Source organism: Dermochelys coriacea, chromosome 11 (genome assembly GCF_009764565.3).
Source record: "Dermochelys coriacea isolate rDerCor1 chromosome 11, rDerCor1.pri.v4, whole genome shotgun sequence".
Lineage (NCBI taxonomy): Eukaryota > Metazoa > Chordata > Testudines > Dermochelyidae > Dermochelys > Dermochelys coriacea.
In genome coordinates this window covers 69,922,696-70,050,637 of record NC_050078.2, presented here as the reverse complement: position 1 = coordinate 70,050,637, position 127,942 = coordinate 69,922,696, and the positions used below count along the sequence as shown (strand labels likewise).

Sequence of the window (127,942 nt, the reverse complement as noted above, 5' to 3'; positions counted from 1 at the left end):
TGTTGGGGGAATCAGAGGCACAGACAAACCATGGGACTTGCCCATGGCCACAAAGCTGGTCAGTGGCCATGAACAGAACAAAGGTGTCTCAAGTCCTGGTCCAGTGTCGTGCCTGCTGGACCATACTGCCTCCAATTATTCACTGCAAGTAAATTATTATTGTTCATTCTGTACATTACTGTAGAACCTAGGGGCCAAACCCGAGATAAAAGCCTTTGTACTAGGTGCTGTACAAACACGAGGTAAGAAACAGTCCCTGCCCCAAAATGGAAGGTTATATTACCTCTGTAGTTGGCACTGGTAGAGTACGGTGTCCAGTTCTGGGGTTTACAATTCAAGAAGGATGCTGATCAATTTGGGAGGGTTCAGAAAAGAGCCAGAAGAATGATTAAAGAATTGGAAAACATGTCTGATAGTGATAGGTTCCAGGAACTCATCTGGTTTAGCTTCACAAAGAGCAGATGTAAACAGGTCACTGATCATAGTTTAACTACCTACAATGGGAACAAATATTTAATAATGGGGCCTTAATCTAGCAAAGATATGACAAGAATGAATAGCTGGAAACTGAAGCTAGACAAATTCAGATGGAAATGAAGTGCAAATATTTAGCAATGAGGGTAATTAACCATTAGAACTTACCAGGGGTGGTGGTGGATTTGCCATCACCGGTAAATTTAAAATCAAGATTGGAAGGTTTTTTAAAGGACATGCTCTAGTTCAAACATGAATTAATTCAGGGAAGTTCTATGGCCTTTGTAATGGAGGTGGTCACAGTTGATGATCCATGAGGTCTGCTACAGAACCAGAAATTGAGCCCAAATCTCCCAAGTTCCAGTCCTCTGCTTTAACCCACAAGAGTAACCTTCCTCTCTGTTACCTACCACATTTAGCCTCTTTATCTGTTTATGAATGTGTCGCAAGCTGCTTACAAGTTTCATTTGATATTTGAAGTTATCCGCTGAGTAATTTTTGCAATTCATTGTGACTATTTGATGTCCAATATTGGACATGTAGATCACATGTTACTGCCTTGTTTCCCTCATGGGATGAACGTGTCTCCTAGAATTAGGCTTCCAGTACAAATACTCACATTTGCCTTCCTAGTCTGTCAATCTAGTACTTCTCTAGTGGTTAGCTGATTCCTGCCACTCATACTCCAACTGTGATGCAGAAGATATTTCATTGCATGTATATCCCTTATTGATCCCAATGGGCCAGATTCTGATACCTGTTGTATTAATTTAGATGGGTCCGAAGAGTTAAAATTGTTAACAATTTTGTTAACAATGACTCTGAAGCTTTAAAATATTAAACAAAGTTTGGAGCTGGGTAGACAGCGAGCTCAGCGTGCTTAGTACCATGGTGAACACATTTAAAAATCCTTTTTTAACCTTTAATTAAATATACAGAAAAGAAAGATAAACAGCTACAGTAGCTGAAGTGTAAACTATTAAATAAGGCTTTCATCATAACAACATCCCTTGTTCCCTTTAGAAGGGGAAAAAAAACCCTTGTTTGACCATCTTTTCATTGGTATTGGAGATAATAATAAGCGTCTTTTCTGGGGAAAAGAGAAGAGAGCTGAGATGGGCTGAGCTCTCATTACCCTAACTCATGCTGGGTAGCACCATACTCGTAGTCCCGGTGACTTCAGTAGGATTATTGGTTTAACATGAATTAGGGTATCAGAACCTGCCCCTTACACTGCAAAGAAGAGTGAATGGGACTGTACTGAGTGGCTTTCTACAAATGATTGGTTGTTTCTTATGCTGTATGCACAGAGTACGCCGTCTGTGGACGTTACCTTGGAAACGTCTGTGATCTTTGAAGTTTCTCTTATGTGCAGCACTGTCTGCAGTCTTGTCACTTGAGTTTGCAGAACAAGAATCCCTGTCCATAATTCCTGGCTCGGCAGTACAGAGACAGAACTGGGTCTGTGAAGAGAGTGAAGAGCGCAGATACTGCAAAGCACTTCACGGCGACTCACAGCCCATCCATAGTTTAACAGCCATATTTTCATCTGCTTACCATAAACGTTCATACGGTATTTAGAAATCCGAGCCGGCTCCGATCCTCTTCGCTTTGACACCTTGTTTAGGTTTATTCAGACGATACCCTGGCTTCAGAGACAAGCCTCCCTCATTTAGGCCCTTTCTGTCACGGGGTAGCTGGTCCCTGCAGATGGACGAAGCTCAGTGCCCCCAGGACCAGAGCAGGTGACTCCAATCCAGCCAATTAAAGAGGGACGAGCTACACCTGGGCCTATAAAGGGCTGCTGGGCCAGAGGAAGGACTGAGACAGGCCAAGCCCTGGGGAGTGAAGACCACAGCAGAGCAGAGTTAGCTCCTGTGGTGGGTCCCTGGGGCCAGGGGCTCAGGGAAGCAGCCCCATGGCTGCTGCTTCAGGAAGGGAGAAGAGGCAACAGAGGGCAGGGAATGTCCTCGAGCTGGAATGCCAGAGACTCCTGGGCAGGGTGGCCCTGAAGCCTGGGGCCAAGGATGGAGTTTTCTGCTTGTTTGATAACCTCTGTTAAAGAAATAAACCTCCTTGACTGAGACTGGGTGTGGCAGTGCATGCTTTGGAGCCAGGGAGAAGCTCCAGCCCTGGTGACCGGCCCAAACCCTGTAGACGTTGACAGCTCAGCTCCACTCCTCTTCAGGAAAACGGAACCAACTGTGCCCTCTCTGCAGCTCTGCCATGTGTTGTTAAAGAATCACCCGGCTTCATTTATACATCTTCTGGGGTCTGCCCTGATAGTCCTCCACATGGCACCAAGGTCATCCGGTCACCACGTCCAGCTGAACTGAAGGGCCTGTCTTCCATTCTCACCGTCTGCTGCTTGGGACAAGGTGCATCACCCCTCCTTCCAGACTCTCTCGTTCCTAAGACTTCCAAGATGTTGTATGCTTCTGATTCACCTCTTCCTTCTTCCACTACTTTTCCATTGCCTCCTCCGGGGACTCTTCCTCTACTGCTCTCCCACTCCCTGCAGGAATCCCTACGGCAGCCTGTCCTCTGCTCCCTTTCCACTTCATCCCTTGGTGACCTCATCTGCTCCCACAGCTTTAACTATGACTTCTCTGGGGACAGTTTACAAGTCTGCATCTCCATCTTTATACCGTTCAGTCGTATTTCTCTGAATCTCCCTGACATCTCACTCTGGATGTAACAACACCAACTCACCTGAGCATTGAACCTAAGCCTTCCCCCGCCAGGGCCGGCTCCAGCTTTTTTGCCACCCCAAGTGGTGAAAAAAAAAAAACCCGATTGAGCTGCCGCCGAAGTGGAAGGGAGGGAACGAAGGACCAGCCGCTGAAGCCCGGACATGCCACCCCAATAACTGACGGAGTGCCGCCCCTTTCTATTGGCCGCCCCAGGTACCTGCTTCCTTCGCTGGTGCTTGGAGCCGGCCCTGCCCCCTGCTCTTCATCCTGCTCCCTTGGCATGTAAGTTAGCAACCTTGCTGTAGCATGGTCCAGTGGGTAGGGCCCCAGACTGAGAGTCGGCAGACTTGGGCTCTGCCACTGACTTGCTGTGTGATCTTGAGAAAGCTTCTGAACATCTGTTTCCCCATCTGCAAAATGAGGCTAGGGGCACACAGCTCCCTTTGTAACTCAGACTGAGATCTGTGAATCATATCATAACTGAGTATTATATACCGGCACATCAAATTCCAGTACGCTATTACATCTGAATTTCTTTAGATGCGCGGAAGCAATGTGTAGCAGCAGTGTTTTCTGTCGATTCCTTCCTTTCATCTCTTTCTTTTGGTGGAACAGACAAAATTTTCTATGATTCTCTAACAGATAACAATGTCTATGATTCTATAATTTGATTATCTTGTAATTTCTATGAATCATGAATCGGCACTGAAGAGTTAATAAAAACCACACAAACACTCTGCAACAATCTGGGCAATGACATGTAGAGATATGACTTGACATGTAAAATAACTATAATCAGCATGATTTATTGATTGTACCCCAGTATATGACAGGAACTAACTTTGCTGTTCATTAAAATACTGACTCAAATTGATTAACAACCTAATATATCCCAGGGAAAAATAATCCAAAGCACATATACTCATTTTGAGAGGGATGCATAGAAAGCAACTACTTATGATAATGGGCAGTATATTAGACATGAGTTTGCAGGGTGATATGGGTAGAAAAAAGGCCAGTTCAAATTTGAGCCCAAATGGAGGAGATCAAACCTGTAGTCATTGATAATGGGAAATACAGTTTTTCAGTGCTAGGGCAGCAGAGAGGAGGGGTGGTCCAATGTTTAGGGCACTAACTTAGGACTCAAGATACCTGGAGTCAACTCCCTGCTCTGCCATTGACTTCTTGGGTAACCTTGGGCAAGTCACTTAGCATCTCTGTGCCTCAGTTCCCCACCTGTACAATGGGGATAATTGCACTGCCCTACCTCACAGGGTTGTTGTTAACATATTTTTCCTCACAACTAGGAGGTGCTCAGATACTACAGTAGTGAGGCCATATAAGTAGTATAGATAGATAGTTCAAATCCAGTACAGGGAGTGGCTAATGTAGGATGGCTTTTGGGTGGTCTGTGTCAAATGACGTGGTGGACTCAGTGCAGCTCTCTGTGCTCAGGTGTCCATACCACAAAACCCACTATTGGGTGAGCTTCTATGGCCTGTGTCATGCAAATCAGACTAGATGGTAATAATGGTCCCTTCTGGCCTTAAAATCTATGAATGAATATGGTACTACCTGGCAGCCTTCATGGCAGCTCAGCACTGAGGCTGAGAACTGGATGGATGTGGAAGTGGAGCTATTCTCTTACTCTAGAGGTTGTCCCAGCAGGTCTGGTTTGGGGCACCTTGGAGGAGCACTGGGGGAAATCTTGCATTGCCTCCACCTATGTTGCACCTCTTCTGAATGGACAGCTTCAGTTTCCTGGATTGTAAACCTTTCTCCAGCATTAAATTCACCGTACCACATTTTAAGTGGATGGTTATGGACTAACAAATCCTATAATAATAATAATAATAATAATAAAATTAGTGGCAAATCCTCTTTTTCCTCCCCTTTTCATTGTGCTCACATAGTATCTGAAAAATATATTACATATGATATCTGTTTGCATAAGCAAAACTGAAATAGTATCAGGCAGATATAGTACTAAAGCTAAATGAGTGTTCATGCTGCATACAGCCAACTGGCACTTAGTGCAATGACTTTTGGTTTTTTTCGGTCTGCCATTTAATGGTATGCTCTGAAATACAATCAAGCTACTCCACAATACGTGTTGCCAATTAAATTAAGAGCAAAAGATCAACTTAATTCATTTTTTTACAAGCCATCCCTCTTCCATGCTGACTCGTGAAGGGCATATCCGTGGTAAGAAAGGAAGAAAATAAGAGTAAGTGACCGATTATTTAGGGCCTAACCCAAAGCCCTGAAGACAATGAAAAGTCCTCCATTGCTTTCAGTGGGCTTCAGATCAAGCCTTTAGTCTCAGAAATCAAAGGGCCATTGGCATGGCTGCAAAGAAATAAACCAGAATCAAGTAGTTGCACTGTCACAGAAGTACCATAGAATATCAGGGTTGGAAGGGACCTCAGGAGGTCATCTAGTCCAGCCCCCTGGCTCAAAGCAGGACCAATCTTCAATTTTTGCCCCAGATCCCTAAACGGCCCCCTCAAGGATTGAGCTCACAACCCTGGGTTTAGCAGGCCAATGCTCAAACCACTGAGCTATCCCTCCCTCTCCCTGCAGTAGCTCTCCTCTCCAAAAGCCAAAGCTGAGGAGGATGCGAGTTGGACGCTGTGCTCAGACAAGCCTTGGGTGAGAAGGTTCCATTGAACTGGAGTAAGAGCCTCATAATAGGTCCACAGCAAAACAATTGTCTTTCAGTTCAATGCCACAAATTCAGCAAGGCAGCACTTCCATAACTTGGGAGGGACGTCACCTGCATTCCACAGCCAGACATGGGTTTCTCCATCAGGTTGACTCTCCTCTCTTCCAATATACGAGTGAAATCCTGGCCCCACTGAAACCAATGAGAAAGCCCCAATGGACTTGAATGGGGCCAGGATTTCTCCATAAATATTTTCACGTCAGTGTAATTCCTCCACGCACGCAGGTCTGCAGTTTTACAACAATCAATAGCACACAACACAGCTCACCTCAGAAAGGAAAAGACAAAATAAGGTAAATGTTCATCATTAGTGAACTCGTTAGTTATTGAGCTGTTAGTGCTCACCTCCAGCTCTAGCTCAATGATGCCAGCTCCACTGACCACTTGTTCAATTGTCAAACAAGTACGCTCGTGCTTTCTGCCACACTGCCCAACATGAGTGGGAGGCACTCCCTGTAAACGGCCACTACACCACCTCATTATCCTCCTCCTCACAACTCTCCTTTGCCGTGGTGCCTACAAAAAACCTGACAACAGATAGCGGTGGGTGTGCTGAGACCACTCCCTATCATACTAACATCGTCTCCGTGTTTTCTTGTACTCCGGTCTGTTTTCCTCTATCCAATTATTGTCTCGTCTTACGTCTCCAGCTGCTGTATAGTTCTGACTCCCAGCTCAGGCAAGACGTACACGTACTAGCTCTGCTGGAGCCACCACGCTAAAGATAGCAGTGTGGCCAGGTCGGTATGGGCAGAGGCTCGGGCTAACCACCCAAGTACATACATAGGATGTTAGATGAAACTGTACTCAGGAGGACAGCCTGAGACGCCACCCATGCCTCTGTGGTCACACTGCTATTTCTAGCATGCTACCTTGATCCGAGCTAGCTCATGTACGTCTGCATGAGCTGGGAATTAGACCTCCCAGCAGCAGAGCAGCCATACTCTTACATGGTAATCTCCTTGGAGCAGGGACCATCTGTTTGCTCTGGGTTTGTACAGTGCTCAGCACACTGGGGACCTGATCCAAGACTAAGGCTTCTAGGGGCGATGGTAATACACATATAAATAATAAAGATGCTGCTATGACTTAAAACTGAAATGATAACACTATATATAATACAGAGCCTTTTAGCAGAAAAGCTGAGAGAGCAAAGTGGTTTTCACAAACATAAATTAAGGATCCTAAACCCATTTAAGGTCATCCAGTATTATCCCATTTCACTCAAGCCAATGAGTTGCAGGCCCTCATCTTATCCTTAGCTACCTTGAACCTTTACTCACAGGAGTAACACAATTCACTTCAGTGGGATTACTCAAGTCAGCAAGACCCAGATCCTTAATGGGGGAGTTGGGCCGCTCCGCTCCTTCGAGGATCGGGGCCACAGCGCTCCACAAATGCGAAAGCGGGTTGTGTCAGTCGGGCCCTGAACTTGTGAGGGACACAAGCCAGGCCCCCCCCCGAGTGTAAATCGTCCTCGTGCTGGGGAAGGGGCACGGGCACGCCCTCGCCCTCCTTGCCTCGCCAGAGAGCTGCCAGCACGGGGAGGGGGGTGACTTCAGGCAGGGGAGTCGCTTCGCCGGGGCCGAGCCCGGGGCTCCCAGGCGGCTTCCTCGGCCGCCGCGGGACTCGTTTATCGCTCCGCGAGGCGGCGGCCAGTGCTTGCAGCGGGCCAGTTACGGCCTCTCCGGCTCGGTCCCGGGCTAGCAGCGCAGCGGGGCCCGGCCGTGATCGCGGGGCGGGCGGGGACAGAAAGGCGCAGGAGGGGCGGGGGGGAGCTGGGGTTTCCCTCCCTCGTGATGCCAGGAGCCGGCTGGGATTTCCCCGCCCCGCGGGCGAGCGGCTGGAGCTCCCGGGGGGCGGCGGCCCATGCGCAGCGGGCCAGGGGAAGCCCGGCGCCGGGCAGACGCGCTCGGCCGGCAGGGCGCCCGGGGGGCTGCGCGGGGCCGGAGGCCGCCTAGGGTCGCGTCCGGCGGGGGCAGAGCCGCGGCGGCTCCATGGGGCTGCGGGACTGGCTGGGCGCGCTCTGCTGCTGCCGCCGCCGCCCGGGGGATGCTGCGCGGGCGGAGAAGGAGCCGCTGGTCAGGTAAGGGGCAGGGCGGGTCCCCCGGGCCCCAGCCCCGCAACCAGCCCCGAGCCTTTGGGCTGCCCCCGCTGGCGCCCAAAGCCGGCTCCGGAGTGCCGGATCGGGTCCCCCCGCCTCGGCTTCCTCGGGCACCTGCGGCGGCCCACGCCCGAGAGATCGGCGGCGGCTGCGGCGCGGCGGAGTGCGGGGGAGCTCGGCAGGCGGAGGGCCAGAGGAAGGGGCGTCTGTCTGGTGCGGGTCTTGGCCGTTTCCCTAAGTAAAGGGCAGGGAACAGACTTGGCTGAGATCTAGGGACAACGATTTGTTTCTCTTTTAAAAAAAAAAAAAAATAGACCCAGTTTGGTCCCTGGATGCGTCGGTCCCCGAGGGTTGCTGGGCTGATTTGTGTGTAAAGCGGAGGGACCGCAGGTTGGAAAGAGCAGGAAGTTTTTATGGCTCTTCAGAGTGAAAAGGTTTGGTCGCGCTCAGCGCTGGGATTCCCGTGGCTGGGGCAGGGACTGGAACAGCCCAACCTGTAAAGGTTCTAATCTTAACTTCCTGCAAAGGCCACGGTTGATAGAAGTGGCTTCTAGCCCACGAAAGCTTATGCCCAAATAAATGTGTTAGTCTCTCAGGTGCCCCCAAAGACTCCTCATGGTTTGTTTTTGCTGATGCAGACTAACACAGCTACCACTCTGAAACCGGTTTACAACCTGACACTGGTATCACCGCCCACTGGCACATGATATAATTTAGTGTGTGTATGTATGTGTATGTATGTATGTATGTGTGTATATATATATATATATATATATATATATATATATATATATTTTTTTTTTACAGCAGATAACTTTGGAGGGGGTGAGTGAGAATTATCCAGGTTCATTTTATACCAGCAACGATTGCTTAATAAAGTACTTAGAAATGTGAGTGAATGCAGATGCTTGAGGGTATGATGTACATTTACTGTCAATTTAAGTTACATGCTATAGAGAATCTGCTGCAAAATCATTCCCACTGGAAATCTGGAATAAAGGCCGATTTCTTAGTCCTACTTTAAACAGGATTCTTATTAAGTAGAATTACTTAATTCTGTTAGAATTTCTAGAGGGAGTCAAGAAGTATATGGGTAAGCGTGATCCACTTGATATGATGTACTTGGATTTTCAGAAAGCTTTTGACAAAGCTCCTCATCAAAGGCTCTTAAGGAAACTAAGCAGCCATGAGACAAGAGGAAAGGTCCTGTCATGGATCAATAACTGGTTAAAAGTTGGGGAGGGAAGGGGAAGGGTAGGAATAAACAGTCCATTCTTAGAATGGAGAGACGTGACCAGTGGGGTGCCCCTCAAGGAACTGTACTGTGCGACATATTCATTAATGGTCTGGAAAAGGGGTGAACAGTGAGGTAGCAAAGTTTGCAGATGATACAACGTAATCTAAGATACCCAATTCCTCGCAGTCTGCTTTCGATTTACAGGGAGATCTAACGAAACTGGATGACTAGGCAATAAAATGTAGATGAAATACAACATTCATAAATGCAAAGTAATGCATAGTGGGATTATTTTTTCTAACTATACTTTTATAATGATGGATGGTAACTGTTAATTTAGAACTCAAGAAAGAGATCTTGGAGTCACAGTGGATAGTTCTCTGAAAGCTTCCACTCAATGCACAGTAGCAATCAAAAAGGCTAACTGGATATGAGGAACTGTTCGGAAAGGGATAGAAAATAAGACCGAAGGTGTCAAAATACCACTTAAATCCATGATGTTCCCACACCTTGAATGCTGTGTCCAATTTGGTCATCACATCTTAAAAAAGATATACTGGAAAAGGTACAGAGAAGGGTAACATAAATGATCAAGGTATGGGATGGCTTCTGTATGGGGAGAGTCTAAAAAGATTAAACCAGTTCAGCTTAGACAAGAGACCATTAAGGGGGGGATACGATAGAGGTCTATAAAGTCATGTTTGGTGTGGAACAGAAGTGTTTTTACCATTTCACAAAAATGGTACAAAATACAAAAACCCAGGGTCACTTGAAGAATTTAATAGGCAGCAGGTTTAATATGAACAAGAGGAAGTAGTTTTTCACACAAGTAACCCGTGGAACTCATTGCTGGGGGATGTTGTAATGGCCAAATATAGAACTGGATAAGTTCATACAGGGTAGGTCCATCAGTGGCTATTGGCCAAGATGGTCAGGGACACAACCCCATGCTCGAGGTGACCCTAAACCTCTGATTGCCAGAAGCCAGGAGTGGAAGACTGGGGTGGATCACTCCATAAGTGCCCTGTTCTGTGCATTCCTCTTGAAGCTCTGATAAGGGCCACTTATCATGGTCTGACTCGGGATGGCAGCTCTTATGTTCTAAATAGCCAGAGTATTAAGAGGGCATGTCATGAGTTTATTGGTCTCAATAAAAGCAGTAGCAGCAGCTAGAACTACTATGTAAAACTTCATATAAAAGGAGCTAGTCTCCTTTTGAAATTCCTATCCCTAGTCACTAAGGCTATTCTTCCTAAAGAATAGAATCCCTTTTTTTAAAAAAGGGATTAAGACTCTGTGTGAGGAGATTATGATCTTTCATTAATACAAAAAGAAAAGGAGTACTTGTGGCACCTTAGAGACTAACAAATTTATTAGAGCATAAGCTTTCGTGAGCTACAGCTCACTTCATCAGATGCTGAGCTGTAGCTCACGAAAGCTTATGCTCTAATAAATTTGTTAGTCTCTAAGGTGCCACAAGTACTCCTTTTCTTTTTGCGAATATAGACTAACACGGCTGCTACTCTGAAACCTTTCATTAATACAGTATCATTAAAATTAAATGTCCTGAAACTGACTCAAACTTAGTATTTCATGTCAAATGTTCTAAATATTCATGTTATGTAATCCATTTTATTAGTGGCTTCCCCAAGCATTAGTAATACAACCTGCTCTGCTCTTGTCCACTCTACCCAAATGCTGCTTCTCTAGGAGCACCATTTGGTGTTTGAGTTTTAACGCTGACATCTAGCTTTTGTCCGGTCAGGGAATGGCACACCTTAAACAATAGGATTAGACTGTAAAGCTTGGGTCAGTGGAGTAAATCATTCTTAGCATGTGGCTTAATTCAGTTGATTAACCCTTATGGTATTTTTCAGAGTAGCAGCTGTGTTAGTCTGTATTCGCAAAAAGAAAAGCAGTACTTGTGGCACCTTAGAGACTAACAAATTTATTAGAGCATAAGCTTTCGTGAGCTACAGCTCACTTCATCGTATTTGTTGTTCATCCAACAACTGACAGATACATTCCTGGCCACGTGCTATGAATCAGTTACATTTTAACTGGCAATATTGACCACATGAGCAGTAAACAGCTCTTCTCTAGGTATTTACAATGTTTTTTTCCATAACATACAGAATAGGAGAGGTGCTTGCAGTACACTTAGGAGAGCTTGTGTTGTAGTTTTTATAGTGGTAACCACTAAATTCAGCATCTGTCAGCATTCACCACGCAGGTGGTGTTCAAGATGCTGGTATTACCTCCCTATTCTAAAGGCCTGATCCAGTAATTGCTACATGTTGAACTCCTATAGATTAGGTGATGAGTTGTGGTATCAGTTACCATTGTGACAGGTTTCAGAATAGCAGCCGTGTTAGTCTGTATCCACAAAAAGAACGGGTGTACTTGTGGCACCTCAGAGACTAACAAATTTATTTGAGCATAAGCTTTCGTGGGCTACAGCCCACTTCATTGGACGCATAGAATGGAACATATAGATAGATACAGATACACATACATACAGAGAACATGGAAAGGTGGAGTAAGCGGCCAGTTAATTAAGATGAACTATTATCAGCAGGAGGGAAAAAAACCTTGTGCAGTGATAATCAAGATGGCCATTTAGACAGTTGACAAGAAGGTGTGAGGATACTTAACATGGGGAAATAGATTCAATATGTGTAATGACCCAGCCACTCCCAGTCTCTATTCAAACCCAAATTAATGGTATCTAGTTTGCATATTAATTCAAGCTCAGCAGTTTCTTGTTGGAGTTTGTTTTTGAAGCTTTTCTGTTGCAAAATTGCCACCTTTAAATCTTTTACTGAGTGGCCAGAGAGGTTGAAGTGTTCTACCAGTTTTTGAATGTTATGATTCCTGATGTCAGATTTATGTCCATTTAGTCTTTTGCACAGAGACTGTCCGGTTTGGCCAATGTACAGGTCATTACACATATTGAATCTATTTCCCCATGTTAAGTATCCTCACACCTTCTTGTCAACTGTCTAAAACTGTCTAATCCATTTTGGTTATCACTACACAAGTTTTTTTTCTCCTGCTGATAATAGCTCATCTTAATTAATTGGCCTCTTACTCCACCTTTCCATGTTCTCTGTATGTATGTATATCTATGTCTATTTATTTATCTTCTTACGATATGTTCCATTCTATGCAGCTGATGAAGTGGGCTGTAGCCCACGAAAGCTTATGCTCAAATTTGTTAGTCTCTAAGGTGCCACAAGTACTCCTGTTCTAGTTACCATTGTGTGGTAGAGGCTAGCTTTATGGAGACTGTTGTATATGCTAGATCTTAACATATTTTAATGCAATATATTTAATTAAATGAATCTACATCTGTGTCTAAGGTAGATTCTATGGTGATGAACACATTAGAAAGGCCCTGGGGGTTTTTCGCCTTCCTCTGTAGCATGGGGCACGGGTCACTTGCTGGAGGATTCTCTGCACCTTGAAGTCTTTAAACCAGGATTTGAGGACTTCAGTAGCTCAGACATAGGTGAGAGGTTTATTGCAGGAGTGGCTGGGAGAGATTCTGTGGCCTGCATTGTGCAGGAGGTCAGACTAGGTGATCATAATGGTCCCTTCTGACCTTAATATCTATAAATCTATATATTTGTGTCCATTTCTATTTAAAGTCTTACACTAGGTAGGAGAGACCTAGACTTTGAACAAAAGGGGGCTCCATTCTTGCCTTCTTAGGATTTGGGTGCTAATGGCTGTACCCCTTGCATGCAAATACCCTGGGTCAGATTCTCTAGTTCACTAGGACTTTAAGGCCCCAATCCTACACAAGATTTACTCATGTACTTAATGCACTGAGTAGTCCCACTGACTTCAGTGTGACTGATCACTGTGTAGTTAAGCATGTGCAGTAAGGCCTCTGATCTTGTGCACCCATTATCCCATTGATGTCAATGGGATTGTTCACACATACTAGTCAGCATAAAGCTGGCAGAATTTGGCCTTTCGTTAATGTGATACAAGAATTCTACAGCACTCCCCTGGTGATCTTTATTTTCACTCTCTGTATAGTAATCTCTGATTTTTTTACAAATTTCATTTAAAAAAAACACTTTTTTCAGTTTTATAAAAGCATCAGAGGTATATTGCACCTTCAGTTTCTTCTTTTTTGCAAATGGTGCATGCATGACTTAAAATGCTTCAGATTTTGTCTGAAAATGGCAAAAACAATTTCTCCCTCAGTTGTCTGAATTAGGACTTTGATCCTGCAAAGCACATGCATAACTTTGAGCGCTCTGAATAGTCTCCTTGAAGTCTGTGCAAAGTGAAGCATTTGAATAAAATGTTTCATGATTGGGGCGCTTAAGGTACAACTCACGGAGACCACTGCGACTGTGCGTCGACGTATTTGTTAGTCTCTAAGGTGCCACAAGTACTCCTTTTCTTTTTGAGAATACAGACTAACACGGCTGCTATTCTGAAACCAGTGGTAAGTATGGGTGTAAGTCTCTGCAGGATCCAGGTTATGCTCTGTTTCTAGTGCCATGTCACATACATGAACCCCTCTTTACCACTGGGCCGGTGAGCAAGTAGCCAAGGTTCTGGACAGGTTGGTCAGACCACACTGAAGCACTCTCGGCCATGGAATTGCCCCTCAGGTACTCAAGCTGCAGTCACACCTCATGATTAGTATAAACATACACAGTTTCTGCAGACATATTTCAGAGGCTTATATAAACTGTGCTGTGAAGGGAGAGGAGGCACTTCAATCTCCAGGGCTGTCAAAGCAGCACCAATGTGACCTAGAGGCACTTCAGCTGCAGAAGACCCACGTAGTTGGACTCTCTGTGGATGAACTGTGCAAGCGTGGAGGGTCAGACATCCTTGACGCATGCTGGAGCAGAGTGCAGAGTTTCAGCCTGGTGACTGGAGTAGCAGTTGCTTGCAGCACTTCTCCTTCCCACCCTCCTCCTAACGTCACTTGGGCTATTAGAGCCTGATCCAAAGCCTCCTGAAGTCAAAGGGAGCTATGTGGGCGAAATCTTTCCGCTGACTTGGCTAACTGTGGCTCTCCAGGCCTTTGCATAGGATAACCAATTCAATAGACTTGCCTAGGCCTAATCCAGAGACCACCTCCCTAGATGGGGAGAATCTCTCTATTTTTAATAAACAGGAGTACTTGTGGCACCTTAGAGACTCTTAGGTGCCACAAGTACTCCTGTTCTTTTTGCGGATACAGACTAATATGGCTGCTGCTCTGAAATCTATTTTTAATTAGCAAGTCCAGGACTTCAGTGGCATGGACGTGACAAATGAAGGTGGGAAGCAATATGGATTTAACTGTCCTGAGTTCTTGCTTCTAAATATGCTACCTAAATAATAACGCAGATAGACATTTAATCCTGACCTTGGTGCACGCAGCTACAGGAAATTCCCATTAACTTAATGAAAGTTAAGCACCTGCCTCGAGAGAGGAATAGTCCCTTATTGTTTCATTATCTTGCAAAGCCTTGTGAGTCTTCAGTTTGTGAGCTGATTGCATGGAACACCTTTCTTTAGTAACACATGATAGTGATGATCCTGTTAGATAATGCTGGCTTTTCACAGGAAATCCTATAGAAGCACGTCTATCTGACTGCCACCTTGTCTCATGAGTCCTTCCTTGCTATTAGTGTCACCACAACCCAGTAGCCATTATTTGAAAGAGTTGCACTTTTGTTTAAACTGAGGACCTTGCAGCCATTTTTTGATTGGTTGGCATTTCAGCTCCTGTAACTGGGTTTTAGAAGATTATTCTGGCGGATCTAATTCCCGAATAAGTGAGTTTTGAATGAAAATCATTAAAACTTCCCCAAACCCCATCTGAAGGGTACCAACCAAATTAAAATAACATATTACTCAACTGGTGTTAGAGAGGGAGAGAGAGATTTTTTTCCCAATATAGTAAAGTCTTGCTCTAGAAAATGGTGAAATCTAGCAAGGCAGAGCTTTCAGTCTAAATGAATTGCTCAGCATTTAATGTAACCTTTGTAAATGGCAGACTGTGATTTAAAAATTGGTTTGGTAGCCTCTTCCATCAAACACAAGAAACGCGTGGTAATCTGTCTCGCTCTGAAGGTGAGCCCTCTGGAAGAAGGGGGCCTTCTCAGGCAGCAGCTGAATGGAGAGAATTGAAGCTCTTAGAGTAGATAATACGTTCTCAAATATTGAAAGCTTCTTGGAGCAGTAACCTGTTTATGAAACACTAACTCGGCAATTGCTGGATAGAGGCCAGGCCGGGCAATGCGCCAAATGCCCTCAACTTGGCTTCTGTACCTGGGAGGGGGGGGGTGGTGGTGGTGGTGGTGGTGATCTAGTGCTGGTTTTCCCCCATGTCTTCCTTCTAAATGTCACGTAGGAGGATACAGCACTATAGGAATATGGGGTCTCTGCGAGTTATGTGGTGTCCCATGTGCCTTCGGAAGTGAGGAATACATTTAAAAAAAAAAAAATTCAAGACCAGTGGCTGGGATTGTCTTAGCACTTGGAACACAAGGTTTCTGAACCCATTAGGATGGGTTCAGCCCTGTATTCTTTTACAGGAGACAAAATGAGTACTAAATGCTGTGGGCTGATAAGTGGGAGCAATTCCACTGAAGGCAATAAGGTTGTGGCTGCCTTATTCCAGCAGTTAATCTCATCCTATGGGAGACTTTTTGTAATGATACCTTAGAAGCTGAGAACCTGTCTCGCCTGCATGGACACTTAAAACAACCCCTCCTGGCTCTAGCAGGCATTTGCTCCAGCATCCCAACAATATCCCTACTTGTACAGTCTTGTGTAGTGTGCTACATGAGGAGATACTACTGCCCTCCACCCCAGAAGTGGCTGCATTTCAGTCACACTATGTGGAGCACTTCCTGGGCTGGAAAAAGGCATTGCTGCTATAAAAGTATGAATAACAAAATATTTGAGATTCACACCTGGCTTTGTTTCGACCCGACTAATTGAACTTTAAGTGACTGTGATTTAGATCTTGTACTTCTCTGAAGTTGGTCCAAAAAGATGATGATGGCATGGTGCAGAATTTCCTGAGCTGTTCATCTTACATCAGCCCAGCGAGTAAAACTTTGCTCACACTTAAGATCAAATCAGGGTGTATAATTGAAATGCACCTTGAAAACATATTAAAATGTAGCAAGCATGCTGATTTTAGTTATGACATCTTGGTCCTGTTTGAAATTAAGAGCAAAACTCCAATTAATCTTAATGGGAGCAGGGTTGCACCTTAAATGAAGTGTTTGGGATATAAAGTAGTGAAGTCCAGAAAGATTTAATTTGGAAATGGCTTTACTCAACACATGCCAGCACTAATCTAGAAATAATGGTGTTGTGCCATCCTTGCCTCTGAAGTTTCTTTCCTTGCCTTATTTGTTAATTATAGTTTGCAAGAGATCAAGCTACAGGTAATACAAGGAAAAACAGTTTTCTGGCCTAGCAGAAGCCTAAATAACCTTCCTGTATGGATATTTAAGGTAAAGTATAAAAAAAGATTCTTTACAAGCTAGCAGTCCTATAAAAATAGTTTATAAGGGGCTTTATTCACAGGCAAAATGCCTTTAGGGTTGTTAATGACTGTACTGAACAAAAAAAATTTAAAGCACTAAATTTAAGGGAGCAAATAGTATAAATATTAGGTCCAGTCAGCTTGTCCCTCACAAGAATTGAGCAGATTTACTTCTCACCTTTCTGAATCCCCATCTGATATTATTTCTTTAAATGTAAGGGGTAATTTGAAAATACCTACAAAAAAGATCTAGTCACCTTGATTAAGAAAACTGCATTAGTGTTACAACAAGAGTGGAAATCTGTCAACTTCATGAAAAAACTCGCACAGATACAGACAGACATCATCTTCCTCTCCAAATGCAAACAGATGGACATCATACCGAAAGGACTGAAGGTAAAAAATCCATTACAATCTACATACCACACAGACTATGCTGACAGCTTGTGCCACACACTCTCAAGGAAACTGCGGAACCACCTGATCAACATCCTCTACAGCAAACAGGGAAAGATTAAGAATGAGCTCTCAAAACTGGATACTCTCATAAAGAACCAACCTTCCACACAAACTTCCTCGTGGCTGGACTTTACAAAAACTAGACAAGCCATTTACAAAACACACTTTGATTCTCTACAAAAGAAAAAGGACACTAAGCTATCTAAACTACTATATGCCACAAGGGGCCACAACAATGGTTCCCGTAACCCACCCAGCAATATTGTTAATCTATCCAACTATACTCTTAGCCCAGCGGAAGAATCTGTCCTATCTCGGGGCCTCTCCTTTTGCCCCTCCACCCCCACGAACATGATACAGTTCTGTGGTGACCTAGAATCCTATTTTCGACGTCTCAGACTCAAGGAATATTTCCAACACACCTCTGACCAACATATTAACCCACAGAGACCTTTCTGCCAACACTACAAAAAGAAGGATTCTAGGTGGACTCCTCCTGAAGGTCGAAACAGCAGCCTGGATTTCTACATAGACTGCTTCCGCCGACGTGCACGAGCTGAAATTGTGGAAAAGCAGCATCGCTTACCCCATAACCTCAGCCATGCAGAACACAGTGCCATCCACAGCCTCAGAAACAACTCTGACATCATAATCAAAAAGGCTGACAAAGGAGGTGCTGTCGTCATCATGAATAGGTCAGAGTATGAACAAGAGGCTACTAGGCAGCTCTCCAACACCACTTTCTACAAGCCATTACCCTCTGATCCCACTGAGAGTTACCAAAAGAAACTACAGCATTTGCTCAAGAAACTCCCTGAAAAAGCACAAGAACAAATCCGCACAGACACACCCCTGGAGCCAGGACCTGGGGTATTCTATCTGCTACCCAAGATCCATAAACCTGGAAATCCTGGACGCCCCATCATCTCAGGCATTGGCACCCTGACAGCAGGATTGTCTGGCTATGTAGACTCCCTCCTCAGGCCCTTCGTTACCAGCACTCCCAGCTATCTTCGAGACACCACCGATTTCCTGAGGAAACTACAGTCCATTGGTGATCTTCCTAAAAACACCATCCTAGCCACTATGGATGTAGAAGCCCTCTACACCAACATTCCACACAAAGATGGACTACAAGCCGTCAGGAACAGTATCCCCGATACTGTCACGGCTAACCTGGTGGCAGAACTTTGTGACTTTGTCCTGACCCATAACTATTTCACATTTGGTGACAATGTATACCTTCAAATCAGCGGCACTGCGATGGGTACCCGCATGGCCCCACAGTATGCCAACATTTTTATGGCTGACTTAGAACAACGCTTCCTCAGCTCTCGTTCCCTAATGCCCCTACTCTACTTGCGCTACATTGATGACATCTTCATCATCTGGACCCATGGAAAAGAAGCTCTTGAGGAATTCCACCATGATTTCAACAATTTCCATCCCACCATCAACCTCAGCCTGGACCAGTCCACACAAGAGATCCACTTCCTGGACACTACGGTGCTAATAAGCGATGGTCACATAAACACCACCCTATATCGGAAACCTACTGACCGCTATTCCTACCTACATGCCTCTAGCTTTCATCCAGATCATACCACTCGATCCATTGTCTACAGCCAAGCGCTACGATATAACCGCATTTGCTCCAACCCCTCAGACAGAGACAAACACCTACAAGATCTCTATCATGCATTCCTACAACTACAGTACCCACCTGCTGAAGTGAAGAAACAGATTGACAGAGCCAGAAGAGTACCCAGAAGTCACCTACTACAGGACAGGCCCAACAAAGAAAACAACAGAACGCCACTAGCCATCACCTTCAGCCCCCAACTAAAACCCCTCCAACGCATCATCAAGGATCTACAACCTATCCTGAAGGACGAGCCATCGCTCTCTCAGATCTTGGGAGACAGACCAGTCCTTGCTTACAGACAGCCCCCCAATCTGAAGCAAATACTCACCAGCAACCACACACCACACAACAGAACCACTAACCCAGGAACCTATCCTTGCAACAAAGCCCGTTGCCAACTCTGTCCACATATCTATTCAGGGGATACCATCATAGGGCCTAATCACATCAGCCACACTATCAGAGGCTCGTTCACCTGCGCATCTACCAATGTGATATATGCCATCATGTGCCAGCAATGCCCCTCTGCCATGTACATTGGCCAAACTGGACAGTCTCTACGTAAAAGAATGAATGGACACAAATCAGACGTCAAGAATTATAACATTCAAAAACCAGTTGGAGAACACTTCAATCTCTCTGGTCACTCGATCACAGACCTAAGAGTGGCTATACTTCAACAAAAAAGCTTCAAAAACAGACTCCAACGAGAGACTGCTGAATTGGAATTAATTTGCAAACTGGATACAATTAACTTAGGCTTGAATAGAGACTGGGAATGGATGAGTCATTACACAAAGTAAAACTATTTCCCCATGGTATTTCTCCCTCCCACCCCACCCCCCACTGTTCCTCTGATATTCTTGTTAACTGCTGGAATTAGCCTACCTGCTTGTCACCATGAAAGGTTTTCCTCCTTCCCCCCCCTGCTGTTGGTGATGGCTTATCTTAAGTGATCACTCTCCTTACAGTGTGTATGATAAACCCATTGTTTCATGTTCTCTGTGTGTGTGTATATAAATCTCTCCTCTGTTTTTTCCACCAAATGCATCCGATGAAGTGAGCTGTAGCTCACGAAAGCTTATGCTCTAATAAATTTGTTAGTCTCTAAGGTGCCACAAGTACTCCTTTTCTTTTAACAACATCATAATGACCATCCAGCAGGATTACACAACCCTTGCTGGACAGCACACACAAGTAAATGAAACAATTCAATTGCCAGCCAGTAAATCAAAACAACAGAAAAGCTCTTTGTATCACTGAAGCACCAAGGGACCGCCCCCTAAGTGTGTGGGGGGGTGGGAGGAGGAGAACTGTGCTAGCCACTGAGCAATCACCTAGAAAGAGACAAGTCCCTGCCCAAAAGAGCTTGCAATCAAATAGACCATCCAAAGGCAGTGTTATTCCCATTTTACAGATAGGGAACTGAGGCATAGAGACCAAACGACTTGCCCAGGATCAGAGAGCAGGTCTGTGACCGAGCCAGGAGTGCAGTGCAGTCCAGTCCTAGGCTAATGCTCCAAACACCAATCCATCCTCCCCCAATGCTACCGAGTACCCAATGTCCTTACTGGTCAGCTATATGGAGGCCTATGCTCTACTGCCCTATCTGGGGTTTGTATTTATCCAATGTCTTCCACATCCAGGCTTTGAGGGGTAACGCTGTGTCCCTAGCCGGAGTAAAGTACCACTGCATTCCTGTGACTTCCCCTCGGCGGAGGAATGAAAGAAATGGAGACCCTGTGCTGCTGGCCCAGGATCTGTTAGAGGGGGTAGGAGAGGCACCCTCTTCAAACCTGCCCACACCCAAACTCCATAGGATCCCCTTGAGGCAATCTGCATGTGGATGGATTCTTGTGGGGGAGGGAGCATTCTCCATAGTGTCGCCCCATCTCTGGAAAGCTGGGGATGTTCTACCTGAAGTTAATTATGACCCTTTCTGCATTAAGCTGAGCGCTTTCCTGTTCTGCCCTTTCAAACCCTGTCAGGAGCCAAGGCTCCCCAGATCTTCAGCAGCCTGCTGCCATGAGGGATGGGGAAGGATTTAGGCCTCTCTGCAGATGCCCCCTGCTTTCCTTAAAGGCCCCGTGATCCCTTGGGGAGTTTCCCTTCAAGACTTGTGATGTCTGCTGGTTGAGATGATGACTCCTTGCTTGTGCTGTGGGCAAGCCAACTTCCTGCTGACGGCAGGGTACCTTGGAAACTTTGTGAGTTTGGGCCTGTGGAATTATTGGAGTATCTCTTGTTCTTGATGAGCATTTCTGGGGGAAAGGTGTAATTTGGCTTTTAGCCACTGCTATAATATGTATGGAGCATGCAGGCCATGAATAACACTTGTGAGAAGTTAATTTTGTACACTATGTGCCTAGATCTAGATGATCCTTTATATGCACAACTGGAATTTGTTTGATTTGGGGACTGAAATTTCCTGGCATTTAACAGGCGAAGTACTCTGGATGTTTGCTAGTGTGAAAAATATCGATGCTACTCCATCTTCCACACCAGCCATTAGACGAAAGCAAGCAATATAAGCAAGCTTGTGCTGTAAAGGGTGTGACAAGAGCAGGCACAGCAAGGTAAAAAAGCTCAAACGACACTATGCTCAGCTTGTACCTTTTGCGTCTTAAGTAGACTGTAGGAGCTGCAATACCTGGAGACAACAGGAATTAAGGCTGGAAGGCCAAGCTTCTGGAATTTCCTTGTGTTTTGGCAAGGGCATGAGGTCAAATATGACATAAACATAGATTTTTGGGTATGTGTAAATGGGGTTCTGTTCAATCTCCCTAGAGGCCCAACCTACCATTGAATTTCTTAAGTAGCTAAATCAGAGCTCAAGTTTAGAAATTTACAGTCCCTGGCTCGATGAAGTCAGGAGCTGGGTGGGGCAGGAGGTCAGAGCCCCGTCTTTGAAGATGACAGGTTGGATCCTGGTCTGTGCTGTGACACAGAGCCCCATGGTGAAATCTACAAAGGGTGGGGACCCACCACCAGCCCTAAAAAGGAAGGGGAGCTGCTGACTGCTGCCTTGGCTTGTTCAGCAAAGCTGCCAAGGGAGAAAGTAGAGGGGGTCTTTTGTCCCCTGAGACCCTTGCTCCTTTTCCCAGTGACAGCTGCAGGATTTAACAGCCCCTTCTGCACCACCAGTGGAAGTGGCAACAGCTGCCATGGCCAGACTCCCTCTCCTGATGGATAGTTGTGAAACCTGCCACTGGTTATAGGACTCCTGAAATACTGGTGTCTTATCTGAAGGTGGCTTCTCTGATGTCTGCCTGTCAAAGAACAAAGGCAGGTTAAGAGGCCCCTGAAGTCTTTGTTTCAGAGTAGCAGCCGTGTTAGTCTGTATTCGCAAAAAATTTGAGCATTATGCTCAAATAAATTTGTTAGTCTCTAAGGTGCCACAAGTACTCCTTTTCTTTTTTGTGAAGTCTTTGTGTTCATGCCATGGATTGAGTGGTTACATGGGAACTGGCAGCCAAGATAAAACACAAATGTGATGGTCATACTAAGAACTATACATGTAATCCTCTTAATGACAAGGGCTTTGTAATGATCAGGATGAGCAGAGAAATCTTAGTGACGCTCATGGAAGCTATAGGCTCTGGGAGCCAGCAGAGAGCAGACTTAATTTCTGCCTCTTTTCTTCTGTTAAATATTCAGTGCTCCTTGCAAATGTGCTCAAGGCTTGAAATAAGCAACAACTAACACTTCAACTCTCCTGCCCCAGGGAGCGAATGGTTCTGCAAAGTGCAACTGCTGTAGTGACAGCATTCAGAGGAGTCTGACTGTGGGCACCAGAACAGTGTTTACTTGTGATCAGTGGCTGGTGGGATTGAAGTGTCTGTACAAGGCTGTTAGTGAAGTAGTAGTGAATGGGTTTTGTTTTTGGAGTAGTGAATGGATTTTGTTTTCCCCCGTATAAGGATGAGATTAGCTTTCCAAGCTAGTGTAAAAGGGAAACTGGGGTGTTGGAGGAAGAAAAGATAAATTACATCTCCGTCTTTGACATTTCCCCCTATATGATTCAGAAATAGGTTCTGGGAATCGCAAAGCTTTCTCTTTACCCCCTATGTAAGTCTGGGACCTGGGGGACTGACAATGCCACTTTAAGAATTTGTAAAGGGAGGTTTAATCTGCTTTTTGGATGCAGTAGGTTTGGGTAATTTCCCAAGATAAAGGGAGGCCCCCCAGTACTCCAGCTATTACTGCCAACTGTAACAACGTGCATTGGAGTTGACTGGTGGCAACTCGGTCAGCATACAGCAGACTCGAAAATTTGGGAGTGGTCACTGATGCACACCAGAACCGGTTGATGGGAAGAAGGCAGCTGTACCAATGCTGAGCGGAACTAATGCTGTGGGGCTTTAGAATAGAGTATTTAGAAGGATAAGTCCACTTTTCATGGTGTGTCTTTCCAAAGCAAGGCATTCAGCTGGGTCCTAGCAGTTCTGTAGATGGTGGTGGTAGCTGTCAGGAGTTTGAATAGTTCAGTGATGGATGTCATGACTTGTTGCATTGTGCAGAAGGATGTTTGTTTGAAGGATACCCTGTGAATACTTAAGATGCATGGTTTCCTGTCTCCTTCAGAGTACAGCACCTTTAACAGAGCAACACCACCAGTAATGCCTAGATTGAGAGCAGGGAGTACTAGACTAAGTTCTAGTGCCAGGCTGGCACACCTACTTTTCTATTTCAGGGGCAAAAGTGTTATCAGCTGAGCCATACAGATCCCACTTACTGAATACACCTGACTATAGAACTTAACTGCAGTTCTCCAGACTCAGTCACTGACAAATGCTCCTCAATATTCCACCTTTCAGTAATAACCCTTATGCCTCATTTGGAGCCACCTTGGCGAGGGACGAGGAGAAGAACCTGTGGAGCACCCCTCACGACATGTCCCACACTGAAGCCGATGATGACAGGATACTGTATAATCTGATTGTCGTCAGGAACCAGCTGGAGAAAGATTCTGAGGTAAGGCTAAAGGACTGTTGTTCATGGATACACAGAGTCATTGAATAAACACTTGCCCCAATTACAAACCAGCCACAAACAACTGAACAAACGAGAACAAATGTCATCACATATCCTGATGGTTGGTCATATTAGAGATTAACTTAACCAAACGGTAAGTCTGGTCATTCTCTGGATACCTTTCAGGTCTGTATGGAACATTATTGCTGTGGTAGCTTAGTTGAGTAGCAGTATCAAAGAAGAGGAGGTAATGCATGGTGATGTTAAATATAGTCGGGCAATGCAGATGTTTCTCTAATGAAAGGAAGTGTCCGAAGGACTATATCAAAGAGTTGCTGATGCTTGTATATCTAGGTTGGATTGGAGGTTGTGCGTACCATATGGTAAGTATTACTCTGGGGAAAGAGAATTCTACTTATTTTCCCCCGTACTAAATTTGGTAAGAGGTGAAGTAGGGAAGCCTTTCTATTCCCTGGTCAAAGAGTGGTCTCTGTGATACATTTCCTATACCAGCATGCACACTTAAGGCTCTTTCAGACTTCTATTAAATTAAACCACTACCTACATAGACCAAGTAACTTCTCTTTCTTGTCTATGCAGACATTCAAAGAGTCCCCACCCCAAGAGCTTACTATGTGTTTCTACAGTTTCTAGGACAGTGGGATCTCTATCATGGCTGGGTCCTCTAAGATGTTACTATGGGTAGGTCTACACTGAGGGGAGGGGGCGCGGGGAAGAGCTGTGGTACCAAATCTTAGCACTCGAGTCAACTGATTTGGGCTTGTGGGGCTCATGCTATAGGGCTAGAAATAGCAGTGCAGATGTTCGGGCTCAGGCTGGAGACTCTCCCCCTCACTGGCTCCCAAGTCCAAATGTCTAAACTGCTGTTTCTAGGCCTGTAGCATGAGCCTGAGTCAGTTAACCCAGATGCTGAGACTCTGCTGTGGGAATTTCATGCCCCCCCCCTCGCGTGGCCATACCCTATAATACTTTGTAGTTGTAGAAGCAGTGGTGGCTAACTGGCCGTTCTGATCTCTGGATAAGACACCTTTGACATAAGCTGTGCCTCCATTCTGAACTACGATTCTCCAGAGAGCAGTTCTTTTGGAGGGTCACAGGATTTAACTTCCTGCTTGATTGTTCACATTGCCATTATTAGATGCTTCTATGCCTTATTTGCATATGCTGGCCTTTGCATGTTCAAAGCTGCTTTCGCTGTTCCCTTCCCTTGTGTTACTACCACACCACAAACCTGACACTTCCACAAGAATGGTCCTGTCCTTGTGCTGAACCTGAACTGCAGTAGTTTGTCAAGTCAAATATTTGTGTAATCAGAATATGGTAATGATCAAGTACAGAAGAACTTGTGCAGCTGGTTAGGATAGTGGGGGGAGGGGGGGAATTGTCATCATTATATAAACTATATTTTATAGGCCTGATTTATTTCCCTAATGGACTTCATGTGTGTGACATTAGCGACCTGGAGCATGGATTGAAAATAGGCTGTAGAAAATACTCTTTTTAAAATGAAATGGACACATCCCTTTTGGACAGCTATTACAACTGTGAAATGTTTGCAGTAAAACTTGATAGCACATAATTTCATTATGATCCCATGAAAATGACCTAATCTTATAAAGTCTGCAATGTAATTATTTTATCTTTTTTCTAGGAATTAGTGAATTTTAGTGAATCTAGGAATTTTAAGTGGAAATGAGCCAGTTTTTTTTTAATGAATCCTTATTCTTTTGACATTTAGTTGAAATGAGAGAATGTAATTTTTGAATGTATTGTCATGAAGTGGGCTTTTGGGGTAGTTAGTGTTTAGATGTTTTGGAGGGTTGAGGGAAATAAAATTGCAACACAATTCTCATGACTACACATGACCCTTATTGGTATAGAAACTATAACTTTTCTCATGCTCTTAGGTTCATGACCACTAGTTTCTTAATTGAAACTAATGGGGATCTTTTCATTGACTTCAATGGGCCACAGTTTGGATCAGTCCCTAAATTATTGTTCTGGAATGTGGGTGCTTTAAGCTAATATGATGCGAAGGAACGTAGCTGAGTTAGTGGCTTGTGACTTGTGTCCTCACTTGTTAAATATTTAATTTATTCTGGATTAGAGCAGTCTAATCTGACGATTATGAGCTAGAACTACTTCCTGATGACTGACTACGAAAGCCATTAGTAGTTATGTAACAGCATCATAAATGAGTGTGGTGCTTAAAATGTCAGGTCCCAGCCCTGAAGAACTTTGAGCCTAAATGAGACTAAACACAATAAGGGAAGATGGGAAGCTAAGAGAAGAGATCATGAGATGTGTTTATTGGCACATGTAGATTGTGCACCCCAGCCAGTCTATCTAAGGTATTTATATGTATCTCCCACCCCCTGCCCTGTGACTATAATGTCTCTGTCTTTAATGTATTGATCCTTACAACACCCCGTGAGGTAGGACAGGGCTGTTATCCCTATTGTACAGATGGGAAACTGAGGCACAGAGACTAAGTGAGTTGCCCAAGGTGTCACAGGAAGCCAATGGTGAAGCAGGGAATTCCCTACCTGAGCACCTCAGTGATTGGACCGCCCTTCCTCTAGTGAAAGACTCTCACTTACTACAACAGATGTTGGATCAGGCTGCTTGTTAGTTCTTTTTTTAAATTCTTAACACTTTGAGTAGTACCTGGAGTGGCGGTCAGTGCTGGAAGGCTGGAGGCCTTCATTCTAGGACATAGATAAACCCCTGGGTCACTAGTTTTGTGTTTCAATCACCAGGTGGAGTTAAGAATTGAGTGTCAGATTTAACTTCTTCAACTTTACTTTTATTAATATTTTGCCCTTAACATTACTTACTCTGACTGTGACTGAAGGTTTTGTGAGCTGAAATCTTAATAGATCTTTATTCTGGAGTTTTGTAACTAGCGTGGTTTTAAAATTTCTTTTTGTACCCTTACTTTGTTAAAGAGGAAGAACATGAATATCAAGGGTTGAAGGACAAACCATGTTTCCTGGTCTGTGTGTAGGAAAGGGAAGAATTTGTAGCATGCATCAGCATGAAGCCTGGTTCTCTCTCTCATTGTCGACTTGTCGTCGCCAACACAAAACAAGCTGAAATTCGGTGTTATTGAAGGAGCCTCTTTCCTGCAAACTAACTAAGCCCTTTTGGTGCTAATGTGAAACTCCCTATTCAGTTGGTCAGAGCTATAGTGGTGTTAATGGTTTATATAATGCAGCATTGCTTGGACTCCTCATTCCTGCTGTTGCCCCTATGCCAAGTGGTAGCCGATTTGGGAGCCTTTTGGGTATCTAGATTTTTTTTTTAATGTAACTTACTTGTTTACAGTACATGCCAGTCCTTGAACAGAGGTGATCACAAACAGCACACTGGAAAATCTGTGCTTCAGAAATCTCAGCTCAAACGGTTCCCAGGAAGCAAGTCTGCCCCAAGGATCAACTCTTGTTACAGAGGTTATGGTAGAGAGGAAACTGTCTTGCTGTTTGCAACAGCTCCTCTAAAGAGAATAATTAACACAGGACATTTATTCAGACCTGCTAAGAACATGTGAGACTGGGTGTAACAGCGCCATATGATGACACCTACCTAACAATCTAATCACTTTTTTGCTCTTTCTAAAGACAAAGTTACACTGAAGCCTCTGGGAGGTTTACTGGAGTACTGAGTCTTACCCCTTTGACTATATTCATCTTTTGAATCTCAATGTTCATCGCACTTTGTTTTTAATCACTTTATTTATGCAAACAATAAAAAAAAATCCTGACTGAATTCCTGTGAAGAATGTGGGCTCCTTCATAGATCCCAAGGCCAGAAAGGAACATTGTGATCTAGTTTGACCTACTGTACAGCACAGGCCATAGAACTTCCCCAAGAGATCTGCTCTAGGAGTTCTTTTCTAAAACATCCACTCTGGATTTAAAAACAGTCAGTGATGGAGAATCCACCATGATCCCTTTTAAATTGTTCCAGTGGCTAATTACAGCCCTGTTAGGTCATTCCCAGAAGTGCCTCCTTTCTGAAGCAGTACTTCTGAGACTGAAGCAACAAGTCAGCTTCCTGGAATGTGATCTATCAAGATCGGATATGGTGCGCTTAATCTGTGAATCTCAATATGATTCACACAAGAAGGTGTCTTTTAGAGATGGGGAAACTGAGTCACAGGGAAGTGAAACATTTTGCCCAGCGTTGTGCAGATTAGTGGCAGAGCCAGCAATAGAATCCAAATATATGTGTACGCTACAGAGACTATACTGGCACAGATCAATCCTGGAACCTCTGCCTGTTGATTGTGATCTCTGGGCTGCTAAAAGTCCAGCGGTGCAGTGGGGCTCAGGCAGGCTGCCTGCCCTGGCACCACATCACTCCTGGAAGCGTCTGGCTGCTAGCACGTCTCTGCAGCCCCTGGGGTGGGGAGGGGGAAGCTCTGCACACTGTCCCTGCAGCTCCCATTGGCTGGGAACTGGCCAATGGGAGCTGCGGGGGTGGCGCTTGCAGGGGTGGGCAGCTCATGGAGACCCGCTGCCTCCCCCAGGACTGCAGAGATGTGCCAGCAGCCAGATGTTTCCGGGAGCGATGTGGGGCCACGGCTGAGCCCCACTGCCCCGCCGGCCAGGAGCCATCTGTGGTAAGCACCTCCCAGCCGGAGCCTACACCTTGCTCCCCAGCCTGGAACCCCCTCAGGCACCAAATTCCCTCCTAGAGCTTACACCCCTCACTCCTGCACCCCAACCACCTGCCCCAGGCTCAGCGAATGCACACCCCACAGTTGAGAATGTTGCACTGATTTGTGACAATTCCTGAAGTGTTTTGGATCTATAAGCTACAAATGACACTAATAAAAAGTGAAACTCATGAACTGTCCAGTGGATTCTGTGAGATTAGGTGCTGTGTAACCATATGACCCCTGCATCCAAACTCCATCCCAGAGCTTGCACCCCAACCCCTTTCCCCAGGCTCAGCCCGGAGCCCCCTCCCACACTCTGAACTCCTCAATCCCACCCCAGAGCCTGCCCCCCCTCCTACACCCCAACCCCCTGCCCCAGCCTGGTGAAAGTGAGTGAGGGTGGGGAGAGCAAGCGAGCGACGGAGGGAGGGGGGAATGGAGGGAGCGGGGCCTCTGGGAAGGGGCGGGGTAGATCCTGGGTTGATCTTAAATTCAAAAAGTGATCTTGTGCATTTAAAAAAAAAGTCCTCTTGTGGAGCCCACTGGTGTAGATGCAGCTGACATAGACAGAATGGGGGTTTTCTCTCAGTACAGGAATGCCACCTCCTTGAACAAAGCCATCTTCTGTGGACGGAAGCCCTCGTCTGTTGATTGTAGCTGTATGTATGCTGGGAGTTACGTCTGCGTAGCTATGCTGGTCCAGGGTGTGGGTTTTTCATACTCCTGACTGCAGGGGTGAAAGTACTATTAAACTCTTTCCGGTACAGGGGCCTGGATCTGGGCCCCCAGGAGGGGTGGGGCCTCAGGCAGAAGGGGTAGGGTTGGAGTCAGCCTCTCCCAGCCAGCCCATCCGCGGAGCCTGGCCCACACCGCCCAGGGCTCCAGCGGCGATTTAAAAGGGCCTGGGGCTCCGGCCGCCGCTGTGGTAGGCCCTTTTAAATCACTGACCCTGGGGTAGCTGCCCCTTTTGTGCCCCCTTCCCTTGCTGTCAGCAGCCCTGCTGGTAGGGTCCCTACTGGCAGGGCCACCAACAGGGGGGGCAAAAGGGGCAGCGATGTTAAAGTGCTGCCACGGCAGCGCTTAAACGTTGGCAGCGTACAGGCCGGTACCCGCTTCTTACCGATATGCCGTACTGGCCTACGTTCGCCCCGCCTGACTGACGTAGCTAAGCGGATAGAACGTCTCTGTAGATTGGGTGTAAGTTTCTTGAGTCCCAGTCCAAAGCCTCTGTGATGTTCACACAGCGCTTTTTTGCAAACTTGGGTTAGCTCATGTGGGTTAAAACAGCAGTGAAGACCCAGCAACTCGGGTTAGCAGCTTGAGTGAAAACCTATAGGAGAATTTGGGGTTGAACTCAAGCTGCTAATCTGTGTTGGAGTTGCCGTGTCTTCACTGCTATTGTAACAAGAGTTATGAACACACTTTTTTTTTTTTTTGCAGTGTATACGTGCTCTCTAAGTCCTATATCTTAACACATCTTTCTTGTTTTCATATTTTCACTTCAGATAACTCTGTACTATGTCAGTTTATTTCCAGTGACATTTATATAACTCGGAACAAAAAATGTGTGTATGGTAACAATTGGAAATACCCTCGTTGTTGGAGTCTTTGTGGCTGCTTCCGATTCCGGCTCCTTCTGACAGACCAGAAAAACTTGGCTTGAGAACCCAACATTGCGGTACTCTGTGCAGTGATCACATCTTACCCCAGTGAGCATTTTACAATTAAGCCAAACAGCTTCACCCTCTTCTAATGAGAGCTCAGCCCTATGAGAGAAGCAAAGGTTTGAATTGCAACATATAATGGCCTGTGAATGCTAAGCATAATCTTTTTTGGAGAGCTGTTAAATTATCACTCTCCAGATGAGTGAATACAGCTCTGCTCATCAGCTGCAGTCTTAGCAGAATAGTTCCCACAGAGAGACCTTATGGACGCTACAAAGGAGATGATGCTGTCTCTGCTAGGAATGAACAAGGTTCACATGCTGGACTACTTGTGATCTCTCCCATGATCTGATTGTCACTGAGACTTTAGGTTTTGTGTTCTGCTGGTGTCAAATCAGTGTTTAGTGAGAGGAGAATTCTCTTCTATTTCTAGGTTCTGATTCAGCAAAGCACTTAAACGTGCTTAAGTACAAATAACTTAACCGGACGTGCTTATGTGCTCTGCAGAACTGGTACCCATATGTCCTTGTCTTCCTTAAGGACCTACTAGTACAAGTGTTTAGGGAAAGGGCCATATTCCACCATAGAGTTATTGGGCCAAATTCACATGCTTGGTATCCACACAGAAATGTGATTATTATTTTTTTTCAGTGCAAAAAATGTGGGGGTTTTTTTTGTTTTTTTTTAAGCAGCAGAGCTAACATGCATTAGCTATCCCACCTGAACAGGGTTTCTCCCATAGACGGTTTCTGCCTCTTGGGGAGGTGGATTAACTATGGCGACAGGAGAAGCTCTCTCATTGGTGCAGCAGCATCTTCACTGACACGGTGTAGCTGTGCCATACACGAAGACGATCACTTGGTGATGGTGATAATGGAAGTTCTGAATAACAGCAGGGTAAAGTTATGGCCCATAATGACTTGATTAAAATAAGTATTTATAAACAGAAGCATCTGTAGTCTCTCTTTGTTTGAGTCCACCCTTGGGATATAAATAAATTCTAAGGTTGTGACTTGTCTGAAACAAATTTTGGTACCATTAGAGCCTTGCTACTTTATACTCTGTTCATCAGTAACCTTGTAATTTGGGCACAAAAAGGGTTGTCTTAGCTCACTTGCCTGTAAAATGTTTTCACTGGCAGTCTTTAAATCAAGAGTGGATGTCTGAGGTACAGCATGGCTTCTAGAAAATCAGTTATGGTCTTGATGCTGAACCACTCAGAAAAATTCTGTAGCCGGTGTTATGCAGGTGGTCAGGCTAGCTGATGTAATGGTCCCTGCTGGCCTTAGAATCTATGATTCTCAATGCACAGTGCTGTAAATCTTCATTCCTTTGCTGTTGTGTACTACAGATAACTTACAGTGCTCCACAGTATACCTGTAAATAAACAAAACTGAGGTATGTGTGCTAAAATTAATTTTGTGATGGATTATCTTGCTCGTTAATGAGTAATTCGTAATGAGTCTCCTGGCAGTTATGGGGCAGTGTGATCTAGTGGATAGGGTCTTGGACTGTGAGTCTGGGATGCGGGTCATATTTCCAAATATACCACTTATCTGCTATTTGAGGCTGGGTTGGTCACGTCACGGATTTGTGTTTCCACTTCCTCACCATTAAAATAGGGGTGACAATAAGTTGGCTTCCTTTGTGAAGTGCTCTGAGATCTATGACTCGGAGCACAATGATCATGTTTATTAAGTTACTGGAAAAAGCAATTGAAATGCAGAATTCAAGAGGGCTCTGCACTCAGTTCTGGCAAAGGTGGGGGTTGAGAGGTATGCAGAGACTCCGGAAGGTGGGAGTAAATTAGAAATGGTTGGCATGTTGGGACAGAGCGCCTCTTTCCTGTTGTATTGTGTTAAATCATGTCTTGCATAGTGTAGTCATCCAAGCTATGAGAGAGGTTTACCATGTGCCTCCTAAAAGATTCAGAAACAGGATCTTTCATTTGTACAACTGGGCTTGTCTCCACAGGGACATCCAGAAAATTTAATCCAAGTTAACTAAAAGTGTGAATGTAAGGTGGATTAGTTAAACTGCATTAAATCCCCATGTGGACACACTTATTCAGAATTAAAGTGGCTTTAATTTGGTTTGCCTTAATTCACTTTGGAAGTGAATTAAAATAAAAGGAATTAAAGACTCTCTTTAATTCTGAGTGAAGGTATTCACATGGGGTTTAATGTGGTTTAACTACTCTACTTCAAATTAGCACATTTTAGTTAATTTGAATTAATTTTCCTGGAAGTGGAGACAAGCCCATATACACTGCAAGATGGGAGGAGAAAGTTACCCTTTAAATGGCTCCAATATTGATGATTTGTAAGTGTAGCTCCTTGAGTGCTGCTGTTGCACAGATGTGAGCATGTGACACGAGCCAGCTCTCTCCCATTTAGCCTGTGTCCACTTGACTAATGTGGATACTTCCAGCCAAAGAACTTTCACTCAGTGGGGAATCTGTCTGTTCGGAATAACAGCAGGGTAAACCCTTTTTAAAATAAACAGGGCCTAAATTTCTGCTCTTTAGTAATAATCCCTAGCTCCTATCCAGTGCTCTTCATCCATAGATCTCAAAGCATTTTTCAAAGGAGGTCAGTATGACTCCCATTTTACAGATGGGGGAAAGTGAGGTGCAGGGAGATAACCTAGCAGGCCAGTGGCAGAACAGGAAATAGAACTCGGGGGTCTCCAGAGTGATCTATTCACTAAGCCACACTACCTTCAATCATATAAAACTAAGTTCCGCCAATAAATCAAACCTGCAAAACAGGCCCTGTAACTGTCCCAGAAATATACCCTCAAACTTCCCCCAAACCCTGCTTTTTGCAGCATGCCTGGAAATTAATCTAATTCAGGATTATTTAGGGTCAAGATATAGGGAGACTTTTTTTTTTTTTTTCAGAATATGAACATGGATCCAAATTTTGCATCTGATCGTGTCTCCAATGGGCTGAACCACACCACTAGCTCAGAACAACCCCTGAAGGCTAGAGCAGTACAGGTCTGGATTGGTATTTTAAAGCTTTGGCCCACATCTGATAATCTTTAGGTTGTTTGACCTAATTTCCTATGTACAGCTCCTGAGAACAGCGCTGCAAATTAACTTCAAGGGAATAAAGAAACAGCTCTGATGGAGGATTGCTTTGGCAGCATGAAGAAAACCACCTACTAATTAATAAGTTTCCATATCGGGGAGGGTATTTGATTGCATTTGTCTCTATTCTCTTTGGCACAGCTTTTTGGTCAACTTCCAGTTCTGTGCCAGTCTGGCTCATACTGAATGCTTAGGATTTCCCCACTTCAATCTGGCATTTAAAGTACTTAGTACATTGCACTGATTCCATGGAACTTTTCCAGGTAAATATTTGAACAGCTGAGTGTTCAGATCAGCAAGGCAGGCTGGTGTGTGTGTCTGCTAACACAGAACTCACACTTTCTCACAAGCCATCTGTGATGCATGGAATTAGTCATCACTTCCCTTTGAGCTTTCACTGGCCTGAGACTGATTTCCAGCAAAGCATTACAAGTCTGATACTGGAACAGTTGCTACTGTGGATCACTGCCTAGGACGGACAGGTTGGGAAAATCTGAGTTGGCCAACTTGACAACTACTTGAATGTGACATTTTTGCAGTTATCCTGGTGTAGCCCCCTGTCTGTCCTCTGGGTGTCCTTTGCTACAGTCTAGAGGTAGGTTCTTGTGAAACTTCAACATGTTGCGAAGTCTCCCTGTCTGGTCCCAGGGCTGCTGACAAGCCTTTTGGGCAACTCCTATGAAGGAACAAGTCAAGTCTGAACGAAATGGATTGGCATGTTTGAGCAGCATCACAAAACTGCTTGTTACTTCACTGAAGATCATTGCCAGTGGTGTCGAGATGGCAGAGGTGGAGGAAGCTACATGCTTGTAGTTTGGCCACCACTAGAGCACTAGGATAGCACAGAAAATTCATGCAAGAAGCCATAGTTACTTCTTGGGGTACTGCAGTCTTTAGAACTGTTTCTATGGAAATTGTTATGCTGTCCACTGGTTCCTGTATCTGCTGCTCCTTAGTCTTGCACTAAGGCTTTTCTCTAGTCTTCACTGGCATAGATCGTACCACTATATGCATGATGGAAAGGAGAAAATTATTTCGCATCTGGGGAACTAAGAATCTGAGAATAAGTAAGATCTGCCCATGATCACATGGGAAATCTGGGTGAAGCCAGGAATACACTGCAGATGAGTGCTTTGACCATAAATCCATCCTGCCTCTTTTGTGGTGATGTCATTTCCCTGGTTGAAGCACATTTACCACAAGTAATAACAATGAGCATTGTGGCACACCAGGCAGTATGTACTTGTGTAGCTGAATATTAACTTGGAACACTATCTGTAAGAACAGATTGTTTAATAAATGGATTTATTGATCTCCATTATCCAACTCAGCCATTAAATATGACCCACAAAGGGGGGGAAATACTTTGTTACTTCTACAGGATTGATAAAATATCAGTAGGGTCTTTTTTTTAAAAAATTTCCCCTGCTTATGACATTAAACATTCAGGTTCCACCCGCCTTGGAAGACTGACTGGTGAACTAGTGAAATGACAACTTACTGAATCATGAAAGTAAGCTCTACAGCTAAGAGTGAGGATTTTTAGATTGCTTTAAAATGTTTGGGTTTCTTTTGCTAACACCTATTTAACATCAATGTCCAATTAACATTTGGGAGAAAGGACATATGTGTTAAAGATCACCATGGATGAATATTCCGTTAAAGTATGAGAGCTCACAGCTCTGACACATCTAATATAGAATCAACCAAACTTGGACTGACCAAAGTCAACATTCCTGATATTTCTGACAGTTTGTCTGTACCTTTTTTTCTCTCCCAGTGAGGTGGTAAGTCACTCAAGGGATCAGATCTTCAACTCGTAAATTGCCATAGCTCCACTGAGCTCAAGGCCACGGGTCTGGATGCTGAATTTTCTCATTCAATAAGAATTCGGAAGCAATTTTTTTCCCCCCTCAAGTGAGACTATTTTCATTAATATCTGCTTTCTGAAGAGCTGCATCGTTGTGTGAGTAGCAGAACAAGAAAGGTTTGCTTGCTGCCATCTGTGAGGTTCCCTATACCATTTTGTAGAAATACTACTACTCAACCTGAGCGGTACAAGGATCAGTTAGTCCGTGTTTCTGCAGCACATGGAACTAAGTAGTAGAAACAGAGGCACAGCGATGAAGTTACTTGTGCAGTATGGCACAGCTGGTATGAGAACTCTCGACTCTCGTTTTCAGCTTAGGCATGAGAACCTTCTCTCCATTTCAGGGGCTTCTGGTGCACTCAGACCATGCTTCTGCAAAGCTTTGCAGAAGTTCAGACATGCTCCTTTTGGAGTCTGTCCTTCTTTAAAGCTTCCCCAGCTATCGTGGGGACAGTTGCAGTTGTGTATGGTGGCCGCAGCCTGTTGTTGGGGACTCTGAGTCGGAAAGTTACAGGGAGTAACAGCTTAAAAGGTTGACTTTACCGAAACCCTCTCTGGAGTTTAGATGCACAGAATCCCTTGTTTCAGAGTAGCAGCCGGTGTCCGTGTGTATCTGCAAAAAGAACAGAAGTACTTGTGGCACCTTAGAGACTTACACATTTATTTGAGCATAAGCTTTCGTGAGCTACAGATCACTTCATCAGGTGCATACAATGGAACATATAGTAAGAAGATACCATATATATATATATATGAGGTAATACACACACACACACACACACACAGAGAACATGAGAAGGTGGAATAAGAGGCTAATTAAGATGAGCTATTATCAGCAGGAGGAAAAAAACTTTAGTGATAATCAAGATGGCCCATTTAGGCAGCTGACAAGAAGGTGTGAGGATAATGATCCCTCACTCTCTCAGATCTTGGGAGACAGACCAGTCCTTGCTTACAGACAGCTCCCCCCTCCCCGACCCGAAGCAAATACTCTCCAGCAACCACACAACAAAAACACTAACCCAGGAACCTATCCTTGCAACAAAGCCTGATGCCAACTCTGTCCAGATATTTATTCAAGTGACACCATCATAGGACCTAATCACATTAGCCATACCATCAGGGCTTGTTCACCTGCACATCTACCAATGTGATATATGCCATAATGTGCCAGCAATGCCCCTCTGCCATGTACATTGGCCAACCCGCACAGTCTCTGTGCAAAAGAATAAATGGACACAAATCTGACATCAGGAATCATAACATTCAAAAACCGGTAGGAGAACACTTCAACCTCTCTGGCCACTCAGTAACAGACTTAAAGGTGGCAATTTTGTAACAGAAAAGCTTCAAAAACAGACTCCCAGTGAGAAACTGCTGAGCTTGAATTAATATGCAAACTAGATACCATTAACTTGGGTTTGAATAGGGACTGGGAGTGGCTGGATCATTACACATATTGAATCTATTTCCCCATGTTAAGTATCCTCACACCTTGTCAGCTGCCTAAATGGGCCATCTTAATTATCACTACAAAAGTTTTTTTTCTCCTGCTGATAATAGCTCATCTTAATTAATCAGCCTCTTATTCCACCTGTGTGTGTGTGTGTGTGCGTGTGTGTGTGCGTGCGTGCGTGCGTGCGTGCGTCTTCTTACTATATGTTCCATTCTATGCATCTGATGAAGTGGGCTGTAGCCCACGAAAGCTTATGCTCAACTAAATTTATTTAGTCTCTAAAGTGCCACAAGCCCTCCTGTTCTTTTTGAGAATCCCTCGGGAGTGGCAGAAGGGTGGAGTAGGAAGGGGGACACAGTGCTAGGGACTTGCTTCTGGTTCTTTTCAAAAAGCTTCATTAATGCAAAGGAAGCAAGAGACTCCTAGCTCAGCCTATTATTTTTATTATAGTAGCACTTACAGACCCTAGTCAAGGCCTGATTTCCCCTGTTGTACTAGACAATGTCCAGGAACATCATAAGGCTGTCCCTGTATTGAAGAGCTTCCAATCTGAATAGACAAGAAGTAAAAGGGGAACCAGAGGCACAAAGAAGTGAGTGACTTGCCCAAGGTCACAGAGCGAGTTAAAGGCAGAGGCAAGTATAGAAGTGAGCTCTCCGGACTCTCAGTCCAGTGCCGCACCCACAAGACCATGCTACCCCTCTGCTAAGTCATGCTCTATGGTACACCACTTCCTCTTCTTCCCCTTGTAGCAGCAAGTGCTGCTGCGTCCTTCCCCCAACAGCTGTACAAAGCCTCTAAAGCCACCAGCAGCGGTGTTTAACCTAGACAAGGGTCTCCTCCTTCCCCCTGTCACTTCCTCCCTACGCATCATTTTCAACCCTGGGTGCTGCGATTGCTATTGCACAAGAGTCTGTCATAGGTTGTGGCCAGGAGCTGTGACGTGTTTCCATACCGGTGTCACAGTTACCAGTCAAGTGTGTGTTTTCCCTTCCTTTGCTCTCACTTGAGGCTGTGCAGCAGTGAAGTGAATCCATCATTCTGTTAAGTCTGCTGCTATGTTCAACATGGCCCAACATTTAGGGAAAGGGGTTTAATTTATTTAAAATTCATAGAAGCAAAACCAACTTAACTTCTTCAAGGAAAGAAGCTGCTTTCTGCAAAATGGTTGGCAAAACAGGAAACGCCCCCTAGTGAGCGTTTTCCCAGGGTCTCTTCTCATTGTCATGCTTTTGTGCGTTGTTTACAAAAACTCTTCAGGCTTGTTTCAGCCCTTTGTATGCCCCCTTATATTCAGAAAGGGATGGGACATTTACATGGATAAAAAGAATACCCAGAGTTAAAATAGTTAATGCTAACAAAAGGATATTAAACCATATGCTTATCAGAAATGTCCCAGACAACAACCTGCAGTACACACGGCAATTCCGACTAGGCTGTAGGCACATGCACCCTATAATTCATCGAGGGCAGTTTGATGGCTTCAAAGGTTGTAACAAGGTATGGCACCTTCCACTTTTAGGTCACTAGTTCTATCCAGCCCATATTAATATTAACTGCCTCTGTTAACCATCAAACAGGGACTAATTACACGCAAGTTGATCTTTGGCTTGCGCTCTGGGGACAATCATTAAAATTGCCCTCACTTCTGAATGTTCAGTCCAGGGTAGAAGCCAAGGAGTGATCCTCAGGATTGGTTCACCATGAGCTGGCATTGTTAGATTTTGCAGTGTTTAAGGTATTAGAACATCTAGTCTGACCTTAATAACACAGACTGTAGCATTTGAATCAGATATCCCAGCACTGAGCCCAATAACTTGTGTTTGACCAAAGTCTATCATCCAGAAAGGCAGCCAGTCTGGATTTGAAGACAGCCAGGGATGGCGAATCCACCTCTACCTAGCTGCACCATAGTTACGGTTGAGCAGCAGGTTCTGCATAAAGGTGAGATGAAGCTCCCGCCCAGGCAATGTGGGGCAGGGGGTGGGGGTGGGGAGAGTTTGCTGTATCCTTTCAATGTTAATGGAATAATTCAGTGCCTAAAGATTTGAAAAGAAAGCAGCAGCCTTGTTTCTAAATAAAACAGACAATGGAACCAATCCTGCTGTTCCGCTGGGGTAAATCAGGAGCAGCTCCTTTGACACGAATGAAATTGCTCTGGGTTTACATTAGAGAGCAGAGTTTGGCCCAGTAACTCTAAGTGTAATTAAAGACAGACCTGAATGAACATTGCTTTGCTGCAGATGGGTTCTAGCAAGGTCCCTGTTAACATAAAATTCAGGTGGAGAGAGAGAGAGATCAGGGTTTCTGGGGTGATTAGTGTACAGCAGTGGTTTTCAACCTTTTAACATTTGTGGACCCCTAAACATTTTCAAATGGAGGTGCAGACCCCTTTGGAAATCTTAGACATAGTTTGCAGACCCCCAGCGGTCTACGGACCACAGGTTGAAAACCACTGGTACAAAACAATATGGTACAAACACTTTCCACCCATCCAGGGCTTCTAATAATAGAAACTAATTATTGGATTCAACTCAAATGAGCAAATAGTTGGTATATTAAAAATTTATTTGTCTAAAGAGGTCAGAGAGTCACTGCTTATTTTTTGCAGAGACCCTTCCTTCCTTGTTAATACTTTGGATCATGAGGATGTTGGGAGGATTCCAAGGGATCCCTGCCAAAAAGGGCCAAGGCAGTATGTGCCTCACACTGTAAAGGCTGAGGTTTGGGGGTTGTTTGTGCTCTATGGGTTGCAGTCAACTTCTCCTGGAGCCCACACTTACAAACTGCAGTCTATTCTTTAACTGAAGAAGAATCTCTTTCCCTTCTCACTGAGCCAGAGTTTGCATCCTAGTGTCCAGGGTGCGTCACAAAAGAGAGGACTTCCAGGTTATCACTGTATCCTCTCCTTTTCAGAACTTAAATGACGTATTAGCTCATGTGCAAAACTGAAACAATGCGGCCATTTTCAGGCTCCAAGGGAGGAGGTGGGGAAGGGAAACACCTCTGCTTTGCTTTGCCAATCAGTGAATAGCACCAATACTCTCTTGGCTAAGAATGAAGGATTTCTTCCTACTCCCAGGCTGGGGAAAAAAACAGCATAAGCTGCTGTGTGCTGATCTGAATTTCCCCTGCTCTCCTGACATAAATTCATGACTATCTTAACATTCATGATCCTCTCACTCAAAATCATAATCTCAGAGGAGTTCTTTTGGTTATATTTGAGCAATGGGGGGGGGGGTTATTCACTTGGAGCGCTGCAGACGTGACTTGGCTATCTGCACACAGAAGAAGTATAGTAACTGGAGAAGCTCGGGGCCAACATTTTCAAACCTGATGCCTAAAGTTTGGATCGTAATCAGAGTTAGTTGCTGAAAGAGTGTCACCCACAAGTCAGCACCTCTTAAAAATCAGGATACTTCTAATTAGGAGTCTAACCTTAGCGCCTTGGTTTACATTATTTTTTGGCGTAAGTATCTAATCCCATTTGTTACAAACAAATGAAAATACTTGAGTCACTTCAGTGGTTTGTAGGTACAAAAGAACATTTCAATTAAGTGACGTCTTAAAGTGACTTTCTTAAAGGCTGCTTTGCTTGTGTACCTCAAGGGCCGGACCCAGTTCTCAATTAAAGCAATAGAAGTTTCCCCCACTGATTTGAATTGCTGGATCAGGGCCTAAACTGATGTGTGCTCCTGTGAGATAGAAATCTTGCCCAGGATGCTGCATATCTGGGAAACAAGGTTCTGATCTTATGGGTCTGATAGACAGCCAGAGATCAGCCAGTACTACATGGTGAATTCATCTGATTTCGCACTGTGATTGTGACATGCATGGATCGTGACATGGAAACAGGATTTTTAACCATCATTCAAATTCAAGAATTCAAACTAGACTTAGGCCAGGAAAACACTTGAAATTGAAAATCACTCTTAACCATATAATGCCACCTTGGATAACAACTGTATTTCAGCAAGTGCTAGGGCTAAACACGTGTTGGTATGAGACCAGGCAAACTATGGCCCGTGGGCTGGATCCGGCCCCTTGGGGCTGTGGATCTGGCCTGTGGGATTGCCACCGCCGCGGGCTCTGCACCGATCCTGGAAGCAGCCACACCACGTCCTTGCAGCCCGTGGGGGTGGAGCAGCAGAGGGCTCCATACGCTGCTCTTGCCTGTGGGTACCTCCCCAAAGCTCCCATTGGCCAGGAACGGGTTACCATGGCCAATGGGAGCTTCGGGGGAGGTACCCACAGGTGAGGGAAACACGCGGAGCCCTCTGCTGCCCCACCCCACCCCCAAGGACCATGCAGGGACGTGGTGCCGGCCGCTTCCCGGAGCAGCGGGGGGCCAGGGTCAGGGCAGGCATGCAGAGAGCCTGCCCTGGCCCCAGTTCGTGCCACTGCCACCCCAGAGCTGCTCTAGTAAGCCGTGCTGGGCTGGACCCTGAACCCCTCCTGCACCCCAACTCCCTGCCCTGAGCCCCCTGCCACTCCACACCCCTCCTGCACCCCAACTTCCTGACCTGAGCCCCCTCCCATACCCTGCACTCTTCCCCCGCACCTCAACCTCCTGCCCCGGCCCTGCAAGCAATTTCCTCACCCAGATGTGGCCCTCAGGCCAAAAAGTTTGCCTACCCCTTTATTAGACACTGCATGATAGAGACAAATTCTGACTTAAGATACTGTAGATAGTGCCTATGTCTGATTTCAGTGGGAGATGTATACAAGTGACAACTGAGCATGTGTTTTATGGCTTGGCTTCTTTATAACTTTCAGACCAATGAGGCAGGCAATAGGAGGGATTAGTGCCTCTGTTCTTATCTAGGATTCTTCTTCCTAGATGTGGGTCCCTTTGTGCTGTCTCTTCTTCCCCGAGACCTGGTCGCAGTTCCAGCTTGGTTTGTTCCCTATTCAGAGTCCTTGAATTCATTCTAAGTTAATTTCCTTTGATGCCACCCGCAGGCTACTGAGGATCTTGCTAGATGGTTGTTGCTAGTTCTCTCACATATTATAGCTGTCCAGTTCCAGGACTGGCGAGCCCGGAGTTTTTCTCTGATGTCACCAACTTCAAACTCACAGGGCCAGACGTGTGACTGAGGAGCACTTAGTGCAGCTGGGTGGGCCAGTGTGTAGAAAGTGGCCTTCAGCCACTTCTGCACTCCCTGATCTTGGAGCCACTCTTTACCAGGCCAGTCCCGAGGGAGAAGTGAGACCAGCCTGCAAACTGCTGGGGCTGCCAGAATCATGGGGATGGTTCTCTTGGTCCGGGTGTCCCAGTCCCAGTTCTAAACCCAGGTGTGATGATAACTGCAGGGCTGTTTCTTTTCTTGGCTCTTTTTTTGGCTCATGTGCCTATGGTTCAGTGCTGTGCTGGAGTTCAGCTTTAATCACACATTGGCATCGTGACAAGACGGCAATAAGGAGAAAGGGCAGCAATGGCTGGTGACTGCCAAATAATGAGCAGAGAGAATGCACCTACTTGGTACTGTGCTGGAAACTGGGGCTTGTATGTTCAAAATCAGTTAAGGGATTTAGCTCCTAATTCCATGGATTTCAGTGGGAGAGGTGTGGCTAACTCCCCCTCCTTGGCTAAACTGACAATCTCCGCCTAAAACTCTTTTATGCATTACTAAGGTAAGATCTGGATCCTTGGTCCTGTAAACCTAGCTTATCACAGGTGCAAGGAGTCGGCAGCCCACACCCACCTGCCTCTGTGACGTGGCAGGGTGAGAGAGTTGGTTAGTGAGTCAGGAGAAAATGAGTGAGACATCCTTGTCTTCATCCTTTCTTGCTTGAGCCTCAATTTGATGGATCACTCCCCACCCTGCTCTAAATATGACTGGTACCCAAATGTCTTGAGTCATCAGTGGAAGAACATGGAGTCCTTCCACTCAGTGCACCCAAGGCCCTTCCCCATTCCAGTACAGAGGCGCGCACAGTAATTACACAAGATGCTCGAAGTATGAATATGCTAGATGTGGCAATATGGAAACATCACATCCAGTTTGTCTCCTAGTAACACGCAGGTGTTGTCACGAGTCATTTTAGGTAGAGCAGGTATTGAGGGCTATAATGTCAGGCAAACTTCACTTCCATTATCAGACCCTGTTTACAGTTGCCTTTAGCTTTACCAAACGGTAATAGTTCAGGCTGAAATTTCCTTCATTGGGTATCTGCCTCAGGTTAATCTTTTCTTCCAGAGGGGTTGTGGGAGAGGGAGTTGTTCAGCCGATTCCAATTTCTTACAGTAACTTCACTGAAAAGCTCAAGCATGCCCAAGCTTTGCAGCAGGGACTTGATATTTGGCAGGAAGGTTGTCCTAGTTCCAGGGATGTGGCTTTGCTTGTGAAAATCTGGTCAGGTTATAAGCTTCTGAAAATTTCAGTTCCCACAAACTCGGAAGAGAAAACAGTGGTGACATCTCTGAAGAGTCTGTCTTCACTGAGCACACTCCATCACCTCCCAGCACAGCTGCTATGTGCCAGCTAGACTATGCATGTGCCATCCCCGCTATTGTCCCTGAGCGTGCTGCATTCAAGAGCTGCTGGGGCTGAGCAAGACTTTCTCTGCAATATCGCCTCCTCATTGCGGGGTACCACTGTGGCCTCTGGACCCAAACTGAGAGCATGAAGAGAAAGCAATTTGCGGATGAGTTGGGGCAGAAGGATCTGTAGCCCCCAGAGCGCACATCCTTCCAGAACAGGGACTAGAACTCAGGATTCCTGAGTCTCAACATTCCCGTGTAGGCTAGTAAATAGCTGTGAGACCCAGTGGCAAAGAGTGTCTCATCCTCTTGTATGGGCTGCTCCACACAGAAAATAACAGCCTACTACTGCTATCAGTTACTCTTTTAGCTCCGTGCTGTGGATCTAAACATCTCAACCTTGCTGATGACTCCAGAGGGTAGATGGGGGGGGTGTCAATATGGTTCCATGGAATGGAATTTCTGCTTTTCTGTTTCTCTTAAAAACTCGCTCTTTCTGTGTTTTTGCTGCAGGACTCTTGGGGGGTGGAGTGGGCTGGAGAACTAGGGAGGCTCTGTCCTCACAAGAGCAATAAAAACTAGTAATTGAGAGCACATGGAATTTTTGGATATTTTGTTTTAATTCCAAACTTTTAAAAAACACTTGAAAGGAATGTGTGAATGTGAAAGATTAAAACATGTCTGACCTATCAAGTCAGAGCAGAGACTGAGCCCACTCCAGTTGTCCAATCCTTCTGCTAACTATGATATTTCTGGGTAAAAAGCAAACAGAACCCCATGCTCCATCTGCACTCACACTTGATCAAAATACCTAATTGGTTTTAATTCACACCTTTTCCCCTTCCCCCTCCCCCTCCTTATTTCAGTGCAAGTTGGTGGGGTGGACACTTGTTTTGGATTAAGAATGTCCTTAATTCCCTTTAAAAATTCCCAGCATACTAAATCAAAATAGGACAGAATGTGAAGTTTTGGGTTTTGTTTTTTTAACCTGGCATGAATTAAAACCAGTTTTGTTATTTTGGAGCAAATTTAAGCAAAAGCAGCCTTTAGGAAAAACCAGAACAAATATTTAAAGTGGTTTTTAATGCCTGCTTAAATTAAAAAAAAAAGGGGGGGGGAAGGGGGAAAAGGAAAAGCTAAATTAGCATTTACCTATTAGTAGTTACCTATTAAAAATGAGAAGTTTCTCTTGCAGACTTTCTGTGTAATTGTAGGAAAATTATCAACATAATGCATTTTACTGGCAAATCACTCTCCCTTCTTTAATTGATCCTGACATGCTCTATAATTTTAGTTAATGGCTCTTAAATTTCTGGAAATTAGGACATATAAAAATTACTCTAATTAAAATGGCATGTTAATGAACAAGATGTACACAAATGTGCAGGGAAAGGTACATTGTATACAGCTGTCTGTAACACTCTTTTTATTATAATGGTGAAATGGGATTAGAAAGTCAGGCATACAATACAGCTTTCTGATTGGCTGTTGGTGACATCTGTCTCCTCTGTCATGGTTAAACATATCTGATCTCACATATGTAATTTAACTGGTTTTGATTGTAATTAAATGTCCAGGTGTTTGCACATCGCCCTCCCCCGGCCCATTCCTTCTATAGATGGCTTTTTGCCTTTCTAAGTGAGGTGTCTGTTTTGTTTTTAGAGGAGGAAAGTGTGTGTATGGGGTGGTTATGGGGATTGGAGAGAAGCTGAACCATCATTGCTTAAACTTTCCAAAAGTCTTCACCCTGTGAGCAGAGGTCAGACTTGGAAATATACAGCCCAAAAGATGAACGTTATGAGTATTTATTTGAGCATAAGCTTTCGTACTACAGCTCACTGCATCCAATGAAATGGGCTGTAGCTCATGAAAGCTTATGCTCAAATAAATTTGTTAGTCTCTAAGGTGCCACAAGTCCTCCTTTTCTTTTTGCTGTTTCCATTGCCTAATACGGCTGCTACTCTGAAACCTGTCATAAGTTTACTAGGGATTTTTGACAGAGAGAATTAATACAAGTAGGAAAGTGATCTGAATTCAATTCCATTTTATGTATCAAAGGTCTGGATTACCAATTACTTAACCTGTGCAAATCCACAGACTACACAGGTGTTTGCATAATTGGAAGACAGTGGCCACAGGTCTTACTGAACTTTATTGTGCTGATTTGATAAGGTGAAAAGAATCCAGTTGGATTTTTAGACCCTAGGTTGAATTCACATAGGGCTGGTGGTTACTTGTAAACTGAGTACATTAAATGGGGAAATAATTAAGAGATTAAAAAGATTGACACCTGTCCACCCCTTCATGCCATTTTTACACAGGTTCTACTCTGCAAAATGGACTAACGTTCAGGTATACATTTAACATGTTTATATTAGTAATCACAGGTAGCAAAGGACAGAGTGTATTTTGGATGACCAGTTACTATATTAAATGGATACTTCAGTGTATAAGAGGTCCAACTCAACCCCAAATATACAACTGCATACTTGTATCAGAGGTCAGAACCGGGCCACATGCACTGTGGGAGTGCTGTGATTACTAGGGGAATCTTACTTTTGTTGCATTTCCTGACTGGTGTGTGCACAGTTGTGATGTTCTATAAATAAGTGTTGGCATTTAATCTCTGTAATGTCAATTGAAATACTAATGTCACTTTTACAGTTCCAGGGTCAAAAGTTTACTCAGGTGTGGGATACCAGATTAAAAGATTAGTACAAAATGACACTAAAAGCATGGATATTTTGTATTCCGCAGCACAACAAATTGCATAGTAACTCTAAATTAAATGGAAATTGCATCTGCAAACCCAGTTGTTCAGTCATTTTTAACTGTTAATAGACAACACTAGCTTGAAGACTAGTCCTCAGTACCAATAAGTCCTTGTAAAAATCAGCCATTTCTGACTTAAGCATGGACAAAACAAATATCTTGCTTTTTTGGCTATTTAAATAAGAGTGGGCCAGGTTATCTAAAGGGCTCAATTTCCATTGTTCTCTAAACACTTCTGAAAATCTTAATTTAGGTGTCTAAATAGGAGCTGAGCTCTTCTGCAAATCTGGCCCTGGCCTAATTGAAATGTGTCACTGGGTTATGCTCAAGCTTTAAAAATAAAACCACAAATTCTGTGGGTTGTGATCAGACATGGAAAATTGCAAGCAAAAGGTGCCATTTCTTTAGAAGTTAGAAGCCTGGGAAAATAAGTTGCAATGGAACGTCTGGTATAACTAGATAAGAGATCATCACAGGAACAGCTTTTTGTCTCTCTCCAAATTCCAGAAAAAGCTCTTTGATGGGAGATATATCTAGGGTTTCAGCTGGGCTTCAGACCAACTGAGTGGGAGTGGGAATGAACCAGTCCCCTCCAGCACACCTTGTTCTGCTTCCTAGGTTAGCATTGCAGAATCCAGGAGAGGGCTGGGCTCTGTTTCTAGATTATTCCCCTCTTTCTTTCCCCTGCCCAAAATGAGGAGTCCATTTTCAGCTATTGGACCCATAAATCATGGGTAAAGTTTTCAAAAATTATAGACTATATTCTGCAATACAGTACAACTTGAAGACAATGGAGTTTCTTAGGGATTATACCAGTGTAACTGAGGACAGAATATAGTCACAAGGAAATTTAAGTTTAACTAATGTTGAGTAGAGCTTGTCCATGTTTTGAAGAGATCAACCTAACTTCCATTGAAATAAATAGGAGTTAGGTCAGTGACTTCAGTGGGAAAAGAACTGGGTCCAAATCAGACCAGCTGAAATGTTCTAGTCCATTTGTTTTTGATGGGAAAAAATGGCCTTTTCTGGGGGTGGAGGAATGGAAGTGTTCTGGTTTTTCAACAGAAATAGAAGCGTTTTGTAGTTTTTAGCTTTCTGTTCTTGATTTAAAAAAAAACAACAACAACCTTGTTTCAGCATTTTTTCAGTGACAATACTTCACACTTTTCAGCCAGCTGTAGGTCCACTGCTATAGAAAGATGAGCACATATTTTAAAATGCAGTTACACTAAGCCTTGTGATTGGAACTTTAGTTAATTATGTTGATGCTTGAGCCAAACTCATGCCCATTCTCCCATAGATGTATTGACTCCAGTGGCAAGAAGGTTAAAATAGTAAAAAATTATTTTAATTGGTAAAGTAAGCAGCTATGGCCATAAATCCACATGGGGAACAGACCTGTGGAGTGAGACGTTACTCTGTCATAGACCTATGAATGTGGCTGGGTCGCTGGGAGTAGAAATCACTGGAAAAGAGCCAGGTGGGATGAGCCATACAGAGTGAAGAAGGCTGAATCTGTTCTCCCCTTGCCTTGCAGGAATGGCAAAAACTGAACTACGACATCTATACCTTGCGGCAAATCCGAAGGGAAGTGAGAAGCAGATGGAAACGTATTTTGGAAGAATTAGGTAAACTCAAGGTCATGGCTATTTTATTTGCAGCAGCACAGCTGTTCAGCAAAGGCTGTTACTGATGCCTTCATATCTTGGGGTAATCTCCCCTCTCCCCCGTTCTTTTGTTTTGCATAGATGCAAAATGACAGAGCCACCAAGGCTTCACTGAAGAGGGGTGCAGTTGGAAAGAGGTAGTGCAGAGGGACACTGGGTCCTTTCCCTCCTGCCTGCCGCACCGTGCAAAGCAGTGCCGTCCTATGGTTCTCTGCAGCAGCTCGTGGGTGGGCGGGCTTGGAGGAGGGGTCTGGCCACTGGCTCTTGTGACAAAGTTCCTCCTCTGCCTTGGTGGGTTTTGCACTCTCTGGCAGATTTGCTCGCCTCAGAGGTTCACGGCCGTCCTCCGTTTGGCTCCTTTTGTTAGTGGCACAAAGCTGCCGTTCGCTCAGCTAACCTCATCACTGGCCAGCATGGGGAAAAGGAGGAGAACAATCCCCACAGTCTCTGCTGGCCCACCTAATGGGTCAGGAGACAGGCCAGAGACCTTCCCCTCTGGTGGCACCCACAGTTCAGGTCAACTCCTCTTATATCAAATAGGGAGTTGGAGGAAATAGGGGGAACCCTGGCCAGCCCTCTATTCTGGGTTCCAGCCCAGAGCCCTGTGGATTGCAGCTGCGTGACAGCTACAACTCCCTGGGCTACTTCCCCATGACCTCCTCCCAACACTTTCTTTATCCTCACCACTGGACCTTCCTCCTGATGTCTGATAATGCTTGTACTTCTCAGTCCTCCAGCAGTACGCCTACTCACTCTCAGCTTCTTGCGCGCCTCTTGCTCCCAGCTCCTCGCATGCACCTCACTAACTGAAGTGAGGTCCTTTTTAAAACCAGGTGCCCTGATTAGCCTGCCTGTCCTAATTGATTCTGGTAGCTTCTTAATTGGCTCCAGGAGTCCTAATTAGCCTGCCTTAATTGGTTCCAGCAACTTCCTGATTGTTCTGGAACAGCCCATTATCTTACTGAGAGTAAAGGGATCTGCTTAATCTGGGGCTAATATATCTTCCTTTGATCACTCACCTGTAGCCCTCTGGCCTGACCCTGTCACACTCTGTAAACTCTGAGTGGGTCCACGAGTCAAAAAATTGCCTATGGTGGTTACACAGAGTGGCAGTAGGTGCTCCACCAGATAGGAAAGGGGGTGTCCCCTCTACTCTGCCACAACATGCATGGTGTTTGTCTATTTGACGCCTGCATCATGATGTGGTATACAGTATACTCCCATTTATCCCAACCCCTATTATCCAAACTGCCGTGTTATCCAGATCCATTCGCTGTCCACCCTGTTGAATGGCTCCTGTGGCAGAACCAGGAGCCCTCTGCAGCCTCTCTGGCACAGGAGTGAGCGAGCAGTGCCGTGACAGGTGAGCTGCAGAGGGCTCCTGGTGACACCCAGTACCTGCAGGTGCAGGGGAGGGCCAAGGATCTGCAGTCCTAGCAGAGTCCTGCCCAGGGGTCTCTGCTCCTTGTGCCTGCAGGAGTTGGATGTTACCCACCCTGTGGCAGTGCAGGGAGCCTCTGCAGTCCTGCTGACACGGGAGTGGGGCAGAGACCCCGGCCAGGATTGCAGAGGAGAAGGATGAGCCCCCAGTCCTGGGGGAGGCCACCCTGCTGCTGAATGTCTGGCTGGGTCCAGCCCCCTTGATTAACCAAATTCCTGATTATTCAAATAAAATCCCTGTCCCCAGGCTATTTGGACGATCGGGTCAGGGATTATCCTGTCTTTTTAAGAGCAAGGCAGCTCAAAATGAAAGAGCACTGATTTCTTTAAAACTATATTTTTCCCAAATCTCTTTTTCTGATGAAAGTGTTGTGAAATTATCCATTTTCCTCCTCTGGTTAATACCAGCCGATCTGAAGAACTGTAAAGCAATTTTAAATAGGGTTTAAATGAATAAAACTATTTGGCAATGCCCTTTTCTTTCCACTGCTTTGCCTAGTTGTCCTGGAAAGAGTTAAATCCACCTTGTGATCAAAACACATCTGGCTGGTCCTCTGGAGGAAACTGCAATGATATGTGGGGCCAGGGTCCCCATGGCCTTGTGTAGTTATTGACATCTGGGCAAGATAGATGCAAAATTCTGGCAGATCAGGAAGACAGTGATTTTGGACTGCTCACGTGGAAGTCTATCTCGGGCACAGGGGAACTGCATCCCTTGGGTGTCAGTTCCTGGGCTTTTTGCCTTTGCAAGGACATGACCACTAAGAGCAAAGGAATTTATTTTCCGAAACGTGATGATGGAGGGAATCTTATGCACTGGAACTGTGAATCATTGTTAACCTTTATCAACCAGACTAAGTTAGCTCCTACGTATCGCTTATTACAGAACCATAATGCCCTGGGGTCCTTGGATATAAAGTACTATACTCTAAAATCTATACTAGCACAACATCCTTTTCAAACACTACCACCCCTGTGATGTACAAGAAATTCTCTATCTTACAGACTGCGGTGGGGAAACATGAGACACAAAGCACATGATTTGATGGGCCTACACAAAGTCAATAACAAAACTAGATATAAACCCCCAGATCTCCTGACTCCCACTCCCATGCTTTAACCACAAGCCCAGACAGACTTTGCAGCATCATAAAAGTCCTACTGATAGTCTCACACTTCCTGGGGCCAGGGTTATGGGCAGATCATGAAGATTACATTCCAAGTCACTTTCTTCCCACAGATGCTTCTCTAATTAAAAAAACAAAACAAAACCATGCTGACTGTTTCAGTACCAAACAACCACCTGCATGTTTACTCTTGCAGAGTTGCTTTTCCCCTTCGGTTGGTTGGGGGGGGGGGGTTGGCCTGAGAGGTGCTGAATATGTTCAGTTCCATCAGCAGCTCTGGGACTTGCTGGATCATGAAAAGAGCAGGCCACCTAGCCTAGACTGAATGTATTCACTGTCTATGCACACAGGGAGCAGGCAAAGACTGAATCAGCACAAGTAAAGATGCCCCTTAATCAGGAAAGCACAATGCATGTGTTGCACTTTTAAATGTTATCTCACTGGTGGCCTCCTGTTCACCCTACAGCAAGGGTACACAGTGGATCCTGCTCAGAGGAAATGCTCGTTCATTTTATCCAAGTGTGTTTTATTTTTTCCTGTCATGGGGTATAAAATAGGAACACTAAAAGGCAAACACACAAGGCAGAGGGGGAATATATACCGAGCTGTCTACTAGCCGAGAGCTGGATTGGGTTGGTTGGTCCTTTGCAGTAATGTTATTGCCCACTTACATCCTGCCATGTTTTGTGCCTTTCATTTAAACTGGACTGATCATCTCTGTCCTAGGGTTTCAGAAGGAAGCAGACTCCCTGTTATCAGTGACTAAACTTAGCATCATCAGCGATTCTCAGAACATGAGCAAAGCCCGGGAGATCCTGTTAAAGATCTCTGAGGAGACAAACATTTTCCCAAACAGCTGGGAGCTCTCTGAGCGATACCTCTTTGTGGTGGTAGGTAGCTAAACATTCCTTTCTTATCTAACCCTCTCTGTCTCTGCTAATGAGGTCACAAAAGTGGCACGAGTAGTGAAATGCACAGGATCAAAGGCCCCATGTACCTCAGTCTCCCAGATATGACTGTTCAGTCCAAGATTGCACTGGTGGCCTGCTTGGGCACAAATAGAAACATGTCTGCACTATAGGCCATGAGCCTGATTCAGCTGAGAGTTACTCCAGTTTTATGCCATTATTTCTCTTGGAGACATGACACTGTGAAGGATGAGGCCTTATGTCTTTTCAAGCCTGTCTGAGAGGGCATTTTTGAATGGAAACTGTTGCAAAGTCAGGGATACCAGCAATTCTGATGACTCCATTATTTTGACAGGATCGTCTTATTGCACTGGACGCTGCTGATGAATTCTTTAAGATGGCCAGCATCGCCTACCCAAAGAGACCCAGGGCAGCGAAAGTGGAAGACAATCCGAAAGAAATGCAGCACGTCCTTGCTCCATTGCCCTGAAGAGACTGCTTGGGCAGGAGGTGTGCTGGATTTCCTTTCCCTCACGGGAGTTGGCTTACTCACTGAGGTTAGCCAAAGTGATGTGATTTCTTTCCTTCAGAGGACATGAGTGGATCCACAAGAGCAGAGTGCCCAAGTAAAATGACTTTATTGTGAGCAAGGAGCGCAAGGGTGGCACAATCAAAAAGATCCAGGGGAGCTAAGAGTGGGCCTTGCAGGGATGCCTCTCAGTGGAAAGGAGCAAGTGCTGCTATGAACCAGAGTTTTGCGGGTGGAAGAATATGAGAGACCAATGTCTGAGCAAGGACATTGGCATGTGTTTGGGGAGGAGGGAACCCACTGTACAAAGTGTTGCAAAGGCTGGGATGCCTCTAGTTAGAGCAGCATATAAAGTTCTATATTTCCGGTGGCTTCCAGTGGCATCTCATAACAGGATGTTCCCTACATTGTCCTTTGTAGTCAGGAGAACCTCTGAGAGACTCTTTATTTTAACCGCCTTTGACTAGAAACTTATTAAACCTCTCCCCATGGTGGTCTCATCCCTCGACCAAAATGGAGTGTATTGTGCATTATGTAAATGATACTTTATCTTCCCCAGTTCCCTCAGCAGCCAAGGTAAGACACATGGGGGCTGATCATACTAGGCAGTGGGAAGGTTCAATAGGCAGTGAGTGGGTGAGTAAGTCTGAGTGGATTTAGTTGCATGTGTCAAGAACTGCCCTTGTCCAATGATGCGGTAAGATTCTGATGCGGGTACAGGAAGAGAATATCCCTTCCCTTCTTATTTATTCAGGTCTGTAGCTACTCTTGCAAGTGGTGGCAGAAAATCAAATCCTATTCCTTCGGCTGGCATCTCCCCCCCGAGATTGAAAACTGGTTGTCCAGGACTGAGCTCTGTAACTCAAGCATGAAGCCAGTGAAGGATCCTGATTCCAAGCTTAGCTCCCAGTGAGATTCTCTTCTAAAGACTTGTTTTGCAAAGCACGTGTGATGCTGGGTTACGGAAACTTTTTCATTGGATCTTTGTAAACAAATCGGCCAAGACCTTCCAAAGTGATTAGTGATGTTGGGATGCCTCCATTCTTTGATACTCAACTTGACTCTTTAAGGCGTCTCTGGTTGGGCACCCAAAATCACTAGCTGCTTTTGGAAAACCTTGGTCGTCATAACTGCATTATTTTAAATGGGAAAAAAAGATGAGTGTATTGTGTAAAGTAGTATGCTGTTACAAAGCTTGTGACATGAGATTTTTAATAATGACCCTTTGTCATCTTGCTGTTTTATCTGGTAATAAGCAATAATTTTACAACATTGAATGTTAAGAATAAGTAAGAGTTCTTGTTCATCACTGGTTAATAGAACTGCTGCAGAGTGGCCAGCTGAGAGAGTTGGCTTCATTGGAGGCTTCCCAGGAAACAAAATAGCAAGTTAGAACTTTTATTTGTTTATACCTACAGTGTTAAAATATATATGAATTGTAAATGTTTGTCAATCTTCCTGGAAATTTTTTGTCAGTTCTGTACATTGATGAAACCTTACTTTAATAAACACAAAGTTCTGTGACAATCAGGCAAAGTTCTCATGTGAGGGAGTGTTTGCCTCTTCAGCGAGTCTTTTTCAACCAAAAAAAAAAAAAGGAATTTCCCTAACTGTGTGAGTGGCTGGGGGAATGCAGAGCATCTACTTCATGCACCTGTGCATGACACTCACAGTGTGTCTACACTAGAAATGCTACAGCGGTGCCGTTGGAATGCAGACACTTGCTACGGAGACGGAAGGAGTTCTTCTGTCACTGCAGTAAGTCTGCCTCTCTGAAAGGCAGCAGCTAAGTCAACCAAAGAGATCTTCACTCTGCAGCCTACACCATGGCTTAGGTCAGCTTAATTACTCAGCACAGGGCGTGACCGTTTTCACAGCCCTGAGCGATGTAATTTAAGCAAACCTAACTTTGTGTCCCTCGTGCAATTCAGCGGGAGTTCTGCCCTCCATAGGAAGTACAGCTGAGTTTTTCAAAGGACCCTGTGAGGATTAGGCACCCCAGCCACACTGGGATTTGGAAACCTCACTCAAACTCCTCTGAGAATTCTGCCCTATTGAGGAGGGGGCAGTTTAAAGTCACAAACAGCAGCTAGGGGCTAGATTCACAAAAGGCTTTAGGCATCTAACTGCCATTCTAGGAGTCTATATCTCAGAATCAGGCCTCTTTGGGGTTCAAAAGCCTCTGCTCAGCTGCTGTTGAATCCTATAGGTGCCTAAATTCGCTCAGCACCTATATTTTTTGCAGTAAAATTTCCCTAGGTGCCAATGTTTCTGCTTCTGGGCATGTGCACTGCAGCCCCACTTGAGGTGTCCAGACACCAAAGCCCCAGAGCGATGCAAAATGAGGGAAGATTGGCATTCCTCCACTTAACTTGCTTGTATGGCCCAATTCAGTAAGTGTGCTCAGAGCTCACCTACTGCATTGGGTCCCTGTAGATTTATAGGTTTTAGAGTAGCAGCCGTGTTAGTCTGTATTCGCAAAAAGAAAAGGAGTACTTGTGGCACCTTAGAGACTAACAAATTTATTAGAGCATAAGCTTTCGTGAGCTACAGCTCACTTCATCGGATGCATTTGGTGGAAAAAACAGAGGGGAGGTTTAATCACCAAATGCATCCGATGAAGTGAGCTGTAGCTCACGAAAGCTTATGCTCTAATAAATTTGTTAGTCTCTAAGGTGCCACAAGTACTCCTTTTCTTTTTGTAGATTTATAGACATGCAGGACCAGAAGGGATCTCAAAAAGTCTTCAAATTCAGCCACTTGGTGCTGAAGCAGGACCAAGTAAACCTAGAGCATCCCTGACAGGTGTTTGGCCAACCTGTTCTTAAAAACCTCCAATGATAGGGATTCTGAAGCCTATTCCAGAATTTAACCACACTTATAGTTAGTTAGTTTTTTCCTAATTTTCTTTTGCTGCAGATTAAGCCCATTATTACTTGTCATATCTTCAGTGCGCATAAGGAACAGTTGATCACCGTCCACATTATAACAGCCGTTTAAAGTATGTAAAGATTATCAGCTCCCCTCTCCCCCCCCCCGCCTTCTTTTCTCAAGGCTAAATGTTCCCAGTTTCTTTAACCTTTCCTCAGAGATCAGTTTTTCTAAACGTTATATCATTTTTCGTTGCTCTCCTTTGGCCTCTCTCCAATTTATTCACATCTTTCCTAAAGTGTGGCACCCAGAATTGGATCGAATACTCCAGCTGAGGTCTCCCCAGTGTTAAGTAGAGCGGGACGGTTACCTCCGATGTCTGACATACAACAACTCCTGTTAATACACGTCAGAATAATATTAGCCTTTTTTTTTCTTTCTGCAACTACATCCCACTGTTAACTCAGATTCAATTTGTGATCAACTATAACTCTCCCAGATCCTCTTCAGCAGTACTGCCACCTAGCCAGTTATTCCCCATTCTGTAGTTGTGCATTTGATTTTTTTTCCTTCCAAAGTGTAGTACTTTGCACTTGTCTTTGCTGAATTTCATCTGGTTGATTTTTTTTTCCAGACCAATTCTCTAGTTTGTCAAGATTGTCCTGAATTCTAATTCTGTTCTCCAAAGTGCTAGCAATCCCTTCCAGCCTGTGGTCATCCGCAGATTTTATAAGCATGCTGTCCACTCCATTATCCAAGTCATTAATGAAAATATTGATGAGTACTGCACCAGGAGAGACCCCCGTGGGATTCCACTAGACACCCTCCCGGTTACAGTGAGTCATTGATAACTACTGAGTTTGATCTTTCAGCCAGCTATGCGCTCACCTAATAGTAACTTCATCTAGACCATCTTTCCCTAGTTTGCTTAGGAGAATGTCATGTTGGACTGTGTCAAAAGCTGTACCAAAATCGAGACAGATCATGTCCACTGCTTCTCCCCATTCACTAGGCCAGTAATCCTGTCAAAGAAGGAAATTAGGTTGGTCTGGTATGATTTGTTCTTGACAAATCCATTTTGGCTATTCCTTTTCACCTAGTCTCTTTTCGGTGCTTACAAATGGATTGTTTAATAATTGGTTCCAGTATCTTTCCTGGTATCAAAGTTAGGCTGACTGGTCTATAATTCCCTGGGTCCAGTTTGTTCCCCTTTTTAAGGAGAGGTGGTGTTTACCCTTGTAGGTGATCTGACACAGCACTGGGGGTGATGGGGTGGGGGTGGAGAGGACTTTCCTCACAATTATTAGCTCAGTGCTTAGAATAGTTCCCTGGGAAGTGAAAGACCTCTGGGTCAATCCCTGCTCCACCTGAAGGGAGGGATCTGCTATCACCCAGTGCCCTTGAGCTGTGGGATATTCTGATGTGCTCTCTCATCTTCTCCCATTTGAAGCTGTTCCACTGTGGATAAATAATGGGGGGAAAAAATCACTGGTGCAGGGGGACTGGATCCTGGGTCCTCCCCCCACCGCCCAGGTGAGTGCACTAACTATCAGGCTACTGTGTCATTCTCATTACTTGCTCCTTCTCTGGCCCAATGATTCTTTCATGATTTAGCCACAATGCAATAGCTTTAACAGGAGTGTCGCCACGAGCCCTACATCAAAATATCCCATAGGCCGGAGAGGTGGCAGATCCCAGTTCAAATCCCTTCTCCCACTCATGCAGACGGGGCACTTGAACTGGGCTGAGTTATGAGAGAGGTGGTCCTCCTCCTCCAGGCTACAACAGCACCAGTATACCAAGAGGATTTGCAGCTGAGAATCCCAAGCAGAGAGCATTGCCTCCCTGCAGCCTGGACCTGGGCACTGAACTCCCTGAGAGGGCAGGGCTTAGGACACATCTCTCTCCTGAGCATCTTCCATTGGCTAGCTTAGGTGGAGAGCTACCTAGCCTGCTGGATTTTGTGAATCCCTTTCTGAGATTCCTCTCCCTTTCCATTCGCTGTACAGTTAGCCAAGGTGCCAAATGCAGGCTTCATAAATCACGGTGATTTTTCTAGGCACCTAAAAGGAAGGGGTGGTGACACTGAGCATCACCGCACCCAAGTTTCTTTAGGAATCTAGCCCCAGAGGTCTAACTGCCATTGATTTTTTTTCGATAGGAGTTAGGAGCCTATCTGCCATTTTGTGCCTCTGAAAATCTTCCCCTTTCTTATTGCATGTTGATCCATGCTTTAGATCTAGTACTTCCCCTCTGCAAGTATCATTTGATTATGTGGGGATCAAATGGTTCTAGAAATTGCACAGCAGAAAGACCATGAGGTGGAGGAACATGCTGGGGTTATTAAACCCTTCAAATGCTAGCCATGATAGAACTAGTGACTATTTCCATTTTGTAACAGGATTGGAAGTCACCAAATGGCACCACTGCAGATGGTTCTTTAGTTCTTTTGGATTATATGTGATTAGATCTGGCATGCGGGAGTGCTTAGTGTTAGCAGTGGTGCTGTTCCTTTCACCAGTAAAGTCTGCTGTCTACATTTCTTTTTATGTACAGTTCTTGGCTGTGACCAATCCCTGCCAGTTACAGCTACACTACAAATGAAATGGGGTATATCAAAAGAGGTACAGGACAAAACCAGTCGAAAAAAGGCAACAGCTAGAAATAAAGAGTTTGTGGGGGTCTAGCTGCGTAGATAAACAGCTATAACAGGTGATAGTTTTGTGGAGACAGCCACATTAGCAAGGACAGGAGTAGCAAAAATTTCAGCTTAGTAGAGTGGTGCTCTCATGTCTCCAATGGGAAGAAATATTGCCAGGTGATGGTCCAGTTTTATGTTAGTGCCCTAGTATGTACTATCCACAACCGTGTTTGAACAATGAAAGCTCTGCACATGCACCATCAAAAATAGGTTATCAAGGAGAACTGCTCAATTTGCAAGATATGGCATGTGAAAGAGAATGTGTAAAAACCACAAGGATGCAGAATGTCTAAATATCTGCTTTTGAAACCCAGAAGCCATCAGGGCTTGTTTTCAGAGTTACTAGGATCTTAGATGGAACCATATGGTAATATCCGTGCCAATGCCATCTCTAGTGCTGTTAAACCTGAAGCCTTCCAATGAAGTATCTGATACTGCTCTTCACTTACAGATAGGGAAATAGAGATGACGATTAAACTTCTAAATATTCCTGGTTATTTCTAGGTAAATTGCAATCTTTCAGATTTTAGATTTACTTTTAGATTCATCTGATGTAAACTTCCTTCATGTACAGGAGAGAGAAATGCAATTCTCAGAGAAAATGAACAAGACAAACATTAGTGCAGAAGAGATGCAGGGACTCTCTTAAAACAGAGTAGGAATAAAGAATGAGAAACAAAAAAAAAAACAAGACTAACTTACTATCCAGATTAAGCTTATTCTGAGCTCCAGTGTTGGAGGGGCCAGCTTGTATTTTCTCATGCTTTGATTCTCCGATTTGATCTGTAGTGTGAGACTGAGTTGGTGAGTCATTTCTGAGCAGAGTTTTTGCAAAATAGGTTGTGCATACAACTAAATCGGAATATTTACTCAGATGAGTGCTGTCCTGCTGGAGACTCATATCAAAGGCCTTCAGAGAAGCAGGATTCTCCACAACCTGACTCAGCGGACCTTGTTAAGGGTGCAAAACATCCCTGTACAGAGGGGACTGAAAGTGGTGAATGGCTGAATTTGAAAGTGTATGCGAGTGGTTCTTGAGCAGTGCACAGGCCTTGTGCTGGCCCTCTGAACAGGGATGAGTTTTACTCGACAAGCACCATGATTGCACAGTTCACTACCAATCAACCAAAACAATGAGGAGTCCTTGTGGCACCTTAGAGACTAACAAATTTATTTGGGTTAAGCTTTCGTGGGCTAGAACCCACCTCATCAGATGCCTGGAGTGGAAAACACAGGAGCAGGTATAAATACATGAAAAGATGGGAATTTAATCAATTGTCTCATTAGACTGACCTCACACTTGGTAAGGCAACTCCCATCTTTTCATGTATTTATACCTGCTCCTGTATTTTCCACTCCATGCATCTGATGAAGTGGGTTCTAGCCCACGAAAGCTTAGCCCAAATAAATTTGTTAGTCTCTAAGGTGCCACAAGGACTCCTCATTGTTTTGGCTGATAGAGACTAACACAGCTACCACTCTGAAACCTGTTACCAATCAGCCGGCATGTTTATGTCCCACCTCACCTCTGAACATCCCCCTCTCTTAAAACCTTGATTGCTAGAAAGCTGACTGAACACTAGATGCTGCTGTTGTCTCATCCACGCTATGCTGTGCTGATGGAATCCAAAGGCAATGCAAAGCAATAGAATTTTTCAGACCCCTTGTAGCATGCACAGGCTCTCTCCTTCTGTGTGCTAGAGCTGGCTTTCTGTTACCAATTGATTTTATTTTTAACATTTTCTCTCTGCTGGCATTTTCTAGATGGGCTCATCCCATCTCCCTTCCATTGCAAAGGATAGCAGGACCCCGTTGCTGCAGCTCCACCCTGCTTTTTCTGTAAATACCGTACCTTTCCCGGCCAGTGATACATGAACAAATTCTGGGGGTTGTAGATTGTTCCCTTTCCTAATCTTAGGGAGAGATTGGCTTTTTTTTTCTTTTTTCTTGTTTTACCCTCTTACCACCAATCCTTCCGTCTCATCATTTGAGCTGTTTTTAAATACTGTGTCTTTGGGTGTATTTGGCCCTTGAATAGGAAAATAACACGTCACATTGGCTTTGAATCCAGCTGGTACTTAAACAGGAAGAAAAAAGTGTTTTCCCCACCCCTTCAAATAAATAATGTTATGTTCCAGTTGGGTCGTTTTTCTTTTTCCAGGCAGCACTGGTAAGACGTAGACCCAATCTCCACCCTCTGGTACAACAACCTGGGTCGGGTTTTCAGTTGGTATAAATCGGAATAGCTCCACTGAGTTCCTCTGATTTACACCAGCAGACAAGCAGGCCATCAGTCTATTACCAACCCCTACGCCCGGTAACTCGCGCTATCTTGAGCACTAAATCAGACCTGTGCAAAAGTCTGGGCTCTTGCTGGACAAATGAGTTGGGTTGACATTGTGGAAGCAGTGCATTGTCTCAAAGTGACTATGATAGAGACATTAGGATGTAGTCCTTTGCAAATGTAATGTTAGACCTCACCTCTGCTCCATTTAGATCAACTGATTGAGAAAGAAAGGCACTGGAGCATGTGTGGTGAAGTGGGGAAAGAATCGTTGTCACAATATGAAATGGGAGCTCAGCTGCTACAAAGTAGTTCAGAGTATTTTTACCGACAGAGTGGCTTAAATGTGCACATGTGACTCACAGGTTCAAGAATGTGAAAAAGCTTTTTTGTTTTTTCTAGAGCACTGCAATTCCTTGGCTAGCTGCTGTAATAAGAATAGCCAGAAGGTGGCAGTGTAGGTGTTCTCTTAAGGGGAATAAAATAGGGGCGAGGGAGGTGATGGCCTGTAAAAGTGAGACTTGCACTATTATTTGCAATGGAGCGACATAAGCACCATCTGAAATTAATTCTAACGAATAATGGGAATGGACCGTGTAGGAGAAAATGGTTTTTTCTTTTTATAAGTGCTATAAAAATGAAAATGTCAATTTTGAACGAGTCCGTTTCATCAGTTTCTAGTATTAGGAACTACAGCAGGTTGTGTACTACTCTCTCTCTCTCTCTTTGGGGGAGAAAGTTGTGCTTTTCGAATATAATGAAGACTAGTAGACTGAGTCACTTACAAAATAAGTCTCCACAAGCATTGATCTGAGTAAGAACGGTGACCTTGCTTTGATGCCACTCACCACCCTTTTCATGCATTTCCAATGAACGTTTTTCCACAGGGTTTCTTTGCAAGAACATTTGGAGAGTGAAAGTCTTATAAACACATTCATGTCAGAAGCAGGGCAGCAGCCATAATGAAATCTAATTGTCCTTCTGTCTTTAAAAGATCAGTAACCGAAAGAGCTGACTTATTATTTAGATTTAAAAATAACAAAAACCTATCCAAGGCTCTAGGTACCCTAACCTCGTTATTAACATAAATGGATTTAGATGATCAAACATCATGACTAAAGAATAGTCAAAGAGAGAATCAAAGTGTCTAGTTTGAGAATGATCAACAGGATGAAATATTTTCATGTCAGGTGTGCATTAAACAACTTTGAGTGACAAATACATTTAGAAAAATCAAAAAGAAAAGGAGTACTTGTGGCACCTTAGAGACTAACAAATTTATTTGAGCATAAGCTTTCATGAGCTACAGCAAGTCTGTTTTCAGATCATTCATAAAGGTGGTGGTGGGGAATAAATTCACTGATGAAATGATTTACCACCAATCATTCACTATGCTCTAGTTAAAAGAAAAGGAGTACTTGTGGCACCTTAGAGACTAACAAATTTATTAGAGCATAAGCTTTCGTGAGCTACAGCTCACTTCATCGGATGCATCCGATGAAGTGAGCTGTAGCTCACGAAAGCTTATGCTCTAATAAATTTGTTAGTCTCTAAGGTGCCACAAGTACTCCTTTTCTTTTTGCGAATACAGACTAACACGGCTGCTACTCTGAAACCTATGCTCTAGTTATACAGTCTAACACCTACTACGGAAGTCATTGGGATACTTTCCATTGGGTTGGATCTTACAGCTATACAAAAGACAATGGATGAAATCCTGGACCCATTAAAGTCAATGGCAAAACTCCCTAGAACTGGGCCCGAGCCCTGATTCTGCAAAGACCCATGCAGATGCTTCGCTTTTACATACCATAAGAAGCAGTGGTGCCCCACAGCCGTACACAGGTTATGCACGGTGTGTATCACTGGTGCTGGCTGCCCCGCAGCTTTCTGTCGGGGGTGTTGTGACCTGGTGCATGGGGGTCACATCACTGCTCAGGTTTGGTGTTGTGGCCCCTGCATCATGACCGAGAGGAACCGCAAGGCCAAAACTGAGTGAGTGCACCAGCTTACAATACCATTGGCTCAGTTTTGGCCCCTTTACTATCATGACACAGGGGCCTGCCTGGTCTCTCCCTGCTTCCCGCAGCCCAAATCCCTTCTCAGGGAGGGGGAGAGACACTGCATCAGGGTGGACTGGCCTGGAAGGCAAAGTCTGAGCATGGTGCAAACTCAGTAGGTGAGGCGCTGGGGCCAGTGGCTGCAGCGGGGATGGCTCCACATGGATTAGGTGGTGTGTACCGAGGGCTGCCTTGCTAAGAAGTCATGTTGATTTCAATGGGACTATTCACAGTGCACAAAGTTGAGCATGTTCACAAGTCTTTGCAGGATGAGGAACTAATTCTCTTTCCCCTGCCTCTGCCCTGAATTATTCCCTCCCATCCCTTGCTTATATCCTGCCACCCAAACCGCCCCATCTCTTATGGGTGTGAGACAGTTAATCAGCAAGTGTCTCAAGGTCCATTGCCTCTCCCAATCTCTGTGTCTCTTCCCACAAAGTCTCAAGTGGATGCAGCAGCTGCTCCTGGAGTAAGGCACTCTCTGGGGAGCAGGATGACTGGTGTCTGAGATTCCCAGGTTTTCCCTAGACATAGAATAAAATGTAAGGATGTAGCCATGTGAATAATAGTCAGCAAACGTTCACTTTTAAGAACTTCTTTTGCAACTAAGAAAGGCACAGGTTTAACTAATCACTGGGGGCTCAATCCATTGTCCATCAAAATCAATGGAAACACCCACAGAAGTCAACACTAGTTTTTCCATTGAAGTCCCTGGGCATTAGATTAAGCTGGAATCTGGAATTTGGAAGGGGAATATTCCCCCGGACACACTGACCGGGATCAGTTCTTTTTCTGGTAGGTATCACTCAGAAGGATCACTCTCTCACTGTCCTGTGTTTGCAATGGATGGAGGTTGGTGACAGTGTCTTTCTCAGTGTTGCTTTCTGTGATTCTCTTTTTCTACAGGTCCATTTATTGCGCATTTATGATTAAATACCATTGATATCCTAACATCAGAGAATGTTCTTTAAAGAAAATCAACAGATGAGACAGGGAAAGCTAGGGAGGTGCTAGAATCTCCATCCGTAAAGGTTTTTAAGGCCCGGCTTGACAAAGTCCTGGCTGGCATGATTTAGTTGGGGTTGGTCCTGCTTTGAGCAGGGGGTTGGATTAGATGACCTCCTGAGGTCTCTTTCAACTCCTAATCTTTTATGATTCTATGAAAGCTGATAGTTTTGACCTTGTAAACAGTATCTGTAGCGGGTTTGTTTGTGCCTTAGGTCTCTACTGCTGCTGCTCACCTGCAAGTATGAAAGTTAAAACTGCAGGCTCCTAATTTCCTCTGAATACACAATGGGACAAAATCTGGCAATCATTTCAGCTAAAGTTTTTTTATGGTGGGAGCAGTGAACTAGGAATAACCAACAAATCAATGTGAATTTCTCTTACAAAGTCATGAAAACCTTCAGTTCACAGAGCTTCTTGGGTTTATCATCTTTATTTACTAACATCCAGCACCCTGAACACTTGTGTTTTTCACCTGTTTCTTTCTCCAAAATCTAGTGGTGTGGGTGGGATAACTAAGTATTAGCTCAATGGAAGCTGGCTCAGGCTTTCTGTGCATTTCTGGGATGTGTTCTTGATGCAATAAGATCCTGCTCCTGAGAGGTGGTGAGCACCTGGAAACCGCTGGTCCTTCAGGACTTTTTTGTATCAGTGGAACTGGGGATGCTCAACACCTTCCAACAGGGCTAAGCACTCTGTTTACTCTAAAAGAGAGTAGAATAAGGTAGGGACTGAAACCTTCTTGTTTTAGCCTTTCTTTCAATTTATTCTGGCACCAAACTGCCTCTCTGTTTTGTGAAAAGTAATGAGTCATGTCCTCGGTTGGTGTACATTGACTAATCTTTACTGAAATCAATAGTGCTATGCTGATTTGCACCCACTCAGGATCTAGCCCAAAATATTGTATTTACATAGGTCTAGATGCTTAAAAGTATTTAGCCACCTAATTCCCACTGATTTTAATGGGACAGGATCTGGGCCACAGTATCTTTCCTCCTGAAAGATCCCCAGGATGGTTTACATCCTTTAATTATACACATTTAAATTCTTTGAACAGTGAAGTGCAGAGACCTCTACCATGGCAGCTGTGTAACAGTTCTCAGTAGGTCTACACTAGGTAGAAGTGAAGTGCATCTGCTTTGATCCTCAGCGGTAAGAATTCAACAAATCAGGTGGAGGGATCACAGGTGTTCTTAGCTGTCAACATTTTAGTTCTGTGGAAATTTTTACAGCAGTTAGAGAGTTTTTAAATGTCTTTCCTGCTGCTTGGAAAGGCAGGAGTGTTTATACTGACAGTTCATCTCTACAGCTGGTTCACCTGGCCTATTTCAGCAGCTCGCCCTAACAAAGCACAAATGGGATGTCCATCATCATATCAAATCCACCTATGGGAGAGGACCAATTTTAGGCAATAGAGTTTTTGGCTTTAATTTAGTTTCATTCTTCTTTAATGCTATCACTATTCACAAAGAGAGAACGAATACCATGCCACATTGAAGTTAATTAGAAATCTGATAAACAGAATTTTGGAAAAAAAATTGACCAAAAAGGGTCACATTTTTCATGGAAAGTGTTCCCATTTTTCAATCAGGTCTAGGTAATAATGATCAAGTTTAGCGAGTACACTAGAACTTAAGCTCTTGCTAAAAGTGCCAGGAGGTCTTCAATACCCATGAATTGTCAGTGTTATAGAGGGGGAAACGGATATTTTCTGTAGAATGACCTTGATTTTAGACTGAGGGCCTGATCCAGTTCCCAGTGAAATCAGTGGGGGCCTTTCCATTGATTTAATGGCAGTGGGATCAGGCCTTAAGAGAACAACAAAACAAGAAAGGCCCAAGGTCTCCTCCCTGAAGCAGATAGGGTGCCTCCTTTGTGCTGAGCTCAGCTTTGGCAATACAAATGGCTGCAGAACTGTACCCGCTGTGAGAATGAGGATAAATTTAAAGGCACAGTACAAAATGTGCCGTAGCTTCATGTTCCACAGTCAGGCCCATTGGACTTACATCTTGGAAAAACAAATTAAAGTAACCAGGTTTTTAGACTCACTTCTCAGAATGGGACTTAGTCATCTAAGTCACTTAGACCATGCAACGCTGAATGAAGCCAGGCCTAAATATTTTTTAAAACCTGGGCCTTGGTGAGGACTAGCTAGACCAGCAATACCCTCTTTGCTTTACTCTATTGTTTCCCTCTGTTTAGGAAAAAAACCCGGGACATCCAGAACCCAAAATACCCCCAGGTTGTGAAACTGAACTACAAATGCCAGCCAAACTCCCTCAGTCAAGGGAGCGGCTATGATTTCTGCCATTTCATGGGGTTGCTTCTCCCAACATACAATACCAGCTCTTCCATAGGCTTCTCTGCACTGAGTCTCAGCCAACTAACTTTCACCCCTCTCAAATCCTCCATTCCCCCTCTTGGTCTGACAGACCTGGGATTTATTGAGTCTCACAAAACAATTCAAGGCTTATCTATTGTCCCAGGTGTTCTTTGGGGACAGTGGGCTTGAGTGGGGTCTTAGGGTGTTATTTGTAGTGGGTTAGGTGGGTTTTTTGTGTCGCTTTTGATCCATTTATAATTGTGTGTGTGTTTTATTAAGTGTCTCAGGTACCTAGCTGCCCACATGGAACTGTTGAGGGCAAGAAAGAAGGGTCTTGTGGTTAAAGAATGGAACAGGGACTCTGCAGAACTCCTAACTCGAGACCCCATGTGGTCTTAACCAGCTTCTATAGGTGGCATTTTCAAGTGCTCCCTACCCACAATCGGGGGCAGATTTCCAAAAGAGCTTAACACTAGGCCATTTATTTTTTGAAAATCTGGCCCTTAATCTCTCTGTGCCCCAGTTCTCCATCTGTAAAATGGGCCTTATATTTCACAGTGAGGCTGCAAAGATAGAGTCATGAATGTCTGTGTACCACAGAGATAGTACAGGGATGGGGGCCAGCTGAATATCTCAATCGATTGGGCATCTAGCAGGAGAGTCTCATGTTCGTCATTCCCATAATTGGGAATGGAATCAATCTGAGACCCCATAGGGATCAGAAGAAGTTGGCTGGGAACCTGTGCATGGTACCAATGGGTAGACGTATGGCGCTCTCTGCCTTTTTCTGCCTTTGCATTCATCGTCTCCTGTTGAACTGCACGTTATTCGCTTATGAGAGAAATGACCCTATGAAACACATTTATTCACATTTGTTTTCAACCCGTGTTCTCCCAGGGAGGAATTTCATCCCTTACCTGGCTGGTTCCCAGTCCCCAGTGGTGGAGGAGCTATTTATAGTCGTAACTGCACTCCCACAGGTCGACTGGTGAAGGAAAGAAAATCCTGCCTCATCTCTTGTCTCTGCTGCACCTTGTTTGTACCTCAGATGCAGACAGCTAGGGGCCAGACTCGACAGCGGGTCCGAGGCAGGGGAAAGGAAGAACTATGCTGGAAAACCAGACCCCCCGGCCAGAACAAGGAGACTACCTTAAAATGGATATGCCAGTTAACAAATCAGACAGGTGGCAGCCATGCCAACATCTGGAGCTGCACCCATTTTCACCAGGTGAGGCCCCAAGCTTTGCTATTCAATCAGGAGAGAAAGCAGAGCCAACTGCAAAGAGAAACACAAATGGGATGGTACTTGAAAGCCATTTATCGAAATAACCGTTCAGTCCCCGCCCCTAGCCTCCCTTATCTCAGGCATATCTGATTTCGACCAGACAGACATGCCTGATGTACCGTTCTGGGGGCACTTGCTTGGGTTCTCCTGCAGCATATCCCCTGCCTTTCATTTCCAAATCAGGAGAGAATTTAGTCCCTGTTCTCTCCAGCTCATCACCTGACTGGTGCAAAATGTATTTACAGTGGCCCTGCTTTTCAAACGTCTACGCAAATAGGGGAGAGAGAAAACCTGGCAGCCTCTTGTGACCTGCCTGAGAGAGAGACACGCACACACACAAAATCAGACTCTACATCGTGTACAACCCCAGGAAATGAAGGCATCCCATACCAACGCAGCCTGAAGCCAATCACAATGAAATAAAGGAGCTTTCTGTCTACGCACTCGTGTGTGTCTGAGGAGTCAATACGTGGTTAAGTGTTGGATTTTATGAATTACACAGGTGATGTTTTTTGTGAGATCAAGATGACACACTCCAGCTGTCTGCACTGAGCAAGAGTGCAGTCAGGATAAACAGCGGAGCCAGCTCCTTCAAGCCACTGCTCTGATTACTCAATGTTTTCCTCTTGTCTCCAGACACCACTTCTCATAAATCCCTTTGCTGTTCAAATTTGGAGCAGAGCTGGAGGGTTTAAACAAATTTGTTCAGTGGTGCTCCCTGCTTCCACGCTAACAAGGATCACTTGAAACAAACTGGGAGGTGCCCTGATTCTGTGCAAGCAAAGCAGCCTTACACGGGACATCACAGACAAGCTTTCAAAGGGAGGATTTGTTTAGGGAGCACATGTTTCAACTGGCTCCATAGATACCGAATATGCAATTACTAGGCAACCTTGAGACAGGCGGGAGGGACCGCAGGCCCTGGGTTACCACAAGGTGAATACCATACATGTGTTGCCTTGGTTGGCAGTTGGGGGAGATGAAATTGCTGTGTGATCTCCATTTTGTGTTCATTCTGGCTTATCAGAACAACCATGTTTACAGTGCTGATTTCACTCAGAAGCATTGCTGTCAGCACCAGTTCATTGGCCGCAAATCTGTCAGTAAAGACTCAGTGGTGGATGAAAGTCTGACAAAGCAGAGAAGATTATATAGAACCCATGTAAAAGCGCCCCCATTAATCCCAATACTCCTGAAATACGTATACCAACAGCATCACCCTTGCGTCCTACCTCCTATGTCCCAAAAAGCGGTTTGGAGGCCTCGGGTTTCTGATGTGTCAGGGTGACGCTTTAATCCATCCCTGTTTTGCACAGACAGAGAATTCTTGACTGTACAAAGAGCCTTGAAGATACATCAGTGAAAAAGAAGAGATATTTCATCAGAGCTGAATCCTAATTTGATTCACTACTAGAAATTTAATCATTAGAAATAATTCAAATGTTGAACACACTGGGAGGATACCAGGGGTTCCTGAAGGTGCTTTACTACTAATCAGGTAAATTGTCCAGAGAAATTACAGCCAATGGGTTAGCCATAAACCAAGTTCTTTGATTATTAGTTGTGTGATTGGTCTCCTAAGTCACTTCTGAGAAAGAGCGAAGGGCTATATTTGTGGCCCTTTGCCCTTTAGTGAGGTGGTTCATAGGACAGTTGTCCCCAGATGCTGTAGTCTCTGTGTCCTTGTCTAACCACCCTCTAGACACCTTGCTCCATGGTTTGGGGCTGGGGTAGAGTCAAAGTGTTTCCTTTCCTTTCCTAAAATCCCCACTCCTGCCTCCCTCTCCTTCTCATGCTGAGTGAATGACAACTCAGTTTGCTAAAGCCCGGCCTACATTAAGGAGGTTTGCACCAATGTAGCTACATTGGTGTACGCACTATGCTGTTGTAACCCCCACTTTTTACCACGACTGTGTATCTACGTTGGGGTTGGCACCAGTATAAGTGATTACATTTCTGTAATGTACACAGGGCCTGCAAGTTTAAATCTCTGACTCTCACAGAGCTAGTCATTCCCTGCTTCCTAATAGCTAACCCTCTTGCTTCCAAACGAATGTCAGTGGAGCGGGGGGTGGCGGGGGGGAGGACATGCCAACACTTCTGGCATGAATGGCCAGCATCGTGTATGACTACTTGTACTGGAATGACTTACAGAGCCTCTATGGAATATTCACACAGACACATATATGGTCATCTAAACAGACAACTGAAACAAAAGGGACACCAGTATGGTTGAATCAAACTGCAGGGTGGTTTTCGTGAGCACACTCATGAATAGAGTTCTCCATTATCATATAACAACATAGTCACCGCTCAGGTGAAATGGGGGCCTCTGCTTTGATCGGGGTGCTCAGTGCTGTATGTACTTTGTTGAAAGCTGCATGTAGCTAGCTAGGCCTGGCTGTAGCCATTTGAGGTATTTGAGGTAACGTATCAAGACACAAAAGGCAGTTCCAAGTGGTAATGAAGAAGTCCTAAAACCTGAAACATTTCGCCACCTTCAGAAGCAAGAGTCTGGATTTCTAGGAACCTCACTGTACAGGCTGTATTTTATCAACAGTTTGGATTACAGATGGCCGCATAGCAAATTAAAAAAGACACACAGGAACTGATAAAAAGCCCTTCACGTGTGGCAGTATGGGGTGCTGCCCTCCAAGAGATCTGGGATCCCGAAGTTTCATTAGTTAAGACCACCACCAGGAATAATAGTTCAGCCTCCATAGCCATACAGTTCTTGGCCTCTTTGCAGAGCTTCTCATTAAGGATACTAAACGTTACAACTGGCCTGATGCCAGTGACCCCCAGCTCATTTCATTTCAGTCTCCAAGGAGCTTTCAGTGACTAAAAACTTTTCAGTGAGTAGCAACCAGTTTGAATGGGACTCAAACCATTGATCTAAAAGTGAAAGCCATTCGGTGCCTCATTTACGTTTTTTTTGGAAATACGATACCCACAACTCTCACTGCACTTGTACTGATGGGTGAGATTTTCAGACATGAATAGGGATTTTCAGTTCCTCAGCTTCGGCATGCCCAGCTGGAGACAGAGGTCTATCATTTAGAGAGTAAATGCTCAACACTTCTGACAATCAGGCCCCTTTAACTGTCTGCAGTTTAGCACCCATCTCACCCATAGATGAGCTAGGTCTTTTCTCTGAGTAACAGGGAGCCCAAGTTCAAAGGCCCACTAGTATAAAAGAAAATTATATTTCAGGTTGGAGTGCAGGAAGGTACTCGACATCACAGATACTAGGGGGATGGTCACTTTAAACATGTGTATGGTAAATATCTAGAAGAGCTGTTGACACGGAGCATGGCTACCTTATTAAGGTGCGTAATAAGAACGAATAGAATTAAAAGATGATCTAAGGCATTTTACCTGCCAAGACCTGAGTCCAAGCCCTTAGGTGTCTTCTTTACCAGTTTATGACATTACCAACTCTTAAAGCAATTAAAGCAGCTGCCTCCTAATTGCTGATGTCAACATTAGGTGATGGCAACAGCAGAAATCAGCTCTGATTATGAAGTTTTGTTTCAAAATGTAGTTCTCTGTCTGCCACTATATTCCGCCAAAGAAATGGTTTAGGAGCTCAAAAAAAAAAAGTTCATCTTTCAAGATATGTTTTTTAAAATAGACAGTAGGAAGGTGAGGCTACTAAATAATCTGCCCACAATTCCACCGTCAGCAGTTGCCTGATTCTTCAAACAGGGTACCCGGCTTTTCTCTCTTCTTGTTAAATATTTACTGTCTGTCTGAATTTATAAGGGAGATCTCATGCCCAAAACAAATGTTTGTCATTGTGGTGGTGTCTCCTTCCAGGCCAGTCTGTTGTTTTGGGAGGTAACACTTCACACATGTAGAAACAGTGTGCAGAAGAGCCAAACATAAGTCATGGCAAAAAAAAAATTTGAAAAAGGATTAGTAAAAGTTTCATGCACAAAGGAAAAGCAATAAATGCCCTATCTTTCAATGAGTTAGCAAGCATGCAAAGTCAAACTCATGCTTGGTTTAAGTGGCTGCAACTCCACTGAACTCAATGGACCATGTTATACCCAATCGGAATTGGCCCTTTTTGTTTTTACAGCAGGGCTTATTAGAAGTTAACTGCCCAAATCCTCAGACTTACAGGCCTCTTTAGACCCAAGATAATAAATGCTAAGGAAAATAAGAGCTGAGAAAGGAGCCATCCGTTGTTAGCAAGGGTTCCTTGCCCTCCCTTTGCTTTGTTACCATGTTTGCCTGCAGCAGAGCTATGCAAAGCATTCAATTTGACAAACATTCAGTCAGTCTTGGTTCAAGTCAGGGTGCGTTCATGACATAGCTGTGGCTTGCATCACCTTTTCTTTGGGTCTGAGGACGTTGCATTACAGCTACATAGAATTTATTTGTTTGCTCTGGATACCTGCGAGCATGGAGCACTTGTCTACATGGGGACTTTGCCCCAATCCCAGCAACCAGTCCCAAACAGGGCAGAGCTCCCTCCAGTGCAAATTGTGACTTTTTCTATTTGTGGGCTTTGCCCTGGTGCAGCCACACTGGGGGCTGACCATCAATCACTAGAAATCGGGCAAATTCCCTTGTAAACAAGGCCTGAGGATCCTGTTTGCTGGAGCAATTCAAAACTGAACAAACACCCTGTGGGGGAGCTGAGGAGCAGAGGGAGCTGTGAGTTCAGCATGCCAACATCTACCCGCTCTGGGGTATGCTGCTAGCACCACTGGACAGACCCTCCCAAGTGTGCTCACCAGCATTCTGCAGCCAAATTACAGATGTGCTGGTACTCATGGGGGTATCCATTCATCCACTCTCTTTCCTCTAGTGCAGCTGGGGAGGTAAACACACTGGCCCTTCAATGACAAGCTTCCTGTGTGAATGGATTAGTCTGTGTTTATGGAATCAGATACTGCCATGTAGTTTCTAAATGGGAAAGACGGATAACTTAACAGAATGGAACGTGCTCTCCCTCTTATGTGCAAAATCAAAGTGCTTTCCTAAGCTTTTCTCTCTCTCTTCTCTATCAATCCTTCCCAGGCTCTCAGCTGGGGTTATCACTAATGCTGCAGGGTCTCAAAGCAAAGAGAAAGTGGGATCCATCCTAAGCAAGTCGTCTTCTAAATTTTGAACCTTTCAATCCACAAGAGTCCTCAAAGCCTGGGGAAACAAACCAACAAACCAACAAATGCATCCGATGAAGTGAGCTGTAGCTCACGAAAGCTTACGCTCAAATAAATTTGTTAGTGTCTAAGGTGCCACAAGTTCTCCTCTTCTTTTTGCGAATACAGACTAACACGGCTGCTACTCTGAAACCAACAAACCAGTCCAAGTTGTTTCCATGGAACCCAGCACTTTGTGGAAAGAGGAGCAAATGCATGGTTGCTTTGCTCATGCCAAAAATTAGATCGGTCATAGAAATGCCATGGTGTTTTAAACTGTAAATAAAAAAAAGAGCCTTCTGTATGAAATTCGGCATTAAGCTATTAATTGCTATTTTCATGTGTACTGTGGTAGCTGGGATCAGGGCCCCACTGAATTTGACACTGTACAACCATAACAAAAAGTCTTGTCCCGAAGTGTTTGCAATCCAGGTTCTTCGGAGTACAGCAGAGTTCGCCATTCTGAGTCTAGTTGTTATAAGAATTACCGGAGGAAAATTCTAACTGACCCCACTACTTCACCTTGTTCAGAGACCCACTGAACTGGGTTGAGTGAAATTTACCAACGTGAGGCCTACACAACACTGAAGTCACTTGTGACCTACAGTGAGGCACGTAAGCTAATATATTTACATGTTCCTCTAAGTAAATGACTAAAATACCCGTAAAACAGGGGGATAAAATTGTTTTCAGTTTAAATAGCATTTGCTTACAGTTTGACAGAGATCAGAGATTATTAGAAATGAGTAGGTCTAAAGTTCTCTAGTGCAATGGACACTACAGGGTGATCCAAACTATTACATTAGAGAGAGGCAAAAGAATCATCATTCTTTGTTGCTTTATCTTGACGTGTTGTCTTTAAAAATCCCACAGCAAGGACAGCATTACTCAGCAAGTGGTACAAGCAAGCAACTCAGCTGTCAATATCAGACAGCTTTAAAATATTACATGCTCTGTCCCTGGTTCTCCTGGACAGAGGGGCTTCCACAGAACAGAGGTCCTGAACTGGGTCACACAGGTCAGTGCTCCTCGACCACACAGTTACTGATATGTTCTCTGATGCTACTCAAATCCTCTTAGAATAAAGGACAGATACAGGTCATGGATCTGTTACTAATTAGCAGAGTCTTATCGCATGGTGAATTATATCCCATTCCAGAGTCTACTCCCCTGTCACGAAAGTTCTCAAGAGTTAGTGAGCCCATCCTCAGTCATCTTGCATCCTACACATGCAAGACTGGCAGATAGCTGGTACCCTTCTGGCTCCTTTGCTGGTCTGTTTTTTGCAGCATCCATGTCCAGCTCACCCACAGCCATGCTCCTGTGCAGATGGAGTCCTTGGCCTATGAGATGTCTCTCTGGGTCATTCACCCCCAAAAAAGAAGGGAAGATCTGGCTCTTTATGAGGTATTACTCCCACAGAAACCCTAACTGGGCTAGAAAATCAGGCTGAGCCAAACACCCTTCCAGTCAGTGGAATTGGGGAGTGCAGATCGAGGGCACGACTGGGCTCTGAGGCCTTCTTGCAACACAGCACTTAATTTGATGGGATCCCGATTCAATTGCACAAATCAAGTAAAAAATAATTCTTGTGGATCTCACAAAATACATAGGGCCAAATTTTGACATAAATTTCACTTGTGTAACTGCACTAATTTCAACAGGATTGTCTGGGTGTAAATAGGGGGGGGAAATTTGGACCAAAACCACATTGTGTCACTTTTCTGGTAGGGTCACAGACTCTCACCAAGTTCTTTGGTCCAGATTTCCCACCCACAGTTAAGTTAGGTTTCAGAGTAGCAGCCGTGTTAGTCTGTATTCGCAAAAAGAAAAGGAGTACTTGTGGCACCTTAGAGACTAACAAATTTATTAGAGCATAAGCTTTCGTGAGCTACAGCTCACTTTGCATCCGATGAAGTGAGCTGTAGCTCACGAAAGCTTATGCTCTAATAAATTTGTTAGTCTCTAAGGTGCCACAAGTACTCCTTTTCTTTTTACAGTTAAGTTAGAATTCCATCAAATATATTCTGTTGGTCAGCCACATAAATGTGGATATAGATTGTAAATTCCCTGGGACAGGGACTGTCTTTTTGTTTGGTGTTTGTACAGCACCTAGCACAGGGGGACCTCGTCCATGACTGGGGCTGCTAGGTACTACCAGAGTCCAAATACATAATACGCAATCATCAATCACCATCAGCAGCAGCCGCAAAAAGACATAGCAGGATGGATAATAATTAAAGGGGGCAAAGGGAAATATATACACTAATTCTTCCAGCATAATGACCACCATGAAAGCTATATATTGAAACAAACAATCCACCATAAAAGGTGAAGTCCTGACGCCACTGCAATCGATGGCTAAACTCCCACTGACTTCAGCAGGGCCAGCATTTAAGGGCCCAAAGTGCTTAAGGGTACAATTCTTCAGCTACCTAAGAACAGTACTCCTACTGAATTAAATGTGAGTTCATGGCCTGAAGTGCTTGTAGGATCTGGCCCCAATACCTTCAATTATAATATAGGAATTAAATAATTTGCATTTATATTTACAGCCCTTCACTTCAAAGAACCCCAAAACTTGGCTCTCTTATTTATTCAAAGAATAACCTTTTGAGGTCTGTAATGCACCTCATAAAGGAATCCTATGGCTACCATTAAACTATCTGTAATTGAATTGAGAAAGAGGGAGTGGTGAAAGTGGGTCGGTACAGTGTACCAGTAAGAAGAGGCTGCCGGTACAGGCCTGTACAAAGCCGACGATAAAGCACTGCCGCTTTAATGTCACTGCTCCTTTTGCCCCCAACCAGAGCCACCAAGAGGGGGGACAAAAGGAGCAGCTACCCTGAGGCCCGGCTATTTAAAAGGGCCTGGGGCTCCCGGCCACCGCCGCTGCTACCACGGCAGTGGTCGAAGCCTGGGCACTTTAAATCGCTGCTGGAGCCCTGGGCGGTGCGGGCAGGGCAGTGCTGAAGAGCTGGCTGGGGGAGGCTGACCCCCAGCCCTGCCCCTTCCAGGGGCCTGGAGCTGAGTCCCCATACTGGTAAGACTTTTAAATTACTTTCACCCCTGGAGAGAGTGTAAATGTGTGTGCGCGCATGACGTATGGTACTGTATGTATATGTGCACAACGTACGAACAGAATACCGCATACTATTGCACTTTTGACAATTTAGATAGCGTTGGTGGCAGTGAAAGTATCAAAGCATTACAGCATGCAACATTAAGCAACATATTTCATTTTCTCTTTGGGAAGTGCATATGTACAAGAACATACAGTGTGGAAATCCATCTCAAATCTCAAATCCATCAAATCCATCTCAAATTAGTTTTTGCTTTACGCTTAAGACACTCACAGCAAGCTTGCTGTTTACTCTATGACAATCCTGTGGAGATGTTATCATATGCTACCTTTGGCCAGATGTTTTTGCTCCTTTCTTTTCCTCCTCCATTTAGCTCTTCATTGACACATCTCTTCCAGACCCATCAAACCCTTCAGAGAAACCTCTCTGCTTGTGCAGTTATTTACACGGAAAAAAGAGTTGATCTTCATGGAGGCTCATGAAAGCTGCAGAACAGCCAACCTCCCACTAAATTACACTGATGGCAGCAGCTGCCTCTGTAAATCCTGGGGGCGGGGGGGGGGGTATATCTGGGAGGAATGAAGAATTATGTTGTTTGGGACAGATCCAAACTGCTGTGATTTAATTGGGAATCAGGTCTGTCAGGGTTCCCGCCCCCACTCTGAACTCTGGGGTACAGATGTGGGGACCCGCATAAAAGACCCCCTAAGCTTATATTTTACCAGTTTAAGTTAAAACTTCCCCAAGGCACAAATTCCTTTCCTTGCCCTTGTTCTTGGATGGTATTTCTGCCACCACCAAGTGTTTTACACAAAAAATCAGGAAAGGGTCACCTGGAGTCCCTATCCCTCCAAAATACTCCCACCAAACATCTTCACTCCCTTTCCTGGGGAGGCTTGAGAATAATATACCAACTAATTGCCTTAGCAATGTGAGTACAGACCAGATCCTTATCTTTAGGACACTAAAATCAATCAGGTTCTTAAAAGAAGAACTTTATTATAAAGAAAAAAGTAAAAGAATCACACCTGAAAAATCAGGATGGAAGGTAACTTTACAGGGTAATAAAAAGATTTTAAACACAGAGGACTCCCCTCTGGATTTAGCTTCACAGTTACAAAAACAGGAATGAAACTACCTCTTTAGCAGAGGGAAATTTCACAAGCCAAAACAAAAGATAACCTAACACATTTCCTTGCCTTATTTACAATTTTTGTAATTTTAGATCGATCCTTTCAGGAGGTGTTGTACCTGCCTGGTCTCTCTCTCCGTCCAGAGAGAGAACCAGCAAAGAGAGCCACAAACAAATCCACCCCCCGCCCACCCCAGATTTGAAAATATCTTCTTTCCTCATTGGTCCTTCTGGTCAGGTTCCAACTAGGTTATCTGAGCTTCTTAACCCCTTACAGGTAAAGTGATTTAGTACAGCTGCCAAGGAGGGATTTTATGCTACCCTTCTCTTTATATTCATGACATGCCCCCACAAATCACAGATGATGCTGGACAGCCTGTTCCACACTGGCTGTGATTTCTTTCTGGAGCTCTGTGTCAATGGAGTGGTCCATCTTGGGGTGACTGAGAACATCAGCGCAAAGCTAGTGCACAGCTCCTTTATCTGCTGTCGCCGCATACGTCCAAGGGTCATGGGGAGGTTCACCTCTTCCACACCACCGTTATTTTTTCCTTCATCATAGACACCTTCAGGCCACTCAGCGTCATCTCCTCCCTGGGCTGTAAACTGAAAGACCTTGAATTCTCTGGAATAAAAGGGCTTTAAAGAATTAATATGGTACGCTTTAGGTGGGGGATGCTATGAGATAGTTAACAGCTCCCAGGCACTCTTGGACCATAAATGGCCCTTCCCACAACACTTCCATCTTATGGGCCTCGAGCACCTTCAAGACCATGACCTAGTCCTCTACTTTGAAGGAACGCTCTCTGGCATGTTTATCATACCAGGCCTTTTGCTCTTCCTGTGCATCTTTTAGGTTTTCTCTACCAAGGGCTAAAGAGTCTTGGAGGGTGTTTTGTAGGTTATTTACAAAGTCCAGAATGTTAGTTCCCAGAGAAGGCATAAACCTCTCCCATTGCTGCTTCACCAACTGTAATGGCCCCTTAACCTCATGGCCATACACAAGTTCAAATGGTTAAAAGCCCAAACTGGGATATGGTACAGCTCTGTGGGCAAAGAGCAACTGCTGCAACATTATGTCCCAATCGTTGGAGTGCTCATTTACGAATTAAATTAGCTGCTGCCGCCAGGGCAGGCTCAGTGGGGCCCTCTGGTGTTGGGGTTGCAGACATGGTTGCAAGCGCTGGACTCAGTGCTGTCAATGGTTCTGGTGCGGGTGGCTCCGCTTGTTCCGATGCTGAGACTGGTTCTGGTTGGGTCTCTGGGACTGGATCCACTATGGCTGTTGCAGTCATTGGCAGGGGATTTGGTTCCACCACCTCAGTTTGGGGCTCTGGTAACGCAGACAGGGCCCTGATGGAAGATTCAGGAACAGGGATAGGTGTGAAGACTTGCTTAGCCTGGCTGTGGGTGACCATTCCCAGCCTCTTGGCTAGCTTCGCATGGTGGGCCAAGTCTTCTCCCAGCAGCATGGGAAGGGGATAATCGTCATAGACTGAAAAAGTCCACATTCCTGACCAGCCCTTGTACTGGACAGGCAACTTGGCTGCAGGCAAGTTTTGAGTTTGACTTGAAGGGTTGAATAGTCACTTGGGCCTCTGGGTTGATGAATTTGGGGTCCACTAAGGATTGGTGGATAACTGACACCTGTGCTCCAGTGTCCCTCCACGTGATAACCTTCTTCCCACCCACACTCACAGTTTCCCTTTGCTCTGAGGGTATCTGGGAGGCATCTGGGCCTGAGGACCTTTGGTGTGACCCCAGTGCAATGAACAGCAATCTGTTGGGGTTCTTGGGGCAGTTGGCCTTCACATGCCCCAGTTCATTACATTTAAAACATTGCCCAGCTGACTGGTCACTGGGAAGAGGTGGGTTGTTGGAGAATGGTGTGGTGGGATGATACGCTGACTGGGGTTTTATTTGGGGCGTAGGTGGGGCCTTGGGCTGACTCCGATGACAGAGTGTCATCTCGGGTTGCCCCTTCTGATATCTGCTCCAGCTGTTACTAGCTTTCTTCTTTTTTGCCACTTCCACCCATTGGTTCCAATCTCCCCCGCCTCGATTATAGTGTTGGGCTTTCCATCTAGGATGAACCTTTCTATTTCCTCAGGAACACCCTCTAAGAACTGCTCCATTTGAATTAGGAGAGACAGATCTTCCAGAGATTTAACACTTGCTCCTGATATCCAAACATCCCAATTTTTTACAATGTGGTAAGTGTGTTGGGAAAATGCCATGTCTGGTTTCCACTTTAGGGCTCTGATGGGCATACTTGGGTGTTAGCCCAATTCTAATTCTGGCCCTTTTTAAAAAAAGTTTGTAGTTGTTCATGTGTTCTTTAGGCATTTCAGCTGCCACCTCTGCTAAGGGTCCACTGAGCTGTAGCCTCAGCTCTATCATATACTGGTCTGTAGGGGTGTTGTACCCAAGGCAGGTCCTTTTGAAATTTTCTAAGAAGGCCTCTGTATCATCGCCTTCCTTGTATGTGGGGAATTTCTTGGAATGGGGAGCAGTACCTGGAGAAGGACTGTCAGGGTTACCTGCTGGACCCAGCTTAGCCCTTTCTAGCTCTAAGTGCTTCAGTTCTAACTCCATCTCCAAGCGCTTTGCCTCCACCTCCAAGGGTTTTGCCTCCATTTCTGCCTCCAAGAGATTTACCTCTCTTCTCTCCTCCAGTTCCAACTCCAAGCACTCTAATTCCATTTGTCTTTCATGTTCCTTCTGTTTTTTTTCAGCCTCCAATCGGGCTAATTCCAGTTTCTTCTGTACCTGACTTTGTCATATTTGCTAACCTTCCTGCCCTTTCTGTAGCTTAGCCAGAGAGCTAGGGGGAAAAAAAAAACATCTTGTGAATTCCCTTGCTGTAGGCTTAACTACTCTGCCTTCCGGCAAAGAAAAAAAAAAGACTCGAGCTGCTCTCAAGAAAAAAAAAAGTGTCCTTTTAAAATCCTGAGGTCTGTGCTTCTGATGTAGGGTAATTTCTGCACTACAATATCAGTGCACAGAGAAGAAAAAAACATAACAGGTGACAAAAAAGGGTTATTATAAAGAGGATATATTTAATCACTGAGGCCAGCAGAAGTAGAAATGGGCTTAAATTGCAGCAAGGGCAGTTTAGGTTGGACGTTAGGAAAACTTCTTACTACTTCTACTTCTATCAGGGTAGTTAAGCACTGGAACAAATTACATAGGGAGGTTGTGGAATCTTCAACATTGGAAGTTTTTAAGAACAGGTTAGACAAACACTTGTCAGAGATGGTCTAGATCAGCACTTCTCAACCAGGGGTCTGGGGGCTCCTGGGGGGGGGCGAGCACAAGCAGGTTTCAGGGAGTCCACCAAAATAAACCAGGGCTCAGGGCAGAAAGCCAAATCCCAAGTCCAGCTGTTCAGGGCTGAAGCTGAAGCCCAAACAACTTAGCTTTTTGGGGGCACCCTGTGGCATGAGGCCCCAGGCAATTGCTTGGCTTGCTACCCCCTAACACAGGCCCCGGCATTTAATCTACTGAAAAACAGTTGTTGTGGCATGGGTGGGCCATAGAATTTTTATAGCATGTTGCGGCGGGGGGGTCAGAAGGAAAAAGTTTGAGAACCCCTGGTCTAGATAACGCTTAGTCCTGCCTCAGTGCAGGGGACTGGACTAGATGACCCATTGAGGTCCCTTCCAGTCCTACTTTTCTATAATTCTATTCTGTGCCTCCAAAATCATGCAACATTTCATGAGTCTTTGGTGTATTTTTCTATCTTCTATCTATCAGGAAAAGAACTTGAAACTGTCAAGATGGATCCATAAAACAAAGCAACCAAGTGTGCAGTTGGGGAAGACAACTCTGTCTTTTCACTTCTGTCCCCCATTCAACAAAGCACTATGACTCATTGACTGTAATGTGACTTAAGAACATTTGCTAATTTTTTGCTGAACTGGGGCCTTGAAGGCTCCCCTCTACTCTCACCAGGATGGAATCCTGTAAAGTGTGGTCTCAGGGCTGTGAAAGCACCTGGGAGGGAGAAACCCCATGGGGAGCCGCTGTTTGGAGTATTTATTTTATTTTTAATACAAAATTTCTACAAGTTTGTTTACTTTGGATTCAGCAGATCCCCAGCAGAAATGCCTGGGGAAAATGGCACCTCATTCCAATGGGGCCGCATTGGAGGGGTTTTTGTTTTTAAAAACTTCCTGGGCATGGTCTTCTCCTTGCTTTGCCACCGAGCTGTTCCACTCAAATGCAGCTATGGCTAGGGCACTGATCTGTTGCTGTGCTACCATAACTCACAGCCAATACCACCTCACCCCAGCTGCAGTCTCTGATCTTTTGCATTTGCCAACTCTCTCTTAACACTTTAGGAAAAAAATAAATGATAGTGTCAGCTGTTCTGTTAGGATTTAGCCAAAATGTAGTAACTAAACTGATGCCATGTTTCCGCTCAGCAGCTCCCAAATCACTGTGGTCTTTTACATTTGAAAGAGAAATCATTTGCTCACTCAGTCTATAGCCAAAGCCGACACAGCAGTATGATCAGATTATTACTATCCCTGATGCCCATTGCCCTGAGTTATTTTATTACTTGACTATGTGTACTCAGTATCGGCAACCCCAAACATTCAAAAATCAGGAGTCAGCTCCACATCCAAGTCATGAATTTTGAATTAAAAATCATGACATTTAAAAATTACTGGAGTTTTTAAATTTTCCTTCTTAGTTTCTGAGCCTTTGGGTCACATTTTTAAGCTTTTACTCCACCACCATGAGGACTAGATGTATTTAATTTATTTATTTATGTATTTTGTAAAAAAAACCACTGATTTTCACCTAATCAGCCCTCTTCAGGACCTTGGGCATTAAGCTCAGATAAGAAGCGATGCAATGGATAAGACAGAGTCTGTCTGGGCAAAAATTACATTGGGGAAGAAAACTAGTAAAGCCTCTCCTACGATAGTGCTTGGGGTGTGCTATAGACCTCCAGGATCTAATTTGGATATGGATAGAGCCCTTTTTAATGTTTTTAATAAAGTAAATACTAATGGAAACTGCGTGATCATGGGAGACTTTAACTTCCCAGATATAGGCTGGAGGACCAGTGCTAGTAATAATAATAGGCCTCAGATTTTCCTAGATGCGATAGCTGATGGATTCCTTCATCAAGTAGTTGCTGAACCGACTAGAGGGGATGCCATTTTAGATTTAATTTTGGTGAATAGTGAGGACCTCATAGAAGAAATGGTTGTAGGGGACAATCTTGGCTCAAGTGATCATGATCTAATTCAGTTCAAACTAAACGGAAGGATTAACAAAAATAAATCTGCAACTAGGGTTTTTGAATTCAAAAAAGCTGACTTTCAAAAATTAAGGAAATTAGTTAGGGAAGTGGATTGGACTGAAGAACTTATGGATCTAAAGGTAGAGGAGGCCTGGGATTACTTTAAATCAAAGCTGCAGAAGCTATCGGAAGCCTGCATCCCAAGAAAGGGGAAAAAATTCATAGGCAGGAGTTGTAGACCAAGCTGGATGAGCAAGCATCTTAAAGAGGTGATTAAGAAGAAGCAGAAAGCATACAGGGAGTGGAAGATGGGAGGGATCAGCAAGGAAAACTACCTAATTGAGGTCAGAACATGTAGGGATCAAGTGAGACAGGCTAAAAGTCGAGTAGAGTTGGACCTTGCAAAGGGAATTAAAACCAATAGTAAAAGGTTCTATAGCCATATAAATAAGAAGAAAACTAAGAAAGAAGAAGTGGGGCCGCTTAACACTGAGGATGGAGTGGAGGTTATCTAGGATAATCTAGGCATGGCCCAATATCTAAACAAATACTTTGCCTCGGTCTTTAATAAGGCTAAAGAGGATCTTAGGGATAATGGTAGCATGACAAATGGGAATGAGGATATAGAGGTAGATATTACCATATCTGAGGTAGAAGCAAAACTGAAACAGCTTAATGGGACTAAATCGGGGGGCCCAGATAATCTTCATCCAAGAATATTAAAGGAATTGGCACCTGAAATTGCAAGCCCATTAGCAAGAATTTTTAATGAATCTGTAAACTCAGGAGTAGTACCGAATGATTGGAGAATTGCTAATATAGTTCCTATTTTTAAGAAAGGAAAAAAAAGTGATCCGGGTAACTACAGGCCAGTTAGTTTGACATCTGTAGTATGCAAGGTCCTGGAAAAAATTTTGAAGGAGAAATTAGTTAAGGACATTGAAGTCAATGGTAAATGGGACAAAATACAACATGGTTTTACAAAAGGTAGATTGTGCCAAACCAACCTAATCTCCTTTTTTGAAAAAGTAACAGATTTTTTAGATAAAGGAAATGCAGTGGATCTAATTTGCCTAGATTTCAGTAAGGCGTTTGATACCGTGCCACATGGGGAATTATTAGTTAAGTTGGAAAAGATGGGGATCAATATGAACATCGAAAGGTGGATAAGGAATTGGTTAAAGGGGAGACTGCAACGGGTCCTACTGAAAGGCGAACTGTCAGGTTGGAGGGAGGTTACCAGTGGAGTTCCTCAGGGATCGGTTTTGGGACCAATCTTATTTAATCTTTTTATTACTGACCTTGGCACAAAAAGTGGGAGTGTGCTAATAAAGTTTGCAGATGATACAAAGCTGGGAGGTATTGCCAATTCGGAGAAGGATCGGGATATTATACAGGAGGATCTGGATGACCTTGTAAACTGGAGTAATAGTAATAGGATGAAATTTAATAGTGAGAAGTGTAAGGTTATGCATTTAGGGATTAATAACAAGAATTTTAGTTATAAGTTGGGGACGCATCAATTAGTAGTAACGGAAGAGGAGAAGGACCTTGAAGTATTGGTTGATCATAAGATGACTATGAGCTGCCAATGTGATATGGCTGTGAAAAAAGCTAATGCGGTTTTGGGATGCATCAGGAGAGGCATTTCCAGTAGGGATAAGGAGGTTTTAGTACCATTATACAAGGCACTGGTGAGACCTCACCTAGAATACTGTGTGCAGTTCTGGTCTCCCATGTTTAAAAAGGATAAATTCAAACTGGAGCAGGTACAGAGAAGGGCTACTAGGATGATCTGAGGAATGGAAAACTTGTCTTATGAAAGGAGACTTAAGGAGCTTGGCTTGTTTAGCCTAACTAAAAGAAGGTTGAGGGGAGATATGATTGCTCTCTATAAATATATCAGAGGGATAAATACAGGAGAGGGAGAGGAATTATTTAAGCTCAGCACCAATGTGGACACAAGAACAAATGGGTATAAACTGGCCATCAGGAAGTTTAGACTTGAAATCAGACGAAGGTTTTTAACCATCAGAGGAGTGAAGTTTTGGAATAGCTTTCCAAGGGAAGCAGTGGGGGCAAAAGCTCTATCTGGTTTTAAGATTCTACTTGATAAGTTTATGGAGGAGATGGTATGATGGGATAATGGGATTTTGGTAAGTAATTGATCTTTAAATATTCAGGGTAAATAGGACTAATCCCCTGAGATGGGATATTAGATGGATGGGATCTGAGTTACCCAGGAAAGAATTTTCTGTAGTATCTGGCTGGTGAATCTTGCCCATATGCTCAGGGTTTAGCTGATCGCCATATTTGGGGTCGCGAAGGAATTTTCCTCCAGGGCAGATTGGAGAGGCCCTGGAGGTTTTTCGCCTTCCTCTGTAGCATGGGGCATGGATGACTTGAGGGAGGCTTCTCTGCTCCTTGAAGTCTTTAAACCATGATTTAAGGACTTCAATAGCTCAGACATGGGTGAGGTTTTTCATAGGCGTGGGTGGGTGAGATTCTGTGGCCTGCGCTGTGCAGGAGGTCGGACTAGATGATCAGAATGGTCCCTTCTGACCTTAGTATCTATGAATCTATAAGCTAAACAGAACTGTGCTAAAATGGCGAGAGTTAGCCACTCTGACACAGGGAGGTGGTATTTGGTTGCGTGGCTACAGGTACCACTGACCAACTTGTCTCTGAATTCCAGTGGGATGTGCATTAAAAGAAACTGAACATCTTTGCATGATTGCATCCCTGCCACTTGCACATGGAAACATTTCCCTCTCCGTCCGCCACTATGGGTCATTCTGTGAGAAGTAGGATATTTGCAAAAATAAATCCAATGGGCTGTGCTAGGAAATGGCGAAGGAGTGGGACTTGGCCTCCCAGAAAACCACAGCATTGTAGGAAGGGAAAAAACCCAAACCAGGTCATTAGGGTGGTGGTGGGAAAGGAGGGGAAAATACACTAAATCATTCATTCAAACAATAGAATAAAATGTAACAAAAAGCGAGGCATATGTTTGTACTTACTGCAAATAATTCAAAATGTAAAAAAGGACATCTTGTTGGGTAAACCTAGAATGGCTGCACAGTGGAGTATAACTTGAAACACATGTATCAGCCCATGGGCTCCCATGGAATTTACAGAAATAGCACACTTAAATTTACTGCACTTCTCCTGGTTATATTTTAACCATCTGCAGCATCAGAATAACCCTCATGTGTCCCACAATGGATTTTTTTCCCCATTGTCTGCAGCTCTTGGTGCAAAATCCTGAACCAAGAATGTATTGCCTGGATCTTAGAGGACTTAATCATATCAGAGTAATAGCTTCTACTGCCAGGGCTAACAGTGTAGAGGCTGATGCTGGAACCATTGATATCAATGGTACTTTTGCTATGGGAGCAGGTTTGAACCATTAGTTCAAATGGGAGCAGGTTTGAACCATTAGTTTGCAAAGATTTGGGACTAAATATAAATTGCCCTTGAATACTGCACTATTAATGTATTATAAAGGGGGGAAAAACTTGTAAAAGCTGGAAATTTAGTTAAGATTCCAACATGAACCTTAATACCATCCTGGTGTCCCCACCCACCTTTCTCCTGTGGGTGGAGACCCTCACTGTTTACCCCACCACTACGCAGTGGATTTAAATAGTATAGTCTTTAGCTGCAGAAGGATATAAACCACACTTACTCTTCCAGGCTCTGATCAGCAGAGACCCTTCTGTGATATGTACCAGGGAGTGTCAGAGTAGATTAAAGGCAGATTCTGGGGTTTGGACCTAATCATCCCCCCATTTCCAAGCAGGAAGGAGTGCCAGCTCCATGCCATGGTCCCTTCCCACATGCACATCCAGGTCCACATGTGAGAAAGAAATAGGCAAAGCATAGGAAGGGGCATGTTGCATGCAGATCAAAGGGATGCTCCATCTACTGTCTCCCCAGCAATCCTGCAGCAGCAGCAAAGTTCACGTCTGTGATATAGTGATGGTGGTGCTTAGAATGAACTTCCATCTTGAACAATCCCTTGCTAGTCTTCTTCTTTCATGAAGGGTCAGTATAGGAGGATTTAGGCAGCTTAAATCCCTCAAAATTGCATCTTCCAACTTCATTCATGTTATTAATCATAGAATATCAGGGTTGGAAGGGAGCTCAGGAGGTCACCTAGTCCAACCCCCTGCTCAAAGCAGGACCAATCCCCAATTTTTGCCCCAGATCCCTAAATGGCCCCCGCAAGGATTGAACTCACAACCCTGGGTTTAGCACGATTATTGTGTGTTATTGAGAACGAATGCTGAAAATGAAGTCATTTTGATGTGTTTTATGCCGATATTTCGTGAAGCCGATGAGTGTTAATTTTTGCATCATATCCTAAACTTGGCATGAAATAATTCCAAGGGTTGTACTACACTAATGCAAGGTGGTAAATTAAAAGGAACACATTAGAAGCTCGCCATTCTGGCTACATTATGACAGAAGAAAAATGCAATATGTATATTTGCACAGAATTAGGCATAGAGCTATATACACAGAAAACTGTTTTTCCCATCCCACAAAAAAGTTGAAAAAGAACAATCATCCTCAGCTGGGAAAAAAACGTTTGCAAACCACAATTCCAGAAAAATTTTGGTTCAAGTCAATCAAAACATTGTGTTTCAATTTTAAATTTGTTTAAATTTTTCTTTTTATTATTATTATTAATTATTATTAGTAGTAGTATAGTAGTAGTAGTTTAAATTTCAAAACAGTATTTTTGAACCAGAAAAATAGAAAATGTTGAAACAAAACTTGACAACTTCAAAAAATTTTCAAGCAGATCCATTCCCATGAAAAAGGTTCTGTTTTGACAAACTGGCATTTTCCAAGCCAAAAAAAGGGTTTCAATGAAAGAAAGAATCACCATCTCAGATAACTAGGACTTGGGTTTTTACTCTGGTTCTGTGAAGTTCCATGGTTTCTCTTTATAAAATAACCATTAGATATAGCAATGGTTTGAGTGGGTAGGGAAGTATCTTGTCTTGTTTTCTGGCAGCCAAACAAAGGGAAAAACAAAAACAAACAATACAGAAACAAATGTTACTTGTTTAGCAGTTTTTTGAATAGAGACACCCACTCCAAATTGTCCTTGAGACCTGCTGATCATGAGGGTTAGTCAGCCAATGAAAATGTGTTACAGCCAGTGGAATTTACTCTTTGAGCTTCCCCTCCCTGCTCCCATCCATTACCCATGCACTGATGTTGGTATGAAGCCAAAAAAGAAGGAAAATGGAACCAGTGAAAGTGAATGACTTTTTCGCCTTTGTGGAAAAACAATTTAAAAAAGCTAATCTTCTCCCATCTCCTTTTGTATTTCACGTCCTGCTAGTTGGATCCCCTGACCATAGGTTCTTGGTATACAAGTATCATAAATATAAAGGGAAGGGTAAACACCTTTAAAATCCCTTCTGGCCAGAGGAAAAACCCTTTCACTATAAAGGGTTAAGAAGCTAGGATAACCTCGCTGGCACCTGACCACAATGACCAATGAGGAGACAAGATACTTTCAAAAGCTGGAGGGAGGGAGAAACAAAGTCTCTCTCTGTCTGTCTGTGTGTGATGCATTTGCCGGGGACAGAACAGGAATGGAGTCTTAGAACTTAGTAAGTAATCTAGCTAGATTTGTGTTAGATTCTGTTTGTTTAAATGGCTGAGAAAAACAAGCTGTGCTGAATGGAATGTATATTCCTGTTTTTGTGTCTTTTTGTAACTTAAGGTTTTGCCTAGAGGGATTCTCTATGTTTTGAATCTAATTACCCTGTAAGGTATTTACCATCCTGATTTTACAGAGGTGATTCTTTTACTTTTTCCTTCTATTAAGAACCTGATTGCTTTTTTCACTGTTCTTAAAATCCAAGGGTTTGGGTCTGTGTTCACCTATGCAAATTGGTGAGGATTTTTATCAAGCCTTCCCCAGGAAAGGGGGTGTAGGGTTTGGGGAGGATTTTGGGGGAAAAAACATTTCCAAGCGGGCTCTTTCCTGTTAGACACTTGATGGTAAAAGCAATAAAGTCCAAGGGGAAAAAGGAAAATAGTTTGTACCTTGGGGAAGTTTTAACCTAAGCTGGTAAAAATAAACTTAGGAGGTTTTCATGCAGGTCCCCTCATCTGTACCCTAGAGTTCAGAGTGGGGAAGGAACCTTAAAAACAGATGAGGAGATTGCCTTGACTACAGCGTTGCTAATAATGACACTACACAATTAAAAAACAGTGTAGCATTATAGTTTTCCTATAATGGGAAAACTTCAAAATATCCATCCAGTTTGTTTGATCATATATTTGCTTTGCAAGCAGATGGCATGTGTCTGGCCATGAACTTAATGCTGTGGTTGAAGGGTATATCTGAAAGCTCTCAGCCCTTGCCCTGTTTATCTTTTAGTTCAAGGGGCAGTTGATTTCTCATGTGCCAATCCAGCCTGGGCATTTAACTTTCTCCTCAATCATAGCCCTTTTGGTTCAATCCTTGCTTCAGGCTCTTCTGTTCTCCTGGCTCTCCAGACTCAAATGCTGAGGTTCAGACAGGGACAAAACTGGACCCAGGGAAAGTACATTCAATCATTCAGGGAAGGGATCTTCAGTGGATTATCTGCTTTCCCAATACAATGTCATTGTTTGTGATAAGGCAGAACCTAAGGGTCCCAATCAGGGATTCGGGCCTCATTGTGATAAGGGTTTGTTTGTATACGCATACCAAAGAGACAATTTGTTTGGTTGGACGCCCGCACCTTTGTGAAGCCCCACTGACATCAGTGGGCACAAATGGCAGGATTATGGCCTAGGTTACAAAGAGTGGATGACATAACCTAACAGTGAAGGCAAAAGAGGAGAGGTGGAGAAGATGGTGGCAACCGTGAAACAAGCATCTCTTTGCCCAAGGAGCATAGTCATGGCTGGGCTCCTGCCTTGCTGGTGTCAGCAGGTCGTGTTTTGTAGGCATACAGAACTAGAGATACAACAGCAAAAGTGACACCACCAGGAAATAATTTCTCAAGTCTTCCTGATATCGTAAATCACTAGGGATACCTCAGCTCTGGGAGAGAATGCTGCTTTAATTTTTTTTAAACGATCACTGCACTTTATTTTAATTTTAAAAATAAGTAAAGGGCTTGAACAGATTTGTTTGCTGGAACACAAGAACGGCCATACTGGGTCAGACCAAAGGTCCATCTAGCCCAGTATCCTGTCTCTGATAGTGACCAGGTGCCCCAGAGGGAACGAACAGAACAGGTAAACATCGAGTGATTCATCCCGTCACCCATTCCCAGCTTTTGGCGAACAGAGGGGCACCATCCCTGCCCATCCTGGCTAATAGCCACTGATGGACCTATCCTCCATGAATTTATCTAGTTCTTTTTTTGAACCGTGTTATAGTCTTGGCTTTCACGACATCCTCTGGCAAGGAGTTCCACAGGTTGACTTTTAATATCTACTACATAGGAAAGGTCCAGTCAATCTGTGACTGAGAAACGTTGCTTGAATTCATTTGTGACCTGATCCCAAGCCCACTGATTATCAGGGCCTTTAAAACATGATCCTGCAACTCCATGGGCAGCGGCAGCAGGCTGAATCAGCACAATTCCTCACTGCCAAGTGCCAATTCAGACCTTCCCACCAGCTCTTGTTCTGCACAGCCAGCTGGAACCAGACACAGAATGAAGCAGAGCTGTTGCAAATGTTTTACACACTGGGTGATCACTGAACATCACCCCTCCCACACTGGGAGCTGACCTGACCAGTGGGGCATCCCTAGAAGAGTGGGTGCAGCAGCCACACACTTCAATGTAGGGCTTTGCATTAATGGCACAGCCTTTGCTAACCCTTCGGTAACAGGCACACTTAACCCACTGGGGTTGCTCCTCTTTCGGATATCGCTCTGGGTGCTTGTGGAGGCGAGAGGACAGCGATGGGTTCCTTTGGGGACATGGATAGCCTATGGAAATGAGAGAATCATAATGAAAATTGAGGGAAATTGGAGCATGTAAGGGTGGGAAGTGCCCAGGGATAAGAGACTCATAAAGTATGTGGGCTGGGAGAACTGGCAGAATAAGGCTAGACCTGTCAGGGGGTAGGTTTCTGTGTTGCAATGCAGGATAGGTAGAAGCACTTTGGGGTGCCTTCAATAAAGTAGACTTACACCCTTTGCTGGAGGAGTTTATTTGGGCACGCTGGAGGAGTTGTGGCAACTGCAACATTTCTAATTCCACCTAATGGTGCTGGTACCTGATCACCACAGAGACACCACCACCACCACAATCATTCCTGTGTTCCCCGTGCCATTCTGCCACAGCAGAGTTCAATGGAGTCACTCATGACAGAGCACCCTCAGTACACGAGGAAGAAAACTGATATCAGGGCATTCTCCATGAAAGGTCCTCAGCTGGGCATTCACTCCCCCAGGCTTGCCTGCCAGAGCCCATATCGGTTCCACTTAAGGGAAAGCTGCAAGTCCCAGGTTTTCTCTCAGGCATTGTGAGGAGGGACTGAAAGCTGGAGAGGTTTTGTTGTTTTCTTGGGAGATGTACTGTATTTGCATGTTGTTATTTTATGCTGGGGCAAAAACAATCCCAATAGAGAGGAGGTTTCATGATGCAGTTAAATTGTGCTAGGCTTCCCAGAATTTGGGATTACACCTATTTATGTCTCTCTAAATACATACAACAAGCCTGACCTCGAACATTCTGCTTGACAGAAATCAGAAAAATATGCAAGATTTTAAAAGGAAATCTCAATTGTTGTTTTACAATAATCTCCACCCAAAACCACTTGACTTTGGAACTTTGTGAGTCTGTCATCCCATTTGTTCCAAGTTTGTTCCTTGCCTGCAATTTTGACACCAGAAAATAGAGGTGTTCTTAAATGAGCCTCCAGATCTTCCCCATCCACCTCACCATCTGTCCATCCCCAGGACTAATCCGAGCATGATCCATTCAGTCTTAAATCAAATCTGAGTAATCCTAGTAGCATGCACTGTTGGAATCCAATTTTATCTCCGAAGAGAATTAAGACCTGATCCAAAGCCCAGTGAAATCAATGGCAGTCTCTTTGGATCAGGTAGTAATTGCCTTGCATTGGGAGAACTATACATGATTTCCTTCGAGAATTGCAATGCTTAAGACTAATTTTCTCTTGTCTATCTTCTGGTGTTATTTCATTACAAATGACATCATTGTCTGCAAAATGTAATTACAGAAGAATAAACAAAGTGATTGCTATGTACAGGGGAAACAAAACATTGGTGTTGCTAAGAGAGGGCCGGTCATCCAGCACTCTTCTAGCTTCAACTTTTTAACTAATCGCATAAGAAGTGCGACTGAGAAAACACAATTTCCCTCCTACAAATTCATTTCCATTCCTTAGCTTTGTATATGGCACTCGAAGGTCTGACTATACCTAGCCCTACCAGAGTGAACAGTTCCTTGGAATGTTTAAGAGCCATAATTAACTGAAATTTGGTTTTATGTGTCCTCTGAAACACAGTACATCCAACCCAACAATGTCCCGGACACCATGCTGACTGCATTTGTTTAATACAGACACAGAGGAAAAGGTTGCTAACTGATGAATTGTCACATCACTTTCTGCAGAACCCTGGGTTTTTCTTTTGATGTGCAGCTTGAGGGATCACAGCAGTAGTTAATATGGCTGAGTATTTATCTTTGACCTTTATTTTTGCTTTTCTTTGTAACCTTCCTCTAATATGTTAGAGGAAAAAAATAATATCTCTACCACAAATCATTCTTTGTGAATTAGAACTTTGCCTAGAAGTTGTCTTGTAGACATACTGTATATTCGTTTTGCTAAGGAGATATAAAACCACAAAAGAGAGGCCAGATCCTCAGCTGATATAAATGGGCATAACTATACAGATATTGGTGGATCTATGCCAATTTACAGAAGGAAAGTTCTTTAGGAGCAGTTCCATTGACTTCAGTAGAGCTATACCAATATACATCACCAAAGGTTTAGCCTACCCTTAACTTAGCCTTGGTCAGTAATGTCTACACATCACAGAATATTATTTTACAGAGTCGCAGCGAACACTGTTAAGTGAATCTCATACAGATCGGAGTTTGGGTTCAGTTAGCACTCAGAAGTTTGGATGCCTATCAAAAATTTAGGGGGACTTTCTACACTTCCAGAATGAACAAATTTGGGTTGCAAATCTCTTGAGAACAAACAGAGTGGTGAGATTTCTGGTACTTCCTGGTTTTGGCCAGGATGGCGATATGATTTGTGTGGTATGGTATTTCTGCCCTTATCCCAACCAGGATTTGCCATGGTGTTTTGGCACTTCCAGTCTCAGCTGAAGTCTGAAAATTCAGAGTTTGATGGATTTTATAGTGTATCTGATTTTGATATGTATTGATGGCCTTGGAGGACATGTCAACAGGAACTTAAACATGAAAAATAATGGAAAAAAGAGTTACCTACACCTTCAGGGCCTGAAAAGTTATGGTTTGGGGTCAGTCTGAGTTCAGATTATCGGTTGTTTTAGCCAACCTGGCTCCTCCTGAAAGGCTTCAGAACCGTTTGGATGGCTCTGCCTTGCCTCATCATTCTCTGAGTCGTGCAGCTGACTCTACCATCTGCTATCACAGAATAAACAGTTACTTCACTGCTCGCCATACTGCAGCCCTGAGTTCAAACTAAGCTTCACCGCTGACCTTTAGAACTTCTCCTTTTGTTTGTTGCATTTGTCCCTTGATAAAATCTTGTTTACCCAGACCAGCGTTCCTATGGTAAACAGTCTCTCATTCGTCTCCTCCTCATATATATTACAGTAACGAGTGTATTTGTGTAAAGGGAACTACCCTCTATTCTAGAAAAAAGAATAGTAGTACTTGTGGCACCTTAGAGACTAACAAGCCACAAGTCCTCCTTTTCTTTTTGCGAATACAGACTAACACGGCTGCTACTCTGAAACCTCTAATCTAGTTCTCTCCAAACCAGCCAGACCATTTAAATTCATTACTTCTTTTTCAGTGTCAGTACCATAGGCTTTACCTAACTGTGAAAACCCATTTAGGCAAAGATGACACAAATATGCCATTATTTTTTGGATCACCATTCTTTTACGTGGGGTAAGAATGGGGTCAAATGAAAACTACAGAAATACAGAGGAACCACAGTAAGCCTCAGGTATTTTGCTCTTCTTGATACCCTTGTGACTTGAATATTGTGGGCAACAAATGAAATTCAACAAAAATGGCTAGTCCCCATCCTGGTCTTTGTTCCAAAGAGCGGGCCAAATTCTGATTGTCAAACTCAGTGTGTGCTTGTTACTGGACAGTGTGGTCTAAGAAGCTGTCCCTGCCAAGACAGGCTTACAAATCTAAGAGACAGATTTGCCATACTCCCTCCCTCTCACCCTTCGTTTATTGCCAACATGGCTGGGAATATGTCTAATTTGGATCTTGGAGCAGGGATCTTTCTGCAGCGTCACATACATCTTTGGCATTGTGTACATGAAAATATCTATCTCAGATACTTATGTACAGTATCTGAGAGCTTCATACTCTAAAGTGTTTGTCCTCCCAGCATTCCTAGGAGGTACAGGAGTTCTATTATCCACATCATACAGATTGGGGAACTGAGCTACAGACACTATGGCCCAGCTCCTCACAAGATATGTAAGCACCTCCCTCCCTTTGACTTCAATGAGAGTTAAACACCTAAATACTTGGAGGATCTAGGTCTAAATGCTCAAGGTCACACAGGAAATCTGGGACAGAGCAGAGAAGTGAAGTCAAGTCCCAGGGTCGCACTGGACCACGCTTCCCAGGCTAATTTCTCAGTTTGGCAGCTGGAGATGTGGTGCAAGGAATGAGGAATAGGTACACCGAGCCAGACTCATGAGGAAGAATTCTAGCAGAGTCAACCAATGCTCCCATGGGGCTCCTGCATGCAGGGTGGCAGCTGAATCCTCCTCAGAGAGGGTGCAGTGTGCAGTCCCCTCAGTGACTGTACGGTGGTGCAGGGATGGGGCTGGAATATAGCTCCACACTTGCTAGCGCCTTTCAGGTTTCTAGTGCCTGTTGGGACAATAGCAAGGATCAGGGCCTGCACTCCCTAAAAGGCTTGTACCTTGTGCTCTATACTCTCCTCAGCTTCTACACCCATTGTTTCCAGAATTAGGCCCTAAAGTAAGATTATTAGAACCAGACGACGGGCTTGATCCACATCAATGGACATCTTTCAATTGCCTTCAGTGAGCATTGAACCAGGTCCTATCTTACAGCCCCAAAGCGCGGCTATCACTGTAACACATTGCTTAAACAGATGGGATGAGTTGATGGCATCTGATGGCAGCAGCAGTGGACCACAGCCCACACAATGAGCCCAGTCGACAGACCTTGAAAACAAGCCCACTCCCCAGTTCTTCCCATCCTAATTAGGCCTTGTTGAAGTGCCGATTCCTTCCCAGAAAAAAAAAAAATTAGTGTTCACACTTGTTAACAGACTTTCCTACCCAGCTTTCCCTGGAGGGTGCTGAAATACTGCTCCAGGAAGCCCAGCACATCTTCTCTGGATTGAGGTATGAGAGTGATTCTTTTGAGCCAAACAATGCGGAAAAAAAAAAAAAAGTCTCTGTACCATGCGCAACTCCCCATGCAGCTTGAGAGGATCACATTGGGTTGCATCTGATTGTGTTCAATTGCTCAAGAGTGAGATCACCGCTCAGATCAGCACTAAGGGCTAGATTTTGCTTGGTCTGTGCGCCTTTCAGGGAGTTAAAACCCCCCTTTATGCTGTATGCAGGGAACCCAGTGCCGACGGCCAGGAATGTGGGGCTACATTCCCTCTTCCTCCCCCTTGTGCAGGTGGGTGGGGGAAGTATAGAGCCTTGGCTTCACTCCTACACTCACTAGCCAGAGTAGCTGAGCTATGCAATAGGCAGTGACGGCCGCCATCTTGGCCAATGCAGAGACTGAATCAGAGACCTCTAGAACTAAAAGCAATGAGTCTCTACAGCTTAAGCTAACAGACTTTCATCCTCTGTGGTATGGGCACAGAGTGGGACATGTAACATACACTGACCAGTGGGTTCCCTTCGCATTTATTGTTAGTATTGGCCTGTAGCAAGAAGACAGCAGGGAAGGAATTGTGCCTCAGAGAGGCCATCAGTGCCTCCTAGGTCAGTGCAGTTTAGGCACCAGCCCATGCTTAGGGCTGATTGGGCCTTAGGCCACAATCTAGCCCTAAATTAAAGGCCGATTTTTCTCCACTGACAGGGCTGTGTTCTGGCCTTTATTTCAAGGAGCCTCCATATCTTCTGATGAAGAGTACTTGTGGCACCTTAGAGACTAACAAATTTATTAGAGCATAAGCTTTCGTGAGCTACAGCTCACTTCATCGGATGCATTTGGTTTTTTCCACCAAATGCATCCGATGAAGTGAGCTGTAGCTCATGAAAGCTTATGCTCTAATAAATTTGTTAGTCTCTAAGGTGCCACAAGTACTCCTTTTCTTTTTGCAAATACAGACTAACACGGCTGCTACTCTGAAACCTGTCATATCTTCTGATGAGAGCCTCCTACCATGGCACTAAAAGATCCCCTTAAAGGTACATTCGGCACTATACTTTATATGCCAAGGGATTTGCAGACATTCCATGGCCTTGACACTCCTGAGATTGCAAATAATTCACTAAAACACTTTCAGGGCCTTCTCCCTTCAGCTAAAGATATCCCATACCTCCCACAGAGAAAGCCAGCATTAACATTTCACACTTTGGAAGGAGAGGCAGCTAAGTCAGCATTCATGTGTTTACAAAGCCCCTGGGAGCTTTGAATCAAAGGAGCTAGGAGTCTAACCTGGAATGAGATGAGCAGAGCAAAGGTTTTTTTTGTTTCGTGACTCCTGCCAGCTCTTGCTTTTACCTGTTAAACACATTCCGAGCACATGGAAAAATATCTGGGAATGATATCATGACATTAACTGACCTGGTATAATATTCTTCAAGTAAGTGGCCATCCACTGTCCTTGCAGGCTACAAGGGATGTTGAAATAAATTAACTCGCTCAGTGGTTTCAATACACAAAAGTCTAACAAGCAGACAAGGCCCATTCAAGCTCATGGTCAGTTTAGGAATCAACCCCTGTGCAGGAGGGATTGGTAGTGATCCATCAGGCATCCAGCACTGAGATATGCATATATTGTTCACTAGTTTCCTGTCTGACAAATTTCCCCAGACTTCGACCCCAAACAGTGCCATGCTCCATCCTTCCCTCCTCGTTAATCAAAATTCTCTTCCAATCCCAGTCATCTTTTAGCACTCTCTCCTCTCTACACACCCCCTTCTCACAGGGATGCAGTCGAAAAGCCCTAGCATTCTCTTCACAACAGGTTTGCTCCTATCCACAAGCTCCCCATTGGCCCCAGTGACAGCCACTCTTGGTGCCTTCCCCTGCAATTTTCCAGGATGTCCAAAAACACCTTCTCACTCTGTTTTGGAGGCCTCCATTACACAGCACCCTTCCCTGTTGTTCATTTATACCAATTCAATTATCTAGCTATATGCACCTATTGAATCTGTAGAGCACCAGGCACCAGAACAACTATGCAATAAATACAAAATTACAAAAATCAATTAATTAATTTCCAATGACCCCTATAGGGACAATGCTTTCGCTGCCCTAAGGCTTCATTGCTCACACCGCAGTTACTTGACTATGTGTTCTCTACAGTACCCGTTACTCTGGGTACCGTCTGCAAAAATATGTAGGGCTTGCACTGGGCGGGGAAGCCGATCAGATTAGGTTCATCTGGACCCCTTTCATTGGGGTTCTCTATAACCTACATTCCAGCACAGAGAAAGCTTTGACTCTGGCTCTCTGAAGTTGTACCCTCTGCACTGAATATTTCTGTGCTGAAAATGGTCGTTGTGGGCTCCAGAGGGAGAGGTGGTATGGGAGGGAATAGGGTCAGGACTTTCAATTTGACCCAGTGCCAATGGAGGGGACAGCCACAAGTGCTCCCAGGGACTAATCAGGAGACAGGCTGCTATGTGCTGTGTAGGTCTTTGAATGGCCTTGACTTCCAGCTGTAGGTAGAGGGAGTCCCAGTAGCCTTGTCTCAAAGCGAGACATGTTTGGATAATGGCAGTTAAGTCCTTGTCTGAGAGAGACATGACCCCTATGCAATGTGTAGCCAGAAGATAAAGTTTTGTACTGTTGCTACCTGGTTAATGAGGAACTGAATCTAGCAAATCCCAAGGCTCCAACTGAAGGGTAGATGTTTCCTGTGGAGGGCATGTCAGGAGTTTAGTTAGCTCCTCACAGTATTTTCCCCTTTTACTCACCATCACTTCTGACATCCCTGGGTTGAGATCAGCCAACCGCTTTCCAGACAGCCACTTCTTTCTTGCAGGCCCTGAGGTATCTGTGCCATGGCACCACTGTCTGGCATCTATAGGAAAAGAGAGATTGAAGCCGATTTAATGCCACTCATTTTGTGACCTTAGAGCACAAAGCAAAGGCTTGCATTTTAACACCCTGACCAAGGCTGACCCGGAAAACACAGAAAAGGGGGAGATGTAGTATTTTATGGATTGCAAATGTCATGTGCTGGAGCTTTATCCAATGATAACTGGGAAGGGGCACTTTACTACTTGGTCTCTGCCGTCCTACCCTTATTTCCAGGGCTTTAACCTCTATAAAACTGAAATGATGATCACACAACTTTTGGAGGAGGGTGACATCAGCCCCATCTTATTTCGACTGCCCCTGACAATTCTTTGAGCTTGTGTAATAAATTCCATTGGACATCTCCCTAGACACAGACAAAAGTACGCTTAGTTCAGGCATGTCTCTTAGCAGGCTATTAGGAACAGAATACTGGGAGATATATGCTGAACATATCATGTCAAAAGAGCATTCGATCCCTAGCTATAAAAGGCGAAGGACAGAGGTGATGCTAAAAGCAGGGTTTTCCCCTGTAGGCATGGAGCAGATTTGTCTGACTGATGGCACACCTGGCCATAATTAATACATCAGAGACAGGCTGAAATATGAGGGACAGTGAGATCGTTCTGATGATGAGGAGCTGATTCGCAGCCCTATACCAGCCTGTTGAGAAAAGCTGCTAGGTGGGTGGGTTTTTTTCCAGCAAAGAGAGATGGTCGGCGGCTGGCTCGTGGTTGGAGATGACAAAGTGAAAAAGCACTGGTATGAGGCCTCCAAAAACAGTGCAGCTGCATGCCGACGGTATGTATAATCTGGAAAGGGGTCATAGGAAATCCAAATATAGTCATGGCTGCAAGAATAAATGCTGTTTCAGGATCCTCCATGGACAGCTGAGCACAAACTGGGCACTAATAAGACAGCTGCAGCCTTCTTTAAAGTTTGTGGCTGAGATTTTCAAAAACTAATTAATGGGAAATGGGCATCTACAGGCTACTTTGAACATCTCAGCCTGAAGACAGAGTGGAATTAAGAGGAGTTCAGAAGTAGATAATGGAAATGATCAGAGGCATGGAGGGATTTTCAAGAGGAGGAGGGGTTAGGACTGTTTATCTTACAGCCAAAACTAAGGGAGCATGGTAGGGACAGACAAAATAAAGAATGGTATTGACAAGGTGGATAGGGAGCTCCTATTTCCTCCCTCTCACACTATAGGAACAAGGGGACCATCACAGGGTGTAGCAGAACCCCCTTTGCTCCTGCCTCTGCTATGCTCTGCTCCAAAAACCACACAGAGACCTTTGGGCTCAGCAATCACCAGTGCAGTTTACTTACAGTGCACAATCCCGCCACCTTCTGACCACGTACAGTTGGGGATTTCAACCTTAAGGGCTTCTCAGTCCTGCAGCCAGGAAGGAAGAGCTTCCACTCTCTGGCTTCCCCCTTTCTGTCTGCTCCTCTGGGCGTCCTTCCCCAAGCTAATGAGGCTGGCAGCTGTTTCTCCTTGGCAAATCAGGCCCAGGTTTCTCTAGGCAGCTCCAATCTAACCCCCTTGATTGGAGCTGGCATGACAGAGGGCTGGCTCAGGAGTCCCTGCCCAGCACCCTGTCACAGGGACATAACTGAAACGGAGAGACAACAACTTACACTGATGAAAGGAGACATTTTTTCTTTATGTAACACCATTAGTGAGTGGAAGTCATTGTCACAAGACATTGCCAAGGCCAAGAGCTCACTAGGATTCAAAGAGAATTAGACGTTGATATGGATAATAGCCACCCTTGCATTAGATAGGGTAATAACAGATCGTGGATATAAATCTACTTGCTTCAGAGCATGAGCTTCTGATTGTGTTGGGAAGCAGCTTCACCTCTGGGCAGGTCCTTGTCCACTTTGTGGTTTCTTACATATTCATCTAAAGCACCTACTGCTGGCCACTGTCAGGGACAGGAGACTGGATTGGCTGGTCCACTAGTCTGATCCAGCCTGGCAATTCCCATGAAGAGAGGGCAAGGCACTAACAGAGCAAGCACATGGTGAGGAATGGGGACTCTAAATGAAATCAAAACCTGAGGATGAATTTGGACCTTCTTTGTATTGGGACTCTTGCCCTGGAGTTATTTGTATTTGTGTCATTAATAGCATTGCTGTCACAGCCAACACAACCATTGCCAGTTTCCTTGTCTCCAATATTTCACCTAGAATTAGCTCACCAGGGCCTGTTCTGGAGGCCTGTTCTGGTTTGTCCCACTTCCTTGGTCTCTGGCTGTAATAGAAACAAGTCTTCAGAAATCCATCTCTGACATTTGCCATCCTCTATTTCTGCAAGGGTCAGGAATTCTGATATCTCTATCATCATCCACAGTTGGGTACTGCCATCTGTGCCACAGCAGTGGTTGCATGGCAACACACTGCTCATGCTGTCTCCATGCTGGGTCACTGTCTGTCTCCGCCGGTACCTTTCACTCCTTCAACCTCTAACTAGACCATTTATGGGTCATGATGCTCAGCACCTTCCTTTGCAGCCAGTTCATGGAGGAGGACCACATGCACATACTATGCTTGTCTTCTCCACTATGATTTCCAGCATGGCTCTCCTGAATGCACACCAGGGGTTTTGGTTTCTTAAACTCTTGTCTTTGTTCTTAGAAGGAGATAAAAATGGAGTTTCTACTTGGATTGAACAAGAGACAAAATCCACTGCCCATGTGGCAATGTGGCCGTGACAGGGTTAACTGGTGGTTATCCAGACAGGATGGAGCCATGCGCCTCCCTCCCTTACTTCCTGTTTGGTAAGTGGGAGTTGCCCCACCCTCTCTTTTGTGATGCAGTTGAATAAAGGAGCAAGTTCCCAGCCTGCAGTCTGGTGTGTAAAGTGTTATTTTGGTAGAACTGAGTGGTCTCCTCACAAAAGCATGTATGTGCAATTGCAAAGGAAAAGAATTGGAGCCGAAAGTGCCTGCTACTGAATGTTACCTACTTTGCTCTATAGAGAGCAAATTAATCAGTCTAATAGCAAACATCTGCTAAGCAAAGTGAGAAGGAATGCTCAACAAAATCCCTTTCTCCTTGTGCAGTTGACCTTTTGCAGCTTAACCTCCCCGCCTACTGCTGTTAAAAGGCTGTCAAATAATTCCAGCTCTTGTTTGAGAACAACTTCAAAAATCCAACTCTCCCACGGAAACATCCACCAATATTATTATACCACAAACTTCATGATCTCCACACTGGCATCTTTTCAGTTACCAAACGCTCAGATATACGATCCACACTGCCTGAGGGCCTGATCCAAACCCCACTGAAGTCAGCAATTAGCTTCAATGGAAAGTGGATCAGGCAGAAAGGACCACAGTGGAGGTAACAGCAAGCCTTGAAAAATCAGGGCATTTCACATGTCTATTTGGGATGAAGGGAAGATGTGATTTCACTTTAGTAGCACTATTTGCATTGTTATGGTGAAGAACATGTCACCCACTTCCTTTAAACACTCTAGATGGGCACATCATCATAAAGTTCAAGTGTAAACATTTGTTCCAGGTTGCAAACTAATATATGAAGTGTTGATCTAGAAGCAAAAACCAAGGGTTTTACCTGTGTTAGAAGTGATGACTGCAAGATAATAAACAAACAAGTTTTTTCTCTAAACTCTTGTGCATGAAACTTCATGTGCTTTCTGAAAATTTGAATAAGGCCATGTCTACACTACAAAATTAAGTTGACCTAACTTATGTCGGCATACGAGAGTCACCACAGTAATTGCATGGCTTGTGTGTGTCTACACTTTGTGCCTTATGTTGGCGGTGCCCTTCTTCACCAGGAGAGCTTGGATTGATTGTATTGTCAGCGTGGGGCATTGTAGGACAGCTTCTGAAAGCCAGTAACAGTCAACGTGAGCAGTGATGAGCTGCCAAAATCTTAACTGGTTCCGTATAAAAAGTTCTGATTTAAGGGATGTGCCCCAGTATGTATTTTTTTTGTACCAGCAGGGTTATCATACGTCCGTATTTTCCTGGGAGGAATTTTTAAAATTTAAAAATTCTTCCCAGACGACGATTTAAGAACCAAAAAGCCTGGCCTGTCCTGGAAAATACGGATGTATGTTAACCCTGCCTAAAGTTCTTTTTTAAAAAGATGGGCCTGTACTAGAAATGAGCTCCATTTCACATGTGTGGGTCCCCGCCACTCCATGGGGGTATGCTAAGGTGACCAGATGTCCCGATTTTATAGGGACAGTCCCGGTTTTGGGGTCTTTTTCTTATATAGGCTCCTATTACCCCCCCACCCCCTGTCCTGATTTTTCACACTTGCTGTCTGGTCACCCTAGGGTGTGCACATATGTGGGTCCCAGCTGCTCCCTGCCCCCCTCATCGAAGCAGGTGTGCAGGGTTACTGCCCTGGGAACTGCAGGGCACCAGTGGACATGGGGCCAGCTGCAGACAGGGGCGTGGGGCAGGGCTAGCTGGAGGCAGGGGGTGCAGGACTGGCTGTGGGCAGGGCAGGGAGTGCAGAGCTGGTTGGAGACAGGAAGGTGCGGGGTTGGCTGGAGGCAAGGGGGTGCGGGGCTGATTGCGGGCACAGCAAGGGATGTGGAGCTGGCTGGAGACAGGAGGGTGCGGGGTTGGCTGGAGGCAAGGGGGTGTGGAGCTGGCTGGAGACAGGGCAGGGGCTGACTGGAGGTAGGGGCTGGCTGCAGGCAAGGCAGGGGGGTGCAGGGCTGGCTGAAGACAGGGGCTGGCTGCAGGCAAGGGAGGGGGTGCATGTGGCAGGGGCTGGCTGCAGGCAAGGGAGGGGGTGCGTGTGGCAGGGGCTGCGGCTACGCTTTTTAGTGTAGACTAGACCTAAGATCACTTTTTGACTAAGATCTATTTTTGTATTTTGACCAAATAAATTAAAAGGAACAGATAAGTTATTGCCAAAAATAGGATAGGTTTGAAATTTGCTTGGCAAAATGGCCAATGTTGGTATGGTGGGTCCCGTGCTTTTCTTGGTGATGGGGCAAGGATGCCACCCCTTGCTCCTGCTCTTGGGGCACCAAGGGCCCCACTAGATGGCCCAGGAAGGTGGTAGAGGAGGGAAGCAGGGGAAGGGTCTGGGTTTACTCCTCACTCTGAGCCCCAGCCCTCCTTACCCTCTTCCCTCTGGGGTAGGGTTACCCACAGACCTTGACACTAAGGGAGGGTCTCCCTTCCTCTGGTTCTCTGGTCTTTCAATTCTGAGCAAAACATCTCCAGGCTCCAGTCCTCTCTCTTTCCTCACTCCACCCTGTCTGCCTGAAGCAAGAGGTTTTTATTAGGTTCCTGACAGAGCCTTAATTGGCTACAGGTGCTCCAATTAACCTCTAATAACCTTCCCTAGTCTATAGGGAACCACGCCTTAATTAGCCTAGGGCTTATATATCTCCCCTCTCCCACTGCTCCCTGGCCTTGCTGTATCACACTCTGTAATAAACTAGAGGGGATTTTCTTCTGAATTCTTAATACCTGACAATTCAGCATTCCAGCAAAGGGAAACTAACACCATCTAAAATAGCCATTTCAGTGCATGACCACGCAGTACCTTGATTTGTTGCTGCTAGAGGCCTGGTCTACTCTACAGATTAGGTCAACATAAGGCAGCTTTTGTTGACCTAACTCTGTAGGCATCTACACTAAAATGTAGTTCCCACTGATGTAACTTGCCCACTATACTGACTTAATAACTCCTCCTCTGTGAGGGTCCTAGCACTTAAGTCGATGTAGGTAGGTCAACGCAGTGTCAGTGTAGACACTGCGTTGCTTACATCGACTGTTACTGCCTTTCAGAAACCATCCCATGATGCCCCACACTGGCAGTTAAATCAGTGCAAGAGCTCCTGGTAAGGATGTGCACCACAGAGACAAGGAGTGTAATGTGGACATATAAAACTGATTCAATTACCGCGGTGGCTGTACATCAACGTAATTTAGGTCAACTTAAATTATGTACTGTAGACTTGACCTGAGTTATCGAAGTTAGAATATAGGATACATGCTGTCCTGAGGTTCTGAGCCAAAGCCTACTGAAATCAATGGACATCTGCAACGGAAAATGGATCAGGCCAATAATGAAGGAGAAAGGGAGCACAACACACAGAGCACCATGCCAGCATGTGTACCCAGAATTGGGCTGCGTACCTATTCATTTATCCGTGACAAGGCTGATAGGCAGCTGAGGAAGTAACAAAAGAAAAGCAAAGACAAGCCATGTTTTCTGTTTATAAAGTATACTTATTACAGTCTCAAGGTGTTACGTACAGAAGTTTAATATTGCTAAGAGATCCACAATCATTATCAAAGTCCCCTCAATAGTTACCCAGATAGACGATTTATTTAGGTGCCTAAATATGGATTTAGGTGCCTAGCTATAAGCAGTGTTGTATATAGTCATAAGGTTAAGGCAGTAAACTCAGACTCAAGAGATCTGGGTTCTGTTTCCAGCTCCACCACAAATTATGTCTATGATCTTGGACAAGTCTCATTTAATCACTCTGTGCCTCCGTTCCTCATCCGTAAGAGTGAGCGATTTCCTTTGCTTATCTTGTATCTTTATGGGATAAATTCATTGGCACAGGCCCTGGCTGTCTCTCACTATGTGTATGTACAGCACCTAGCACAATGGGGCCCTGATCTCTGTGGGTGCCTTTAGGTGCTACTCTAATACAAATACTTAATGCCAATAAAACCTTTGGTCTAATGTGCAATTTAAATGTTAGTAACATTGATGGTTCATTTTATTAATGTCTATCTGAGGGTAATTAAGTTTTATGAAATAATTACTTACTATTAGGCTGAGGGAAGCTTGTCTATTCATAGCTTTAAATGATTTTACTGCTACTAAGAGTAATAAAACAAAACATGAATTAAATCTCAAACAGCTCCACCAAGGTCTGAATTAATTACCAGAAAATCCTGTATTTTTCTCCTGACCAAGACTGAATGATTCATGGTTATGTCTTGATAAATTTAGACTAAAGTTTTGGAGGGATATCAGTTCCCTTCTTTGTGCACAGGGAGAGCCAAAATAAGCGCTAGGATGTCAGATAAATAATAGTAATAAATGAAGAATTATTATTTGTATTACCATAGATTCTAGGAGCTCCTGTCACGGACCAGGACCCAATTGTGCTAAGTGCTGTACAAACAGAACAAAGAGAGACTGACTCTGGCCCAAACATCTAACAATCTGAGTATAAAACTGGAGAGCAATTGATACGGATGAGGGAATACAAGGAAACAATGAGATAATATTGGTCAGCATGATGGTCAGCCATGCTCTTTGCACACCAGGAACTTACAACAAAAGTTAAGAGAGAAAATTTTGAGTCAGCTGTGGAATTTTGTGACTGATAAATGGGATTGAGTGAGCCACACTCATTCTCTTCTTGTTTCTCTGCAGAACACCTAGTCTAAGAGATATTAGAGAGACAAGGTGGGTGAGGTAATACCTCAAGAAGAGCTCTGTGTAGCTCAAAAGCTTGTCTCTGTCACCAGCAGAAGTTTGTCCAGTAAAAGATATTGCCTCACCCACTTTGTCTCGCTAATATCCTGGAACCAACATAGCTACAATAACACTGTACATCTAACAGATTAACAGGACTCTCAGAGTTAGTGTACACCAACTGGGCCAGATCCTCGGTGGGTGTTAACTGCAATCAATGGAGCTACATCAATTTATGCTTGCTGAGGTTCTCGCCCATTTTGTTTTGCACAGATGCTTTCAATCAGCTTGCGAGAAGCTGTTGTACTGCAATGCTGTAGATCCAAGACAAAGCAGAAAATATGTCCCAGGGGGTCATTCCTTCTTTAAATGCACACTCTAAGAGAACAACGCTGACCTCACATCTCAGCAGTAGCAGATAGGATAAAGAAAATAACACTGTGGCACTGAAGAATTAGCATGTACCTCAAATACTGGAAAACTGTTCTTAAAATAAAACCCAACCTCAACACATTGTTGACTTGCCCACTGAATGGAGCACTCCATAATGCACACAGCAATCCTATACTATCTGCTGTAATTTCTTGGCTCTTAACCATGGAGGTGCTTTGGGAAACATTAGAACCCTGTTCACTCTGGAAATTCTCTTGTCAAATAATGCAAAAAAAAAAGGTGAATATTGGTTTGGATCCCAAGTGGCTTTTCAATTTGACCATAAAAAGAAAAGGAGTACTTGTGGCACCTTAGAGACTAACAAATTTATTTGAGCATAAGCTTTTGTGAGCTTACAGCTCACTTCATCAGATGCATGTAGTGGAAAATACAGTGGGGAGATTTTATATACACAAAGAACATGAAACAATGGGTGTTACCATACAGACTGCAATGAGAGTGATCAGGTAAGGTGAGATATTACCAGCAGGAGAGAGAAAAAAAACCTTTTGTAGTGATAATTAAGGTGGGCCATTTCCAGCAGTTGACAAGAACATGTGAGGAACAGTGGGGGTGGGGGGGTGGGGATAAACATGGGGAGTTTTACTTTGTGTAATGACGCATCCACTCCCGGTCTTTATTCAAGCCTAATTTATTCACTATTTGTGAACATTCATTTGTAGAGCTGGGAAATGACTTTCATCTGAAGGCCCATATTCCATGCGTGAACAAGCATGTTCAGCATGTGCTATTCTTTGTTCTGTTGTTTAAGATGTTTCAATCATCAGATTGAGGAGCAGAAACAAAACCATGCGAGGAAGGTATCAAATCATACATCACCAAAACACAGGACCTGGCTCCTAGAGGAGTTTAGTACCTCTCACTGACTTCCCCTGGAGTTTTCGGAGTTCAGCACTTCTGAAAAAATAATCAAGCCCATAATAAATAGTCAAAGTCAGCAAGTCATGAGCAACCTGAACATTTATTTGCATGAAAAGCCTGTCTAATAATTATGACGAGTGAATATATCCATAGAAAATAAAGCCTGTTTATGAAAGAGTCGTTGCTAACTCTAAGCTTTCAAAAATCATGTGCTAGGCCACACACAAAAGAAGTCATGAGGGGTTTTTTTTAATACACTTTTTTGCTTTGTGTTTTTTTTAAAATCATTATGGTTCACATGTTCAAGATTTTCTCCAGGACTAGAAATGTTGGGTTTTTTTAACATGAAAACTTGAGATTCTCATGTACTCATGTGACTCCAGGAGCTGAGGGTTTAAGACAAAACATGAAATATTGCAAGACTTGCAATAAAATAGTGAGAGTTAGCAACACTGAGATTCACAAACAGAAACATGGGCTAAATTCATGTTTTGATCCACTCTCCTCAGGAAAGCCAGGATATTACCCGTCTGTATGTTCAAAATCCCCAAACTACATGTCATGGTTTTAATATGGTCCTCATTGCCTGCACTAATCACTAGGATTACTACATCCAAAAGATCCCAGATGTTCTAATATTGAAATCATAATAATAGTGACTTCATGGTCCAAAGAGAGGTCTTTCAAGGGAAAGAATAAAATGTCATTATGAGCACAGCTAGCACCAAAAGGCAACTGGGAGATGAATAAGATGAATGCCTCATAAAAAGCCAAAATAATAATGGTAACAGAAATACTTCAGTTACATTGCATTTTTCATTTTCAAATACTTTTACAGACATGAATATACAATTATCACCATTAAATAGGATTGTTTTTTCCAAGGATCGTTTTTTAGCTGCTGTTGCTCACTATACTGTACCCCAGGGGAAACCCGAATAAACTGTCATTGGGCAATTGAGACATCACTGGCACTATAGACCTCACTGAATAATAAGACCTCTATTTTGGATGTAGCAGTCATTTTGGTTCATCTAGGCACTGAAGGTTGGACTGAAGATACCCCAATGTATATAGGGACTTGGGGAACACAATCTAATGTTGCAACTCATTTCTGGCTTGGGCAAACAGAGTTTCAAGGTTTCCTAAAGCAACTCTAGTGTTAGTTTATGCTAAGATTATATAGGTGAGAACACACACGCATGCACATGGTGAAATATCAGTGATCCTGATTCTGCAACTCTTACAGTGAGCTAGATTGTTCATTTACAATCTGCTCTGAATAAGGATTTTAGTTTGAATTGTTTTTCACAATCGAGCATTACTGGTACAATAATCATGCGACTTTTCAACTTTGTTCTTTTCAATAAACGTTTGGAACAAAAATGTTTTTGAAATGTTCACATTTCCTCCACAGTTTTCAACCAGCTTCAGCAGTAAGGAAATACTGTAACATGACCATTCGCATTGCATATGTGTGGCCATGTGTGATAGGGGAAGGAGGATAGCTCTGTGGTTTGAGCATTGGCCTGCTTAAACCCATGGTTGTGAGCTCAATCCTTGAAGGGGCCATTTAAGGATGGGGGGCAAAAATTGGGGATTGGCCCTGCTTTGAGCAGGGGGTTGGACTAGATGACCTCCTGAGGTCCCTTCCAACCCCGATATTCTATGATGCTAAGTAGAGCTGGGTGAATCTGTGATGACAGCCATGGACAGCTATAGATATTGACACATTTTTCAATAACATTGCCATGACTTTCTTTGACCTGCCCCCTTCATCTGTTCTCAGTAGGATCAGAAGAACCAAACTGCTGTTTTGAACTAGCTCTATCCTATATACATAGCTTGTTTTAACAAACAAAAGAAATGGGAAAACTGTTGAGAGGAGAAAATGCCAGGGAGTGGGGGTGGTTGTAAAGTTTATGAAGTGCAGACCGAGCGTCAGTGGGGCAATGATTTTATATTACAGGTCAGTGATGCTCTGCAGGTCACAACACACAAAGGAAGAAGTGGTGCATGTTTTATCAATTGCTCTTCAAGATCTAGTTACTTCCAGGCACAGACACCCCACACTCTGCACAAAACCAATCACATTGCCTTGGAGAGAGTGCAGGCGAGCGATGCAGCTTTGAAAATCTGATCTGCTAGGGGCATCTCTTCCATCCATCCAATATCTGTGCCGTGTCTTTCTAGCCAGCAAGCCTGGTGGCTCTCTGGGATTTTGGAATTCTCAGGGGACCCTGCTCATTTGCTCTTTGTCCTGCACTTTTCAGCACATTAGCGACCGCTACTAGTTGGCTAATATGCTGCCATTGGCATAAATAACTCAACCCTTAGAGCACAGATACAGCTGCAGAGGAAGAAAGGATCTCAGTAGCAGATGTATACATAGGCTGGCACTGCTAATAACCTGCTTAAAAGTTGGACATGAGCCAGCAACCCCTGCTTGTATGGTATTTCCATTGCCTAGTTGTATAACGAATACAATGAGCGGAATCCTCAGCTGTGCTCAGTAAGCACTGGGGGCTGGCAGAGGAGGCAAACAGAGGCTGTTTGTATGGCTCCCACATCCTGCGGTTGGATTTCTATCTACCCTGTCTCCAGTGTCATTTAGAGCAGCCTCAAGGCTGTTCTAAACTATGTTTCCTTTTAATGGCCACTACAAGACCTGGGGATTGTTGGCAGGCAGCATGTTCTGACCATGCTCCAAAATCCCCTCTGGATTGATGGGCTGGGGAAGTGGTATCATGGAACCAGCAACACTGGCTCTGCACTAACTGGTGATCTCCATACTCCAGAACAGTGCAAAGGGGCTGAATTTAGGACCAGACTCTGGCCCAGTAACTCCACCTGCAAGATGGACTTATGGTCAGATCCTCAGCTAGTGTAATCAGCATTGCTCCTTTGAAGCCAACAGAGCTACATGGATTTATACCAGCAGAGGATCTGGCTCTTACTCCTAACGGAAGCCTTATACACTACACTCTCTGCTACTCCTTTCATTCTAGCTTTACTTTGTCTCCACTAGGCCCTTACTACTATCCATTTCCTCTGCTCCACCCTAGCTTGAGGATCATGGTTCTACCACTGTTATGGGACCAAAGGTCCAAGGAGTTAGTTACCAAACCAAGGACATCATTACAAATGCCGTCTAGGGGAGGTTGTTTGTTTCACTGTCTCTTCTCCAAGCATGTGCTTTTCTGCCAGAAAGTGGGACTTTTATTGTGAAGTGAGCCCCGTAACATATCACACAAACGGAGCAGAGATTGGGCTCTGCCTTTTGTCTCTCCTAGCATTCCTTGCCATGTCTGCTAAATATCAGACACCGAGGTTTAAGCACATGTGGGCTCCCACCCAGCTCATCCTCCCCGCTAGCTTGTTTCTGCAACAAAATCGACTCAAAGGGCCAAACACACTCCTGCTTGTGTTTCCCCCATCTGTAATTAATTTGGACCTCAGTGCATTTGGCCTATGGTCCTGAGTCTGTGACCTCACAAATCATTCCCATAGCAACAGACTGCAATATCACAAAGAGAAGGTTATGGGCTCAGGGCCTGATCCAAAGCCTACTGAAGTCAACAGAAAGACTCCCACTAATGTCAAAGACATTGGATCCGAACTCAGACCCTGAGCTGTGGACATGTGAAACTTGGATGTGTGCAAAGGTATTATTTGCACCCCACCTCGCATGGATCCTCAGGGCAGTTTGGTGCACCTTTGAAGGCTGTTCTGCCAGTAGCCCCAGATGCTATGAGATCTAGTGATCATAGACAGTCATAGGGAAGCCCCCTGTTTCCTGGTCACATACTTGGCAATGTACAAATCTTGACATGTACTAGTGCAGCCTAAGTGGCTAGAGCATGCACTATGGGTCAGGACAGCTGGCTTCTATACCCAGCTTGGCCTGCCCCTTGCCGTGTCTCAGTTTTCCCATCTGTAAAATGGGGTTATGATACTGACCTACTTTGAAAAACCCTATGAGATGTACTGAAGAAAAGTGCTCTGTAAGAGCCAGGTATTATTACTAACATCAAAATAGTTCTGCTATCAAATACCTGCAGTGAACTTTTTGCACATGAGCCATGCACCAAGAATTACTTGGCAAATAATTCTGAATTACAAATGTATTTCAGACAATTTGCAAATAGAAAAAAGACAAGGAAATCTGATGTATAAATAATCTGTCATGAACTATTCACTCGTTGCTATTCCTGACACATCTTTAAGAAACTAATAACTAGTACCATTGTTCAAGAAGAATGAGATTATACTACACTTCTGTGGCATGATGTGATCCTTCCTAATTGATTTTGGACGCTGACTTATAATGTACAGCAGATATCTGGGAACTGCAATAATTTTAACATGTAATCAGCCTGGTCTGTTACCAAAATGAGTTATTCCTTCGACGGTACTTTGATAACTCCCCACTTAAAAGATGAGTGTGTATTCATAGGCCAAGATTCTCAAACGTGACTGGTGAGTTTGGGCAACTCAACTTTTGAGTGCCCATCTAGGAACACTTTAAAAGGGACCCTTTAGAGTGTCTCGAAGCTGAGCACCCAAAATCATGAAATTTGAAATTTGAAAAAATTGGCTTTCGTATCACTGTCAGCAGAGATCAATTAAACTTTCTGATCAGCACAGACGGCCTTAGAACCATCTGTTATTTTATTTCATACAACTCCCAAAGTGCTTTCGGTCAGGGACTGCCTGTTTGCTCTGTGTTTGTAGAGTGCCTCGTATGATGGGGTGCTGAGCCATAACTGGAACTCTATAGTGCTACTGCAATAAAAAGAGATACATTACGAATACTAGTAATATATTTGCATAGCATTCAGCTGGTTAAACTAACCTAGGAAATTCAAATTAGAGGTCTATTTTAAAGCACTGACACCACATGTAACTTTGAATTTCCGGGCTTTTGTCACTTATGGTGCAGTTTGGTAGGTTTTTATTTTAAATACCAAGCTTCTTTTCTTATTCAAAGAAGCCAGCAAATCTCTAGAATATGGATTACTTTGGAGACATGCAGGGCAGCAGCTAAACTGCTCCAAATGGTATTTAGGTGGTGTGGTTTAAAAGGGGCTTAAAGCATCCCTTTGCGCTGCCCTGAACTGCTGGGCCACAGCTTTATGCATGCCAGAACCCTTGCACCAGACTGTAATGAGCACAGGGGCATCCTGGCCACACCCCTTTTCCTCTGGCCATGCCTCCTTGAGGTAAAGGCACCACTTGCCTTGTCCTCACTGAGGTAGCGATCTTGTAAAAAATGCACCTTCTTTCCTAGAAAAGATGCATCCCCACAGGCAACAACCATATGACCTCAGGGTGTCCTTAGGCCTTATCCACATGGGAAAGTTGCATCAATACCTTAAGGTGTAAAGTTAAACAGATATTGTTAAACTGGTTCAAACATCTGTGTGGACATTCTTATGTCAGTGTAAATTGAATGGGAACAGGTTTCAGTTAAACCACAACTCGTAGTCTGAAAGGAGTGCTCACACAGGGGGTTAAGCTATGTTGGCATTTAAGTTAAACTGGTGCAACTCAATCTTCCAGATATGGGAAATACATGGTGAGCCAAACACCCAGCTCACAGTGATCCCCCTACACGCCAATCAGTGAGCAACATCAGCCGAAGGGAACAGGTTCTGCTCCCTGCAACTAGCGTAGGCATTTAGTAAAGGGAAAGTCTGCCTTCACGAAGGTGCTTAGGACCCAGTCCTTTCTTCGCTGTAGAGTCTGGATTTCATGCTCCCAGCCTGAATCACTCCATGAAAACTGGGCTGTGGTGGGTAAGCTGTAGCAAGGCAGCCGGGATGAGAGTTTAAAGAGCTCTTCAACTGCACATTAGCTGAACTTATACAAAGAAAACTGTGGCCAGATTAACTCCTAGAATACTCTGCTTCTGCCCAGAGGACAAATAATCAACCAAAGGATAAACTCACTGAAGTGCTGACACAACTTTAACTAGAAGAGCACTCACAGTGGGGCTGTCATACAGGGCCAGTATGAAATTCCATTGTGACTGACACTCCACAACCACATCATTTGTTACCACTCTCTGCCTGCCTCCCCCACCCCTGCTTTTCACTTCCAGGGACAGAACCTGAGGTAGCACAGCACGCTGGGCTCTCCTTCAATCTGATTTCCATTTGAGCAACCTCCTCGGAGGATTGACTCATGCTGCTTGACGTAAAGCACCATCTCACCGGGCTTGTGTGAGGAAATACCATCAGAGAGCTGTCTAACTCAATATTTTTGGCAGTCCTTATTCTGTGCATTACCCGGTAGGTTTCTAGCCAAGGTCTCTGCCTTTTTGCAGTCATTTTAGAACAGTCTGATATATCCCTCTCTTAATTCATTTGAAATGGCTAGATAGAGTGCAAAATGGTGCAAGGATTGTAGTAAATCTGACCTGCTTGGAATTACTTTAATGTATGAAGTGTAACCACCCCTCTCTTTTCTCCCACTTTGTCATTAATTCACTTCAAAGGGATTCCAATACTGGCTACGCAGCGAAATAGGATTTCAGCATCATACACAGTGGATGAGACAACCAGAAGTCCTATTATGGGAATTCTCCATGTTTATGGGAGTTCTGTGCTTCATCCACCTCTGATAGCCCTAACACCTAGAGCTGTGAAAAAATGTTCACAATGAAACATGAGACCAGACAAAATTGGCCTGGGTTTGAGTTTGGTTACAAGTGGGAAAAGTCAGATGAAGTTCATGATGAGATCTGGAAACTAGCTTTTTAGTGAACCCGGGTCTAGTTTCAACCAAGCCTGGCCAACCATTTTCTAGCAAACTTGGCCTGATCTGTAATTTTGAACAGAGAAATCGTGCAAAATTAATGGTTTTGATAGGTACCTGGCGGCAAACTTAGCTGGTTTCCACTGAGTTTAGCTTTCAAGTTCTGAATTAGTTCAAACTGGAGTTCAAGTCAAAATTCAGGATAGTGCATACCCATGTGGAGTTGCAAAACCCCCTGAATCAAGACCAAGCTCTTCAGACCTGGGACTATAAATACAGACACACAGTAGCACCTCCATAGTTAATGTTGGGTTGAATTTTGCTTCACTGTATTTGTGTACAACACCTAGCCCAACGAAGCCCCCTAGCTGGAGCCACAGTCGCATTTATACGTGTCACAGAATGAGCACTCAGCAGAAGAAGCAGCGGGTGCTGTGGGCCAGGGTTGAGGTGCAGACGGGCAGAGCGGGGTGAGTACCCTCCCCACAGGACATCTGGCTCATGCCTTCCTCTAATGAACAGTGAGTGAATTCACTCAAAAAGTTAAGAGAGAAGGAGGAGGGGAGTGAAGTCAGGCTCCTCTAGTCAGCGTTAAGAAAAGATTTCACAGCCAGAACTTGTTCCTCAGAGTGACCTAAAAGCTCTCCTCACTTTCCTCTAAAAACCCCCTTATTTTGATGGGCAAAGGCTTAGGAATAATGAGAGAACAGTGGCGTAAATGCCATTAAAAATCACTTCCTCACACTGCTCCTTTGCCAGACTATACCTAATAAAGCTTATTTTGTTGGCACCCTCAATAATACATGGCCCAGATCTTTCTCCTGCTCTTAGCTGAATGAGGGCCAAGTCACCCTACAAAATTATTTTGTTAAGAAAGAAGCTATTTTATTTTAGAAGCTTTTGGGCCAGATTGTGACTGGTCCTTGTGCCAGTCCACATAACAGGAATGGAAAAGGAAGAGTTGTCCAGTGGTTAGGGGGGCGAGCCTGGAATTTGGGAGACCTGGGTTCATTCCCTGCTCTGCCACAGACTTCCTGTGGAATTGTGGGTAAGTCACTCTATGCCTCAATTCCCCATCTGTAAAATGGACCAGTAGTACTTCCCTACCGCACTCAGGCTTAGGGAAGATAAAGTAGCATTGAGATGTTCCAATACTATGGTAATGGGGACTATGTAAGTACATTAGAGTTGGGAGGGAGCAGAAGACATTGCAAAGAGCTATGTCCTCTGGTTGCACACTCACCATCCCTATGCTCATGGGAGCACAGAGATCACTATTTCCACGCATAGTCTGGGGCAGATGTTACCAATCCAAGGAGTGGTGCTGCCCACCTACTGCTTTGCACTAGGCTGCTCAGGGGTTCCCTCACTGGCTGCACTGCTCCATATTGCCTCTGACTCACAGGCAAGCCTTGAAGGCTAGTTATTAGAAACAGTAAGAAAGGGGCATTTTCAACACAGTAACTTACACAAAAATGTTGGCCAGCATTAGTGATCTCTTTTGACTGCCCTTTGTAAGTAGGTTTTCTGCCATGTTCCCAACATGTGCTTGTTGGGCTGTGGGATTTCTGTAAAATCTACTCTTATTTTGCATGTCTCCCTGTTTTGCATTAGGCCTTGGACATGGTGCTTATAAGCCTGCACTTGTGAAGGGAATTCAGGCAGAGTGGCTCTAGAAGGCAGATTACCAAAGCCTGCCTCTTACAGACAGATCTCCTTAGAAACAATAAGAGTAAATTGCAGATATAGTCTCACCTTGAGAGCTTCCTTTACATAAGTTTCTAAGAAGCCAGAGCCTGCACCGCTGTGGTGTGCACCTTTGGACATCCTTTAAAGGTATTTGGCTGCATCACAAAAGCATGCACTAGAGAAGTGTCTGTGACTGAGCGAATGGGTTTATGACGGGGCTACCAGAACTCTTAAAATTAAGTGGTTAATTTCTGCTGTTTTGTTCTCTGTGTTATGAATTATTTAAACAGCCAGGTTTTCCCCATGACTCCTTAATTTGCTGGCACATCCGATTGGGGCATACAAATACCCATTCTGCACATGAACAGGTCAATTTTGTATGTGTATCATGGACGCACTCAATTTTGTGGGTGCATTTAAGGTGGCTGCCTGAAAATGTGGCCAATTGTAGCAGGGGTGTCTTATGAAAGTATCCTTCAACTATCCAGATGATCAGGCTACGTTCTATGCAGAGCAGCACTTACAAAAAGGAATCGATAGAGTCGTTTTCAGTATGTTACACAAATGACCTAACAGATAGATGGCTCCCATGCATTTTCAGAGGCATTAGCAGCATCGTTTTCTAGATGTAGACATTCGGCTGCTCCAATAACTTGCTTATTAAATCATCCTTGTTGTTGTATCCTCCACCACAAATGACCAGGGCCCAGGACTATAAATCCAGAGGGAAGATCACCAGCCACAGAGCTGTTGGTCTGGTGGATACTGAAGTAGTCATATTTGGCTCAGGCACCCGCATGAAGAAATCTCACTATGGTGGGTACAATTTATTCCATAGAAGGAAGAAGATATTGGTGAAAGTCTGAGTGAAGTAAGAGACAGAGGAAGTTGCAGGGAGGGATAGCTCAGTGGTTTGAGTATTGGCCTGCTAAAGCTGGGGTTGTGAGTTCAATCCTTGAGGGGGGCCATTTAGGGATCTGGGGCAAAAATTGGGGATTGGTCCTGCTTTGAGCAGGGGGGTTAGACTAGATGATTTCCTGAGGTCCCTCCCAACCCTGATATTCTATTTATTTTGGATGATATTAGCAAATAGAGCAAGTATCAGGGCATTTTGCCACAATGATGTTACTGAGCCAGCTGATTCAGTGCACTAATCTGTGGTTAAGCCTTCTTATTATGTGACACTATCCCTTATGCTGTAACCTTCTCTATTACCATATCTGATGCTTTACTAATTCTGGGTGAAAACTGACTTGGGGTACTGGGAGCCAGCACACACCCATTTGCACCATTCCAGTCCAACACTGGTGCTGCATGGGGAGGCCTTGGGTGAAGCAGCCATGCAGGGGTGTCTGTGCAACCTCAGGTGCTGTGCAAAGGGTGTCCCCTGTTAACCCCACATTGGCTAGAATGAAGGTCAGCAATAGGGTGGGTCTGGAGCAGATCCAGGCAGGTAGCCGGTGATCCATACAGTTCCTGTTGCCCCACACACCCCATAGCTGGCATGCAGGGGGATGCTGCTGCCACCAGACCAGTCCACAGGCTGGAATGGCAGTGGCTGCATTGCACCTTTCCATCCTATCCCCATATTGGGGAGGATGGATTCCACCTTTGCAGTCTAGCTGCACTTGATACACCTAGAACCTGACTGCTTGAGCTTTGAGGGTGAACTTAGGTTTGATGCAGAGATAACAATACTCAACCTAACCAGTAAAGGATGCTGAGAGTCATTAGAAGCTGCTTCCACTCCCACAAAAGCCAATGGCAAAACTCCCCTTGACTTCAGTTGAAGCAGGATTAAGCTCTTGTGGAATTATTTATTTCAAGTAAACACCATGTTTCTTTACAGCTGGTCATTGGGGTTGTTCAATGTAAGCTATAGTCTCCCATTCCTAGGCTGAGAGGTGCTCTTCAAATGATAACTAGATAATGAAATAAATCAATAATAAAGCAAGATACAACTTCACTTAACAAGCAAACCAGGCTAATTTTAAACAAAGTCAGATACAATGCAATATAAAAAGGGACAAGGTTACTTGTGTTATATTAATATCCAGTTCCATCAGATGTTGGAAATATTGGTCAATGCTGCTGGTGTAGCCCTCCATGCCAGTTATGGGGCATGTGTGGGCACTAGGATCCACACGAGGGGCGGGAGGGGAGAGTTTAAATTCTGATTACGCCTAAGAAAGTTGGCAGGGACACTATGGAATGCTTCATCCTAATCAAAAGATTTTTTTTTAAATGCTGTCACCATTCATATTGAGGTTACATTTATAAGAATAGTTTATAAAGGGTTAATGCATGATTACTAGATGTTTAAGCATGTTACAGACATTTGCATGTGTTATTGATGGTTATAAGCAACCAGCAACCTACTCCCACCTACTGGGGTCTAGAATCACCTGTAATAACTAAGTAGCCATTTATTAATTATGTAATAATTCTTTAAAATTACATTGATCAAAATGTATAAAGTGTGATAAAAATCCTTTAATTCCTGTAAGCAAAGAGGAGATAAGGAATGCTAGTTGCAAGTGAGATGATCAGAATTTGCATGCACACACACCACCACCACCAACTTTAAGAAGGGCTAGGCAATGCATTGCCTTCAACAAAAGGAATGAGTTCAGATGTGGCCTGGGACATAAGTAACAATGAGCTCATTTTCCTCATAAGCCCCTTGATACTGATTAATGGTTTTTTAAATAGAACTGTTTCTCTTTAACTACTCTGGTCTTGTGTTGTACAAATATTGGCATGAGCACTATTTACATGTAAAGATTTGCACCAAGGGCTTAATCCTCTGCTCACTGAATTCAGTGGCAAAGTTCCCATTGATTTTAATACGCAGGATCTGGGCCTAAAATCTGGCCCTGATTTTCAAGGGGTGCTAAGCCCTCAGTTCCTCCAACTGAATTCAATAGGCATTGCTGACGCTCAGCACCTCTGAAAATCAGGTCTCTTACAACAGCCCAAGTACCCACAGTCCATTCCCAACAACTCTTCCCAAGGTTTCATATCTGAAGCTTTAAAAAAAACAAAAACAAAAAAACTCACCCACAAATCATGATACTCATTGCAGTGAGAGCATAAAACTACAGTAACTAATGACTTGCTTCCCTATCCCTGCCGCCCCAAGTTTCCATCTATGCTATTTTGACACTGATCTCATTAAATTGTATACCACGTCTAAAATGTTTTATGCCAGATTTATCCTGCAGCAGGTTTTTATAGCCACATCTTTTCTTGCGAATTAGAGTGCCAATATACTCTTCAGCTCCAACTCTGGATGTGCCAAACTTTATTGCTGGCAACAGAATGCCGTAATTGTTACATAGTCAATATTCCTAACGTTAGATACAGAAATGATACAGGAATACAAATTGGATAATCACATTCAGTAAATCATAACCTTTCCAATGATATCATATATGAGCCATCTTGCATAAAATAGATCTTAGTTATGGCATATTCATATCATAACCATATTTCTATGAAGAATATGGGATGTAACATCACAACTGTTCATTATATTTCCTTTTAACCATGCTGGAAACTGGCCGCAGGTTGCAATGAATTAACGACTTTACCAAAGAGCCTCAGTCAGGTTCTTAGTGCATTCCTACTTAACCCACTGGGCTCCTGAGGCACGTGGAAAAACTCCTTGGTGCTCTGCTGATTGGTCCATTGGAGAAAAAATTCTTTCCTGATCTCTTAACAGGCGATTGGCTACATCTGCAGCATCTGTCAGGCTGGACTCCCAGCCCTAGTTCCGAGGGGGTAGGGTCAGGCTGCCGTAACAAAGCCAAAAGAGGCTCCAAATGGCTCCTGCTCCTTAAACCTTGGCAGATGGAGAATGCTGGGCATCCCTCACCCCCAGCTGGATAATGGGTGCCAAAAACTCCCAGCAGTGTGGGGAGGAGCTATCTGGTGTCCCTCAGGAAGTGTCTACCTCCCATTTTGCTGGGACTGTCCCCTTTCACCATGGGCCCCATCAGGTTCCCCCACCTGTTGAGGCGGAAGGTGGCATTTTGCAGTGGTGCAGTACTTAGGGGACAGGCCCTTACATAGCTGTATAGCTGCCACTTAATTCCACGCTTGCCACTTAATCCCATGAATGTCTCTGTCCTACAGCAACCAGAGTTTGTGCCGGTAGCCAAGTCAATTGTGCTGGTCCAAGTCCTGGTTTATACCACCATAACATGTGTAAAATAGAGGTTTGCATCAGTTTAGTTACATCAGTGTATCTACATAGGCGACCATGGGACTACATTTTAGTCTTAAAATAGACTAAAGCTATGCAGCATCTTTCCTACAAGCTAAAGCACTTTTCCAACCATCGGCTGGGTTAGTGATGGTGTCATAAACCACCAAATTAGACTCTAAGTTTTAATGTTAAAGTGTGTGTTCTTATCTGCACTGGGGATTTTTGCACCAACGCAAAACTAGATGTAAACTGACTTGCACTGGTGCTGTGCAAGTTGGAGTTTGCATTAGGGCAGCCATAATTGTGCAAACATCTGTAGCGCAGACAGACTGTGACAATAGTACTGGAACAGCAGTGAACAAAAGGACAGTGTACGGGTTTGCTGTTTCTCAGAGGGTAACAAACTATTGCCAATTCTCACATTATTATTATAACTCTCAGGACATTTTGTTGTTTTTCTTAAAGCCTCAGCTCCTAGAGTCACGTGATTATGTGAGAATTTCAATTTTTTTGTTTAAGGAGGAAGTTTGTAGTCTCCATGGTTGCAGAGAAAAGCTAGAAGACATGGACCTGAAAGGCTTCCACACCAGAAAGCAAATAAAAAGAACCCAAACTTCAGTTTTTTAAAACAAACAATTTTTTGGCACCTGGCTCAAACCCCAAATGTGGAAAGTCATGAAATATTCTAACAGAGTCCACTGTGATCTGTATCAAATATGCAGATTACAGATCAATTCATGACACAAGCTACCCCCCAGGCAATGCATTTCAAGAAATAAGGAGTTCTAACTAGCAACAGCCCTTTAATTTCCATTAAATGTCCTGAGCCTCCCAGTCCAGATGAAGTGCTCTCTTCAGCAAAACCTATCTAAACTGGGAACCAACTAGTGTCAGTCAAAAAACCCCAGCTGTTTTTCGTGGGAAACTTTGGAGAAAAAAGTTTCTTTGTGAAAGACAAACGACGGTTTAAAAATGAAAATTTGAGACGTTTTGGTAGAGACAAATTTTAGTTTTTGAAAACTGAAAAAACACTAGGAGCATGATGGAAGAAGCTAGTTATATGAAAATGTAAGTAGCTCAAGGCCAACCATTACCACCCTTCAGCACAGGACCCAGAGTTGGTACAAAGTTCTCACTTATTGGTCGAATCCACTTCTCCCTCCAACCCTGAATCTTTTGTGAAAGGCCAGTGCTCTCTGGTAACACAGTAACAACATTTAAGGCAGTCCCAGACACATTTATCCCGGTGTTTACTGAACTGTCACTGAAATAAGGCTCACGTGGAAAACTCAAGGAAAGGAAAGGGGAGAAAACAGGATAAACACAGCTTGATTTCCATGTGACCCTAGGTCTTCACCCAGAACATTCCTGTGCTAAGTATGTGCATGCAAGCAACCATGTTGTGTGTTTGAGTCAGTCAGAATGACCCTTGAACAGAGCACCCCATTGCAGCCACTCTGCCTCAACTTCCCCACCCTGCTCTTCAGTCTACTCTAGCCATAGATGTGACATGACTCACTGGTCAAGTCACTTTACAGAGTTCAACCCCTTCCGGATAACAGAGTCTTTTAGACCAGGCGTGGGCAAACTTTTTGGGCCGGGGCTGCGAAACCGTATGAAGGGCCGGGTGGGGAAGGCTGTGCCTCCCCAAACAGCCTGATCCCCACCCCCATCTGCCCCCTCCCACTTCCCGCCCCCTGACTGCCCCCTCAGAATTCCCTGCTCCTTGTCCCAGGACCCCCAATCCCTAACCGCCCCCCCTGGGACCCCACCCCCTATCCAATCCCCCAACCCTGCTCCCTGTCCCCTGACTGCCCTGACCCCTGTCCACATCCCTGCCCCTCGACAGGCCCCCTGGGATTCCCATGCCTATCCAACCTCCCCTGCTCCCCATCCCCTGACGGCCCCCCTCCAGAACCAGAGCACTGGCAGCATGGGGATCTGAGGCTGCAGGGAAGGGGGGATAGCAGAGGAGGGGCCAGGGGATAGCCTCCCCTGCCGGGAGCTCAAGGGCCGGGCAGGACAGTCCCGCAGTCCGTAGTTTTCCCACCTCTGCTTTAGACAAAGGACAACAAAAGCACAAAGCAAAGGAATCTTTGGTGCAGCTGGGCTCAGCATCCAGAACCCTTCATCAGAACATAGGAATGGCCATACTAGGTCAGACCAAAGGTCCATCTAACCCAGTATCCTGTCTTCCGACAGTGGCCAATGCCAGGTGCCCCACAGGGAATGAACAGAACAGGTAATCAAGTGACCCATTCCCTGTCACTCATTCTCAGCTTCTCGCAAACAGAGGCTAGGGACACCATCCCTGCCCATCCTGGCTAATAGCCATTGCTGGACCTATCCTCTATGAATTTATCTAGGTCTTTTTTGAACCCTGTTATAGCCTTGACCTTCACAACATCCTCTGGCAAGGAGTTCCACAGGTTGACTGTGTGTTGTGTGAAAAAAATACTTCCTTTTGTTTGTTTTAAACCTGCTGCCTACTAATTTCATTTGCTGACACCCTAGTTCTTGTGTTATGAGGAGTAAATAACATTTCCTTATTTACTTTCTCCACATCAGTCATGATTTTGTAGACCTCTATCATATACCCCCTTAGTCGTCATTTTTCCAAGCTGAAAAGTCCCAGTCTTATCAACCTCTCCTCATACGGAAGCCGTTCCATACCCCTAACCATTTTTGTTGCCCTTTTCCGAACCTTTCCCAAGTCCAATATATCTTTTTTGAGATGGGGTGACCAGATCTGCACACACTATTCAAGATGTGGGCCTCCCATGGATTTATATTCAGGCAATATGATATTTCCTGTCTTATTATCTACCCCTTTCTGAATGATTCCCAACATTCTGTTCGCATTCTTGACTGCCGCTGCACGCTGAGTGGATGTTTTCAGAGAACTATCCAACTTCCAGAGAACTTCCTTTCGAGTGGGCCCCAGCTGCAGTTGCCTGTTTCAACCCCCACCCACACCCACCTGGGCTTTGGTCAACCCCACAGTCCAGTGCAGGCCCATTCTCCTACAAAGGACTCTGGCCACCAGAGTACTCAGGCAGTTCCTGGCCCTGAACCAGCCTTATTGCCCACCCACCCTTGCCGGAGCAGTTGTCTGTTCTCCTCCCTAGTCAGCCTCAACTGCTTGGCTTTCCTCTTCTTAAGGCCAAACCCACATGCAGAGGTAGCAGGCTGGGGCAAACTGAACAGGGCTGACTGGCCCTTAGAGAGGCAGGCCAGGCCAGCCCATAATTACAGGCTGCTTGTTCTGTCTCTGTTAGCACTGGAGCGACTGTTAACACTATGAGCGAGAGCAGATCTCATCCCCACTGAAAAAAGCACCAGAGCCAACCATGGGCATTGTACTTCTCCCTAACGTCCAGCTCTGGTCAGCCCTTAGACATGCTGCTACAGCTACCTAGATGACAATGAGTTCTCTGTGTTATGGTGATTGGCTCTACAGATGGCACGCAGCCTGCAACTTTATCTACTTCCCTGATGTCAAGTAATTCCTCATGTCAAATGGCCAGACAGAACAGCTGTGAAGCTTTTGCCTATTGCTGCTCTGTATCAGCTCTTATCCATTGTTGGGTGTTGGTGTAATTTTTGAAGCTTGGTGGGATTAGAACCCATCGTTGCCATTTTTTTGGCTGGACTCTAATACGACAATGAGTGTGCGTGCATTCATGTCTAGAGGAAGGGAGGTGGACAAACCGGGCTCCTGTGAGCTTCAAAGTGCTGATTCAGGAGACCACAAGCTTAACAAAAGAAAAAAAAAGTTAGTGTTCTCAAACGCTGGCTGGCTTGCAGCAGAAACGAATCCAGGGGAGGATGAGCTGTCTGAGCGTTGACTTTATAAGGAGATGTCGGAAGGGTTCAGTCTGGAATGCCGTGCTGCTTTTCAGTACTGCTAGGATATAATTGTTACCAGATTTGTTTTTGTGATATTCACATTCCAAACTCTTTCCCCCGCTCCATCCCCCACTAAGGAAGCTGCCCCTCAACTCCTGCCATGTGCTGCAAACCCCGCTGGGGATGCACATTTCCATGGGTAATAGTGTGGGAGAAATAATGTAACCAGCCTAGTGAGATCATCATCATCTTCCGGAAACCAACCCTCTGAGGAACCGCGTTTCCATTACTGCATGCACAGGGCTTTCACGCTGGCTCCTGTAGGAGCTTCCTTCTCCTTGGACACTGTGCCAAAGTAGCGTGCATACTGCATTCCAGACAGGGGCCACGGTGCAAATAACTACCCACCCACGGGGGGGGGGGGGAGTAAACCTCTCTCCCTGGACTGTTTTAGACACACTCAGAACAGGAGGGAATCTCGCTTCAGTTCCAATGTTTGAGCTGATGGGCAGACAGACAGACAGCTTACAGGAGGTGGCACAAATGCCTACAGTCTAAATACTGGAGCCCTGCCCTCAAGTGTGAATGAGCTGAGCACATGACCTGAAGAGGAATAGCAGTTTGGCCCTAACTTGTACTGGCAATAACTGCTCCCCACAGGGCTGCTATCTGGCCAGGGAATGCTCCCCTTCCACTCCTGATATGTCCCCGAGAGACCCTTTTGCCAGGAGGGCAGCATAACAGCTATGCTGGCGGTTTGCCATCCAGGGACCCCCCGTGTGTGTGCAGGAAACCCCCAGCTATGGTAGCTTTACAGGAGCCGCACAAACGACTGGGGCTGAGGATCTGGCTTATGACCCCATTGATCTCCCCCAGATAAAGCCTGTGATGTTTCCAGGTCATTTTCATCCTTCGTAATTAAAATGTTAAGCTCTATGGATGTTGTTTCCAAGAAGTGCCTTTGGTCTGAATCCTAGAATGACTATCTCCTCCTCCCCCTTCCCCCCCCCCAAGCTTTTCTAACATATTTACCAGGTGAAAAAAAATGAAGGGGTGGGAATGGGGGTGTAGGATTGTCCGTGGTAGCTGCATTGGGCAATAAGGAAGAGGGTCCCGGCCCTATGCCAAGACAGGTTATGTAATAGTTTCTAGAGCAGGGCTCGAGACATTGCTTGAAAAGAACTGGATAGAATTTCACACAATGTGAAGCACATGTACAGCAAATAAAGCTGCTTATGCCATCCCCCCCCCCCCATGGGAACTCTCCAAGTGTTCCAACAGAATGAAAAAGTTTCTTCCACACCCTCCCCCCACTTCATACGACTCCAGTTTGGAGTGGATCATGCTTCTGCCTCTGATTTTTAAGAGGCACAGAGGGCTCGGGATAGAGGAACAGTTACAACCTTGGGACCTCTAGCTGCTCTGCCAGTGCCCACAGAGAGAGCTAGCAGCCAGGCCTGCTCTGAGGGGAATGTTCCTAGGGATAAGGGAGTTGTTCAGGCTCCAGGGCCAGTCATGCTCTCTGCTAAGACTGCCAGAAGCAGGCTGGTTTCATGAGAGCTGTTTGTTGTGTTGTGGTAGCAGGCAGAGGTTCCAGTCCAAGATTAGCGCTATTGTGCAAGACACTGGGAGTACTCAAGCTGGTTGGAAAAGGTTTTATTTTCTGTGAGAAATTTAAAAATCCTCAAAATTTCGGTTTTTATAGGAAATGGCCAACTTTGATAACCATTTTTTTCAGTGTTTGAGAAGCCCAAAAGAGCTACGTTTTGGTTTTCCCCAAAACATTTTTGCTTCTTTGCTACAACCTCCCCTCGCCCAATTTACATTCATGAGGAAATTCCAATTTGTAAGCTTCCATTTTGCTAAAAAGCCATTTTTCATCAAAAAGGGTTTTGCTTAAACATTTTGGGCCTGCTCTACGGGGTGCACATATAACGAAGACAGCCTCCCTTCCACAGAGCACCAGAGATGACAGGTGGATACAACTTGCAGATGGGGGAAGGCAGAGGGAACCCCCAGGTAACAGTGAGACTACTTAGATTAGTGTAATGAACAGAGGTCAGCCATCCAGTAGGAGCTGATCTGTGACCAATAACTCATTTCATATAAGGCTCTGAACAGCTATTCAGTGGTAATGACCTACCTGAGCATGGGGTGAAAGGGTCACTCTCCCAACATCATTCATGTGTACCAACAAAGGTACAAAGGACTCTGATGGATGCCTATTTCCTCCCTCCCCCCTCAACTGAAGGTAGGATGGGCCCTCTTGTTGTACAAAGGGTGGCGGGGGGGGGGGGGGGGAGAATATGTGGATACTACAGAGCATGCATCCCCATATCCGTGCCTGAAGAGCATGATCATATCCCTTCCCCTGCACAGTTCCCCAGCACAAAGCCAAATCATGGGGCTGGACACAAAATAGACAATTTCTCCTTTAGTACACGAACGAATTGCCAGATTTTTTTTTATTTTTTAAAAGTAAAGACCAAGCTCCATCCACATGGCTCATGCAAAAGGAATTTTAATTTAAGAAATGCATCTGTGCTTTGAATGTAACTGGTGGTCATTATATATTTTTGTAGAACCTCTAACTGTTATTACAAGCCATCACACGAGTGATGTACATGCACATTTCATTTACTTGGTGTTGTTTTTAGAATCCAAGTGTAACCAATGAGCATAAGTTAATTTGAACTGGCAGGTGGGGGCTAGAGTTTAAGAAGATTCTTATACATCTCAGACTTGTAGCACAAGAAAAAAGTCACAAAATGATTAAAAAAAAAAGAAATCAGAAGTTTGCACCGGGGGGGAATCTGGCCCAAACTGGCGAAGCTTCATTGTGGATCTGTGACTGGTTACACCTGCTGAGGATCTAAAACTACATATTTACCCATGAAGCTGCAACATGGGTTTGCAGCCAGTCTGTGCATTACAGTCCAGGCCAATCTATAGTCTCCAATGATCTTCACCTATCTGTGAAACGGTCCTATGGACACGGTGCTCAGGAAGGGGCTGTGGTGTCTGGGAGCCAGCTGCTGCAGGGTCACTCTCCTAGCCCCACACTGGGCACAGCTGATTTTGGCAGAGGCTTCCTAATTGGTGGAGCTAAGCTACCATTTGACCCAACAGCAACCAGAGCTCACAGGCTGCTCAATGCCTTCCTTGATCCTCCTTCCTGCTCCTGCCCTTCTCCATCCTTGACACCGTGAATCTGAGCCCCAGCTCCACCTCCTGACCACGTCTCTGGCTTTCAGCTTCCAATCACTGGCTCTGACCCTCGGTTCTGCTCTCAATGACCTCCCCAGGTGTCATGGGGTCCTGATTCTTGACTATGGCTTGGCTCCATTCCAACTCCAAGCCTGCCCACCCTGTGGCTTTGACCACAATGCCTGACTGCCCCTCCTCTGGTCATGATCCTGATAAGGTTTTCAGAAGCAGATGGTGATTTCAAGGGACTGAATCATCTAAAAAGGTGCCTGATTCTTAGGAAGTGTCAAGCACTCACCCTCTTAAAAACAAGACAAAACCACCCACCCACAAGAGGCCCTTTCTAATGAAGTCCCAAGTTGGGGACCCCCCCCCACAAATCACTAATCATGTTTGAAAACGTTGGCCAGGACTTTCACGGTCTATTAGCTTCCAGAACTCCCTGGGGAATAAGCTAAACTCCTCTTTCAAAAATGGGTCCAAGTTTTCAGGAAGTCTGATTCTGAATCTAGATCCCAACTTTGTAGTTCGGTCCCTTCTTTACTCATTTGAAAGCAGATTCAGCCCTAGGGAAGCTGCGTGTGATCTAGTGGGCCAACTCCGTGGTCTAGTGGAACACCTACGGAATTCTGTTCCCAGCTCTTTTTCATGCCTCTGCAGGCCTGATTCTTCTCTCACTTACACTGGCTTCACATTGGGTCCTGCCATCAATTACAATGGAGCTACTCCCAATTTATGCTAGTAGCAGTGAGAAGAAAAGCTGCAATTTCCAAAATAATGCCCGTTAATCGTCATAGGGATTGGGAGTCCAAATTCTTTTGGCCACTTGCCAAAAATCTCAGCCAGAAGCTCTAGGACTTGCTTTGTCTGTCTGTAAAATGAGAGAGAAGATTTGCCTCACAGAAGTATCATGAGGATGGCTTGTTGCTCACTCCGGGCAGTTGCTAGATGAACACAAGGCCCAAGGGATTTTCCTTGCTAGTACGACAGTGCTCTGTTCTCTCAGGCCTTTGATCGTGAGCTCCCAGAAGCTGCCTGCCCCAGTATAATGCCTCTGGGAGATTACGCCTGCCCCTCTACCCCCACAATACAGACTTAGCCGCCATCCCAGGGCACTTGGATGATGCTTTGAACACATGACATGCTATCTGACCGTTCTGAATCCCTCCTGTCTCCTTACAAAGGAGGTAAGATACATTAGAGGTATTTAAAAAGTCATTTGCAACTGCTGCTGGGGCGGCGCTATCCCATAATGCATGTGTCCAGGGCATGATGCACAGCTATGCTGATTGACAATGAGAAATCCTGGAGGAGAGTGGAGAATGGAGGGCAAGGACTGCTGTATGCAAATTCCTATCTGGAAGGTTGTTTAGACTTTTCCCTTTAAAGAGAAAGGGACGCAGACAGGCAGGTGCCTGCTTCTTCTTCAGCTGCTGCACTGGGTTGTAGTTTTGATGTTATATTCAGTTTTTTTATATAGAAACTCTGCCTTTTGCTCATGAACCCATCCCTCTAAAGTCATTCCAAGAGCAGGATATTCAGTAAGGAGCTCGCAGGTTCCCTGTCTCTGAACTGATCTGAAAGCCACCACTTCTTAGCATGGGACAAGGCTTTATTTTAATATTTTATTGCATCCATTTATTTAGTCAGTGACAAGCACCTACCCAGAGCTCACAGTACTGATATAATCATTATAAGCACAAGCCAAATATATTGGATCAGAAAGACACTTCTTCTCCCTTTGCTTCTGTGCCAGAGCTCCAGTCAGCCAGACTCCCCTGGGTAAATCTTAGGAAAGCTGCGGAGGTTCACCTTGTAGGTCCCCATCACAGGGTTCACACTCACCGCTCATAGCATCTCCTGCTGGCAATCCTGGCGATTAGCTTTGCCAGCCTTCACTCTCTCTCCAGTGGTATCTTCCCCCATCTTGTCTCATTCTCCTGCCCCGCTCACTCCCAAATTTGCAGCTTCCTCTTCGTGGTTTGGCCAGGTCACTAAAGTCCTCCCCTTCTGGGAAATTCAGTGTCTTTCCAGACCTGTTGTCTGGCTGGCGTCTCCAGTGCCCTGTGCTACCCAGTGGCTGGGGAAGCCAGGCTGCTCTGCAGCCCATCTAGCAGGGGTTCCCTGGGTTTCCAGGCTGCTCAGTCTGGAGAGTTTCAAAAAGTTCCTATTTTTTTGTTCCAAAATGGATTTTTTTTTTGAAAGTACCCCTCCTACAAAACATTTCACACGTCCAGCTTTGTGTTCCAATTCGGAACAAAAAAAAAGTTCTCAGAAATGCAACGTTTTCCATGGGACAGAAATTCCAGCTCCAATACGAATTTACTACATCGCCACGTGAGGTGTGCACTCTAGTGCAGCTACAGCTCCAGTGTAGGCAAGCCTGACTCCCAACAGCAGGCTTTAATGGGAGCTGAATCATGTCCTGGATTTGTGTAGGAGCCGTGTAGGCTGATTTGTGTAGGCTCTTGGAGTGTAGGCTCAGTGATACAAAGAACTTGGTCTTTAATCTTCCTACACAGCACTATAGATACCTATGGGTCACACTGTATAGTACTGGATCATTTACAACTAGTTAATAAAGAGTAATAGATGGTATAAGCATGTCACACACTGAGAACTATGTGCTATAGATGGTGGTAAGCAACCTACTGACCTGTTGGAAACTAAGAATTTATTAAAACATTGATCAGTTATCTATTAACAGTTTGCAAACTGCTTATAAATGGAACTTTTCTATAAAGTGTGGCCAATATATGTTATAGAACAAGGAGACACACTGTGATGAAATTCCTTTCCATTCATGGACATGACCTGTACTTCCTGTAAGTGTTTTTCAGCGACAGAGCTGGGCCCAAAACAAGAAGTCAGGCTACAGTTCCAAATCTGCATCCAGAATCAAGTTTCCCCGAAGTCTGTGGTGGGCTTGGATCCAGCATTCTATGTTGTGCCAATCCCTGGAGTTTCTGTTCAGACTGTTTCACAGAAGCCTGTGCATTCTTTGGATCAGTTCATAGATGTTTCAGTCTAGTCTGAGGATGCGCCTGTTTGCACAGACATCTTACTCACAAGTTACTCACCAACCACTCATTGATGGGTGATGAGTTCAAACCCCATTCTGAAATCTAACCCAATGAAACAGCTGCAATGTATCTTGAGTGAAAAAGCTGGGTTGCAGTCAAGATCTTGTACCCTGTGGTTTGCCTTAAAAAGCAACATCAGCTGGAAGGAATTTCCCTCAGCTGAAAGTTGGAAAAATAGTTATTACTACTGAATGCTCAGGATACTTTTTTATTGCCAGAGTAAAAAACAAATTGTTCTCTCAGCGCTAGTAGAAGAGGGAATC

General features: G+C 44.5%; 1 protein-coding gene and 1 long non-coding RNA gene across 2 annotated transcripts; one reads left to right on the top strand and one right to left on the bottom strand.

The window, feature by feature from the left end:
• Window positions 1-7,797: 7,797 nt before the first annotated feature.
• MREG (melanoregulin) lies at window positions 7,798-53,059 on the top strand. Its single transcript, XM_038421934.2, has 5 exons — window positions 7,798-7,978; window positions 23,677-23,833; window positions 47,395-47,485; window positions 50,818-50,981; window positions 51,355-53,059. The coding sequence occupies exons 1-5, from the start codon at window positions 7,890-7,892 to the stop codon at window positions 51,487-51,489; spliced, it is 636 nt and encodes a 211-aa protein (XP_038277862.1). The 5' UTR covers window positions 7,798-7,889; the 3' UTR covers window positions 51,490-53,059.
• Window positions 53,060-88,202: 35,143 nt separating this feature from the next.
• On the bottom strand, window positions 88,203-97,575 carry LOC119863793. Its single transcript, XR_005295744.1, has 3 exons — window positions 97,449-97,575; window positions 96,014-96,120; window positions 88,203-88,642 (listed from the first exon to the last, which is right to left on the bottom strand). It is a non-coding gene; the product is annotated as an uncharacterized LOC119863793 (long non-coding RNA).
• Window positions 97,576-127,942: the final 30,367 nt, after the last annotated feature.

Excerpts from the sequence above, each read along its gene's own strand:
- MREG (XM_038421934.2), top strand. The coding sequence starts at position 7,890 with ATGGGGCTGCGGGACTGGCTGGGCGCGCTCTGCTGCTGCCGCCGCCGC. Across the intron at positions 7,979-23,676 it reads GAGAAGGAGCCGCTGGTCAG|TAATAACCCTTATGCCTCAT; the intron begins GTAAGGGGCAGG and ends TCCACCTTTCAG. Across the intron at positions 50,982-51,354 it reads AGCGATACCTCTTTGTGGTG|GATCGTCTTATTGCACTGGA; the intron begins GTAGGTAGCTAA and ends TTATTTTGACAG.